Source organism: Prionailurus bengalensis, chromosome D2, assembly GCF_016509475.1.
Source record: "Prionailurus bengalensis isolate Pbe53 chromosome D2, Fcat_Pben_1.1_paternal_pri, whole genome shotgun sequence".
In the NCBI taxonomy this organism is placed as follows: Eukaryota; Metazoa; Chordata; class Mammalia; order Carnivora; family Felidae; genus Prionailurus; species Prionailurus bengalensis.
The window spans coordinates 45581285-45710463 of record NC_057351.1 but is presented as its reverse complement, the minus strand read 5'-3'; the positions used below and the strand labels follow the sequence as shown (position 1 = coordinate 45710463).

Below are 129179 nucleotides of genomic sequence, written 5' to 3'. Positions count from 1 at the left end.
AGGCAAAGGTATGAACAGGTATTTCCCTGAGGATTATATACAGGTGACAAGCAAGCACAGGAAAAGATGTTCAACCTTATTAGCTATTAGGGAAATGCAAAAATCAAACCACAATAAGGTATCTCTATATACATATCAGAATGGTAAATAAATAGTGACACCACCAAATGCTGGTGAAGATGTGGACAACCTGGGCCACTCATGCATTGCCAGTGGGACTGTAAAATGGTGTAGTCACTCTGGAAAATAGTTTGGCAGTTTCTTATAAAAAAGTAAGTATGCAGTTACCATGAGACTCAGAACTTGAGATTAGGCATTTATCTCAGAGAAGTGGAAACATTTTCGTACAAAGATCTGTATATTAATGTTCAGAGAAGCTTTATTTATAATAGCCCCAAACTGGAAATAATCCAGATGCTTTTCAACCAGGCGAATCATTAAACAAACCATGGTATATCCATACCTCAAAGGGTGAATTATGCATGTTTGGATGGTTCTCTGGAGAATTCCGCCAAGAAGCCAGTCACAAAAGTGTGTGCAGTATGATTCCATTTGTATGACACTCTTGAAGTGACGAAGTTCTAGAAATGGAGAACCTACCCATATGATAAAATTGGATAGAACAGAACACACACACACACACACACACACACACACACACACTCAATCTATCTGATTGAGAGATAGATCAATGTCAATATCCTGGTTGTGATACTATACTAGTGGTATAATAATAAAGTTGTTATCCTTAGAGCAAACTGGTAAAGGTCTAGGGGATCATCTGTATTGTTTCTTATAACTGCATGTGAATCTATAATTACCTTAAAATAAAAAAGTTTAATTAAAAACAATGGTTTTCTCAACTCTGCTTTAACCATATTGCGGCTGCTCCACGTACTGGCAGGGCGGGTTCTGCATTAAGTCATAGATCCATTGACCAAGAGTGAGAGCTCTCAGCTTCCGCGGCCAGTCTGTGTCTGACTCTCCCACAGTACATCTACATCATGCTATTGCTGCGACACTTCAAGTATATATATATTTTTCATAAATTGCAATTTCATCCTTCAGCTACACAAATCTCGGCTGCCGACTCAGTGACTCAGCTTCAGAGTCAAGCAATCCTAGAGAGAAATCATCAGGAAGAATATCGGAACAGCTCTACACGTTTCTGCCCCATTTTCCATTTGACACACATTCACCGAGTACCTACCATATAGCAGGCTCTGGGCAGGGCGCAGGGGGTAGAGATGACCATGGATGGCAGTTACTCCCTGGGGGCTTGTGTCTTGTGAAGGAGATAAAACACAGACACGTTACTATCAATGGGAATAGTGCTAGAATGATGGTATAGAAAAAAGTAATGTAGAGAGAAAAGGGATTTTTTTTCCCCAGAAGGAAATATTAATGCTACCTGAGGGGAGGGTCTGCAATGGGGTAGCAAGATGTTCCTCTAAGAGGAGAGGCATAAGCCTTGAAGAGCATGGGAATGATTCAGCATAAAGACAGAGTAAGCAGGGGGCTGAGAGGCAGGAGAGGAGCCGAGGACGGGGTGTGGACAGATTATGAACTAAGCTTGGCTTTTCAGCAGTGTTTGTTATAATAAGAACTCTCATCAGAAAGATTAGTCTGGTTTGTGGGGTGGAGAAAGGATTGGTATAGGGAGAGACAAAAAGTAATCAGATCGCTTTGGAGACCACTGCTGATTACAGAGCAGAAAGAATGGTGGGCCCATCAACTAGGATGGGGATGATCAAGGAATATCATATTTGGTGATCAGTTTGGTTTTATACATTCTGAATTTGAGATGTCTCTGGATCTGAGGTACCCCAGAAGGATGTTTTCATTAAGATGGGATCATCATGAATTCCATTGCAAAGGGCGCCATCACCGAGGGCTCAAGGTAATGCCATGGTGTGGTTTTATCTACGAGAGTTTCTGTAGAACAGACCCTAAGGCTAACAGTGCTATGAGGTGCTAACATATAAAGGGAGCAGCAGCAGAGGGACAGCCCCATGCAGCGGTCTCCCTTCTTCATTCGGTGAACTACTCCAGTCACCTCCCCTGGCAAGCCAGCAGCACTGGTGATCACCCACCCATAGCTTATAAGGGTTTAGAGGGTAAGGAGGCCAGTAATGGACAATTCCCCTGAAAACAGGTGTTGGAATGCTATGGTATTTTCCCTTCCATACCTGTGAGGGAGGGTGGCGCTTTTCCCCGTATGAGAGAACTTTAAGAGAATAATTTATAAGGCTTGATGTGTGTCTCCTGAAGTTGGAGGTGGTGGTGGTGGGGGACACATGGGTGTGTAGCTGCATCCCAACAGACTTGAAGGCAAGTGTGGGTAATGGTCCAGTGAGGCCAAAGAAACGACCCAGACACAGATGTCAAGACATCGGTTTACTCCTGCAACTTACATACAAGGAGTCCGTAAGTGGCTGACTGGACAAAGCAACCATTGCTGGGATCTACATGCAGCAAGCTTTTATAATGTAGCAACTAGCCTAGCAACTATCTGTAGCCTCTCCTTCCTACATGGCCAGCATTCCAAGGAGATGAAGGCCTGCTGTCTGGACATTCTTCATTACAAGGGAGACGCTCCGGGTTGATTACCCCCAGAGCCCCTGACCTTGAATGCTGAACATGTTCTTCTGCATATTCTTCTTGATGGGAATATACAATGAGGATGGGATCTCTGCATTCTGAAGATAGCGATGAACATGGACACTCACAGTGTGCTCGCACAAGCTAGCTATCTAGCACGTACCGGACAAAAGTCTTCGTGTCTAATCCGTGCCTGAGCCGTGTAAAGGTGAGAGGTGATGGCAGAAAAAATAAGCCTGGTGGGGGAGCAAAGAGAAAAAGGACTGCCCAGGAATAAATTGTCATACCCTTGGTAGGGTAAGGACGTGGAAGTTTTTCTTATAGTCAAGTGGCCCTACAGGTGGGGCACAGCCTACAGCTCTTGTAAAATAAGTAGGCATGACCCAACCAGAGAGAGAGAGAGAGAGAGAGAGAGAGAGAGAGAGGAGTGTCAGAGCCTCCGCTCACACAGAGGGTGTATCAGTGAGAATCCTAAAAAGCCCCCTTCTGTGGCTGATACATTATGCAAAGGTGGCCTTTTCTCCCTTTGACAAGCCCCTCGTCAGGGGACAAAAACCAAGTTGGCATTTTGGCCCCCACTTACCCATTTGTCTGGCACCTGTACTCATAGCACAGAGTACATAAACTCATTGGTGCTCTGGAGTGGGGGAGCAGAGGGAGGGCATTGTAAACAGCTGTCCAGAGACAACATCACCCAGGCAATGGAGTTGCGCCTGGAGACACCTTGCAGGGGAGTTGTTGGGGAAACCACAAGATTCTCTCCGAGCACAAGTCTCCCAGCTGAGTCTCTCCCAGCTGACTCAAAATACCTGCAGAGCCCAGAGGGCCCAGGGCTGCGTTCCAGCTGCAGAGATATCAGGCACTGGGTCTACAAAGTAGGATGTGGGTGTGAAGCTGAGCGAGGAGGAGAAACTGATATGTCCATTTCCCATACCCGTTTCCAACCCAAAGCAGTCCCAGCCTCAAGGGCAGAGAGCTTAACAGATCAGAAGACAGAGGGAATCTTACACTGAAATGGGACTGTTCTGGGTGCTCATAGTTATGGGCCTCCCCAAGATTTGATATACAAGGGCCCAGGAAAAAAATGCATCTGGATATCGAACTTGAATGGCACTGGAAGGAAACAAAGACGTTGTCTTCCGTGTGCCCCCTATTCTGTCTAGCTAATAAGATGCAACCAGCTGATGACATCTGTATTCTTGCTGTAGAGCCCAGGGCTTGGCACAGACCAAGCGGTAATACATGAGGGTTGAAAGGCATCCATCCAGCTCCCCTGTTAGAATCTGTCAGTGTTTGCAGTTCACTTTCTGCCACATCATGATTTTACTGTTAATAAGTAGAGCTGGAAGCGGAAGGCGGGGCATTTATGTACAAGAGTTGGTGACAGGCGAGCCTGCCAACTTAGCGACTCTCCTTGTCAAAGCCTCCGGATTCCTTCCCTCTCCGTGTGGTGTGTGCCTGCGGAACGATGGGCTGGTTGACACTCTGCAAACAGATGAGCAGCAGCTAATGGTCAATCAATTAATATTTATTGGGCATCTACCATGTGCCAGGCTCAGGGACGGGGCAGCGGGGAATTCACAACGAGGTAAGTGTGTGTCCTTCTGCCCCTTAAATAAAACAGTTTTCGGCTCCCACTGGGCTTTTTATTGGCGTTGCACTTTCCACAATTTATTTTTATAGAGCCTTTTATGTGAAGTGTCTCAAAGCTAAGCAGAGAGAAGGAAACACACAGAAAGGCCCCATGGCTTCTTCCAAGCTCACGATCCCCATCCACTCACACTTGGTGGCGCTGGGTGTGAAGAACATCATCTAAAAATAAATCAGGCTGCCAAGCAGAGGCCTGGGCCGTGACGGATCCGATGGAAGGGTAGTGTTGCTGAAAAGATTCTTTTCTTTCCTGCCGGTGTTTCTTATTCTTAGTTATGTGCTCTTCCCTGGGTTAAATCAAGTTTAGAAAACTCTGGACTTGAGCGTGGACCTTGCGGACTGTGAAAACATGCCTTCGGGTTCTGAGGTCCTGGGTGCACACTGCTTACTGGAGTCTGGAAGCCCCTTGTGGGTCCTCTCTGATTGTGTCTGGAGACCCATGGCTTGGGATGAGGGGCCATTTTGTCAGTAAATTCTTGTACTTGAAAGAAGCAGAAGGGCCCCACCTCAGCAGAGAGCAGGTCTTTGGCTGGCCTTCAGGTGCATCCAAGAGGGAGTCTGGATGTCCAGACCAGGGGTGGGGGTGCAGACTGTGAGATGACACCATCAGCATTACCTCTTGGTGCTGGTCACTGCTATTCCCCCATCTGAGCTTTCCCAGGGATCTGTAGTGAGCCCCAGGCAAAGCAGGACAGGAGGAGGTGGTGTCTGGGGGGGGGGGAGTGGGGGGAGCAGAGAGGGGATAACCAAGAGACTCCATAGCTAGCCTGGAAAGGGAACCTGGATGGATGGACTACGAGAGGCAGAACTGGGCTGGAGGACCACATTGGGACCAGGCCTGCAGTAAGCACCAAGGGTTGTGTGGTGAAGAGTCCTGTAAGGTTGAGTTCTGGAGCCCAAAAGAAAGGGAATATTAGCAACCTAGTCTCCTAGACCTGCTTTTGGAATGACCGTGACATCAATATGCCTGGTCTAATTTGTGGAGGGTATCCAGCTTTACCCACAACAGGACAGAGACCATGGCTACAGCGGGTCCTTTGCTTAGAGAGAAACAGACAATGAGAGATAGAAACAGCACAGAAACTCTGGAAGATCCACAGCCCTAGAAAACTCTGTGAATCCATCCTTCTGGGAAAGGGAAACAGGATTTAGTACCAGACACAGTGCTTGATGCTTCTGTACTTTGTCTCATTAAGCCCTTACAACCCTATGGACTCTTTTTTTTTTTTTTTTTTAGCGTTTAATTATTTTTGAGACAGAGAGAGACAAAGCATGAACGGGGGAGGGTCAGAGAGAGGGAGACACAGAATCTGAAACAGGCTCCAGGCTCTGAGCTGTCAGCACAGAGCCCGATGCGGGGCTCGAACTCACGGACCGCGAGATCATGACCTGAGCCAAAGTCGGCCGCTCAACCGACTGAGCCAGCCAGGTGCCCCTCTTTTTTTTTTTTAAGTTTATTTATTTTGAGAGAGATAGCATGAGCGGGGGAGGGCTGGAAAGAGAGGGAGAGAGAGAATCCCAAGGAGGCTCTGTGCGGGGACTCAATCTCATGAACCATGAGATCATGACCTGAGCTGAAATCAAGAGTGTGCTTAACTGACTGAGCCATCCAGGTGCCCCTGGACTTTTTTTTTTTTTTTTTTTTTAAAGAAACTGAGGCAGAAATTAGGAAGTAACTTGCTCCAGGTCACCAGCTATTCAGTAGCAGAGCAGGGATTGAAATCTAGGCCTGCAAGACTCTTTGCACTAATGGTGACTGGTTAGACACAAGAGTTTGAAAAGGCCTCCAAAGCATGGCAGAAAGTTTGGTAACATACTACATCGTTCTTTCAATTTTCCACAGAAGCAACCAAGAAAAGCCTTCTGGGTTGGTGGCCTCTGAGATTATTGTGTGGTTTAGCAGAAGGTTGGTGGATAGAGACCTCAGGATCCACTTTGACCAAGTGTTCATTTAGTCTCCATTCGGGGATTTCCTGACGCTGTGGGTGGGAATTCTTTCTTCTGTGTATCCCTAAGATAGCCTTCTATGTAGGGACATATAACAGTATACATAAAATTTCAATTCATTCATGCTGTTCATGTTTGTGAAATGGTGACCACGGCAGAGTTCTGATATTAGAGACTATGAAAAACAAAAGATACATCAGACAAGGGGGTCCGTCTTTAAGAGGAATCTTACCCTGGCACTGGTACGGCTTGCCTGGAGGGTGCCTTGGCTGCTAAGGGAAAACCAGGACTCTGATGGAGAGAAGGCAGCTAGCTATTGTCAGTGACTCCTAGAGCAGGAAGCTGACCCCTCCATGCCTGGACAGAGGGTGGCCGTTTTTGCTGAGTCCGCCTTCAGCTTAAGGATATGGCTGTCTTCTTTGGACCAACACTGACAACCGTGGGCTGAGCCAGGCAGGTCTTGTCATGACTTCAAGGGAAATGGATCTGCTAGAATGGCTCGAGTCAGGACCAAATGGAGAGAGATGTACTCACCAAGATAAAAAGATTCCAGCTTCGTGGATTGAGGCAATGTTTACATTCTGAATTGCCCCTGCACCGACGATCCGAACAGAAACTCTCAACCGACCTGTAGCCAACTGACCTCGCACTCCGGCACGGGTTAGTGACTTCTGCAGTAGTCTATCCTGTCCAACGTTCTTAAATACTCTGTCTGTCCTGCTCTGACACTGCAAATCCACTCCTACTCTGGCCGCTCTGCGACTCAGTAGAGGGGGACAGTCAGAGGTACGTATGAACCAAGAGGCCATCCCCAGGGAACAAAGTCAGTGGTTCAAGATGTGGGCATGGCTCAGAGAGTTGTTGGCGTCAGGGCTTAGTTTAGGAAAGGGGTATGTACAGCGGGGTGGTGGACCAGCGACCCGCAGGGAGGCGTCAGCTGGGTCCGCAGGGAGCGCTGCATGGCCTTGAAAGGCCAGCAGGGGAGGTACTGCAGGCTCCAGCCAGGCCAGCAGAGGGCGGTGGCGCAGGGCGAGGCTCCAGTGCGCAGGCTCGCAGGCGTGGCTGGGATTGGGTCTGCGGGCTCCCGCGAGAACCCAACTGGCAAGGCGGGCTGGGGGCGGGCAGGGGGCGGTTGGTGCCAGGCAGGGCGGGGCAGGCCAGGTGAGGAATGGTGGCTGGGGCCAAGTGGCAGCGGGGAGGGTGGGGGAGGCTGCTGCGCAGCAGCATGAGAGGGCCGACTTGGGCTCACTCCGTGGCCCGGAGAGGAAGATGCCTTTGATGCCCAGGGGCAGAAGGAGTGTGTTGTGGCCCCAGTCCCCAGGAGGCCTGCAAGTGCTGGTTTTGGGCAGGCCCTGGGCAAAGAGAAGCCAAGGAGGCGGGGGTGGGGGGGGGGGGGAGACTCAGCCTGCGTAGTGTGATGTCCAGCTGTACTGTGACATGTGTTGTGGTTCCTGTGTGTGTGACAGGTTTGGGGCAGGAAACACTTTGGTTCTGTGGTAAAGAAAGGCCTTGAACTCTCATTGAGAAGCATGGAGCCGATATGATTGGTAAGAAGCCATAATCAGATACTAAGACATGGTATGGTCCTCGCTGGCCTGGGCTGGGGAGGTTTCGAGGCCAGAACTCCAGTCTCACTCAAGGACCAATGAGGGTTGAGGGGCCTAGCAAGAAACAGAGCATTGATTCATCAGTTAATTCAACAGCTAGTTTTGAACACCTCCTGTGTGCCAGGCACTGCTCTCGAAGTTGGGAATATACATGAACAAGATAGGAAGGGCCCCTGCTTTGATGGAGTTATAGTCCAGGGGGGAAGATAGCTAGTCAAGGCTGCGTCCTGGGTTTTTGCCTCGCCTACTCTTTTGCCTTGCTGTTTAATGAGGTGGGGAAAAATGTAGGTGGGGTGTAGGTTTCATTTTTGGAAGAGGTGGAACCAAGAATTAATGTTTTGAATATGTTAGGTTTGAGATGCCTACTAGGTTTTCCCCCAACGTGCGACATACAAACAACATAGTTGGAAAGAATTTTCCACTGAACTCTGTATACCCGCCACCTAGGTCCCACCACTAACATTTAACCACACTTGTTCTTGTGTGTTTTTTTTTCTTTCTCACATATTGATTTATCTCTCCATCCCTCTCTCCATCTGTCACCTTGTAGATTTATTTTGTTTTATTATGGTGAAATATACATGACAAATCTAGTAGATTTTTAAGTTGAGATGTCAGAGAGGCCATTGGAAATTTGTATCTGAAGTCCTGCGCGATGTCAGGGCTTTGGAATCACTACCACATAGATGGTATTTAAACTAAGGGACTGGCTGAAACCACCTAGGTTGAGAGTGTACCCAGAAAAGAAAAAGGGAGGCCAAAAAAAGAAGGAAGTGGTGGTTAACTGTGGCGAATGCCACTGTGTAAGATGGATTTGGAATTAGGATTTTAATCATTTTAACAAGAATAACTTTTTGGACTAGAGGGGCCTTTGGGTCAAGTGGGTTTTTTTTTTTTTCCAAGATAGAAGAAACTAGAATATATTTATATGCCAGTAGGATTGAACTCCTAGAAAGGGAGAAATGATGCAGATGAGAGAGGAGAACATTGCAGGGGTAGGTCGTTGAATATCTGAGAGGGGAGGAGATCCAGAGCAGGTGGGTGGTTGGCTTTGAATTGATCAGGAGCACATATTCCAGTATCACTAGAGGGGAAGCCGAGACAACAGGTGCAGATGCAGGTAGGTGGTAGTGGCACCATCTGTCTGTAATGCAGTCATTGACTGAAAGGACAGTAGGGGAGAGGAGAAGAGGTGTTAGACTCTTGAGGAGACGCATGTGACGTAGTCCTTCCACAGAGTGGAGAAGTGAAGTGACTAGGGAAATGGGATTGGACTGTCAGGCAGTGTTGAATACTTGTTCGAGGTGTGTAGAAATGAATTTAGAGTGAGATCGACCAGTGGGGTTGTGTGGTTTTCTCTGGGAATGTTAGCCCCTGGAACGGTGTTTGGAGGATTAAATGAAGCAACCTATGGAAAACACTTAATAAGTGGCAAGCACATGATGAATGTTACCTATTTTTGAGCTCTCGTTTTGTTTTTCTTTTGGTTTATGCAAATATAGCCGGGGGAGGGGTGCTGACCTTTACCAACTGACAGGGTCCTCTAGTCCACTGTTTGCAGCTATTTCGAAGCCTGTCTCCTAATGTGTTGTATTTATATAGCCTGATAATAGGGGATGTTGGCTAAAAAAGGCTAAACTATAGCAAACGGGGCTGTCACTGGCAGACTCATTCAGTCTTGGCCTGGATGGACTGGGGCCTGTCACAGTAACAGTTACAAAGTTCTCCTGAAAGTCTGTTTTGCGTTTCCTATCGGGTCTGATATACTGGGACTTTACAGAATCTACAGATCTAAGATCACCAGAGAGGATTTTCAGTTTAGTAGGTTGTCATTTCTCCCCAACCACTTGGGCCGTATTATGGTACAAATAACAATAATGGTTGACATTGACAGCTCTTAAAAATGTCATGTACCGTTCTAAGCACATCACATGCATTGTCTTGTTTAATCCTCACCCCAACTCACTGAGGCAGGTACTGTCATCTCTATTTTTCATGTGCAGAAATGGCACAGAGAGGTTAAGTCACTTACCCACAGTACACATAATCTGATAGCCAGTGTTTGCTGCGGACTAACTTAAATTTTTATTTTTTTATTTTTTTAAAGATTGTTTGGCCATCACTCATCTACTAGTTAAGGTAACAGACTGAAGCAAATTGCCTGGGTTCAAAAACTGCCACTTACTAGCTCTGTGTCTTTGGAACTCATTTAACTTCCGTGTGTATTTTTTTTTTTAACTCATGAAATGGGAATAATAAAAGTACAGTATGTGCTCAATAGGGTTATTTTGAGGATTACATGAATTAATGTATTTAATAAGCTTAAGAATAATGCCTGGTTGTTTAAATGCTATTACCATCTTGTCTGGTAATGCAGCCAGGGTGATATGTGTACTGATTGATTCCCCTAAAATCATTCACTAAGGGTCCTGCTGCTGGGTTTAGTAGAGCTTGAAAATTACAGGGCACTCTGTTAATGCTCCTAATTAAGAGATTACCTTTCCTTAGATTTTATTATGTCTGAGGGAAGCAAATTTAAGTTTGCCTCTAGGTGCAGAAAACAACTTGGATTTCATTCAGACTCATCTGACCAGTGAGGTTAATGTCATTAGTCCTGGTATCACATACCACTTAAAGGGAAATGAGGCCTGGGCATTCCATTTTGCCATTCCCAAATCGGCAGCCTAATGGGATTTGGTTAGAAAGGCCAGCGGACTGCATAGCTGGTGCTGGGCACAGTGTGTGGTAAATGATGCGGGTCAGTAGTCCGCACATGAAAATGTTTTGAAAAGGTCTGTAGACTTTAGACTTGCTGTGATGTATTGTATCAGTTACTGATTAAAAGAAACTGGGAAGGCTTGGCATGGGCGGCCATGAAAGTTCTAAACATGCCAGGAAAGTTCTAAATGACCTTTGCTGGTACACAACAGGGAGAGTAAATTCATAGTATAAGGTAGTGGTTGCCTGCGAGTTTCTGTCAGAATCTCCAGGGGGAAGTTTTATGATGCTTTGCAAAACGACAAGTTCCATGTCCGTGGACTCGGAATCACTAAGTTATGGCAGGGTTCTGGAATCCATCTATTTTTTTGAGAGCTCCACAAATGACTCGGATATGTAGTTAGCATGGGGTGTCATTAGTGCAAATAAGTATTTTTCAGCCCTGACTGTGTTTTAGAATTACAGATCAATTAGCCTTTTATTTATTTATTTTTTAAAGTTTTTTTTCCCCAACGTTTATTTATTTTTGGGACAGAGAGAGACAGAGCATGAACGGGGGAGGGGCAGAGAAAGAGGGAGACACAGAATCGGAAACAGGCTCCAGGCTCTGAGCCATCAGCCCAGAGCCTGACGCGGGGCTCGAACTCACGGACCGCGAGATCGTGACCTGGCTGAAGTCGGACGCTTAACCGACTGCGCCACCCAGGCGCCCCTCAATTAGCCTTTTAAAGAATACTCATGCTCTGGACCTACCCCAAGGATTTTGATCTAATGGGCTTTCGCATGGTCTGGACATTTGGTATGGGTTATTTTTAAAAAAGCTTAAGTCGATTCTAACCTGCATCCAGGTTTGAGAATCACTGGTGTAAATAATAAGTTAGATTTCCCTTCAAAGTTTAGTTACTCATAGATTTAAAATAGACATAGCTTCAGGTGGCATCTTATCATCAGAACACTGAGAAAGTTAGCATTTCTAAACTTCTCCAATGCAAATGTTCACTTCAATAATCAGGTAACAATGGAAGATATGAATTGATGATTGAATTAGCATTTGTCATACCAAGCAATGAAGATTTCATCAAGCTTGCCCTGGAGAGGCACATTAACATTTACTTAGAGCTTTATATAGAATCTCAGTCTTTGGGAGGTATATATTGTTCCCATTTTATAGATGAGATTTTTGGGGCAGAGGGAGGTTATGTCACTTGCCCAAGATTTTCACCCAAGTAGGTACAGCTCCAAAGCCTAGGTTCCATTTCCTCAGTAGTTTTTAATCTTGATTGCACACTAGGATCACCTGGAGAACTTTAATGATCAATACTTGGACCCCATTCTCTGATTTCATTCATTTGATGTGACCTACAATCGGTATTTTGCAGAGCTCCCCAGATAATTCCAATGTGCACAGTCCTGGCGGTCTAAATTTACTTTCTTTTACATCAGGTTGCCCCTCTGTGGTCTGCTATGACTGGGTTCCTTGCTTTTGCAAATTTACTAATCTTTGTGTCACTTCTTTCTGCTTCTTACTGCCTTTTAATACATATGTATTGAGTGCCCACTTTCTACTATTCATCTTGGTGTTGAGGTCACACCGTGGTGACAACACAGACCAGGTCACCAGCCTCATGGTACTTATACGGAGGGATTTAAACAGTACACATATGAGCAGATACACAAGGACTTGCATACGTAAGTAAATCTTAAGGTAATGAAAAGTGCTTTTAAGAAAACTAAAGCAAGGTAGTGAGTAAAGGGGTCCTGACAGCGGTGCATCAGAGTTCCAGTTGTTCCATTTTTGCCAGAACTGCTTTGTATTGTTCGTGTGATTGTATTTCATTTAGCTATCCTGATAAGTGTGTAGTGGCATCTCATTGTTTCCTTTTGCATTTTCCTGTTGACAAATGGTGTTGAGCATTTTTTTCCTATGTTTAATTTACCATCTGTAGTTTTTTCTTTGGTGAAGTGTCTATTCAAATATTTTGCTCATTAAAAAAAAAAACTTGGGTTGTTTGTCTTCTTGAGTTTATAAGGGTCTTTACATGTTTGGAATACAAGTCCTTTTCCATATAGGTGTTTCTTCCAGTGTGTGGCTTATCTTTATATTTTCTTAATGTAATCTTTTGAAGAATGGGATTAAGAAAAATTTTTAAGAGTCTTCCAATTTTTTTCTTTTGTGGTTTGTGCTCTTAGTGTCCTAATATATGCATTCTTTCACAGTTCTGGAAGCCAGAAGTCTGAAGTCAAGTTATTAGCAGGGCCATGCTCTTACCGAAGTTTGTCAAACCATACCTTTGCTCTTGTTTCCAGAGCATGATATATTGGATAGGTTGAGAATATTCCAAATCATCAAATGCTGGTTCCACTTCGCCTAACAATTCCTTTCTCAATTTATCTCTTCCCTCTTGCATTTTCTTATATAGGCAGCAAGGAGAACCCATGGTCACATCTTCTACTTTGCTTAGGAATATCCTCAGCTAAATATCCAAGTTCATTACAGTTGACCCTTGAATAACATGGGTTTGAACTGCATGGGTCCACTTATATGTGGATTTTTTTTTGATAAATGTAGTACTATAAGTGTATTTTCTCTTAAGATATTTTAAATAACATCATCTTTTCTCTAGCTTACTTTAAGAATACAGTATATGAGACATACAGATGTGATATATCCGTAGATATGATACATTCAGATGTGTCAATTGACTCTGTGTTATTGGTAAGGCTTCCAGTCAATAGTAGAGTATAAGTAGTTACGTTTTGGGGGAGTCAAAAGTTATAGGTGTATTTTTTACCATGGCGGGGGCGGGGGTGGTCAGTGCCCCTCACCTCCACTTTGTTTAAGGCAACTATAGTTACAAGTTCTACTTCGACCCAACAGTAGAACACATTTCAGGCAGTTTTTGCCACTTTGTAACAATGATTGCTTTTCTTCCAGTATCCAATAATGTATTCATTATTTCCTTTGGAAAAAAATTTTTAAAAATGTTTATTTATTTTTGAGAGAGAGATAAACAGAGCACAATCAGGGGAGGGGCAGGGAGAGAGGGAGACACAGAATCTGAAACAGGCTCCAGGCTCCACCTTGTCAGGACAGAGCCTGATGTGGGGTTTGATCTCACAAACCATGAGATCATGACCTGAGCCGAAATCAAGAGTTGGATGCTTATCGCCTGAGTCACCCAGGCATCTCTCATTATTTCCTTTTAAGGCCTAGCCTGAAGAACCTTTAAAGTTTATGTTTCTAGCAATATTCTTTTCTTGGACGGTACATGTATTCTCGAAGACTGGAGATGCTTTTTACACCATTCCCCTCTTTTCTTTCTGACCCCTCACCAGGGTCGCCTTTAATGTCCACATTTCTACCCACAGTCTTTTCAAGGCAGACTAGGCTTTTTCTATAATGTGCCTCAACACTCTTATGTCCTCTATCCATTACCTAATTACAAAGCCACTTCCACATTTTTTTTGGGTATCTATTATAGCAACACTGTACTTCATGGTACCGAAATATGTATTGGTTCTTAGGATTGCCATAACAAAGTACCACAGACTGGATGTCTGTAAAGAAGCAGAAGTGTATTCTTCCACAGTTCTGGAGGCAAGATTCTGAGATTTTGTCAGCAAGGCCATGCTCTCTCTGAAGTTTCTACAGAAGGATCTTTCCTTGCTTCTTCCTAACTTTTGGTGGTTGCCAGCAATGCATGCTGTCCTTGGCTTGTAGACATATCACTCCAGTTTTTGCCTCTCTTGTCATATGGATTTTTTTCCTTTGTGTCCAGATTTTCCTTATCTTAAAAGGACATCAGTCATTGCATTAGGACCTCATCTTAATTACGTCTGCAAATAGCCTATTTCCAAAAAAGTTTATGTTCACAGATACTGGGGGTTAGGACTTCAGAATATCTTTTTAGGGAATACAGTTTGCCCACAACAATCACACAGGAGAAAATATGGGTGACCTTGGTTTTGGCAATGAATTTTTAGATACTACACCAAAAGGAATCATCCATGGATCACCATGAAAGAAAAAAAAATGATAATTTAGTCTTTTTTTTTTTAATTTTTTTTTTCAATGTTTATTTTTGGGACAGAGAGAGACAGAGCATGAACGGGGGAGGGGCAGAAAGAGAGGGAGACACAGAATCGGAAACAGGCTCCAGGCTCTGAGCCATCAGCCCAGAGCCTGACGCGGGGCTCGAACTCACGGACCGCGAGATCGTGACCTGGCTGAAGTCGGACGCTTAACCAACTGCGCCACCCAGGCGCCCCGATAATTTAGTCTTTATTAAAATTAAAAACTTCTGTGAAAGGTACTGTTAAGAGAATAAAGACAAGTCTCACACTTGGAGATGATTTTACAAAATACATATATGATAAAAGACTTGTAATATAGTTGAAATCATCCAGTATGTGGCCTTTTCAGCCTGGCTTCTTTTCCTTAGCAACATTCACTTAAGGTGCCTACATATCTATCTATAGCTTGATAGCTCTTTTCTTTTTCTTTATTTTTTAAAAATTTTTAATATTTTTTTATTTTTGAGAGAAAGAGAACCAGAGCATGAGTGGGGGAAGGGCAGGGAGAGAGGGAGACACAGAATCTGAAGCAGGCTCCAGGCTCTGAGCTGTCAGCACAGAGCCCAACGTGGGGCTTGAACTCGGGAACGGTGAGATCATGTACTGAGCTGAAGTTGGACGCTTAACCTACTGAGCCACCCAGGTGCCCCCTCATTTCCTTTTATCACCAAATAATACTACATTGGGTGGATGTACTACAGTTTGTTTATCAATTCAACTAATGAAGGACAGTTTGGGCATTTCCAGCTCCACCTCCCCCACCCCTGTTTTTGATGATTGTGAATAAAGCGGCTATCAACATTTGAACACAGGGTTTTGTGTGGATATACATTTAAAATCAATTGGGTCAATACCTAGGAGTACAGTTGCCAGAGCATATGGAAATACTATGCTTAGCTTTGTAACAATGTGCTAAATTGTCTTCCAGAGTGGCATTCCCAGCAATGTATCTCCATCCATAACAGCATTTGGTTTGCTTAGTTTTTTTCGGATTTTAGCCTAATAGGTATGTAGTAACATCTCATTGTTGTAACTTGCAGATCTCTAATGACATATGATGTTGAACGGCTTTTCATATGCTTATTTTCCATTTGCATATATTCTTTGGTGAGACATCAGTTTAGATCTTTTGCCCATTAAATATTTTTTTTAATTGTTGAGCTATTTAGGAGTTTTGTTTTGTTTTGTTTTACTTTTTAAATGTTTATTTATTTTTGAGAGAGAGAGAGACAGAGTGGAGGAGGAGGAGCAGAGAGAGACAGAGACACAGAATCCAAAGCAGGCTCCAGGCTCCAGACTGTCAGCATAGAGCCCAAAGTGGGGCTCGAACTCACAAACTGCGAGATCGTGACCTGAGCCGAAGTCGGATGCTTCACCGACTGAGCCACCCAGGCACCCCAGTTTTTTTTTTTTTAAAGTCACCCAGTTTGTGGTACTTTGTTATGATAGCCCTTGGGCACCAATACAGTTATCTTTTAGAAGTTTTATAATTTTGTGCTTTACATTTAGGCCTATAATCCATTTTGAATTAATTTTTTAAAAGTGTAAAGTCTAGTTTTTTTTTTTTTTTTTGCATATGGATGTCCAGTTGTTTCAGTGCCATTTGTCAGAAAGAATGTTCTTTCTCTATTGAATTGCATTTGCTCTTTTATCAAGGATCAGTTGACCAAATTTGTGTGGGTCTGTGTGGGTCTCTCTGTTGATCTGTCTTTTTTCCCCACCGTGTCATGCTGTATTGATTACTGTATCTTTATAGTAAATCTTGAAACCCTGAAGTGTCAGTTCCTACTTTGTTCTTCAGTATTGTGTTGATTATTCTGAATCTTTTGCTTTCTCACATATACTTTATTTTTTTAATATGGAATTTATTGTCAAATTGGTTTCCATACAACACCCAGTGCTCATCCCAAAAGGTACCCTCCTCAATACCCATCACCCACCCTCCCCTCCCTCCCACCCCCCATCAACCCTCAGTTTGTTCTCAGTTTTTAAGAGTCTCTTATGCTTTGGCTCTCTTCCATTCTAACCTCTTTTTTTTTTTTTTTTTCCCTTCCCCTACCCCATGGGTTTCTGTTAAGTTTCTCAGGATCCACATAAGAGTGAAAACATGTGGTATCTGTCTTTCTCTGTATGACTTATTTCACTTAGCATAACACTCCCCAGTTCCATCCATGTTGCTACAAAAGGCCATATTTCATTCTTTCTCATTGCCATGTAGTATTTCATTGTGTACATATACTTTAGCATGAGTTTATTGGTAACTACAAAACAACTTGCTGGGATTTTGACTGAGATTGCACTGACTCTATAAAACACATTTGGAAGAATTGAGATCTTAACAATTTTGAGTCTTTCTATCCATGAACATGTAATATTTCTTCATTTATTTAGACGTTTCCTTTCTTTCATTAGTTTTGTAGAGTTCTTCATGTACATCCAGCACATATTTTGTTAAATTTATGCCTATGTATCTCATTTTGGATGAAGCTAATGTAATGATGTATTTTTTATTTCCAATTTCATTTGTTCATTGCTGGTATATAGGAAAGGAATTGACATTTGTGTATTAACTTCAACCTTCAACCTTGCTATAATTCCTTATTAGTTCCAGGAGTTCTTTTGTTGTTGTTGATTCTTTGGTATTTTCTTCTTAGGCAATCATGTCATCTGAGATGAAAGGTAGTTTTATTTTTTCCTTACCAATCTGTGTATCTTTTATTTCCCTTGTGTTATGCATTAGGTAGGACTTCTATAATTTGGTCTTGAATAGGAGTGGTGGGAGAGGATATCCTTGCCTTGTTCCCCATCTTAGAAGAAAGCATCTAGTTTATCATCATTAAGTTACCTATAGATGTTTTTGTAGATGTTCTTTGTCAAGTTGAGGAAGTTCCTCTCCTCTAATCCTGGTTTCCTGAGAGTTTTTTTTTTTTTATCATGAATGTGTTTGGATTTTGTTAAATGTTTTTTCTATGTATATTGGCATGATAATATAATTTTTCTTCTTTAGACTGTTTTGTTGCATTACGTCAGTTGGTTTTCACATGTTGAACCAACCTTGCATACTTGGAATAAGTTTTGCTGGTCATGGTGTATAATTATTTTGATATATTTTTGGATTCAGTTGCTGATAGTTTTGTTGATTTTTGTATCTGTGTTCATGAGTGATTTTGGCCTATAGTTTTTTTTTTTTTCTTTGAATGTCTTCATCTGGTTTTGATGTTAGGGCAATGTTGGCTTTATGGAATGAGTTAGAAAGTATTCTCTATGATTCTGTTTTATGGAAGAGATTGGAGGTAATTGGTATATTTTTATTGATTGAATTTCTTTTATAGACATAGGCTTATTCAGATGATCAACTTTTTCTTTTGTGAATGTTGGTAGTTTATGTTTTATAAGGAATTGATCTCTTTAATCCGAGTTATCAAATATGAGGGCATGATGATATTCCTCTCTTATCCTTTTAATGTCCGTAGAATCAGTAGTGATAATCCTTTTTTATTTCTGATATTAGTACTTGGTATTGGCTCACTTTTTTCCGTGGTTATCCTGGTTATAGGTTTATCTATTTTATTTATCTTTACAAAGAACCAGCTTTTGGTTTTATTGATTTTCTCTATTGATTTGCTGTTATCAACTTCATTTATTTCTGCTTTAATTTTTATTCTTTCTTTGCTTGTTTTAGGTTTATATTGCCCCTTTTTCTTTAATGTCTTGAGGTAGAAGCTTAGTTATTGATTTTATCTTTCTTTTTTAAATATATGTATTTAGTACTTTAAATTTATTGTATCTCACAAATTTTTGCTTTTGCTGTATCTCACAAATTTTGATAAGTTGTATTTCAGTTTTCATTTAGTTAAAAATATTTTAAAATTTCTCTTGAGACTTCTTTGACTTCTGTGTTATCTAATCACATTGTTTAATCCCCAGCTATCGTTCTGTTACTTATTTCTAGTTTAATTTCACAGTGTTCTGAGAGCATATTTTGTATGATTTATACTCTTTCCAATTTGTCTTAAAGTGTGTTTTGTGGCTTGAGATGTGACCTGTCTTTGTGAATGTTCCATGTAAGCTTGATAAGAGTGCTTATTCTGCTATTGTTGAAGGAAGTATTTGATAAATGTCAGTTAGATACAGTTGATTGCTTGTGTTGATCAGCTCAACTGTATCCTTACTGATTTTCTGCTTGCTGAATCTGTCCACTACTGATAGAAAGGTGCTGATTTCTATAACTAAAATAGTGGATTTGTTTATTTCTCTTTGTAGTTTTATTACTTTTTGCCTCACATATTTTGACACTTTGTTAGATGTGTACCTGTTAAGGATTGTTATATCCTCTTGGAGGATGGACGATTTATCATTATGCAGTGCCACCCCTTGTCTCTGGTAATTTTCCTTGTTCTGGAGTCTGCTTTGCCTGAGATTAATATAGATACTCTAGCTTCCTTTTGATTAGTGTTAGCATGCTATATCTATTTCTTTCCCTATCTAAAAAATCTATCTTCGTCTTTATATTTAAAGTGGGGTTCTGAGAGACAAGTTATATTGGAGGCTTTTAAAAAGTCTACTCTGACATGTGAATGTATTTATTAGACTTTTCATATTTAAAGTGATAATAATATAGTGGGGTTAATATCTACTGTGTTTGTAACTGTTTTCTACTTGTACTTGTTCTTTGTTTCTTTATCTTCCTCCATTTTTCTGCCTTCCTTGATTTTAATTGATCATTTTGTGGTCAGTCACTTATGGTAAATCATTTTCTGTCCTCTTAATTAAAAAATTAATTTTTTTAGTGGTTACCTTAGTGTTTGCAGTATACATTTATAATAAATGTAAGTCTACATTCAAATAACATTATGCTGTTTCATGGGTACTCCCATTTTGCCTTACATATTTATCTTATTACACAGTAGTCCCAATTTTTCCCTCCTATCCCTTATGACATTGCTGCCATTCATTTCATTTATCCATATGCTATAATCAGCCAGTACATTGTTGCCATTATTACTTGAAAAATTATTAGATCAATTAGGAAGAGGAAAAACAAGAGATTCTGCTTGACCTTCATTTATTCTTTCTGTGATGTTCTTAGTTTCTGGCCTTTTCCTTTCTTTGAAGAACTTTGTTAAAATTTCTTATGTGGAGGTCTGGGAAAAGTCCTCTAGTTTTTGTTTGTTTGAGCAAGTCTTTATTTCTCCTTCACATTGGAAGGATAATTTCACTGTATGCAGAATTCTAAATTGGGTTTTTTTTTTTTCCTTTCATCATTTAAAGTACTCTATGGTCTTCTTGTTTGTGTGGTTTCTTACAAGAAATCAGATGTAAATCTTGTCTTTGTTCCTCTATAGGTATTGTATTTACCCCCCTTCTCACTTCTTTCAAGATTTTCTCTTTGTCTTTGGTTTTCTTCTGTTTGAATATAATATGCTTTGGATATTTATCCTCCTTGGTGTTTTCTGAGCATCTTGGTTCTGTGGTTTCATGTCTGTCATTAATTTGAGGGAAGTCTTGATTATTTTTACTTCAGGTATTTCTGTTCCTTCCTTCCCCACCTTCTTCCCTCCCTCTCTTCTTCCCTCCCTCTCTTCCTTTATGCTCCTTCTGGCATTCCCATTATACATATGTTACACTTCTTAAAATTGTCCAGTAGTTCTTATATATTTTGTTCTATCCCCCACACCTCTTCTTTTTTCTCTTTCTTTTTAGTTTGGGAAGTTTCTGTTGACGTGTCTTCAAGCTTGCTGATTCTTTCTGTAACCATGCCCAATCTACTGATGAGTTCATCACAAGCATTTTTCATTTATGTTACAGTGTTTTTTACTTTGGACATTTCCTATTTATTTATTTGTTTTTACAGTTTGCCATCTGTTTGTGTCCATGACCCATATATTCTTACACATTATTACTTCTTTTTCCTAGAGCTCTTAGTTTTTGTTAAATCCCTAGTGGATATGTGTGTCATATTGGAATCTAGTTCTGAACTTGCTTTGTCTCTTTAGATGGTAAGGTTTTTATTTTGCTTGTTTAGAATGTTTTGTAATTTTTCTTGAAAGTCAGACATAGTATTTGAGTAATAAGAACTGAGGTCCTTAGGCTTTAAATTTTTTTTTAATGTTTATTATTTTTGAGAGAGCATGCAGGGAAGGGGCAGAGAGAGGGAGACACAGAATTGGTAGCAGGTTTCAGGCTCTGAGCTCTCAGCACAGAGCCCCACGTGGGGCTCGAACTCACAGACTGCAAGATCATGACATGAGCTGTAGTCAGCTGCCCAACCAACTGAGCCATCCAGGCACTCCTTTAGGCTTTTAGAGTGAGATTTTGTGTCAGTCTGGCTGGAAACTGGACTCTTGTCTAATGTTTCCTATAGCTGTAGGTGTCAGAGCTTGCAGTTTCTTCTAGTTTCTTCTTTCTTTTTCTTTCTTTAAAAAAAAAAATCTTTCCATACCTCTGTTGTCTCTAGGTTTTCCTAAGAACTCCTCCTTACATGGAGTTTGTAACTTGCAGCTTGCAACTTTTTCAGTTATAATGCACTGCTAACATATGCTAGCATACTGAAGCCTAGATGATATGGTAGGGCTTTGAGGAAGAAAAGCATTGTGTAATTTTAGGATTAGATCTTGTATTTTTGGTGGGCCTGAGTCCTTAGGTTGTGATTTTCTGAATGGTTGATTAGTCTCTTTTCTTATCTCTTTACCTAAGACAGATGGCTAGAGGAGGCTAGAGTTGGCGGTTGCTCTTCCCCCAGGTCAGATAAAGCTCTAGTCAAGTACTCTTCCTTGGAGTGCAGGCTTTTGTTATGGAGAACGCTTTAGGGACAATGCAAATTGTCCCTATTGTCCAAATTGTCCCAAATTGGTTACGCTGTTCTCCCCTCCCCCATCTAAAACACAAGGGTATGTTTTAAAATATTTTTTCTCATGGAAATCCAGCGGAGTTCTTGGAGCTAAAATTCATATAAGTATTGAGGCTTTTCCAAGTCTGGACCCTCAGTTGTTTGTTTGTTATTTTCACTTCACCCCTTTTTATTTTGGAACAGTATTTCATTCCATTCTATGATTATACATCATCCAATGAGGGGCATTTGGACTGTTTTAAGGTTGGAATTATTATGAAAAGCACTGCTATGAACATTGATGAACAAGTCTTTATGTGCGTGTAAGTTTTCATTTTGCTTAATAAATTTTTCTTAGTAAATATCTAAGAGTGAGCATGTTGCTTCTGTGGTAAGTACATATGTAATGTAAAAAGAAACTGCCACACTTTACTTATAAGCATTTGTGTCATTTTACACTCTCCCACTATACGTGAGAATACATAATTTGTCCAGATCATTGCCAACACTTGTAATTTTTCCAAATCATTGTCAACACTTCCAATTTTTAGCCTTTGTAATTTTGGGATTTCTAGTTGGGGGAGTAGTGGTATCTTACTGCAGTTTTATTTTGCATTTTCCTGTTATTTAATCATGTTGGGTTATTTTCAAGGCATATTGTCAATTTCTTTCCCTCCTTTAGGCGAATTCTGTCTTTTTCCCATTTTTTAAAGAATTGATAGAATTGGCATGGAATGTTATATTAATTTCAGCTGAACCACATAATGATTCGATATTTGTATATATTGGGAGATGAGCACAATAAGACTAAATAACATCCGTCACCACACAATTATAATTCTTTTCTCGTGGTAAGAACTTTCAAGACCTATTCTCTGAGCAACTTTCAAATATACACTACAGTTTTATTGACTCTAGTCACCTGCTGTATGTGACACCTCCAGGGCTTGTTTACTTTATAACTGGAAGTCTGTACATTCTGACCTCCTTCACCTCAGGGGTTTTTCACTTTCAAAGTAGTCCACGCTCAGCCTACAGCACTTTGTAAAAGCAGTGAGCTTAATTCTCCCTACTCCCTACCGGCTCTGATGCCTCTATTGTAGGTAAGCTGATCTCAGCAGCACTTGTCTGTATCGGCCTGTCTCTCCAGATTTGGGGTGGCGATTTTCTCTGCCACCTCAGTCCGCTGGTGGATCTAAGAAAAGTCATTGATTTTTACTTTCTTCATCTTTTTTCTTGTAAAGATGAGAGTGATGACTTCCTAGCTCTTTGCCCATTAAAGCTAAACCCGAAGTCGCAATTATCTTTTAAAGAGATTAAAAAATCCTTTATATTTTTACCATTCTTTGGCATTCTTACCGTTTTTGGTATTTTCCACATGTTTGGTATGTAACTTCAAATTTCCATCTGTGGCCTACTTTTCTTCTTGAAGAACTTCTTTTAACACCTTTTAGTGCAAGTATGCTGACCCTGAATTCTGTCAGTTTTTTCATAGGTCCCTCCCAGATTCCCACAATATCTTTGTTTGTCAGCATGTGGACTATGATGTGTGTAATCCATACACTCCCCCCTCCCCCCAGTTGAGGTTCTGAACACATCTTTGATTTGTGATTTCTTATCATATATTAATTATAGACATTTCTCAGGTATTCTCTCTTTTGGTGACTCCACTTATACAGAAATTAGGCCATTCGATAATGATCCACTACTTTTGAACGATCTTCTGATTTTCACTCATCTGCTTATTTCATTTTGGATCATCTTTATTTACCTGTCTTCAAGCTTACGATTTTTCTCTTCAGCTGTGTTCAGTCTTCTAATAGACCCATCTAAGAAATCCTTTATCTCTGATATTGTTTTCTATTTCTAGCATTTCCATTTGATTTTTTTAAAGTAGTTTCTGTCACTCTACTTAAATTCTCTACCTGTTCATATATGTTGTCCACCTTTTCCCCTCGACCCTTTAACATTGTGCAGTGACATGTTCCTCATTTTAGTTTGAGACCTCATCAGAATCACCTTTACCATCCATATTTCTACCAAAATCCTATTCGTGGTTACTTATGTATTCTCTAAGCAAATGGAAACTTTGTCTGTAGCACTCTTCTTTGCTTCCTGAGCTCTCACAAGAATTGCCTTTAGAAGTCCTTTCATGGCAGTCTAGGCTCTTTCTAGCATGCACCTTGAAACTCTTCCAGCCTCTACCCATTACCCGGTTCTAAAGCACTCCTGCATTACAGCAGCACTCCTGAGAAATTGGCACTTCTCAGAACCAATTTTTGTCCAAGTTCAGGCTGCTTCAACAAAATACCATAAACAGAGTAGCTTAAACAACAAACATTTCTTTCTCACAGTTTTGGACACTAAAAGTCCAAGATCAGAGTGCCAGAATGGTCAGGTTTTGATGAGGACTTTATTCCGGGTTGCAGACTTCCATCTTCTTGTTGTGTCCTCACTGGTAGAAAGAGAGCTCTCTGCTTCCTGTAAGGGCCCTAATCCCATTCATGAGGTCTCACTCTTCACGACCTACCTCCCAAAGACCCCACCTCCAAATACCATTACACTGGGATTAGGGTTTCAACATATGCATTTTGGAGGGATGCAAACATTCAGTCCTTTGCAGGAGGAAACCATGTGCAAGCTTTCCAGAGTCCACTCTTAGTGGGGTCACACAGAATGTATTTAATTCCCCCAGCAACAAATTGTGACAGCTCCTGTGAAGTACGTCTACCTAGGTTAGGCATTGAGGGTCTTTTTTGGGGGTCAGTCATGAAGACACACAGTATTTGTGGTCTGATGGGACTGATGGTCCCATTCATGAGGTCTCACTCTCACGACCTACCTCCCAAAGACCCCACCTCCAAATACCATTACCTTGGGATTAGGGTTTCAACATATGCATTTTGGAGGGATGCAAACATTCAGTCCTTTGCAGGAGGAAACCATGTGCAAGCTTTCCAGAGTCCACTCTTAGTGGGGTCACACAGAATGTATTTAATTCCCCCAGCAACAAATTGTGACAGCTCCTGTGAAGTATGTCCACCTGAGGTTAGGCATTGAGGGTCTTTCTTGGGGGTCAGTCATGAAGACACACAGTATTTGTGTGACTGATGGTGGTCACTGAAATTCCAGATGTCCAGAAGGAAAACAGATGTTCAGCATACACCACATCATTTATACAGTGTAGGCACAGTGAGTCACTCTTCTCATTTAGGGAAATGACTTCTCATTTAGGGCAATTCCTGGAAATGACTTTGCCAGGAAAGTTCCCAGATGACAGCCAAGGGCCACCCTTGCAAGTAGGTTTTTCTAAGTGTGGCAGCCTAAGGCCTGCTATGTCAACTCTTGTCTGCACACATATGTCATGTGTATATGTTTGTGACTGACATAATATTAGTTATGGAAAGGCTCAGCTGTACCCTATAAATAAATAGTTCCTTGGGATATACAAGCCAAGGTCTATTGATTAAAGGTACAGGAGCTACATATTTTGAAACAGGAAGGCACTCTCATGTAGTTACTGGCAAACTTTATTTCCTAAAGAGCGAGAGGAAGGTAAGAGGGAAGATAAAAAAAGAAGAACAACAGACAGATGGATATGATGTTCAGGAGGTTCAAGGGAAGATGCCAAAGCAAGTTATGTCGTGGATGAAACAAGCAGTAGAAGATTGTTTATCTTGGCACCTAAATAGCAGAAGCATCTAGGTAATGAAGTCATTTTCAAATGTTGTTAGTAAGTAGTTATTTTTACTAATGCCATTCTAATAATTGAAAAAGTGTTTGCTCAGAGTGTGGCTCATGGTAACTATGTAAGTCCCTGGGTTGCAAGTGACTGAGCATTGTTGACACAGACTTCCAGTGCTTTATAATACAAACAAGATGGTAAGGACCCGCGAAGGGGTAACAGTTCTCTCATTTCCATGATGGTGGATAACAGCTTTTTAATGTTTAAACTTCCATTAATAACTTGATTTTTAAAATCATTTTAGCACAATCACCTCTGTGTTTTATTTTACTCTTACTGAAGTAGATTATCTTTTTATGGCTTTTTTTAAACGTTTTATTTATTTTTGAGACAGGGAGAGACAGAGCATGAACAGGGGAGGGTCAGAGAGAGGGAGACACAGAATCTGAAACAGGCTCCAGGCTCTGAGCTGTCAGCACAGAGACCGACGCGGGGCTCGAACTCACGGACCGCGAGATCATGACCCGAGCCGAAGCCGGCCCCTTAACCGACTGAGCCACCCAGGCGCCCCTTTTTTTTATGGCTTTTAAAAAATCAGCCTTATTGAGGTATAATTATGTACACAAATCTTAATCATGTGAATAAAGACAGTTTTATTTTGTCCTTCCCAATTCAAATACCTTTATTTCTTTTTCTTGCCTGATTGTGCCAGCCAGAACTGCCAGCGGCTCTTGTGCACTTCAGCACCTCATCCCTCCCTGCTTTGTACCCCGCAACCCTCACACACACATACTTCAGAGTGACTAGTAAGCCACTGATCAAAAGTGAAATTTCCTGATGGGAACTTCACTTTCTACATGAATACTGGTTATCTTTATAATTGGAAAAAGCAGTAACACTATTCCTTTAAAAAACACAACAAAACTAAAAGCAATTCTTAAGTGGCGTAAAACATGCTACATAATACTAGTCCAAGAGGCTTGCCCTGAGAATTTAGTCACCGGAAATACAGAGTTCACAGGAAAGAGCTCTTATACCTGAGGTGGACTTCAGGTAGGGCAGTAGTTACTCAGTACTGGGCATTTGGAGTTCTTTCATTCTCTTCTTTCTAGGCCAACACAGGTCTCAGAGAAGAATTTTCAAAAGAATTGGAAGTACTCAGCCCTAGAGGTTAGAATTGTCAGGACAAGGTGCTGAGCATGTCATTCCAAACTATATTTTGGCATTTTGCTTCCAACATAAAGTCCGATATGCAGGAATGGCCTTTGCTGGCATCTGCTTTAGTTTTGAGAGCATGTGAGACAGACTGACAATCGCACCTTAACTAAGCATTGGAGAATATGTACAGTATTCATTGGTTCTTCTGTGTCACTCTACCTCCTAAAGAAAAATGTCCTGCATTTGTTTCTTGGGAAACCAAACACGTGTTTTCTTCCTCTTGTGGTCACATGGGACCACTTTGTGCCATATTGGAACTTTATTTGTCTGTCCTCAGTGCTGTATCCCAAAGCAAGTAATAAGTTTTTAATGTTTTCCCCCTTTTCAGGGTTAATTCCTTGATTTTCTATAGTGTAGAAAACTTCTTCAGGAGTTGGGAGAGAAACTTTTCATTTAGGGATCTGACCTCTGGGACTTCCCAGAGTTCTTGGCATGCTATGCAGATGCATACACATTTTTCATGGAATTAAATAATTAGTGAACCCATCAAACATTTCTTGAGTGTGTAGAATGTGTTAGTCACTGAAGATACAACAAGTTAAAATTCCTGCCTTCAAGGTGTTTATGGTTCAACTTGGGGAGATGAGTCCAGAAAGTATTATAAAAAACAGAAATTATGGGGGGAAGCCCTGATGGGGGCTTACTTAGTCAAGCATTGGAGGAGGTGGGTAATATGGTAGCAGCTTTCACTATATTCCCTTAGAAGTTTTCTTTTGCATTATAATAAGTGAAGATTCTGTTTTTTATTATGTAATTTACTTTTGTAGACTTTATAGAGCCTCTAGGCTTTAATACACACTTGTTGAATTTTATAATCTTATGCTGTTGCTGATTTACTATAGTAGCTGCAACTCACAAACTGACTTAAATGTTAATCAGCTTAATTAAGATATTCTTTTATCTATTTGTCCTGCGATATACTAGATCAAGTGTAAGAGAAGGGAAATTCATCCAGTTTGATTTTTATATTTCTATAGGCTGTCTCAAACTCATTGCACTAATAAATGCTAGAAATGGGTATGTGTTTCTGATCAGAGTTGTTTGCTCTGGGAGAAGTACTGGCTTATATGAAAGATTTGATACTGGTGACTGTTGGTATGGATTAATATGAATTTCAGTCTACTTACCTGTGTGCTAGAGAGATCTTGTGTGTGTGGGGGGGGTGTGTATTCACATAAAGATGATGAGCTGTTGGAGTGCAGGACCATTTATATGTTTGATTTGGTGGAATGCAGCATATAGCATATTTAAATTATTTGATTTATTTATTTACATTTATTTAGTTTTGAGAGACAGAAAGAGACAGAGCGTGAGCAGGGGAGGGGCAGAGAGAGAGGGAGACACAGAATCAGAAGCAGGCTCCAGGCTCTGAGCTGTCAGCACAGAGCCTGACATGAGGCTTGAACCCACAAACCGTGAGATCATGACCTGAGCTGAAGTCGGGACGCTTAACCGACTGAGCCACCCAGGCGTCCCCAGTGTATAGCATATTTAAACCCTGATATTTAATTAAGAGTATCTCCCGTTACCAAAGAGCATCTTAAAATTGTCTGGCAAAATTTCTAAAAAATATTCATTTTTTTGTCTTTAGTTAAGATTGTATCATTTTAAATATTTTCAGTCATGTATTTGGAAGGCAGAAACTTGGGCATTATTCTCAGTGGTTCTTAGTTACCAGTGAGGTCTTTAACTTCTCAGGTCTGCTTCCAAGGAAGGCTCACCACTGAAGTCCATTACCACAGTACCAGTCATGAGGCCACCACTGTCCTTTTAAAAAGAAGAGATTTTTTTTCCTTTCGTCAAAGTAGCATTTAAAAATAAAATTAAAAGTGTGACACATTAAAATTTGAAGTGAAACCATGATAGAGATTGTATTCAATTTATTGATTAATGAAGAAACCAGGAAGTTGGTGAAAGTAGTTCAGAGAAGGTTTGATGATCCAGATTTTTATAGGCAATTGGAATGAATGTTAGAATAAGAACTCTAGGTTAGATTTAGAAAGGCTGGTTTAAGGTCTGACAGGGCAATAGATGATAATCTCTGATGTTCTCTTTCCTACTAGAAGAAAAATCTATAGGTTAACATGTAATTTTATTAAGTCTAGGATTTAAACAATGAGTCGTAGTTAACAATTCTCTACATAATTGATAATCCTTGGAAGGGCCTGTTAAATATCAACGTCAACATTAAAAGGACATGCCACCTACTTTTTGCCTTATATCCATGTTTTAAATAATCTTTTTTAACATCGTATATCTCAAAATTCTAAAATTTGTATGTTTCAGGGGCACCTGGATGGCTCAGTTGGTTAAGCGTCTGACTTCGGCTCAGGTCATGATCTCATGGTTTGTGGGTTCAAGCCTCATGTCAGGCTCTGTGCTGACAGCTCAGAGCCTGGAGCCTGCTTAGAATTCTGTGTCTCCCTTTCTCTCTGCCCCTCCCTCTGCTCATGCTCTGTCTCTGTTTCTCTCTCTCAGAAGTAAACATTTAAAGAAATTTAAAAAAATAAAATATGTTTCAAAACATTAACTTTTAGATTCAGATTACAGCAATCCCATATCATTTGCAGGTAGTTAATGGAGAAGTTGCCAAACAAAAAGTACTCTAGGTTTTAACCAGAAGGAGTAATGTGCCATGATTTTACAGGCCTATTATTTACAGGCAAAGATTAGAAAAGAAAACATGCTTATTCTATCTGAGGATTTTTTATAGATTGAACATGAACTATTTGAAGACGGGCTCTGTAGTCAGTTCTTATCCATTCAATATTGAATCCCCAACCCCCACTTTAGCATAAGTGTGGCATTCAAAGAATTAAGTCATCGAGTGACAATGACTGGGTAAATATCAGTAATAATCTAATAGAAATTTCTTTGCATTGTGTGTTTGACCAGGTGAACAACAATTGTGTGCTGGCCCCAGGATACTAATCAGAACTTCTGCCTGACTCTCAAGGCACAAGGCTCAGTACCTGCAGAAGCCTTTTACCCATCTAATTCGGGCGTGGGGACAACATGTCTGCACCTAGGAAGGCCACAGCAGAGTCTGGTAGGTTCTCATGCCTCACACACTTTGGGGGATGTGGAGCAGAAGGAACCAGAGCAGTGCTTCTCAGACTATAAATACATGTGGGAACCACCTGTGAATTTGTTGTTAACCTGCAGATTCTGACTCACTGGGTCTGTGCAGGAGTCCAAGATTCTGCATTTCTAACAAGCTGTCACGCTTTGAGTAGCAAGGAATAGATTCTAGTGTTTTATTATACTCTTTCCATAGAACATTTTTCCAATTATGTAAATAATATGTTACCTATATAACATGTAACATATAATTATATATAATAATAAATGTAATATGTATTTATTGCAGAGAATTTGGAAAGTACAAACAAGCACAGAAACACAAGGAAGGCTTTTGGTATGTAATAACTAACACGGTGTTTAGATGAGATGCCACTGTGTCCCAGGTGATCCATATTGTCATTGTCTTGTCTCAAACGTTAGCAGCTTGCCATCATTTTTCAACATTTCTTTTATACCTGTCCTCATTCTTTCCATGTTGGGCTCAGCTGCTCGTCCCTCTCCTAGACTGCCCTCCTTGTCATCAGTGTTACTCCCTGGCCTAGAGGGCTGAACCAGAGCTCTACATAGGGCTGTCCTTGCTGGGCTGCTTCTCTGCTGTTTCACCTCTGACTCCAGAAGTCCTTCTGGTCCTGTCTACATTCTGAAAGACATGGAGACAGCTTTTTTTCTCATTGTGGTATTTCTTATCCAAGCATATATGTTGTTTCCAGTTTCTTTCCTTCTATCATAGACATTCCTATTGACAACATGTTAACATTTACAGGTTTATTCTTTGGTTGAATTCCTCCTTTAGGATAAATTCCCAGGATTGGGCTCCTTGAGCTAACAGGTCTGAAATTTTATATTGCCTTTTTTATTTTTTTAAGTTTATTTATTTATTTTGAGAGAGACAGCACAAGTGGGGGAGGGGCAGAGAGCAAGGGTGAGAGAGAATCTCAAGCTGTGAGATCATGACATGAGCCAAAATCCAGTCAGACGCTCAACTGACTGAGCCACCCAGGCACCCCAAGAATTTTGTACTGCTTTTACTATCTATTGCCAAATTATTTTCCAGAAAAAGTTAATCATATTACCAGGATTATACCAGTTCTACTGTAACCTCACCATATTTGGTGTTATCACAGCAAGAAGAAAGGTAATTTATAAAATGATATCTTGAGTTTCCTTTTCTCTTCCATTTCTATGATTACTGTTCAGGATTATCTATTTCATTTTGTGTAACTTGATTTTTTTTTTTTAATGTGTGTTCTGCGTTTTCCTTTTTGAGATAGCTATGCACTCACCAACAGTTCTATCAATTATCTTCTGACCTTCTACTAAAGAATATGATCAAATTTGGGGCACCTGGGTGGCTCTGTCAATTGAGTGTCCGACTTCATTCAGGTCATGGTCTCCTGATTCTTGGGTTCAAGCCCCGCATTGGGCTCTGTGCTGACAGCTTGGAGCCTGGAGCCTGCTTCTGATTCTGTGTCTCCCTCTCTTTCTGTTCCCCCTCCCCCCAATTACTCTCTGTCTCTCAAAGGTGAATAAATGTTTAAAAAAAATTTAAAAAAACACAAGAATATGATCAACATATACATTTTACTGAGGTCTTTTAAAATACAATTTTGAATCCGTTTCTTTCCTATTTTATGTTCTAAACACTCCATTCCTTTATTTTAGGTTTTTTGAAAAGGACAAAAACAGCACACAAAAAGATAGCTGAGGCACCCATTTACCCAAGACCTTTGTAATTACTATGCACGTGACCAAACTGGGTGGGTTTTCCTGAAAGAAATTACAATGAAAGTAGCAATTGTCATATTTTATTGGCAGAACTTTTTAGATTCTAAATATATATGGTAACTTACAGCTTTGTTCTTTATTGCCACCTAGTGAATGGCAATATTCTTTTCTCGAGGAAAGAGTGTGCTTGCAAAATTGAAAAGTTAAACATATAGATGGATTGAAAGTCCACAGTAAGTGGCGCCTGGGTGACTCAGTCAGTTGAGCATCTGACTATTGGTTTTGGCTCAGATCATGATCTCATGGTTTCTGAATTTGAGCCCTGTGCGGAGCCTGCTTGGGGTTCTCTCTCTGCCTCTCTCTCTCTGCCTCTCCTGCTGTCTCTCTTTTTCTCTCTCTCTCTCAAAGTAAATGAATAAACTTAAAAAAATTAAAAAAATAAAGTCCACAGTAAAAGAGAGCAAGAACCAAGTTACTTTATTTTTTAAAATTTATTTATTTACATTTTAGTTAGTTAATATACAGTGCAATATTGGTTTCAAAGTAGAATTCAGTGATTCGTCACTTACATAGAACACCTAGTGCTCCTCACAACAAGTGCCCGCCTTAATACCCATCACCCATCTAGCCCATCTCCCACTCACCTCCCTCCGTCAACTCTCAGTTTATTTTCTATCATTAAGAGTCTCTTGTGGTGGTTTGTTTTCCTCTCTTCTCTCCCCTCCCTCTTCCCATATGTATATTCATCTAATTTGTTTCTTAAATTCCCCATATGAGTGAAATCATATAATGACTTTCTCTAATTGACTTATTTTGCTTAGCATAATATATTCTAGCTCCATCCATGTCCTTGCAAATGGCAAGATTTCATTCTTTCTGATGGCTGGGTAATAATCCATTGTTTGTATATACCACATCTTCTTTATCCATTCATCAGTCGATGGACACTTGGGCCCTCTCCATAGTTTGGCTGTTGTTGATAATGCTGCTGTAAACGCTGGGATGCACCTACCCCTTTGAATATGTATTTTGTATCCTTTGGGTAAATACCTAATAGTGCAATTGCTGGATTGTAGGCTAGTTCTATTTTTAGTCTTTTTAAGAAACTCCATACTCTTTGCCAGAGTGGCTGCACCAGTTTGCATTCCTACCAGCAGTGCAAGAGGGTTCCCCTTTCTCCGCATCCTTGCCGATACCTGTTGTTTCTTGGGTTGTCAATTTTAGCCATTCTGACGGGTGTGAGGTGGTATCTCATTGCAGTTTTGATTTGTGTTTCCCTAATAACAATGTTGAACATCAACAATGTTGATGTTGAACATCGTTTCATGTGTCTGTTAGCCATCTGGGTGTCTTTTTTGGAAGAGTGTTCATGTCTTCATTTCTTAACTGGGTTGTTTGTTTTTTGGGTTTTAAGTTTGATAAGTTCTTTATAGATTGGATATTAACCCTTTATTAGATATGTTGTTTGCAAATATCTTCTCCCATTCCAGAGGCTGCCTTTTAGTTTTATTGACTGTTTCCTTCACTGTGCAGAAGCTTTTTATCTTGATGAAGTCACAGTATTTCGTTTTTGCTTTTTTCCCTCTTGCCTCTAGAGACATGTCTAGTAGAAAGTTGCTATGGCAAAGTCAAAGAGGTTGCTGCCTGTGTTCTCCTCTCAGATTTTGATGGTTTCCTGTCTCATGGTTAGGTCTTCCATCCAATTTGAATTTATTTTTGTAGATGCTGTAAATAAGTGGTCTGTTTTCATTTTTCTGCATATTGCTGTCCAGTTTCCCCAACACCATTTGTTGAAGAGACAGTCTTCCATTGGATATTCTTTCTTGCTTTGTTGAAGATTAGTTGACCATATAGTTGTGGGTCCATTTTTGGGTTTCCTATTCTGTTCCATTGATCTATGTGTCTGTTTTTGATGACTACAGCTTGTAATACAGCTTGAAGTGTGAAATCATGAGGCCTCCAGCTTTGCTTTTCTTTTTCAGGACTGCTTGGCTATTAGGGGTCTTTTGTGGTTCCATACTAATTTTAGAATTATTTTATCTAGCTCTATGAAGAATGCTGGTGGTATTTTGATAGGGATTTCATTAAATATGTAGATTGCTTTGGGTAGTAGAGACATTTTAACAATGTTTGTTCTTCTAATCCGTGAGCATGGAATGCTTTTCCATTTCTGTGTGTCCTCTTCAATTCTTTCATGAATGTTCTATAGTTTTCAGAGTACGGATCTTTTACCTTGTTAGTTAGGTTTATTCGTAAGTATCTTATTGTTTTTGGTGCAGTTGTAAATGGGACTGATTCCTTGATTTCTTTTTCTGCTGCTTTGTTATTGGTGTATAGAAATGCAACAGATTTCTGCATGTTGATTTTGTATCCTACGACTTTGCTGAATTCATGTATCAGTTCTAGCATTTTTTCTGTGGATTCTTTTGAGTTTTCTACATAGAGTATCATGTTATCTGCAAATACTGAAAGTTTGACTTCTTCCTTGCCAATTTGTATGCCCTTTATTTCTTTTTGTTGTCTGACTACTGAGGCCAAGACTTCCAGTATTGGTATTAGTTGTGGGTCTTTTATATACGGCCTTTATGATGTTGAGGCATGTTCCATCTATCCCTACTTTGTTGAGGGTTTTTATCAATAATGGATGCTGTATTTTGTCAAATGCTTTTTCTGCGTCAATTGACAGGATCATATGGTTCTCATCCTTTCTTTTGTTAATGTAGTGTATCACATTGATTGATTTACGAATATTGAACCAACCCTGCAGCCCAGGAATAAACCCCACTTGATCACGGCAAATAATTCTTTTAATGTACTATTGAAATCAATTTGCTAGTATCATGTTGAGAATTTTTGCATCCAGGTTCATCAGGGATACTAGCCTTTAATTCTCCTTTTTAGTGGGGTCTTTGTCTGGTTTTGGAATCAAAGTAATGCTGGCTTCGTAGGAGGAGTTTGGAAGCTTTTGTTCCATTTCTATTCTTTTGGGACAGTTTGAGAAGAATAGGTATTAACTCTTCTTTAAATGTCTGGTAGAGTTCTTCTGGGAAACCATCTGGTCCAGGACTCTTGTTTGCTGGGAGATTTTTTTTTAAGTTTATTTATTTTGAGAAAGAGAGTGTGAGTAGGGCAGAGAGAGAGGGAGAGAGAGAATCCTGAAAAAATCCTAAGTAGGCTCCGCGCTGTCAGCACAGAGCCCAGCATGGGGCCTGAACCCATGAACCGTAAGATCATGAACTGAGCCGAAACCAAGAGTCAGACATTTAACCAACTCAACCACCCAGGTGCCCCTTGTTGGGAGATTTTTAATTACTGATTCAAGTTCTTTGCTGGTTATTGATCTGTTCAAATTTTCTATTTTTTCCTTTTTTAGTTTTGGTAGTGTGTGAGTTTCTAGGAATTTGTCCATTTCGTCCAGATTGTCCAGTTTGTTGGAATATAATTTTAGTAGTATTCCCTTATTATTGTTTGTATTTCTGTGGTGTCAGCTGTGATAAAAAATGTGATTTTTATCTATTTGGGTCCTTTCTGTTTTCTTTTTGATGAGTCTGGTTAGGGGTTTATCAATTTTGTTTATTCTTTCAGAGACCCAGCTCTTAGTTTTGTTGATCTGTTCTACTGCTTTTTTTGTTTCTATATTATCTATTTCTGCTTTCAGTTTTATTTGCTGTTTTTTCCGAGCTTCTTTAGGTGTAAGGTAGGTAGTGTGTTTGGATCTTTCTTGCTTCTTGAGAGAAGTCCAAATTGCAGTATCCTTTCTTTTTAAGACTGCCTTTGCTACATCCCAAAGGGTTTGGACTGCTGTGTTTTCATTTTCATTTCATTCCATGAATTTTTTTTCTTTAATTTCCTGGTTAACCCATTCATTCTTTAGTAGGATGTTCTTTAACTCTCATGTATTTGAGGGCTTTCCAAATTTTTTCTTGTGGTTGGCTTCAACTTTCATAGTGTTGTGATCTGAAAATATGCATGGTATGATTGATGTTGACGACTGTTGACGACTGATTTGTGACCATGTATGTGATCTGTTCTGGAGAATGTTCCATGTACATGAGAAGAATATGTATTCTGCTACTTTAGGATGAAATGTTCTGAATATATCTATTAAGTCTATCTGGTCCAGTGTGTCATTCAAAGCCATTACTTCCTTGTTGATTTTCTGCTTACATGGTCTGCCCATTGTTGTAAATGGGGTGTTAAAGTCCCCTACTATTATTGTATTATTATAAATGAGTTTCTTTATGTTTGTTATTAATTGATTTATATATTTGGGTACCTCCAAGTCAGAGGCATAAATATTTACAATTGTTAGCTCTTCTTGATGAATGGATTCCTTAACTATGATATAATGCCCTTCTTCATTTCTTGTTACAGTCTTTGTTTTAAAATCTAGTTTGTTTGATACAAGTGTGGCTCCTCTGGCTTTCTTTTGACATCCATTAACATGATAAATGGTTGTCCATCTCCTCACTTTCCATCTGCAGGTGTCTTTAGGTCTACAGTGAGTCTCCTGTAGGCAGCATATAGATGAATCTTGGTGTTTTTTTTTTTTTATCCATTCTGATACCCTATGTCTTTTGATTGAAGCATTTAGTCTGTTTACATTCAGAATGATTATTGAAAGATAAATTTAGTGCCATTTGTTACCTGTAGAGATGATGTTTCTAGTGATGTTCTCTGGTTCTTTCTAGTCTTTGTTGCTTTAGTCTTTTTTTTCTCCACCCAAAGGGTCTGCCTTAAAATTTCTTGCATGGCTGGATTAGTGTTCATGAACTCCTTTAGTTTTTGTTTGTTGGGAAACTCAATCTCTTCTTCTATTCTGAATGACAGCCTTTCTGGATAAAGAATTCTTGGCTGCATAATTTTCCCATTCAACACGTTGAATATATCCTGCCACTCCTTTCTGGCCTGCCAAATTTCACTGGACAGGTCTGCTGCTTACTTTGTGTGCCTACTCTTGTAGGTTAAGGACCTTTTGCCCCTAGATGCTTTCAGAATTCTCTTTATCTTTGTATTTTGCAAGTTTCACTATGATATGTCATGGTGTTGACCTGTTTCTGTTGATTTTGAAAGGAGCTCTCTGTGCCTCTTAGACTTGAATACTTGTTTCCTTCCCCAGATTTCCTTTCAGCTAAAATTTGTTCCAATAAACCTTATGCTCCTTTTCCCCACTCTTCTTCTGGGAATCCTATGATACAGATGTTGTTCCATTTTATGGAATCACTAAATTCCCTAAGTCTCCTCTTGTGATCTAATAGTTTTTTTTTCCCTCTTCTTTTCAGCCTCATTGTTTTCCATAATTTTATCTTCTATATCACCTATTCTCTCCTCTGCTTCTTTAATCCTCATTTTGATTGTATCCAGTCAATTTTGCATCTGTTATTGCATTTTTTATTTGAGCCTGACTAGTTTTTATGTCTTTGATCTCTGAAGCAAGGGTTTCTCTGTTGTCTTCTATGCTTTTTTCAAGCCCAGCTGGTAGTCATATGACTGTTCTGAATTCATCTTCAGATATTTTGCTTCTATATTTTTTAAATTTTCTTAATGTTTATTTATTTTTGAGACAGAGAGAGTGAGTGAGAGAGAGAGTGGGGGAGGGGCAGAGAGAGAGGGAGATACAGAATCTGAATCAGGCTCCAGGCTCCAAGCTGTCAGCACAGAGCCTGACATGGGGCTCGAACTCATGAACCGTGAGATCATGATCTGAGCAGAAATTGGAAGCTTAACTGACTGAGCCACCCAGGTACCCCATATCTGTTTTTTTTGAAAAAAACCTTTTTTTAATGTTTACTTATTTTTCAGAGAGAGAGAGAGAGAGAGAGAGAGAGAGAGAGAGAGAGAGAGAATGAGCATGAGAATGAGCAGGGGACGGGCAGAGAGAGAGAGGGAGACACAGAATCCAGAGCAGGCTCCAGGCTCTGAGCTGTCTGCACAGAGCCTGATTCAGGGCTTGAACCCACAAACCGTGAGATCATGACCTGAGCCGAAGTCAGATGCTTAGCCAACTGAGCCACCCAGGGGCCCCTTACTTGTTATATCTGTTTTGAGCAAGTCTCTGGATGTGATTTCTTCTTGACCTTTCTTTTGGGGGGGAATTCTTCCATCTTGCCATTTTGGCTATGTTTCTGTCTTGTGTGTGTTTTGAAAGCTTGTTATATTTCTTGCACCTGAGAGTACTGCTATATTTAAAAGGCGTCTCACACTGTCCAGAGCCTGACGCTTCAGGAAGTGTTTCTGGTATGTGCTGTGTGTATTCTGCTGTTGCATTTTGGCTGCGCTTTCCCACTGGTCAATCAGAGCTCCTTCTTGCTTGTCATGTGGTGTTTGGACCTTTAACTAGGTGTGCTTTGATTTGTTTGTTAAAATAAGCCTTGCACCTGCCATGCTGTCTCCCTCCAACTGTGGAGATCTTTCTGCCAGGCCACAGATCGATTTCCTAAGTGTTCCACATGATCTGACCTCAACACAGCTGTGTTTGATGGATGTGGAAAGCCCAGGGTCTCCCTACTTCTCTGTCAACTTAACTCGTCCACCCTAAGAACTAAATTACTTTAAATGAATTAAAATCTGTAGTCACATACACAGTCCCCAAATCACCTTTAAAAGCATTTATAGTGTTCGTGGAATTCCAGCTGAATTTATATTCTCTTTTCTGGGCTCCCTTAAGCCTTTATTTATATTCTTATTTGAGTGCTTGTTTTATTGTCTCATGATATAGTTACTTTTATACTTCCTTATTGAAGTACAGACTTCTTGAGGATAAAGGTTGGGTCTTTTTCCTCTTTGCTTAAGCACGCTCAGTGCTTTGTATATTGTAAATATATAATGTTTAATAAATGTTGAGTTGAACATGATTTCAGAGCTGCTCTTAGTGGTGGGAGAAATCAAAGAACAAAAGAGATACCCCTGATCTGTGGTTTCTGCAATATATTGTCCTTAAAGAAATGACAGATTAGCAGTTTTGATTTATGCCAAATTTCGATGAACCAAACAGATAGCTTATGACACATTAAGTGAATGAAATGATCTTTAAGAACTGAGTTTCACTAAGAACAAGAGGGATTAAACCTATCTCCATCTAGAGTAATCTAGAGCAGCCCTGGATCAAGATGAAGCTTTCCTCATCCTGATAGTGTAATTGTTCTCCTTCCTGGCTACCCTAAGATTAGGATGACCCAAACCTCCATACCCCAGGAAATTATTTGTTTGGAGAATTTCATGGCCCTGAAGCTTCCCTAGAATCCCTTTGCAAAGTGAAATGGGTGCTTGAATTTAGCAATGTTTGCTGAAGTCAGGAGTCATCCTTTTAGGATTCCCAAAGTGGTAGAATACACAGGAGATTCATTTACTAGTTTAACTAGTTTACTAGCCATTTATATGTCCCATTGGCAAAGTCTATGTGAAGATCATCAGCCTTCTTCGTGTTTTAGGCTCCTTAAAACTTAACCACAATGACCTGAAATTTCTGGTGATTTTGATGCATCAGGTCCAGTATTCTGAATTATTCAGAACCATGTAGGCCCTGAGCTAGCTACCTAGCCCAGAGTTTATGCTACTCTCTGTTAGTTCCTGAGGATCCTGGAAGAGAGCATCATTTTCATTATGGTAAATGTCCAGGCCACACTAGACCAGTAGGTTCTTTGCGCTAGTTCACTTTTAGTTTTTATAGTCAACCCCACTTTTTCTTGAGATACTTCTTTATCACCTTCCCACCCATGTGTCTGAGAAAGGGCAACATTTGTACCTTGTACTTTTTAAGGTTCTCTAAGTTCATGTCCCCTTATCAATAAGCCAGATGGGGTATTTAGAGGAGTCACTGGGAAGTACGTTTGGTACTGTGCCTCATATGAGTATAATGACAGGCTGCATAGCTCCTAAATAAATGCTGAATTAATGTACAGCAGGTCATGAGATCAGTCCACACATCTTTCATAATAATTATGTCCTTCCCTCTTACTTCTCCTCTCTCTAGAATCATCCTGACTCTGGCCATTGGTCAAGGGGTCTCCATCCACAAGAAAGATTTATAGGATACCACACCAGGGGCTGCTACTAGCCTAGCTACTAGGCTACTAGGCCTCGGCTGCTAGCAGCCTCAGCTGCTACTAGGCCTCGGCGAGCCTTGCTCGCCATTGGAAAAATCCCACAGGCTTACCCAACTCCTGTGAAATCTCTACCACCTGACCCTTCAAGAAACCACATTCTGGATTTTTCCTAAATCACTGAAGTAATAAAGGTTGCCATCTTTCTACTACCATTAATTAATTCATTCACATTCTCCCTGGTTTTTAACTTTCTGACCATTCCGATATGCCAGTGTATAATGCCATGCACCCGGACTTTCAGGACATGCTCTACAAATAGCCTTCTTCAAGGCCTGCTCCAGTGCCTGAGCCGAGGAAAAAGGTTGGACACCAGAGTAATTCATAGGAGCTTGAGGCTCAGACTTTTTTAGGGACAGGATCTCAGACTGAGCAAAAAAGGGACACCTTGCCTTATTCCAAGGCTAGGGAATCTAGGAATGAGTAGGGTGGGACAAGAGGATGTTCTCTCCAGCCTGGTGCTTTTAAACTTTCATGTCTGCCCATAAACAACACATGAGCACACATAAAAATGGGTCTCTTATGTGTGTTCATTTTTCATGGACCTCTTTAATTTATGGCCTTGTGCCTTGTATGACTTTCCATTTCATATTTCATTCCTTGCACAGATGCCTAGCACCTCTTCTCCAGTTTTGACCTGTTCCTTTCCTTCTCTGATTTTTATTTGCTCTCTTCTTCTGGCCAAGGGATTTTCCTGGTTTTGGGAAAATACCATTTTAATCTACTAATCTAGAACCCGTGATAGAAGTCCACACCCTAACAGAAAAGCTTTCCATGTTGCCCAACACCTTGCATTTGTCCAGACCTGGTAAAAGTACTCTTATTGCTAGAGAAACATGTGATAAGATGGACCACACAATGACAGTTGGTAACAAAATTCATCGTTCCACAAACATTTTTCTAGTGCATGTTTTGGCCTGGCCAGACTTGGAAGGGAAGGGAAGTAGAGAAAGCATGGTCTCTCCCAAGAAGATTACAATATATTGTGGACATTTGTATGCAGGTAGATTGTAATATAAATGTTTATCTTGTAATAGTCATATGGGGAAAGTGCTATAGTAATCTCAGCGGATTTGGAAAAGGAACTAAACAAGGTAAAATATAGTAAGAATAAAATTAAAGTTTTTTGTTTGTTATGTTAAAAATTCAGCTCTGAACATGACCAAGGTAAACTGTTTAAAATGTATTTAGGAGACAAGAACCTGAGCAATCCTTGCACTAAAACACGGCAGACTAAGTACAGGCTTTAGTGTATGCTCCCTCTAGAAATCCTACTAAAGAGGTAGTGAGGGAATGGAAAGATGTAAACCCATACAGACATCTTGATAGGAGAGGAGACACTGGAAGGTGAAAGAGTCTAACCATTTTGGAAGATGGAAAGCAGATGGGTGATGACTTTAGCAGAGAAGAGGAGAAGAAACCCACTGCCAGAAAGGGATGAGGTAGGAGCTAGATTTTTGCATTAGAACTAAGAAGTATTCAGGAATTGAAGGTACTGAGTGAAACAGGAAAATTATTGAAAGCCTGTAATACTAGAATTTTCTAGACACAAGACAGTTGTTCTTTTCTTACCTTGGCTAAGGACAGGAGGCTTGCTCTGTAGAGGTGGAGGTGGAGGAGTTGTTTGGTTTGGAGGTTGGCTGGACTGGGAGGGGAGAGGGCTGTTAGGCTGAAAATGGAGTGGTAGTAGAAAGTTTGTGCTTAGCACAAGGTTAAGCCTCTCCCTCCCTTCTTCCCATCAACCGTCCATTTTCCTCCACTCAGCTCTTAACAATGCTGGTAGCCAGGTTTATACACCATAGGCAGGAAATCAGAGGATTTATCTCTGGGGAAATTGGCTTTTCTGAGGAAACATCTACAGACTTTGGGAAGTTCTCAATTAAAGGACAATGTATGTGTGTCTCCCTCTGTCTTTGAATTTTCATATAACAAGGACTACTTACTACTAGTCAAAGACACACACACACACACACACACCCCTTCTTAATATCTTAGTGTTATGCATGAATGAATGGCCAGAGGTCACCAGATAGGTATCTAAGGAAAGCTTTTGAGTAAAATAAACAAATGGGAAAAGAATGAGTTCAGACAGGAGCGCCTGGGTGGCTCAGTCGGTTAAGTGTCTGACTTCGGCTCAGGTTATGATTTCACAGTTCATGGGTTTGAGCCCTGTGTTGGGCTCTGTGCTGACAGTTCAGAGCCTAGAGCCTGCTTTGGATTCTGTGTCTCCCTCTCTCTCTGCCCCTCCCCTGTTCATGCTTTGTCTGTCTGTCTCTCTCAAAAATAAATGTTAAAAAAAATTTAAAAAAAGAATGAATTCAGAGACAATGCAGGTAGAAAACAAATAAGTAAATACTGTAATTAATATGCTTAGAGAACTGAGACAATACTGCACCAAGAAACGTGAACAGGATTGTCAAAACAAGGACCAATCAATCAATAAAAAGAGCTGTTAGAAATTTAGCAACTGCTAACAGAAATACCAGAATTGAATATAAAGTTAGATATATCTTTCAGAAAATAGGATAAAGAGGTAAAAAGTAGAGAAAAGATAAGATTAGAGGATGAATTCAAGATAGTCTGCATGTAACTAATAGGAATTCAGGAAAAAAAAAAAGCAACTGAGGAGCTACTTACTAAAAAGTTCACAGACTGAAGGACATAAGTTTCTAGGTTTGAGAGTGAGTTCAAGTACTAGTGAAACAAAAGGAAAAAAAAGACACCACATCAAGGAACATTACTGTAAAATTTCCACTCACAGGGGAAAATCCCAAAAGCTTTCAGTGAGGGTGAATAAAACAGGTCCCAGGTTGTGCATTAGAGTCAGAATAGCATCATACTGGGGCACCTGGGTGGTTCAGGCAGTTAAGCGTCCAACTTTTGATTTCAGCTCAGGTCATAATCTCATGGTTTGGTTCATGGGATCCAACCCTGAGTTGGGCTCCATGCTGCCAGCACGGAGCTTAGGATTCTCTCTTTCCCTCTCTTGCTGCCTTTCTCTCTCTCTCTCTCTCTCTCTCTCTCTCTCTCTCTCTCTCTCTCAATAAATAAATAAATAAACTTAAAAAAAAAGAAAAGCATCATATTATTAGCTTATCAAATTATCTCACTGGAAGCTACAGTAAAGGACTTCTCAGACATGAAATAAGTTTTATCACATTTATTTTCAATGTAGAATAAGAGAGGAATTGAAGGGAGTGGAATAAGGAAGTAGGGATGTGAATCCTGGAGAAGAGAACCTAACAGTAGATGTTACACCGGTGTACAAATGTGCCAAGAGCTATTGTGAAAGGGCATGTTCTGTGGTGCTCCAGAGGGCAGGGCATGGAATCCAAGATTACAAAGGGAGACTCTGGCTGAACTTGTGAATGACCTGTGGTATTCAGTGATGAAATCGTGATTGTCTGATACGAGCCTATATAAGTTTGAATAGAATCATATAAGGGAATCTCTTGAGAGACTGCTAGACTATTAAATATAAAATCTAACTAGACGATGAGATGCTATTGTAACAATAAATGCCATTATGTATATAAATTAGCAGAGAGGAAGCTGTCTGTTATAGGCACAAAAAGTGGGTCAGTAAATTTAGCGGGTTTTTTAGTTTTAAAAAATTCTTAACAGAGCCCTGCATTCCTTTAAAGAAGGTAGGTTATTTAAAAAGTGCAAGGTCTAGTAACCTTGAAGGTTTTTCACTTATTCAAATCAAATTTTGAAAGCCTCAGACTTGACAAAATTCTCAAAAGCATTGTAGACAAGGAGCCAATCCCTTTTTTCTAAAGGTTAAAATCATATATGCTTGAAAAATCACTCAGCATTCAAGTGTCACTTCATTTAGCTACCTTGTATTAGAGGAAAACCCTTCCAAATATGGAAAAAAGCTGTCTCAAGTAATTTATTCAACTCATTAAATAATCAGGGAGTAGTGCTGGTTGAAAGAGCATTTTGAGGAACAGGGTATGTGTTGTCTATTAGGGAAGGCATTTCGAAATAACTTTGTTGAATTAGAAATAAAACTGATTAGTGTTCTACAGGGCATCAAAACCACAGCCTTTCTATCAGGGGGCTCTTAACAAAATATTATTAAATTAATAACTTTACTTCTGATATGAACATATAAACCTGCAATTTTAGTTATTTAATTATTATTTATAACTTACTGTGCTGTATGTCACAAACTGTTTTGACTCAGTAGAACTTTATGAAGTTTGAAAGCCTTTGAAAGGGCAGTGGGATAGAAATCAGGGAAATTTAGGATGGTCTATTAGATTTCCATTTTATGGATGTCTTAATTTATTAATTGTCCCATAATTGAAGGACATTTTGGGTTTTTTTTCCCCAAATTTTTATTGTCCCAAACAGTACTACAGTAAACATCCTTGTTCTTCGATCAATATTTACATGTCAGTATTTCTTTATGAGAGATACATAGAGGAGGGATTTCTGGTTAAAATTTATGTACATTTAAAGGGATTGATACGGGGCGCCTGGGTGGCGCAGTCGGTTAAGCGTCCGACTTCAGCCAGGTCACGATCTCACAGTCCGTGAGTTCGAGCCCCGCGTCGGGCTCTGGGCTGATGGCTCAGAGCCTGGAGCCTGTTTCCGATTCTGTGTCTCCCTCTCTCTCTGCCCCTCCCCCGTTCATGCTCTGTCTCTCTCTGTCCCCAAAAAAATAAATAAACGTTGAAAAAAAATTAAAAAAAAAAAATAAAGGGATTGATACTATTTCAATTTACTTTCCCTTTAGCCTATTTCCCTAAACCCACATCAATAGTGAATGTTATCCATTTTAATGATTTTTCCCAACTGATCAGTTAAAGTGGTATCACACTATTTTAATAAGCATTTTCCTGAATGCTGGCAAGGTTGTCATCTTTTTTATTTATTAGGCTATTTCCATTTCATTTGTATTTTCTGGGTTTTTTTTGTTTTTGTTTTTAAAAAAATTCATATATTCTGTATTTTATAGCTAATAACCTTATCTTTAATACATAAATCAAAAATCTCCCAGCTTCTAGCTTGTCTTTTTTTCCTTGAATTTTTATTGAAATACAATAAAATACTATCTCAATATAGTTTATTTTATATACATGTGATAAAGTACTCATAAATGTACAAGGTCAGTGAATTTTCACAAAGGGAGTGCACCTTTGTAACCAGAACTCAGATCAAGAAGCAGGATGTTACCAGAATCCTAGTACATCTTTTGAGTCCCTTTCTCAAAGGATAACTACTGCCCTTACTTCTAATACCATAGTTTAATTTTGCTTGCTTTGGATCTTTATGTAAATGTATTCACATTTTATGTACTTTTTTGAGTCTGACTTCTTTTACTTAATGTTTTATTTGTGAGATGCAAACATGTTACTGTACGTAGTTGTGACTTGTTCATTCTTACTGCTGGGTAATATTCTACTCAATGGATATACTACAGTTTGTTTATTCATTGTTTTAAGTAAACAGAGTGTTAGTAGTCTTTATTACAAATGGTACTGCTATGAATATCCATGTAAATGTCTTTTGGTGAATATACACATAGGATATGTACATAGGGGATATATACATAGGAATACATGTACATTGGGGATATATACATAGGAATGAGATGCTGGTTCATAAAGTTTGCATCTGTTGAGGTGTAGTAGCCGTGCCTACCAATTTTCCAAAGTGGTTAATCCACCAGCAGCGTTTGAAAGTTTCAGTGGTTCCACATCCTCGTCAAAACTTATTTGTATTATTTGTGTTTTTCATTTTGTCAACCTAGTGGCTGTGTAGTAACATTACATTTTGATTTTAATTTTTATTTCCTTGTTGATTAGTGAAGTTAAGTACTTTTTCATATCCTTCCTTATCTATTCTTTTTATCTGTGTTAGCTGTTCAAACACTTTTCCCGTTCTTCTATTAAGTACTCTCATTTTCTTATTCATTTGTAGAAGTCCTTTTTTAAAAAAAAATATTTATTTTGAGAGAGTGAGAGCACACATATGTGTGCATGCTGGGGAGGGACAGAGAGATGCGGAGGAAGAGAGAATCCCAAGCAACACAGAGCCTGTTGCAGGACTTGAACTCACAAACCATGAGATCATGACCTGGGCCAAAATCAAGCGTTGGATGCTTAACCGACTGAGCCACTCATGTGCCCCCATTTGCAGAAGTTCTTTATGTGTCATTTAAGTGAGTTTATTGTAGGATATATGTATTGCAAATATCTTTTCCCATTCTGTGGTTTGTCTTTTTACTTTTTTTTAAGGTTTTTTTTTTTAAGTTGTCTCTACACTTCATGTGGGGCTCCAACTCATGACCCCAAGATTGAGTTGTATACTCTTCTGACTGAGCCACCCTGGCACTCTTGCCTTTTTACTTTCTTAATAATATCATTTGATGAAGAGAAATTTTTAATTTTAAGGAAGTCCAATTTTTCAATGTTTTTCTTTATGACTGGTGTTTGTTTTAGAAATATTCACTTTCTGAAGGTCATGAAGGTATTTTCTTATATTTTCTTCTAAAGGCTTATTGTTTAACTTCTCAAATTTAGATCTGTGATCCTTCTGGAATGTTTGAATATGGATATTTAATTGAACCAGCACCAGGTAATTAAAGACTTATTTTTTTTTTAAATATGTGCATGAGAGGTAGTGGTGTTCTCTTTTAACATTCTTGTCTGTTTTTGATAGCAGGGGATGTCTGGTGTCATAAAGCGTTTTGGGGAAGTATTCTATCTTCTTTTATTTTCTGAAATTCTTTGTGTAGAATTGGTATTATTTATTCCTGAAATATTTGGTATAAGTGAAGTCATAGAGCCCTAGAGTTTGTTTGCATGTCTTTTCCAAGATTTTTGGCCCAAATTCAACTTCTTTATTTGGACTTTCTGTTTCTTACTGTGTCTGTATTTAAAATTTGTGTCGTTACATTGATGAAAGAAAAGGAAGAAGACACAAATGAATGGAAAGTTATACCCTGTTCATGGACTGGAAGAATTAAAACTGTTAAAAATGTGCATACTACCCAAAGTCGTTTATGGATTCAGTGCAATCCCTATTGATACTCCAATGGAATTCTGTACAGAAGTAGAAAAACAATCCTAAAATTTATATGGCACCACAAAAGACCATAACACTTTGTATTTCAAGCTATATTATAAAGCTATAATGATCAAAACAGTATGGTACTGACATAAAAACAGATACATAGACCAATGGAACAGAACTGAGAACCAGAAATACACTCATGCATATATGGTCAACTTCTGTTTTACATGGGAGCTAAGAATATTCAATGGAGAAAAGACAGTCTCTTCAATAAATCATACTGGGAAAATGAAATATTCACATGTAAAAAATGGAACTATACACACACAGGAATATTATTCAGCCATAAAAAAGAAGGAAAACCCTCTATTTGCAATTACATGGATGGAACCTTAGGGCATTATGCTAAGTGAAAAAAATCAGAGAGAGAAAGACAAATACTGTGTGGTCTCACTTATGTGTGGAATCTGAACAAATGAAAAAGTGCACAAAACCTTAGAAAAAGAGATCAGATTTGTGGTTACCAGAAGTGGAGGGGGTGGGTTGAGGGGGAGATTTGGATGAAGATAGTCAAAAGGTACAAACTTACAGGTATAAGATAAAAAAGTGCTAGGGATGTCATATACAACCTGATGTCTCTCTGGTTAACAGCATTGTGTGTTGTACATGAAAGTTGTTAAGAGGATCTGTATGAGATGCTGAATGCTAACTAAACTGGTTTGGTAGTCATTTCTGGGTGTACATAAGTCAGATCATTGTGCTGTACACCTTAAACATATACAATGCTGCCTGTCAGCTATAGCTGATAAGACTGGGAATTAATGGGTGAATGGATAAACAATATGTGGTATATTCATACAATAGAATATCATTCAACCTTAAAAAGGAAGAACATCCTGTCACATGCTACAACATGGATGAATCTTGAGGATATTATGCTAAGTAAAATAAGCCAGTCACAAAAGGACAAGTACTGTATGATTCTACTTGTATGAGGTATCGTAGATGGTCAAATCAATAGAAACAGAAAGTACAATAGTGGTTACTAGGGCCTGGGGGAGTGGGAAAAGTGGAGTTGTTGTGCAATGGGTACTAAGTTTCAGATTTGCAAGATAAAAATGTTCTGGAGGTCTGCTTCACAACGATATGCATGTAGTCAACACTTCTGAGCTGTATACTTAAGAATGGTTATGATGGTAAATTTTATGTTTTATGTTTTGTACCACAACAAAAGCAAGTGGGGGGCAGTGCTAGGGTTGGAAAATTATCATTTTGTACCCATTATAAAAGACTGAATCAGGCAAAAAGCGACAATGGATGTTAAACAAGGTGAAAATTTTGATGAAGAGCAGGATGTATGTGTGGTTGCAGGGTAGGGATAGGGATCCAATGCCTAAATGGAGGGCGCGTGGCTCCTGTGTTACCTACCACCCTAGGAAGAGGTCAGATGTGCAGAGGTGGAGGATTGGTCTGTTATGCATCAAGGATGCCAGAGAATTCCAACTGATGGATTTATTTTGTCTGAAGTGCAGGTTGGTCCACTGCTGGGAGTGAGGGGAAGATATGGATATGTTACAGGCTTAGGAGAATAGCAAGATTTGAAACAACTTTTGGGAGGACTAGGAAATTAAGTGAATCTCCCAAATCTACTAGAACCATTGAATGCCAGGATTAGGTACCATTGTGAATGGTAGAAAAACTGAAACACTGATGGCTTTTAAGAGCTGTAAGTTTATTTATTTCCCATATAAAGGTCTGAGATAGACAGCCCAGGACTAGAATTTGGCGCTGCTCCAAGAAGTTTTCTAAGAAACGTATTTGACATAAAATATTATAGGTTTGGGAGAGGAACACCACAGAAGTGAAGTTCCCTTCTTGTCACATGATGTCAGGAGGCACATGACATCCACATGACACTACTGATAATGGTTAAGGTGGTATTTACTAGAGGTGTTTTCTCTACTACAAATTTACTGTGTTTCCTTTTTCTCACTCTTTGGAAGTGAGCCACTAAGTGTAGTCTGCTCTCATGAGTGGGGAAGGGAGCAAGAATTAAACTCTACCTGTTGGAAGAGGAGGTATACATACGGTTTTTGGGATTATTCTATAAAAATATTTTCTCTCTTCTCCCCTACTTATTTATTTGATCATTTGTTTATGAGTTTGGAATCATTTGTATTTATTTTATACTTTATTATAATCCAATTGTCATTTAGCTTATTGTTCAAATTGTTCTAGCCTTGGCCCTTGGAATGTCTTTCAGGTTGACTCCTGTGTCTTGTCTTTATCCCATATTTGTGGTTTGGGTTTTTTTTTTTTTTTAGCATTTCATTAATTTATTGCTTTGCAAGATACTTCAGGCTTATCTTGTATTTACCCACACCCTAGCCCTAAATTCAGCCATTTCTCCACAGAGATTTGTTTCCTTTTATTGGAGAATAGTATTTAGGAACCAAAATCTGGGCACTGGGCTTTTTGTTGCTACTGTAGTACCATTGTTTCTAGCTTCTGGATAGTTCTTTTCAACAGATTGAAAAATAATCACATGGTTTAATGGAATAAATCTTAAAAAATGTAAATGAAGAAAGTGAATTCTTGAAACATTAACAGTAATAACCAACATGTTAAATGCTGACCCTGTCAGCACTTTGTTGAGTGCTTCAAGTATAATACCTCATCTAATCATTAAAACATCTTTTTTTAAAAAAATATCCTTTAGTTAACATACAGTGTAGTCTTGGCTTCCGGAGTAGAACCCAGTGATTCATCTCTTACATATGACACCCAGTGCTCATCCTGAAAAGTGCCCTCCTTAATGCCCATCACCCATTTAACACATTGCCCCTGCCCACCCCCCACCCCCCACCCCTCCCATCCAGCAACCCTCAGTTTGTTCTCTGTGTGTAAGAGTCTTTTATGGTTTGCCTCCTTCTCTGTTTTATTTTTCCTTCCTTTCCCCTGTGTTTATCTGTTGAGTTTCTCAAATTCCACACGAGTGAAATTGTATGATACCTGTTTTGCTCTGACTTATTTCAGTTAACATAATACCCTCCAGTTCTATCCACATTGTTGCAAATGGCAAGATTTTATTCCTTATTTATCACTGAGTAGTATTCCATTGTGTGTGTGTGTGTGTGTGTGTGTGTGTGTGTGTATACCACACCTTAATCCATTCATCAATTGATGGACATTTGGGCTATTTCCATAATTTGGCTATTGTTGATAGTGCTGCTATAAACATTGGGTGCATGTGCCCCTTTGAATCAGCATTTTTGTATCCTCTGGATAAATTCCTAGTACTACAGTTGCTGGATCATAGAGTAGTTCTCTTTTTAATTTTTTGAGGAACCTCCATAATGTTTTCTAGAGTGGCTGTACCAGTTTGCATTCCCACCAACAGAACAAAGGGTTCCCCTTTCTCCCCATCTTCTCCAACATCTGTTGTTTCCTGAGTTGTTAATTTTAGCCATTCTGACAGGTGTGAAGTGGTATCTCATTGTGATTGTGTTTTTTTATATATAATTTATGTCAAATTGGTTTCCAAAGCAATCTATGCATTCAATGCATTCAATACATTCAATGCAATCCCAATCAAAATTGCACCAGCATTCTTCTAGAAGCTAGAACAAGCAATCCTAAAATTTGTATAGAATCTCATTGTGGTTTTGATTTGTATTTCCCTGATGATGAGTGATGGTGAGCATCTTTTCATGTGTCTGTTAGCCATCTGCATGTCTTCTGGAAAAGCGTCTCACCACTGTTGCTCAACATAATGTTGGAAGTCCTAGCCTCAGCAATCAGACAACAAAAAGAAAAAGTGTCTCTTCATGTCTTCTGCCCATTTCTTCACTAGATTATTTGGTTTTTGGGTCTTGAGTTTGGTAAGTTTTTTATAGATTTTGGATACTAACCCTTTATCTGATATGTCATTTGGAAATGTCTTCTCCCATTCCGTCGGTTGCTTTTAGTTATGTTGATTGTTTCTTTCTCCGTGCAGAAGCTTTTAATTTGGATGAGGTCCCAGTAGTTCATTTTTGCTTTTGTTTCCCTTGCCTCCAGAGACATGTTAAGTAAGAAGTTTCTGTGCCTTGGTCAAAGAGGTGGCTGAAGGATTATCCTGTAGGATTTTGAAGGCTTCCTGTCTTACATTAGGTCTTTGATCCATTTTGAGTTTATTTTTGTGTACGGTGTAAGAAAGTGGTCCAGGTTCATTCTTCTGCATGTTGCTGTCCAGTTCTCCCATTTGCTAAAGAGACTGTCTTTTTTCCACTGGATACTCTTTCCTGCTTTGTCAAAGATTAGTTGGCCATATATATATAGGTCCATTTCTGGGTTCTCTATTCTGTTCCGTTGATTTATGTGTCTGTTTTTGTGCCAATACCATACTGTCTTGATAATTACAGCTTTGTAATACAGTTTGAAGTCTTGAATTGTGATGCCTCCAGCTTTGGTTTCCTTTTTCAACATTACTTTGGCTATTCGGTATATTTTCTGGTTCTGTACAAATTTTGGGATTGTTTGTTGTAGCTCTGTGAAGAATGCTGGTGTAATTTTGATAGGGATTGCATTGAATGTGTAGATTGCTTTAGTTAGTATCAACATTTTAACAATATCTATTCTTCCAATCCATGAGCATGGAACGTTTTTCCATTTCTTTGTGCCTTCTTCAGTTTCTTTCATGAGCTTTCTATAGTTTTCAGCATACATACCTTTTACCTCTTTGATTAGGATTATTTCTAGGTATTTTATGGTTTTTGGTGCAGTTGTACATGGGATTCCTTGATATCTTTTTCTGTTGTTTCATTATTGGTTTATAGAAATGCAACCAATTTCTGTATATTGCTATTATATCCTGCGACTTTGCTGAATTCATGTATCAGCTCCAGCAGTTTTTTTGGTGGAGTCTTTCGGATTTTCCACGTAGAGTATCATGTCATCTGTGAAGAGTGAAAGGTTGACTTCTTTGCAATTTGGATGCCATTTATTTCTTTTTGTTGTCTGATTGCTGAGGTTAGGACTTCCAACATTGTGTTGAGCAACAGTGGTGAGAATGGACATCCCTGTCGTGTTCCTGATCTTAGAGGGAAAGCTCTCAGTTTTTCCCTATTGAGGATGATATTAGCTGTGGGCCTTTCATATATGGCTTTTCTGATGTTCCTTGCATCCCAACTTTCTTGAGGGTTTTTACCAAGAAAGGATGCTGTTTTATGTCAAATGCTTTTTCTGCATCTATTGAAAGCATCATATGGTTCTTATCCTTTCTTCTATTAATGTGACCTTAGCACTTAATTGATTTGCAAATATTAAAACCAGCCCTGCAGCCCAGGAATAAATCCCACTTGATCATGGTGAATAATTCTTTTAATGTACTGTTGAATTCGATTTGCTAGTATCTTGTTGAGAATTTTTGTATCCAGGTTCATCAGGAATATTGGCCTGTAATTCTCCTTTTTAGTGGAGTCTATGTCTGGTTTTGGAATCAAGGTAATGCTGACTTCATAGAATGAATGTGGAAGCTTTTCTTCCATTTCTGTTTTTTGGAACAGTTTGAGAAGAATAGGTGTTAAATCTGCTTTAAATGTCTGGCACAATTCCCCTGGGAAGCCATCTGGCCCAGGATTCTTACTTCTTGGGAGATTTTTGATAACTGATTCAATTTCTTTGCTGGCTACGCATCTGTTCAGATTTTCTATTTCTTCCCATTTGAGTTTTGGTAGTGTGTGACTGTCTAGGAATTTTTCCATTTTTTTCCAGATCGTCCAGTTTGTTGGCATATAATTTTTCATAGTATTCTCTAATAATTGTTAGTATTTCTGTGGTGTTGGTTGTGATCTCTCCTCTTTCATTCGTGATTTTATCTATTTGGGTCCTCTGTCTTTTCTTTTTGAGAAGTCTGTATGGGCATTTATCAATTTTGTTTATTCTTTCAAAACATCAGCTTTTAGTTTCATTGATCTCTTGTACTATTTTTTTTTTTGATTCTATATTGTTTATTTCTGCTCTGATCTTTGTTATTTCCCTTCTTCTGTGGGCTTTGGGCTTGATTTGCTGCTTCTTTTCTAGCACCTTTAGGTGTAAGGTTAATTGTATATTTAGAACCTTTCTTTCTTCTTGAGATAGTCCTGAATTGCAATGTATTTTCCTCTTAGGACTGCCTTTGCTGCATTTCAAAGGGTTTGGACTGTTATGTTTTAATTTTCATTTGTTTTCATGTATTTTTAAATGTCTTCTTTAATTTCCTGATTAACCCATTCGTTCTTTAATAGGATGTTTTTTAACCTCCATGTATTTGGGGGCTTTCCAAATATTTTCTTGTGGTTGATTTCAAGTTTCATAGTGTTGTGATCTGAAAATATGCATGGTATGATCTTAGTCTTTTTGTATCTGTTGAAGGCTGTTTTGTGATCCAATATGTGATCTATTTTGTTGAATGTCCCATGTGCACTTGAGAAGAATGTGTATTCTGCTGCTTTAGGATAAAATATTCTGAATATATCTGTTAAGTCCATGTGGGCCAATGTGTCATTCAGAGCTGTTGTTTCCTTACCGATTTTCTGCCTAGATTATCTGTCCATTGTTGTAAGTGGAGTATTACGGTCTCCTACAATTATGGTATTATTATCAATAAGTTTGCTTATGTTTGTGATTAATTGATTTATATATTTGGGTGCCTCCACGTTAGGACATAAATATCTTTGATTCTCTGGGATTCAAAACCCGAAGTCTTAAAGGACCCGGCTTGGTGTGTCTTCTCTCCCCTGTTCCAGAATAGAGCCTTTCCACCCTGCTGATAAAAGGCCTTTGGCTGGCGCCTGCAGAGTCTTTTGTCCTTGGGTACACAATAAACCCTCTTCCCAGAGTCCGAGAAAGGGACTGTTCTCTCTCAGTGCACCTCTGAGATTGCTGTACCACATTATGCACTCCAGGGCCTCTTTGCTCCTCCCCAGGAGCGTATGCCAGGGCTCCTGGATTCACTCCAGAGAAGGTTGTGCATTCGAGCCTCTAAGTTTTAGCGCCTAAGCCTGTTTGCAAAAAAGAAAAACTGGCGCTCTCTGTATTTATCATTCCTCAGTCTGTGGTCCAGAGAGGTTTTCCTCTTGTGCTAACTCCATACCACCCTTTCACAACCCCTCTTTCTCTCCCTTTTGTCTCTCCACAGAAGGGGTTCCCTCCCCTTCGTGCCTATGCTGTTTTATCTCCCACAAGTCACATACACACACCTCGATCCTGCCAAGCTGTCTCCCTCCAGCTGTAGAGATTCTTCTGCCACTCTGCAGATTGATTTCTTGGATGTTCCAAGTGATCTGACCTCGATACAGTTGTGTTTGAGGGACGAGGAAAATCCCAGTTCCCCTACTTTTCTGCCATCTTAACTCCCTCCATCATTATAACATCCTTATGATACAGGCACTGTTAGTATTTCTGTTCTATAGATGATGAGCCTGAAGCATAGAGAAATTAGGGAACTTGAGCAAAATCATGAGCCACATGAATGAACTGGGATCAAAGAGGTGAAATTAAGGTATGATATATGACACTTGGAAATTTACTGATTGTATAAAATCAAGAGAAACCTGAGAAATTATTAAACAGTGAATTTTGATGAAATTTAATTTATCAGTTTTTATTTTACCTTTCATGTTTTTTGTGTACTAAGACATTTGCATAATTGTAAATCACATTCTCTCCTGTTTATTTCTAAAATTTACAGTTTAGTTTTTAGATTTAGATCTCTGATTTATTTCATTTCTTTTTTTTAAAATGATGTGACATAAGGATTTTCTTTTTCTTTCTATGCTATTTCAGAATTACTTTTTGAAATAAATTACCATTAAATTACCCCCCAAAAATAATAGCAACAATTTTGGGGGCACCTGGGTGGCTCAGTCGGTTAGGCATCCAACTCTTGGTTTCGGCTCAGGTCATGATCTCACGGTTTGTGGGTTCGAGCCCTGCATCGGACTCTCTGCTGGTAGCACAGAGCCTGCTTGGGATTCTCTCTGTCCCTCTCTTTCTGCCCCTCCACCATTCTCGCTGTCTCTGTGTCTCTCAAAATAAAAATAAATAAACTTTAAAAAATGCTTTAAAAATAGCAACAGTTTTGAAAAAGAACAACATTGAAAGACTTAAACCACTTGATTTCTAGACATCTTACAGAGCTGTAATAATTAAGATACTATGACACTAGCATAAGGACAGAAGTAGGAATCAATGGAACCAAGTAAAAAGTCCAGATATAATTCTACACATATATATTCAGTGATTTTTAGTATGGTGCAGTTTTAGCCTTCAGTATCAGGAGTGTTAAATGTGCACCCTCAGCATTCAGGTGGTTAGAGGAGTTGTCCAGAGGACATGCAATGAATTTTATTTATTCTCAAATCAGCAGAGGTTGGTTGTTGTTACTTCCAACTAAGAGTATCCGCTAGTTTAATATACTTTACTCATTATTTTCTATTGGCTTGTCTTCCTATTGAATTTCAAGAATTCTGTATGTATCCTAGATATATATCCTTTATATCCCTTCTTCCTGGTGAATGCATTTTTAAAGCTTTGTTGACAGTATATTTTATTTTTGTTTTTTTAAGAATTTATTTTTAAGTAATCTCTACACCCAAGATGGGGCTTGAATACACAACCCTGAGATCAAGAGTCAGATGCTCTTTTGACTGAGCCAGCCAGGTGAACCCCTGTTGACAGTATTTTTTATTGAATATTCAGATTTATCAATATTTTCTTCTATAAGTTGTGTTTTTGTAATTCAAAAATCTATTCCTATGCTGAGATAATAAAAATAGCTTCTTTTATTTTATCTTGTATATTTTGATCTTTGATCTTATCATGTTCTGAGATAGGGATATAATCTTTCTTTCTTTTTTTTTTTTCTGGTGGGAAAGCCAGTTCCCCAACCCCATTTGTTTCAGTGTTTTCCCTACTGATCGCCAGTGCCACCACTATCAAATGGCAAAGGCTCTCATGTTCCTGTGTCTGTTTTTGAATCCCTGTTCTCTTTTCTTCATCTGTTTTTCTATTCTTACATTAATTCACATTGTTGATTACTTTAGCTTATAATGAGTATTGGTATCTGATAGGGCAAATGCCCCCAATCTGTTCTCCTTGTCCAAGTTGTCTTTGCTGTTCTTAGACTTGTATTCTCTAGTTTGTCTACATACAGAGTGTGGACGCGCGTGCGCGCGCGCGCGCGCGCGCGCACACACACACACACACACACACCCCCTGCTTGAATTTTGATTGGATTTACATTGAATCTGTGAATTAGTTTAAAGGATTCTTATCATTATTATGATACTGGGTTTTCTTCTATATGAATATGGGTTCATTAGTAATTGTATTTTTTTTTACACTTGAATAAAATGTTTGCAATTTTTACTATATATTTTTGGTTTATTTCTAGTTACCTTATATTTTTATTTCTATTGTGAATGATACATTTTCTTTTGTTGCAATGTCTAGTTGGTTATTGTTGGTTTATGGAATGTTTCTAATTTATTATCAGCTATCCTGTCAAACTTTCTTATTATTTCTAGTGTTTGACTATAGAGTCTCTTTAATTTTCTGTGTAAGACAATTACAGTATTTATATATATGATTTACTTGCTTTTGTTTCTAATCCCTAAGGTTTTTTTCCCCCTTTCTTCTTTTGTTTTAGTGCTTGGACCCCATATATTATTCAGTGTTAAATAAGGGTAGTAGTAGCAGGCATTTTTATGTTTTCCTTAAACAATGAGAATATGTCTAAAGTTTTACCATGAAGTATAATGTTGGCTCAATATTTTGAATAGATAACCTTTTCTATTAGTTAAAGAAGTTCCCTTCTATTTCTCCCTTGAAAGACTACTGAATTTTTCAAATTCAGATTTTGAAAATTCAGATTTTTTATTATATGTTCAGATGATACTGTGATTTCTGTCCTTTAGTTAACATTTGTTATGTACCCATTTATATTGATAGATTTGTATGATATTGAGCATACGTTGAATTTTTTTGATAAATGTTACTTAAATCAACACATTTATTTCATTGCACTTTTTACTAATATTTTACTTAGGATTTTTGCATCTATGTCCATTTTTGAATTTGGCTTATGATTTTTCTTACTTGTATTTTATATATTTTGTTTTTATGTGAGAATTTTCTTAACCTTTTAGTATAAATTTGGTAACTTTACATTAAAAAAATCTCTAAAATAATTAGTATAAGGAAGATATTTTGTTCATTGAAAGTTTGATAAAATTTCATCTGGAAGCCTCTCTGGCTCCAGATGCCTTTTACCTCCTGGGATGAGATTTTTAATTATTGAACTTTTAAACTGGCTATTATATTATTCATGCTTTCTACACATTCTTGAGTAGATTTTGATGGTTTATAATTCTCTATAAAAGTTTCCATTTCGGGGTGCCTGGGTGGCGCAGTCGGTTAAGCGTCCGACTTCAGCCAGGTCACGATCTCGCGGTCCGTGAGTTCGAGCCCCGCGTCGGGCTCTGGGCTGATGGCTCAGAGCCTGGAGCCTGTTTCCGATTCTGTGTCTCCCTCTCTCTCTGCCCCTCCCCCGTTCATGCTCTGTCTCTCTCTGTCCCAAAAATAAATAAACGTTAAAAAAAAAAAAAAAAATTAAAAGTTTCCATTTCATCAAATTTGTCTAAAGATACTTCTTTTAAGTTTTTTTTTTTAAAGTTTATTTATTCATCCTGAGAGATAGAGAATGTGTGTGAGTGGGGGTGGGGGCAGAGAGCAAAGGAGAGAGAGGATCCCAAGCAGGCTCCTTGCTGTCAAATGCTCCTTGAGCCAGATGCTAAGCTCAGTCCCATGAACTGTGAGATTATGACCTGAGCAGAAATCAAAGAGTTGACACTTAACCACTTAACCGACTGAGCCACCCAGGCACCCCAAAAGGATTTAGTTCTAAAAGTGATAGCTGGGGGGTGCCTGGGTGGCTCCGTCAGTTAAACATCTGACTTCAGGTCAGGTCATGATCTCCCAGTTTGTGGGTTTGAGCCCCGAGTCCGGCTCTGTGCTGACAGCTCAGAGCCTGGAGCCTGCTTTGGATTCTGTCTCTCTCTGTCTCTCCCACTGCCCCTACCCCGATCACGCTCTGTCTGTGTCAAAAATAAACAAAGAAACAAATAAATGAATAAAAGTGATAGTTGGGTTTGTGGCTGTGCCCTTTTTCCTTCTTAATGTTAATTAAATTGAGTAGTGAAAGAAGTTTGAATATTTTTAAGTCTTTTTTTCAAGTCTTTGATTTTGTTGATTGTTCTATTTTAAATTATTTTCTATTTGCTGTATTTCTTGATGATGTCTTACTTTCTACTTTTTTTGGAGATTTCCTCAGTTTTTCTTAGCCTTTATGATTACATATAAACCTAATATTTGTCAGTTTTTCTGTTTTTGTTATAAATGTATTTAAAACTGTACATTTCCCCTTTAAACACTGCTTTAGCTAACTTTCACATTAGTTTTGATATGTTGTTTTTTCATTGATGTTTCTTAAGATAGATACATATAGATACATATGTATATATATATAAAATCAACTCGTGTGTTTTAATAGTTCACAATTTCTATTTGGTTTTCTTTTTAACACATTCACAAGTGCACTTTTTGTTACAAAGTACTTGTTTACTATATTTTTTACTATATTTTATACTATTAATTTTATAATAGCCATGTCACAAAATTTCTAAATCATAATATTTATGGCTGCTATGATATGGGGACAGTACTCTGAAATCTTAGTTCTAAGATCAGAGAAAAATATTTCCTTTTGTTCCTCTCTGAAATACTCTGTTCAGTGAAAGAGAGTAATTAACAATGCTCCTATAATAAAACCAGCACAGAGTTTCCTAGGGAGGATTCATATTATATTCTTCAATAAAGCCTGAAATGATTTTCTATATACATTAACATTTTGCTTATTTATTTATGATTAATAATTCAAGAAGTCAAAGTGAGGCATATGTAACACGCTGCTCTTTATCCCAGAAGTAGACCCTGAAGAAAGAATTATATTCTGTAATACCTAGTACCTATGTTCTGTAAGTTGTGTATATTTAGGATTTATCTGAAGAGTACTTTCTTAAATAATTTGGAAGTAGGAACAAAGGGACCGCTCAAAAATTAACTTAAATGAACTGAGAATGATCCTAGAAGAAGGATCATGTTTGCTCTGTTATTTTTTTAACGCAGGGAGAAAAGTGATTAATACAGGAGATAAAGATGAGATGACTCTACAACAAGAAAGTGGATTCCCCTTATGTAGCTTGGCTTTTCTCATTAAGGCACACCCTTTCTCTGTGTAGCCCTTTGCATTTGATCAATTCTTCCCTTCTCTTTGTTCAGGAAAAGATATGGAGGGAGAGGACTCTAATTTGAAAGACGTGATTTCCTGGGAGAGTTTGCCTTCATCAAGTCAGACACCTAGATCAGTGACTCGTGAGGTAAAACTAGACGAGGGAATCTCTGCTAATTGATTGTGACTAATGCCTAAATCACTGAGTAAGCCCTCTAAGGAATAGGTGTCTATTCTGTTCTCCTCAGCATAATCATTCTCAGTTCCATTTCATTCTGGTGTTGAAGATGACCCAAATATCTATTTGAAAGAGTGCAACTCTTTGTGACTCTAAAGAAAAAAAAAAAAACCTTTGATACTATTCTGGAAAGTTTACTTATTTTGGCATCTATTTCATTTTGTGCTACTGATAGAGATACAGAATAAATTCCACATAAAATTTGAAGCACTTTTAGGTATATTGATGATGGAATTTTTAATTGATAGAGACATGGCGCAGTATCTCCAAACCATGGAAAGGTAGAGAGTTGGGAAAAATCTGGGGCAAAAACTCTCACCTTGACATGTGTCTCCTCCCTTGTGGAGGTTAACTGCCAGGATTAAAGCACAAAAAGCGAAATGCATTGTCATCGTGTGGGTGGCTTGCAGTTTTTTTTATCTACTGGAACTTTGGGACTTCTACCATGTTGCTGTCCTCATACTCACATTCTGTAAGTTGCAGCATTATTAGAGATAAAAATAAGTACCGAGAACAGACATTGCTGTCCTAACTTCCCAGTTTGGTTGCCATCCCCACCCAAGGGCTGACAGTCATGCTGCTCTTTGAAAAACAGTGCTATGGTTTGATTGTTCTCTCATGTAAGAATCTGTGCGTTCCTCTGTGACATGTAAGGTGGCTGCATCAGGGCCACCCACGATCACGTATCTGACCGGCAGTCTCCAATTTTTAGTGTACTGCTGGGCTCTCAGCTCCATTGTTGATACTTTTCTCTGATCAGAAGGATTTTCTACTTGAAGGACCGATAATTTCAAAATGAGCACCTTCATAGAATGTCCCAAGTAGATCGTTTTTATAACCATGCTTGACTCCCTTCTAGAACTAAATACATTTTATTGTTTTTTTTATCCCCATATTTTATGGCTTGACCTATCTAGGATAAGTTTTGATATCCTTTAAAGTTTCATTTTAGAAAAGAGTATCTTAGCGATCATTTCTGGATGGTTTTTAGAGTATGTTGGGAAAACCGGCTGATTTTACCAGAATTTGCTTTTAACATTTCATGAATTAATTTGATGTTACAGCCACTTGATGCCCTTTGAGTTATGATGCTGTCTGTAGGAATTATCTAGACTCATAGACTTGTAGATGATTGTATTTGGAAGCTAGGTCAAATCATTTTTATTCCAACAATCATTTTAGACATGAAGAACCTAAGTCCTGGAGAGCTAAAATGATTTGTCTGTGCTCATACAGCTCTTCAACCACAGAGAAAAGACTAGAAACCAGGCTCCTGTCTCTTAGTATTACTGCTTTCACTTTGTCCTCATATGTCCTTGGCATATGCAGTACAAAAAACCCAACTTAGGCTCCTCGTAAAAATTTATCTAGCCCTTTCTTTAATTTGACACAAATTTGATTCAGTGAGCAATCTCTGAAAAGACCTGACATCTTGGTAATTTAGTATATTTCTCCTTGTACCTTCTTGGCGTTGCTGGCCAAATCACATTTCATTCAATCAAAGATGTATTAGAGTCCTAAGTGAGCCTTTAATTTGAATTGCAGCCATCTAAAACAGTTCGCTTCTTGGATAAATGTAATCAAGTTGATTTTGAAGTGTGACTTGAAATATGTCTCAGGTTTAAATTATGGTAGGAATTCTTACTCAGGTGATGTCATTTTTTCTCAGTGAGCAAGTGCTAAGAAAATGGCTTTTTAAACATGTCTTGTTGGAAGAAGAGAGGGACTGTGTTGGTGCAATAGTATTGTTCTCCTTTTTCTCCATCCTCACATTCCTGTTTTAATTATCCTGAAATTAATGCTTAGGGATTTGTTTTACCAATTAGCATTGATAAACTAGCTTTCAGGACTAAGCCAACTCTGTAGCACTCATTTAATTCGTTGGTCATCTGTATAGGTTAATGAGAAGGAATCTTTGGGGAACATTTTCCCCCTGATACACAGAGCAATACTAACAAAAGAGAGGTAATGTAGCTATAGTAATGTCAGACAAACGAACTTAAAAGCAAAAAACATTAGGCTTTAGAGGTCACTATATAATACGGGAAGGTTTAGTTCACAAGGAGGATATAAAATTCTAAATTTATAAGCACCAGAATATGTAAATCAGAATTAGGAGTGAGAATTGATAATTTCACTATGAGAGCAGACCATTTAAAAATATATCTTTATTAATAGAATAGATAATAGTTAAGAGTAGAGAAATAACAAAAAAATTTAGCAAGATATATATAATGAACATATATATAGAACTTGCATCCAGAAGTTAGAGAACCCATATTCTTTTCAAGCATACATGGACCATTTATAAAAATTTACCATGTACCAAATCAAAATATATCTTAACAAATTTCAAATAATACTATATATTTAAGTTTATAGCGCTGACTGTGATCTCTGACATAAAGAAATTCACTTAGAAATCAACCACAAATAGAAAAAATATGCATTTGGAATTTAAAGACATACTCAAAACTCGTGGGTCAAAGAAGAAATCATAATGGAAATTTAAAATATTTATAATAGAATAAGTATAAAATTACAGTATATAAAAACGTGATTTTCTCATTATGCAGTAGTTAGCAAATGTATACCAAATATTAAATACAAATTATCTACCATAATGGATTATACTATTATATTTACAGCTATAAAGTATGTGAGAGTCAATTTAATAAATGGTATGAATTGCCTTTCCTGAGAATATTTAAAAATATTTTGATGTATAGCTGTATCATATTAATGGATAAGAGGAGTTAATATAATAAAGAAAACAGTTATCTCTAATTTAAATATGAAATGAATTTAACTTAATTTCAGTAAAAATTCCAAAGTTTTGTTTTGTTAGTGTATATTTGAGGTTTGATCAACTGATCAAAAAGCTTTTGGGAAAACAGAAGGTCAAGAATAGGCAAGACAGTATTAAGAAAGAAAGCAAGAGTATATATGTGGTGGAGAGGGCCATTGGCACTGCAGAGTGTCAAGGCCTATTAGAACGCTGTAGGAATTAAGGAAATGTGAAAACAGTATAGGAAGTGGCAAATAAGACCCATGAAACTGCATAGAAATTCTAGAAAAGACCTATACACATATGGGAGCTTTTCATGTGACATTGTAGATTTCTAGAATGGTGTGTTCAATTAATGGTGCTGGTATAATTGGTTATTCCAACAGGAAAAATAAAATGACATTATTGCCTGTGAGTAAAGATGAATGAACCTTTTCTTTTTCACAACGAGAAAATGATCTTGTGTTAGCCTTCTAGCACCCTGTTTCTCTGGAAACCTGGTAAAAGTGGACTATCAGCTGTATTACCAGGTGGCATTGGCTATGATAAAAATGATCCCCAGACTGCGAGGATTATGACTAGGACAATAAATGTCTTAATGAGAGTACTAATGGCATGAATGTGGGAATCCCCTTGCAGTGAGCCCTAGGTTAGGTTCATGCATTCTTACAAGAGATATGGGTTCCTGTGCTGCTTGAGGTTTCTAAGGAGGGGGACTTAGGTACCCACCCACCCATTGCTTCATACCTGAGTTTACACTAGAATGCTGCTAGGACTCTTAATGAGGGCAAGCCTAAGACTGTCCTGCTCACATGTTGTGGTTTTCCACCGTATCCTCTGCAAAGCTCATCTGGTACCAGGTGTGGCCTACTGGATCTCGTGAATGTCCAGTTGAACGCAAGATCATTTTTGGTGGTTGCGCAGAGTGGGTGAGGAACACTTCACATCAAAATTGTTTCTAGGTGAATTAAGTCCCCAAATATTAAAAGCAAATGTTAAAAAATTTTGGAAAAGTGTTTCAGAGTAGATGGTTTTCTTGCATAGGGAAAGACTTTTTTATCTTTTTATTTCAATTTTTATTTATTTATCTACCTATTTTTATTTAAGTACAGTTGACACACAGTATTACATTAGTTTCTGGTGTCCAACATAATGACTCAACAACTCTGTATGTTGTGCTATACTTGTGTCACCACAAGGAAAGACTTTTTATGTTTTATGTATTATTCAAAATGACAATTAGCTAATCCAATAGAATTTACTGTATTTAGAAATATACTGCTAAAATATGAGTTAACTTTAATTTCAAGCAATCCTTATTCATATTAGATTAAAAACCTAATAACTTATATGTGTTGATTTGTTCAACCAAATGAATATGCTTGGTAAGAACAGCGTTGGGTAATTGTTTACATCTTTCCATTAACGTGCTTGTTTCTAAAATTGATTGTGTTTGAGTCCATGTTCTGGAATGATGGCTGTATATATGCCCACAATAGGTATTTCAGGTCTAAAAAGTTTCATGGAATAAGCAAAACACACACACGCACATGCACACGCACACACACACATACTTGCCAGCGGGGAAAGATTAATAAGTTTTACACAATCAGAGTCGTCAAAGATACTTGAGAAAAGATGAAAAGACATGGTATATAGGCTGTGACTTGATGCTGCATGAGAAATAAGCATGAGGTGAGGGTGGTCAGTTAGGCAGAGGCCAGAGGCTCTGCCTGGACCTGGGATCTGCTGTTTCTTTCGCTCAGGATGCTTCCCTGTCTCTTTGCTTAGCCCTTCCTTTTGCCTTTTAGGTACATGGCAGTTACGTATCACCATATTCTGTTACTGCAGTAACACCACCAGCTGTAATTTGTATATGTTTGCTTGTGTGTTTTCTTTCTCCCCATGAGAGTATATATGCTCTGCAAGGGCAGAACACATACCTCTCTTGTTCACTGTTTTATCCATAGCACTTGGACCACTATCTGTGCATACTGGGTCCTCAGAAAACAATTGTCAAATGAATGGATTAATTGAAACAGAATTGAGGGCTAAAATATTGATTCAATTTTTAATTTAATGTGATTTTTCCCCCTCTCATTTTTTTTGTTATTATTATTTTTTTACTATACAGGACTCTGTGAATGCAACAAAGTGGAAAAAAGTCTAGGGGGCAGAAGAAAATCTCATGGCAGAAACATACTTAGAATTAATTACTGGATTAGATTACATAAGTATTAAAATAAAGATAAATATAGTGCTAAGAATTTTGTATGTAAACTAAATGTGATAAGAATTCATTATAAGAATCTTCACTGGGCTACAGTGATAGTCTTTTTTTTTTCTTATCACAAATTAATCTTATTTTTATCAACTTTTGTAAAATAACTTGGGTGACTCAGTAAAAATCATTTGTGTGTGCATAGTACTTTATACTCTATTTTTACAGTTTGGAAAATATTTACTAGGGAGAAATACATTTCAAGTGATTTTATAGGAATAGAAATCAAACTGTGATTGTGGTTTTAATTCTGTTATTAAATACCTTAGCACTCTTCTTAATAAGCTATAGAAATGGGGGTGCCTGGGTGGCTCAGTTGGTTATGTGTCCGACATTGGCTCAAGACATGATCTCGTGGTTTGTGAGTTCGAGCCCCATGTTGGGCTTTGCACTGATAGTGTGGAGCCTGCTTCACATTCTCTGTCTCCCCCTCTCTGTGCCCCTCCCCTGTGCTTTCTCTCTCTCTCTCAAAAATAAATAAACATTAAAAAATAAAAAATCTATAGAAATCATATTTCTTTTAAACTATACATTCCTAAAATCATAGCCATAATTTTCTTTCCTTTCTTATTCCTGTAGGTTTTGGCAAAGGAAGATAGCTCAGAGGAGGTAAAATTCTCTCCTCAGAGTTCCCAAAATGATTATGAGGATATTTTAAAAGATGCTACAGAAAGGTATAATGTGCTTATTTAGTGAGTTTTCTATTCATATTCATAGCTAGCTCTCTCAGTGGAGACAGTGAATAATGGCCTTCAAATGTTTGGTTAGTTTTTCAAGATATAGCTCTTTGTAGTAAGTACAGCCTGATTTGGCTAGAAATAAGATGTATTTATGATCTCATAAATATAGTATTAACAGATGAAAAAGATATCCCTAAACAATGTAATTTCTCTGTCATCTCAACAATTGTACGTTTCCAGAGTCATGGTGTTTGGAACTTTGGAGAGGACAGTGTACTTGAAGTTCAGTACACAACTAAATTTTACTAGAAATGATATTTGGTTCCAGAAAGAAAATAATGTGCTGGAAACAATAGAATTGTTAGCGTGGTGAATTTTTGGTACTATATATGAAAGCATTTAAGGAACCAAAAGAAAAGTAAATTTCCATTAGAAAAACAAAACAAAAATAATATTCATCCTTATAAACTGTTCACATTTAGGTGTTACATGCAAAATCATGTCAAATAAGAGAACATTTTAGTGAGCCATATTTCCTTAGAGATTTGTAACTAATATTAGTGGCATAGCACTGCATAATAATGTGTATAATAGGTAACTTGCATATATAACTTTCAAAAGTGCGTTAGGTGAACAAATAATAATTCAAAAGGCATTTTGAGATACTATTATAATCTAATAGTTTATATTAATTTACTAGATACTGATTATATACTAAACACTGTACACAACTGCAAAATATTACATAGCTCTTGCCCTTTATAGGTTTTTAAAAATTGTTTTTAATGTTTATTTATTTTTGAAAGAGATACAGAGTGAAAACAGGGGAGGGGCAGAGAGAGAGGGAGACATAGAATCTGAAGCAGGCTCCAGGCTCTGAGCTGTCAGCACAGAGCCCGATGTGGGGCTCAAACCTGTGAACCATAAGATCATGACCTGAGGCAAAGTCAAATCCTTAACTGACTGAGCCACCCAGGCACCCCTAGTTTATAGTTTAATTAAGGAAACAGATATGTAAAAGACAAATTTAAGTACAATGTAGTAAATACTACTATAGAGTCAAAGCCCAAGGATTGTGAATATAGAAGACAGATAAATATGTATAGGGGGCTTCACCAGCTTCTTTGAAGAAAAGATACATAGGTTGGATTTAGGACCTTAAATAAATAGAAATCTAGCAGGTGAAAAGGAAGGGAAGATGGGGTGCCTGGGTGGCTCAGTCGGTTAAGCGTCCAACTTCGACTTAGGTCATGATCTCACAGTTTGTGGGTTTGAGTCCCACATCGGGTTCTGTGCTGACAGCTCAGAGCCTGGAGCCTGCGTTGGATTCTGTGTCTCCCTTTCTCTCTGCCCCTTCCCCACTTGCGCTCTGTCTCTGTCTCTCAAAAATAAATAAAAGTTAAAAAAAAAAAAAGAAAAGGAAAGGAAGAAAATGTCAAGCTGGAGGAAGAGGTTTGAGCAAAGGTAAGAAGTTGTGAAAATATCTTATTAATGGTGATAAATGTTATGTGTCAAGAGTTGTAGGGTACATGTGAATTGGGATGCCAGGAAGCTTGAGAAGGTAAGAGGTACAGCCAAACGTAAGGTGGGCCAGAATGTGAAGGAAGTTGATATATGTGAGATCAAGGAGTACATATTTTAGTCCATTTGTTGGAATGAAAAGAAAGTACAGGGACTTTTTTTTTTTTTGCTGTATCCATGCATATGTCTGTCTGTCTGTTTATCTAGAAAAAGAGGATTGCTGGTCGCCAGGTGGATGATAGGTGGCAAGAAGTGGGGAGCAATTAGATATTTACAGTAATCTTAAAAAAGATGAGAAGGAGAAAGAGTAAGAAACTTTAAATCACTTCCAGAAGCAAAAGAAAAAGGCATTTATTTTTGTTAAGATTAAAACATAAGATACATAAAGGAGATTAGTAGGGATGACGAACAGATTGGCTGGGGCCAGATTGCCAGTGTCTTAAATTTATGTAAGAAGCCTGGGTTTGTCTTGAAGGTGATGGGCAGGCATAATTAAATTTGAATTTAGGAACAGTTGTCTTTAGACATCAGAGATTAGAACCAGAAGTCAAATTAGGAGGCTTTTGTTAAATGGGGCTATGAATGAAAGCACAAGTAAACGGAGTAGTAAGAAGCTGGAAAGGAACAGAAAATGGGTATGGCTAGTATTTGAAAAATCTGTTTGAGATAGGAGGTTGAAAAGGGTTTCTATTTTTTTCCAATTTTTATTGGAATTCTAGTTAGTTAAAATATACTGTAATATTGTTTTTAGTGGTAGAATTTAGTGATTCATCACTTACATATAACACACAATGTTCAATATATGACATAAACATATGACATACATATAATGACAAGTGTCCTCCTTAATACCCGTCATCCATTTAGCCCATCCCCCACCCACTTCCCTCCATCAACCCTCAGTTTGTTTTCTTTTGTAATGAGACCCTTATGATTTGTTTCCCTCTTTTTTCCCCCATCCAATATGTTCATCTGTTTTGCTTCTTAAATTCCACAATATGAGTGGTATCCTATTGTATTTATCTTTCCCTGACTGATTTATTTTGCTTAGCATAACGAACATACTGCATCTCCATCCAGGTCATTACAGGTGACAAGATTCATTACTTTTGATGGCTGAGTAATATTCCATTGTATGTATATATGTATACACAGCTTTTTTCTCTTTTTTAAAAAAATTTTATGTAAATCAAAGTTAGTTAACATATAGTGTAATAATGGTTTCAGTAGTAGAATTTAGTGATTCATCACTTACATATTATTTCACTTAGCATAATACATTCTAGTTCTATCCACATTGTGGCAAATGGCGAGATTTCATTCTTTTTGATTGCTGAGTAATATTCCATTGTGTGTGTGTGTGTGTGTGTGTGTGTGTGTGTGTATAATATTTTCTTTATCCATTTGTCAGTCAATGGACATTTGGGCTCTTTCCATAATTTGGCTGTTGTTGATAGGGTTGCTTTAAACATAGGGGTGCAGGTGCACCTTTGAGTCAGCATTTTGGTATCCTATGGATAAATACCTAGTAGTGCAATTGCTGAGTCACAGGGTTGCTTTATTTTTAATTTTTTGAGGAATATCTATATTGTTTTCCAGAGTGGCTGAACCAGTTTGCATTCCCACCAGTAGTGCAAAAGTGTTCCCCTTTCTCCACATCCTCTCCAATATCTGTTATTTCCTGAGTTGTTAATTTTAGGAATTCTGACTGGTGTGAAGTCGTATCTCATCATTGTTTTGATTTGTGTTTCCCTGATGATGAATGGTGTTGAGCATCTTTTCATGTGTCTCTTAGCCATCTGGATGTCTTCTTTGGGAAAGTGTCTGTTCCTATCTTCTGCCCATTTCTTCACTGGATTATTTTTTGGGGAGTGTTGAGTTTTTTTTTAATTTTTTAACATTTATTTATTTTTGAGAGACAGAGATAGAGCACGAGTGGGGAAGGGGAAGAGAGAGAAGGACACACAGCATCTGAAGTAGTCTCCAAGCTCTGAGTTGTCATCACAGAGCCTAACGCAGGGCTTGAACTCATGAACCGTGAGATCATGACCCGAGCTGAATTTGGATGTTTAACCGATTGAGCCACCCAGGTGCCCCTTGGGTGTTGAGTTTGATAAGTTCCTTATAGATTTTGGATACTAACCCTTTATCCGATATGTCATTTTCAAGTATCTTCTCCCATTCCATCAGTTGCCTTTTAGTTTTGTTGATTGTTTCCTTTCCTGTGCAGAAGCTTTTTCTCTTGATGAGGTCCTGATAGTTCATTTTTGCCTTTGTTTCCCTTGCTCCTGGAGATATGTCTAGTAGGAAGTTGCTGTGGCCAAGGTCAAAAGGGTTGTTGCCTGTTTTCTCTTCTAGGATTTTGATGGTTTCCTGTCTTACATTTAGGTCTTTCATCCATTTTGAGTTTATTGTTTGTATATGGTGTAAGAAAGTGGTCCAGGTTCATTCTTCTACAGGTCACTGTCCAGTTTTCCCAACACTATTTGCTGAAGAGACTCTTCTTTCCATTAGATATTCTTTCCTGCTTTGTCAAAGATTAGTTGGCTATATGTTTGTGGGTACATTTCTGGGTTTTCTATTCTGTTCCATTGATCTATGTGTCTGTTTCTGTGCCAGTACCATACTATCTTGATGATTACAGCTTTGTAATACAGTATGAGGTCTGGAATTATGATGCCTCCAGCTTTGGTTTTCTTTTTCAACATTACTTTTGCTATTTGGGGTCTTTTCTGGTTCCATACAGATTTTAGAATTGTTGTAGCTCTGTGAAGAATGCTGGTGTAATTTTGATAGGGATTGCATTGAATGTGTAGATTGTTTTGGGTAGTATCGACATTTTAACAATATTTGTTCTTCCTACCCAGGAGCATGGAATCTTTTCCCTTTTTGTGTGTGTGTGTGTATGTGTGTGTGTGTGTGTGTGTGTGTGTTCTTCAATTTGTTTCATAAGCTTTCTATAGTTTTCAGTGTATAGATTTTCACCTCTTTGGTTAGGTTTATTCTTAGGTATTTAATGGTTTTTGGTGCAATTGTAAATAGGATCAATTCCTTGATTTCTCTTTCTGCTGCTCCATTATTGGTGTATAGAAATGCAGCCGATTTCTGAATGTTGATTTTATATCCTGTGACTTTGCTAAGTTCATATATCAGCTCTAGCAGTTTTTTGGTGGAGTCTTTCGAGTTTTCCACATAGAGTATCATGTCATCTGTGAAGAATGAAAGTTTGACTTCTTCCTTGCTGATTTGGTTGCCTTTTATTTCTTTTTGTTATCTGATTGCTGAGGCTAAGACTTCCAACACTCTGTCGAACAACAGTGGTGAGAATGGACATCCCTGTCATGTTCCTGACCTTATGGGTAAAGCTGTCAGTTTTTCCCCATTGAGGATGATATTAGCTATGGGTGAAAAGAGTTTCTATTTTTAAGATTAGGGAGAATTGAGTATTCTTATGTTATGGCAGAATTTGTACATAGGGAGAGATTAATTATATATATATGAAAATGTCATTTCAAAGAAAAGACTTAGGAGATAGAAGGTGTGGAGTTGAATGTGGAAGGATTAATTTTGATCAGGGAGAAAGTAAAGAATAATGAAACATGTTGATGTATCTAAGTACCCATTTTATTTTTTAAAATGTTTATTTTTTGAGAGGGAGGGAGGGAGAGAGAGAGAGAGAGAGAGAGAGAGAGAGAGAGAGAGTTCAGGGGAGGGGCAGGGGAAAAGGAGAGAGAGGATCAGAAGCAGGCTCTGCGCTGGTAGTGCAGAGTCTGATGTGGGGCTCGAACTCACAAACCACAAGATCATGACCTGAGCTGAAGTCGGACACTTAACTGACTGAGCTACCCAGGTGCCCCATAAGTACACATTTTAAAAGAGAATTAGTTGAACGAATTCTTGCTTCCTGGCTTGCATTTTCCAGAAGGGGGTCTGTTTATACTAAGGCAGAGAATTAAGATAGGGTCTAAATGAGGGCGGTGGTTCAGAATTAGCTGTCGTGGAAGAAAAGTAGAGGAGACTCAACAGGGACATACATCACAGTATTTTCCACATGGCTCTGTGCTGATATCAGAAATCCCAGTGACCTCAGTACTTTTCTCTCACAGCCTGGGTAAAGGAGGAAAGAAGGGGCGTAGGTAGATTGATCCAAGATGGCTAGTTTGCAAGCCAGATAAATGTGGGAAGGGATGGAGTTTGTGATCAGACATTGGGACTTCAGAGTGATCCCTTTTGAAGTGGGCCAATTCTGGGTGCTGACAACGGAAGTACATGGCTAAACTGAAATAAAGATGAATGTCAACTGAATAACTAATATGGATTATCAGAGATTCTTTAAAAAATGTATACATTGTTTGAAACCATGAACAGCGAAATATATTTCTTTTCTAGTGACAGTGACCCAAGCATATGGGCCACCAGTGGCTTCCTAAGAGACAAATGGAGCAGTGAGGATGAAGAACTTGCAGGGCCATCCCAGACTGTCCCTCCTCAGCTCCACGGTATGACTTCATCCTCTTTTTATTATCACATTCTTGAAGAAGCTTTATTTCAGAGGTATGAACCAAGAAATTTCTAATATAAATGTGGGAAAGAGCTAGGAAAAACTTTTTTAGATGGAGCAAACATGATTTCCTAGGATTTTTTTAAGAATGAAGAAAATGTTCCACACCTCACCTTCATAAGGGCAAATCTCTCCCTTTCTTTAAATATTTTAATTTACAGTAAAACCTTGGATTGTGAGTAACTTGTTTTGAGAGTCCTCAGCAAGACAAGCAAACGTTTCTAATAAATTTTAACTTGAAAAATGAGCGATGTCTTACAATACAAGTAATATGTGATGCCGAATGTCACATGATCACAACTGAGCTAATTGTTCTTGAAATTTGCTTTGTTATACAAGTGCTTTGGATTACAAGCATGTTTCCATTCTAACAGACTTAGAATGAATTATGTTTGCAATCCAAACATGTCAATTTAATAAAATGAGCTATTTATATTTTCTTATACTAGGAATTATAGATTTGTGTAGACTTGCACATGACCTGCTTCCTCATTTTTTAAATTTTTATTTGTTGCACAGTATATATACTTTGTAAGTAAAATAATAACTTTTTTTTTGGATTACACATAGGGTATATTATGAGGAAAAAATAAAATACAAATTGTATAAAAAATAAATCATAATACTGAAGATAGTCGAAATTTTTGTGTATATGTATTTACATTTGTATATAATGTAAACATAAATATAACCATGAACATACATAGATTTACATATAAAGTTATAAAAATTATAAAAACATATACATTTATATATATGTAAAATTTTTGTGTGAGATTGGGGAATCCCATACCTCAAAAACCTTGGAGCTAGAGAGGACTATAGAGATCACCCATTTCAACCTTAGATCAAGTGCCAGAATCATCTTGTCTAATGACTTCTTTAAAGTTGGAAAATGTCAAATCTACTGAAGGCAATCTCACACTTATGTAATTATTAAAATACAGATCTGACACAAAAATAGTTAATGAGAAAATTAGCATACAGTTCTGTAAGGTTAGACAAAAGGTCTACCACCACCGTCAGCATATAGTGCATTTCCTTCACCCTTTAAATTTCTCTTGTACTGTTTTGAGTCTTCCCCTAACCCAACACAAGCACCTGACAACCAGTAATCTCTTTTCATTCTTGTTAGTTTTCTTTTCCAAAGTGTTGTATAAACAGAATCATAAATCTGTTGCCTTTTGAGTACAGTTTTTTTATAATGCTGTTGATATTCATGTACACCATTGCTTTTATTGGTATTTAATTTTTTTTTCTGAATAGTATTCCATTGTATGGCTACACCAGTTTGTTTATCCACTCACCAGTTGAGGCACAGTTGGGTGTTTCCACATTTTAACAATTATGGATAAAAAACACTACAAACTTTCACATACTGGTCTTGTGTAAAGCTACATTTTCATTTCTTTAAGGTAAATGTATCTATGATTGGGATTTTGAAATTGTAAGTGTATATGATTGACAAATTGTTTTCCAAAGGGGCTGTACAAATATGCTTTTTACCTTTTTTCCTCCTATTTTTTCTCTTAGAGTTTCAGTTAAGGTAATTTTTATCAACTCATCTTCAAGTTTATTGCCTCTTTCCTCAGCTGTGTTAGTCTACTCCTGATGAACCCATTTGAAAGCATTCTTCAGCTCTCACAAAGGTTTTGACTTTATCTTATAGTTTCCTTCTCTGTTCAAATTCCTTATCTGCTCATGTACTTTGTTCACCTTTTCCATACAGCTTTCACATATTAATTATAGTTATTTAGAATTCCCTCTCTTATGATTCTAACACATGGGTCATTTCTAAGATTTTTTTTTTTCTGTAGATTGCCTTGTTCTTTTGACAGTGATTTTGTCATTGTTGCTGCTTCTTGTATATCTTGTAAATTCTGATAGAGTGTTGATGTTGGGTGTAGAAGAGTAGAGATTGAGATAAATGGGATTTATGCCTATTCCCCGTTAGGCCATTAGTATAGGTACTTGAGTTAGTGTGTTTAGGACATGAGCTGGACTTTGCTTTTGTGTTGCTGTCATGACCTACAGTGAACTATTAACTTAAAATTTAAATCTTTCTCAAGATTTGAACTGTACTTAGGGTGGCAACTGCAATGCTGGAGTTTCCCTTCTCATTCCTGTTCCATTCTTAGCTTTAGGCCTTCCCCATGTACCTGTGCTTCAGAAGTGCTCTTCCCTACACTCATGGCCCTGCTCTAGTGGTAGGTAGCCTGGTGCTGGCTGGCCTGGAGAGGAAGGCAGGTAGTGTTTTGTGGTCGTAGTCCAGTCTCGGCCTTAGGCAAGTTCTCTGTTCCTGGTTGTCAGTGGAGGGGCTTTGTCAGTGATGCTGCCTCTCCTCATTATGGCATTCAAACTCTGCTTTATATTTTTGGTAGGTTTATTGTGGGAGGAGGTTTCCTGTCGGAGGAGGTTTCCTTAGTGGTGAGAGACTTACTATAGTATTGGTTTAGGATCTTGAGCTTAAGACTGTTTCCTGCCCTTCCTCCAGGAGTGGAGTGTTTTTCTTTTGCTTGTCCCAGAGGCGGTGATTCTTCACCTGTGCACAGTGGGGTTTGCTGCTGTTCTGCCTGCAAATGAAGACGTTTCTTCAATGCGGAGGTGTAGGTCCAAGTAACGGCTTTATACGTTTTCTGCAGTGGTAGTAACTCTTCTCCTCCAAGCCTGTACCACCGAGGGAAAGATTCCTTCCATTTCCTACTCTGTTTCCTTTATTTTTTGCTTTTTAATGAGCACCTATTGGAGGCCTGTTGAGTCTGCAAGAGTGTTGCAAAACTCTTTTATCTGTGGCTTCCCGGAATTTTAAATTATCACATTAGGCCACATTCAGCCTTCAGGAATACATCAAGTTTTTTTTTTTTTTTATCTGAATACTTTTTTTACACTTGTATGGTGTCTGGCATCTCTTTCTCCCATTAGCTGCTACAAGGAACTCGTGTTGGTGACCTGTCTCTCCTTGGAGGCGTCTGTCTTTCCTTAGACTTCAGACTACTTGGTTGTCCTGCAGCCACAGCTCTCCAGTAGATTTTTTTTATTGGTTTTTATTTTGCAGTTTTCAACTTTTACATGTTGTTAGTGTATGGGTGATGCTTATACCAGCTTTCTACGTTTTAGGCAGAAGTGGAAGTTTTAGTACAAATTTATTTTTAAAATAAAAATGAACACATTCCTTTGTAAACATGGCTTTTTATTTTTATTTGTATTTATTTATTTTTTTTCAACGTTTATTTATTTTTGGGACAGAGAGAGACAGAGCATGAACGAGGGTGGGGCAGAGAGAGAGGGAGACACAGAATCGGAAACAGGCTCCAGGCTCTGAGCCATCAGCCCAGAGCCTGACGCGGGGCTCGAACTCACGGACCGCGAGATCGTGACCTGGCTGAAGTCGGACGCTTAACCGACTGTGCCACCCAGGCGCCCCAACATGGCTTTTTAATAAACACATATTTACCCAACACTTTTTAAAACCTAAATGATACTTCATTGTATGAGTGCACAATTATCCGCATAGTCAATCTCTTCTTGTTGGTCAGTTAGGGTAGTTCTTTTAAAAATATTATTATAATATAAAGTAATATGATAAACATCCATGGAACTGAACCTTTGGGGAAATTCTTGGATTGGGTTGGAAAAAAGAAGGAAAGCTTTATTCATGGTACTGCTGCTGCAGCAGTAGCAGGAAGCTTATGATCTAAGATCAGTGTCTAACCAAGCAGGTGGTTTTGAGAGCTGAGATTCGGAGCGATGAGGAACAAGAAACTTGCAGTTGGTATATTACTGGTTATTCTTTTGAGTTCTGTCTGTTAAGATATGATGATTAGGTGGTTTTGTTTTGCTTTATTACAGTCTTGCAATGGCAACTAATATCAGTGCTATGTGACATTGGTTTCTGTATGATAAGAGAGTGGCATGGCCCGGCCCTCAGAAGCAAGGCCAGCTCCCCAGGGAGAGCAGACAGGAGCTGCTTTTTCTTTCCCAGTCCCCTTCTTTTCCCCTCTTTTTAATTTTCACTTTAGGGTTAGGTCTGTCCTGGGGTCTGTTACTGAGACTGAGATCTGTACTAATAAAGGATTAATGCCAGAAAACATAAAGAACTACAAATTAATAGGTAAAAGACAATAGGAAAAATGGGCAGAAGACATTGCTATGGACTACTTTTTCGCCCTCCCCCCAGCTCCCCGAATTCATGTTGGATCTCCAATGTGATGACAGATGGAGATGGGGCCTTAGGGAGGTAATTGAGTTCAAATGAGGTTATGAAGGTGGAGCCCCATGATGGCATTGGTACCTTTATAAAGTGATCAAGGAACTAGAGCTCTCTTTCTATAACGTGGGGATGCAGGAAGAAAGCAGCCATCTCTAAACTGGAAAGAGGGCATTCACAGAGAATTCAACCATGCTGGCACCCTGAGCTCAGACTTCTAGCTTCCAGAACTGTGAGAAAGAAATATTTGTTGTTTAAGCCCCCGAGTCTATTACTTGTTGTAGCAGCCCAAGTACTGTTTAAGCCCCCGAGTCTGTTACTTGTTGACCAGACAGATGTCAGTAGGCACTTCACAGAAGAGGAAATCTGAAAAAGGTACTCAACCTAATTTTTAATCAGGGAAGTGAAAATCGAACCACAGTGAAGCAACAATTTACAATGACTAAATTGTTAAAAATTTTAAAATGTGACAGTAGTTCTAAGTGCTACCTAGAAAGGCAAATCTTTCCCTTCATTTTTAAAAAAATAAATGTAAAGCAGATTAAGAGGTACAAACTTCCAGTAATAAAATAAACAAGTCATGGGGATGTAACATAAAGCATAGGGTGTATAGTCAATAATGGTGTAATAACTTTGGTGACAGGTGGTAACTAGACTTATTGTGGGCATTATCTTATAATGTACAAAGATACATTATAATGTACAATGTACAATGTATAATGTACAAAAATGACTATACAGCTTAAGCTAATAGATATTGTATGCCAATAGTGCTTTAATAAAAAATTTTGTAGGCTAGTTGGGCTCTTGCTACATGTGGTATTTTAAATTATTTTGTTCATTCCCACAACCCCCCTTTTTTTTGTTTCTACAAATTTTTATTTAAATTCCAGTTAGTAAACATACAGTGTAATATTAGTTTCAGTTGTAGAATTTAATGATTCATCACTTACAGTGCTTATCACAAGTGTCCTGTTTAATGCCCACCACCTATTTAACCCATCCCCCGCCCACCTCCCTCCATCAATTCTCAGTTTGCTGTCCATAGTTGGGTCTGTTTCTTCATTTGCGTCTCTTCCCACTCCATGTTCATCTGCTTTATGTTTTAAATTCCACATATGGATGAAGCCATAAGGTATTTGTCTTTCTCTGACTGACTTACTTTGCTTAGAATTATAGTTTCTAGCTCCATCCACATTATTGCAAATGGTGAGATTTCATTCTTTTCCATGGCTGAATAATATTCCATTGTGTGTGTGTGTGTGTGTGTGTGTATATATATATCTCACATCTTCTTTATCCATCATCAGTTGATGAACATTTGGGTGCTTTCCATAGTTTGGCTGTTGTTGATAACGCTACTGTAAATATTGGGATGCATATACCCCCATGTAAATTTTGAAATTCAGATTGGAGTGGCAACATATTCATTTGGGAAGTATTGCCATTTTTATGATACCAAGTTTTTCCCTCTGTGTAAAAAATGAGGTGTGTCAGGAGATAAGCTATAGTGTGTGTGAACTACAAAATGGCTATTGTTTCAGGTTCACTGTCCAAAGTCTCACATAAGAACCTCTCTTGTCAATCATCTTAACTGGAAACATTTAGGAAATGGAATTCTGGGAGAAGTTCAGCCTAGCCATATTGACATATTGGAAAATAACCACAGTCCATCTTTTGTCAACTTGGCACCCACATGTATCTCTTTAAACCATACCTAATCTCCAAATAAAAACATATGTTTCCATCTACGATGATACAGTTATCCTGTGTGCAGCTGAAAACACCTTCTCACCCCATCCTCAAAAGAGAATATAAAAATCTCCCTTTTGTCTTTTTTTTCTCTTTTTAATGTTTGTTTATATTTGAGAGTAGGAGGGAGGGAGAGAGAGAGAGAGTGAGAGAGAGACTGAGTGTGAGTGGGAAGGGGCAGGGAGAGAGGGAGACACAGAATCCAAAGCAGGCTTCAGGCTCTGAGCTGTCAGCACAGAGCCTGGTGCAGGGCTCAAACTCACAGACCTCGAGATCATGATCTGAGCTGAAGTTGGACCCTTAACTGACTGAGCCACCTAGGCTCCCCTCCCCTTTTGTCTTTGAGTGATGTCTTCCTTGTTCAGCTGATTAACACTTTGCCTTTACTATCCTATAAAAGAAAACAAAAATATGTGGTTAATTTACATATTTGAATGTATGTGAATACTTGATATATTGTGTCAGACATTTATATTGAAAAAGGAAGACTTACTTGTAACTATTATGTCCTCATTTGTGCAGCTGGTCACAAGGTTGTATCTGGTAGAACTGCCTTCTTCTACTAATTTGGTATTCTCTTTGACCCCAACAAGCACCTCAGTTGGTTGTGGTTCCTTGTCTGGTAGGGTGATGCAAACCTTCATCCCTTGATCCCTTCATCACTAAGCTAGTAGCAGTCATGTCTAAATTTAACTGTTATCATTTTCCACTGACTTTAATCACTGTAAAGGCACTCTAGAAGATCACCTGCATTCTCAACATACTCCTTCTTACCCTGCTGTTTAGTAGGAACCCAATTTCCCCTTGATAATTAGAATTAGTCATATCAAGCATTATAGTAGCCCCTCTTTTTCTGTCAGTTTGGTAGCATGGGGAGCCCAAAATGGGCTGGTGGCATTCTCAACTTCTAACGTTATCAATAGGATCATTGTAGTGTTCTCTGATGGAACCATTTCTCCGTTTAGGTCTGCTTTGATTTCTTTTATCAGTAGTTAGTGTGTTATAGTTTTAAACATACAGATCTTGTACATATTTTGTTAGACTTTTATCTAAGTATCTTATGCATTTTGGTGCTATTATAAAATACTTTAACTTCCATAGTTCACTGCTGGTATATAGAAATATGATTGATATTTTTGATATTGCCTTTGTATCCCTTTACCTTATTAAATTCACTCTTAATTCTAGGAGTGTTTTTGTATATTCTTTTTGGAATTTGCCTATGTAGACACTCATGTTATCTATGAATGGACACGGTTTTATTTTTCAACCTTTCTAATGTATATGCTTTTCATTTCTTTTTCTTAACTTGTTGAACTAGCTGGGACCTTTGGTGCAACATTGAAAAGAGTAGAGAGAGTGGGCTCCGTTTTAGGGGGAAAACATTCTGTTTTTCATCATTAAGAATAATGTTAGTTGGAGGATTTTTGTGGATGTCTTTTATCATATTAAGGAAGTTCTTTCTAGTTTTAGTTTCCTGGAGTTTTCATCATATGTGCATGTTGAATTTTTTCCCAGTGTTTTTTTCTGTATCTACTGAGATGATCTTACAGGTTTTATTCTTTGATTTGTTGATATGGTGACTTATGGACTGTTGGTATTTGATTTTCAAATGTTGAATTTGCTTTGTATTCCTGGGATAAACCCAGCTTTGTGTTTTTTCCTTTTTATATGTTGCTTGATTTGATTTGCTGGTATTTTGTTGAGGTTTTTGCATTTACGTTTGTGATAGATATTGATTTGCGATTTTCTTTTTTGGAGTGCCTTTTTCTGGTTTGAGTATCAGGGCAAAGCTGCCCTCATAAAGTTGGTTTGGAAGTACCCCTCCTATTTTATATTCTGGAAGAGTTTGTACAAAATTATTATTATTGCTCTCTTAAATGTTTGCTAGAATTCAGTGAAACCATCTGGTCTTGGAATGTGTTTTTAAGGTTTTAAAATACATATTTGTGTTCATTTTCTAGGGTTTTCATAACAAAGTACTAGTGGCTGAGTGGCTTACATAACAGACATGTATTTTCTCACAATTCTGGAGGCTAGATGTTTAAGATCAAGGTGTTGGCAGTTTTGATTTTTTCTGAGGCCTCTTCTTGACTTGCAGATGGCTGTCTTCTCCCTGTGTAGTATCTGGGAGCTGTGTTTTTTGTTTTTGTTTGTTTGGGTTTTTTTTTTGTAAGGATACTAGTCATATTTGATGAGGGTGCACCCTAAAAATCTTACTATCTTAATTACCTCTTTAAAGATCCTATCACCAAATACAATCATATTCTGAATTATTAGAGGTTAGGACTTCAACATATAAAATTCTGGGGGGGGGGGGCGGGTGTGGGACACAATTCAGCCCATAACAATATTCAATGTTTTTAACTGATAAAGGACTATTGAATCATCTTTCTCTTCTTTAATGAGCTTTGGCAGTTTGTCTCATCAATATAAGTTGTCTAATTTATGGAATTAGAACTGTTTATAATATTCCCTTATTAACTTTGTAATGTCTGTAATATCTGACTTGATACCCTCTGTTTTATTCTTGATGTGGTAAAGTGTGTTTTTTCTCTTTGTTTTGTGATCAGTTTAGAGATTTTCATTTTTTTTAATTCAGTGTAATTTTATTTATTTTGATAATTTTTAATTGAAGGATAATTAGCAGTGTTATATTAGTGTCGGGCGTACAATAAATATAGTGATTCAATACTTCTGTACATTACTCAGTGCTCATCACAATAAGTATAATCATTATCTGTCACCAAGCAATGTTTGGACTATATTCCTCATGCTGTACTTTTCATCTTCATAATTTATTTACTTTGTAACTGGAAGTTTGTACCCTTTAAGCCCCTTTACCTATTTCACCCATCCTTCCACCCACCTCCACTCTGGCAACCACCAGCTTATGCTTTCTATTTAAGAGTGTGTTATTTTGTCTCTTTTTTTCCTGTTTTGTGTCTTAAATTCCACATAAAAGGGAAACCATATTGTATTTGTCTTTTTATTGATCTTTTCCATGAACTAGCTTTTTTAGTTTCAATTATTTTTCCTATTGTTTTCAATTTTATTGATTTCTGGTAAGTTATTTCTTCTGATCTAATATAAGCACTTAATACAACAGATCTTCCTGTGAATACTGCTTTAGTAATACCCCCAAATTCTTGATGTGTTTTTATTTACATTCCATTCAGAATGCTTTTTCATTCCCATTGGCTACAGCTGGAACAGTTTGAGCACCAATACAATGTAGCATTGGATTATAACTCAAAGGATGAAATAAATGTCTGAGTCCATACTAATATAAAAAAATAATTGAATATATAAATAAATGGGGAGAAGAAAGAGATGCAGAAGAATTCCAAATAAATTATGTTGATATTCCACTCTAAAGTAGATGTATTCCACTCTAATGTAGATGGAGCATAACATCCCATCCCTTAAGTGTGTGTTGTATATAGTGATTTTCTTCTAAAGAGTACAGTATGGAAAGAGGGATAAAAAGAGGACCTTTGTAGTAAAGAAACATGATACACAGCTGCAACAGGTGAACAAGGTCAACATCAGTCATGTTAATAGTAGGTCCCCTTGATATGTTGTGATGAATATGGCACTTTACCTCTGTGATCTTCCCCAAAACTGATAACCCTAAGCTAATTATGAGAAAAACATCAGACAAATTCCAATAGAGGGGCATCCTAGAATATATCTGATCATTACTCCTCAAACTGCCAAAATCATCAAACACATGGAAAGTCTGAGAAAGCATCCCAGCCAAGAGGAGCCTAAGGAGACATGAGAACTAAAGATCATATGGATTCCTAGATGGGATCCTGGAACAGTAAAAGGATATGAAGGAAAACTAAGGAACTCTGAATGAACTATGGACTTCAGTTAACATATTAATAATAATGTATTAATATTGGTTAATTAAATTCTTTTTTTAATGTTTATATATTTTGAGAGAGAGAGAGACAATGTGCATGCACACAGAGTGGGGAGGGGCAGAGAAAGAGGGAGGGACACAATTCGAAGCAGATTCTGTGCTTTCAGCACAGAGCTTGATGTGGGACTCAAACTTGTGAAGCATGAGATCAGGATCTGAGATGAAATCAAGAGTCAGACACTTAACTGACTGAGCCACCCAGGAACCCCCAAATCTAACAAATGTACTAACCTAGTTTAATTGTTAATAATAGGAGAAACTATAGCAGAGGATATATGGGAACTCTCTGTACTACCTACTAATTTTTTTGGTAAACATAGATCTATTCTAAAGTCTGCTTTTTTAAAACTTGTTCTCTAATTTCTCTTGTGACTTCTTCTTTGATCCATGGGTTATTTAGAAGTATGCTTTTAACTTTCTTAATATTTGAAGATTTTCTAGGTATGTTATTGATTTTTATTTAATCTCATTATGGTCCAAGGGCATAATTTATATTAATTCTTTTTAATTTGTTAAGGTTTGATTTTTGACCTAGAATATGGTCTATCTGGTGAAGGTACCACGTGCACTTGAGAAGAATTTTTACAATGTTGTTGGACAGAGTGTTTTATAAAGGCCAGTTAGATGACGTTGTTGTTTAGTTCTTTTCTGTCCTTGCTGAATTTCTGTGTACATGTTCCATTGATTCCTGAGTGAAGAGTTTTGAAGTCTTCAGTGATAATTGTAAATTTTCTTTCTTTCTTTTTTTTTAACACTATCAGTTTTTCATGTATTTTGAAGTTCTGTTAGGTGCATACTCATTTAGCACTGTTACGTCTTCTCTGTGATTTGACCTCTTTATCATTAGCAATTATCTCTTTAATTTTTAGAGCAGTTTTAAGTTCACAGCAAATTTGAACAGAAGGTACAGAGATTTCCCATATTCTCACTGCCTTCACATATGCATAAGCTCCTCCACTATCAGCGCTCCTCACCAGAGTGGTGTATTTGTGACCGATGAATCTGCACTGACGTAGCAATACCACTCTGAGTCCATAATTTACGTTAGAGTTCACTGGTGGTGTTGTATATTCTATGAGTTAGGACAAATGTGTAAAGACATGTTTTCGCCATTTTAGTGTCAAACAGAATAGTTACGCTGCTCTAAAATTCTCTTTGTTCCCCTTATTCATCCTTCTTCCCCCAAGTAACGACTTTTTTAACCCTGGTAATGTTCTTGGTCTGAAGTCTACTTTGTTTTTGATATTCTCTGATGTTAATAGAGCCACTCCACCTTCCTTTGATTAGTGTTCCCATGGTACATATTTTTCTATCCTTTTACTTTTAACTTGCCTACATTTTTGTATATAAAGTGGTTTCTTATGGGCATTGTATGATTGGGTCTTGCTTTTTCACCCAGTTTCCTGATTTCTGTTTTTTTAATTGGTGTATTTAGACTGTTTGCATTTATATTACCGTCTTTTAACTCTACCATCTTGCTAATTGCTTTCTATTTATTCTTTCTATTCTTTATCTTTTTTCCTTTTTTTTTTTTTTGCAGATTTCTCTAGGATTATTTTGTAATAGCATTTTATTTTCCCAATGGGTTTTTAGTTATACCTCTTTAAAAGTGTTCTCTTGGTTGCCCTAGGATTTATAATATATATACATCTTTAATTTTTCATAGTCTGTTTTTTTCTATCTTCAAATAACATTATAACACTTGGCAAAAGGACCTTCCAATAGTGTCTTCCTAATTATTCCCATGAATCTTTTGTACAATTGTTGTCAAATGTTTCTTTTACATAACAATAATTAGGAAAAATATGTATTCAGTGCTTTTGTTTTAGATAGCCAGTTACCCTCCAGGAAAGTGAAAATTAAGGAAAAAAAGAATTTTATATTTATCTACTTTCATGGAATTTTTACCACTTTTCATTTGTGTAAGTCAGTTTCCTGTTCTGTAGTATATTCCTTCTGCCTGAAGATCTTCCTTGAGCATTTCTTACAGTGCAAGTGTGCTGCTAATGAACTCTCAGTATTTGTCTGTCAAAGTGTTTATTTCTCCTTCATTTGTTCTGAAAGACATTTTTGTTGGTTGTAGGATTCTGGGTTGTCTTATAACTTGTATTGTTGATGATGAGCTTTTGTATCTGAGGCTTGGTGTCTTTCATTCATTTTGGAGGATCCCCAACCATTGTCACTTCAAATATTTCTTCTGCCCAATTCCACTCCCACTCTCTGTTCTATTTTGGGTTTCTAATTATAGGAATATTAATCTGTGTGATATTGGGCTGTAGTGCTTGGATGCTGTCTACTGTGGCTTCCCTGACTCTTTTTTCTCTTTCAGTTTGAGTAATGCCTATTGACCTATTTTCAAGTTTGCGGATTCTTTTCTAGTCTGTATCAAGCCCATAGATAAGCCCACTGATAGCATTCTTTATTTCTATTATAGAAATTTTCATTTTTAGGATTTCTGCTTGATTTTTTATGGTTTCCCTAGCTCTGATGAAATTCTGCATTTGTTTATGCATGTTGTCCACTTTTCCACTGAAGCCTTTAACTTCGATCTTACTTATTTAAAATTCATTGTCTGATAGTTTTAACATTTATGTTGTATCTCTGTCTGGTCCCTTTGATTGCTTTATCTCTTGGCAGTTTTATTTTTTTACTTTACTTGCTTCTTTGTGTACATATAATTTCTTTGTTGAAATCTGGATATCTTGTGTTCTAGAGACTGGGGTTAATAGGAATAGGCATACCTCTTCCTTTTGTAGGCCTTCAGTCTGGTGAGTTAAGTCAGTTTAGTCAGGAATTGAGCAGGGTTTGAGTTTTTATGTTGCTAGGGTTACTCCTAGTGCATCACCAGCTTCAAATTCCTGTATTGCTACCTTGTGCTTAGAATGGAAAATGCCAGAGGATTTATTTCAATGTCTACCCTCTGCTTTAGGTCTCCACATTGCACTTGAACCTCAGAGAAGGTTTCTGTCAATGACCTTGTTCATTTCCCAGCAACAGAATGCTCTTGTTTGTAATTATGTTACTTGCTAACCTAATTGGGGGTGGGAGTGCATTCTCTGTTGTCTTTATTGAGCATTAGTTGTAGACAGGTGCAGTGTCCCTGCCTTCTCAGTTACCTGTCTTTTCTTTAGGGGTAGAGGATATGTTATGGTCTGAGCCTAGGATGCTTTCCTCCCCTCCCAATTCCCAAAGTTATTGTGTCTTAACTTGTGTTTGTGGACAATAGAGTTTGCTGCCCTTTTCCCAACTTCTTCTGTTTCTGATCCTTAGGGAAGATAGGGGAAAGGAACTGGATGGGACATCATACCTTGCCTGTAGAAGCTGCTGCTTCCCTCTCTGCGCTTGTACCAGGAAGGATGATTTCTGGAGTTCCTCACTGTATCTTAAGTTTTCATTCTGAACTTCTGATGATGTCCATACATGCACTATCTTTTATTTTTTGTCTCTTCTTCCACAAACCATGAGATCATGACCTGAGCTGAGATCAAGAGTGGAACGCTCAAGTGACTGAGCCACTTGCGTGCCCCTGTAATCACGTAGTTTTGATCTTTATTTTCTTAGGTCTGTAAACTTATTTTTTACCTCATTCTTTTTTTTAATTTAATTTTTATTTAAGGTTATGATTTAGCATTCATTGGGTTGAATCCAGAAATCCCTATTTTCTTTCTTTCTTTCTTTCTTTCTTTCTTTCTTTCTTTCTTTCTTTCCTTCTTTTTTTAATATGAAATTTATTGTCAAATTGGTTTCCATACAACACCCAGTGCTCATCCCAACAGGTGCCCTCCTCAATGCCCGTCACCCACTTTCCCCTCCCTCCCAACCCCATAAATCCTCAGTTTATTCTCAGTTTTTAAGAGTCTCTTATGGTTTGGTTCCCTCCCTTTCTAACTTTTTTTTTCCTTCCCCTCCTCCATGGTCTTCTGTTAAGTTCCTCAGGATCCACATAAGAGTGAAAACATATGGTATTTGTCTTTCTCTGTAGGACTTATTTCACTTAGCATAACACTCTCCAGTTCCATCCATGTTGCTACAAAAGGCCATATTTCATTCTTTCTCATTGCCACGTAGTATTCCATTATGTGTATAAACCACAATTTCTTTATCCATTCATCAGTTGATGGACAGTTAGGCTCTTTTCATAGTTTGGCTGTTGTAAGTGCTGCTATAAACATTGGGGTACAAGTGCCCTATGCATCAGCACTCCTGTATCCCTTGGGTAAATTCCTGGCAGTGCTGGGTCATAGGGTAGATCTATTTTTAATTTTTTGAGGAACCTCCACACTGTTTTCCATTATTTTCAAGGCACTTCCCAGGTGATATTGATACAAATGTAGATGTGGCAGGGCACCTGGCTGGCTCCACTGGTTAAGCATCTGACTTGGGCTCAGGTCATGATCTCACAATTTGTTAGTTTGAGCGCTGCATTGGACCTGTATTGACAGCTCAGAGCCTGGAGCCTACTTCGGATTCTGTGTCTCCCTCACTCTCTGCCCTTCTCCCAGTTGTGCTCTGTCTCTCTCTCTCAAAAATAAACAAACATTAAAAAATTTTTTAAAAATGTAAATCTGGCCTCTTTTCTGATGCTTTCTCCATCTAAACCTCTGTCCCCCATAGGTGTGACCTGCCCTCTGGCTCTAGGGTAAGACCTGGGGAGGCATCAGAACTGAGATGTAGGGGAGTTTTGCTGGCACTGGTAGGGGACAGCTAGGGAGGAGCTGGAAGGATGGCTTGAATTTTGCACAAAGGTTTTTTTGCACCCTAGTCTGTGCACTTGGGTTGAGGTTGCTGCAAATGTTGTATAGTGGCACCAGTGATCACTCTAGCTGATTCTTCAGCACTAATTTCATCTCTTTTCCATCGAGCTGCAGCAAGGCAGGTTGAGAAATTGCTTTTAACTCAGGGTGTGAACCTGAATGATCTGAGGATATGCCAGTTAGGTTTTGCCAGTTTTGTTTTGCCAGCTATGTTTCAGACATTGGCCTGCCTGAAATTCAGGTAAAGGTTTGTTGGATGCTTTGGGGAAACTTTGTCCTTGCATTTAAGAAATAGTTTTCATGTGGGGCGCCTGGGTAGCTCAGTCAGTTAAGTGTCCAACTTCTGCTCAGGTCACGATCTGGCAGTTCATGAGTTCGAACCTCTCATCGGGTTCTGGGATGACAGCTTGCAGCCTGAAGCCTGCTTTGGATTATGTGTCTCCCTCTCTCTCTTCCCCCCTCCTACTTGTGCTCTGTCTCTCTCTCAAAAATAAACATTAAAAATTTTTTTAAAAAAGAAAATAAATAGGTTGTAAGCAAGAAAATACATGGCTCTGATTGCTGTTGACCATCTTTTTGTGACCATGAGGGGAATCTAGCTTTATAATAGCAGCTGGTCTCTGGATAACAGACTATAAGTGATGCAAAGAATCTGGGTTGTTAGTAGTATTTTAAAAATTGTGGTAAAATACACAGAACATAAAATTTATCATCTTCACCATTTTTCTGTGTACCGTTCAGTGATATTAAGCACATTCTTACTTCTGTGCAAGCAATACCACCATCCATCTCTAGAACTTTTTCCTCTTCCTCAACTGTAACTCCGTACCCATTAAGTACCTAACTCTCCATTCTCCCTCCCCCAGCCTCTGACAACCACCATTCTACTTTCTGTACTGTGAATTTGACTACTTTAGGAACCCAATATAAGAGGCCATTCTGTTTTTTGGGGGGCATCTGGGTGGCTCAGTCGGTTAAGTATCGATTGGACTCATGGTTTTGGCTCAGGTCATGATTTCGCAGTTTGTGAGATTGAGCCCCACATCTGGCTCTGTGCTGAGAATAGCTGAGCCTGCTTGGGATTCTCTCTGTCCTTCTCTCTCTGTCCCTCCCCGCTCGTGTCTCTGTCTCTCAAAATAAATAAATAAACATTAAAAAAAGAGGCCATTCTGTTTTTTAAAATCTCACTTTTAAACTCATTTAAAATAATTTATATTCCATTACTTCTTCCTACAGATAATAGATCTACAATATAAGTTATGTTCCATTCAGAATGGATTAAATTTTTTTTGCCTACCATATTGCATTGCTCATTTTTTTTCTTCATCTTGCATTTTATTTCTATCTTGCTCAGTAACATGTATAGTTCTGCATCTCCTTGATTTTTCAGTTTGAGCATGAATGAATTCTTGTTGATTCTCATTCCATTTGATTTGATGAATTATCTTCCATTATAAACTACACTTTGAGGGCTGGATTTTGCCTGAGCAGATAATGACAAATGGGCAGAAGGGTTAGGGGAAAAGGAACAGAAAACTCACAGGGTGTGGATGAATTGTTGTATAGAAGATATTATAGATTAGCTTACTCAGCTTTGATCACATCCTTCTCCTAACTTGTCTTTCTGTATGGCCCAGGCAGGAAAACTAAAAATTACATTTCCCGGAAATCCTGAAGTTATGTGGGTTTGACCAGTTGTATGCACTTAGCCAAGACTTAAATCTGTGGAGAAGCTCTCAAGTTGCTGGTACGCACCATAACACGCATGGTATTCCTTGTGTCTCATTAAAACTGAAATGGTACATCACTAGCACCAACAGTTGTGGTGCTGACTTTCTAATTCCTCCATGGTTGCTATAGTAGTGTCACCCAGGAGCTAGTGGTTCGAGCAGCGGTGTCCAGCTTCCTCAGATTCCTCCTTACAGCAAAGCTAGCAGTTTTTGTGGTAGACCATTCTGCAGTGTTATTTTTGGACCATGTTAGGGGGGAAGCACCTGTTCTTCAAACCTGTCCAATGATGTCGCACCAAATAGCTAGAAAAGAACTGCCCCTCTGCAAAAATCCCATTGCCATTATTGTAGCTGAAGCCTGACCTGTCCACCTTGATTGGAATTCTTGGACCAGGCCGCAATAAAAAGAAACCAAATTCAAAATGATGTTAACCACAGCAATATATTTTCTCCCATAATGGAAGTGCAGAGGTAGGAAGTGTTCCAAGTTCAATTTGATCAGTTTCTCAGTGATGTCATTAAGATCATAGGTTCTTTATGTATATTTTTTTCATACTTGCTGTATTCAGCTCATTCCTTTTATGTCACAGTAGGGCTGCTTGTAATAATCAGGGTCTTATACGTCTGTATCTATGTCTGGGCAAGGGATGGAGATGAGAGAGAGGCTTGCTTCTCTTCCTTGCCTGAAAGCCCTGAATATACTTCTTGCTTCCCATTGGATCAAGTCATCTACATATTGCTGAATTATTCACTGGCAAGGGAGTCATTGTGGAATGATCACTTATGGCTTTAACTAACCATCAGGGTAGAATCAGTGTTGGAGAGTCAACAACAGTGTCCATTACAATCATTCTACCTTTTCTTTCGTTTCCTCTCTCCCTTCTCTCAGCTTTTGTTCTAGCAAGGCTGGAATACATGGGACGCTCTAAAGATTTTTCTGTTGGGCATCAACGATGATCAAAATGGCTTCTACTCTTGCAGAACTTTAGCTCCCCCTCTAGGCTTCCTAGATCTCCTCTCATATTCAGGTTAGAGATATTTGTGAGAAATTTTAGGATTTCTGTGACTATCTCTCCCAACCAACAGTCCCTCACTTCCACCCCTACAAAGAGCTTTTGGTTAAAATAGGGTTCCAAGACAAGAAGAGTTTCACAGGGCTGTGCGCATTCTTAGAATTTTTTACTTTTTATCCCCATTCTTTTGTGGAATTGCTTCTTGTATATATATATATATACATATATATATATATGTATATATATATATTTGCTGGTGTTTATTTTTGTTCATATTATTTGGCTTTGAAAAGAGATTTTGAGAACTGGTTTCACATGAGCATTTTACTTCAAAATTCTGAAATTTTAAAAATATTCTTTTAATACTGACTTCTGGATTTATTGCATTTTGGTCAGTGGACATGATCTGTAAAATTTCGGCTGTTTGGAATCTAGATTGTCAACATGACATAAAAACATCATCATTAAAAAAAACCCTCCATGTGTACTATTGAATAGCATGTATTCTCTTCTATTATTATTGGTTATAAGTGTGTAACTATATAATGTATATATATGCATATAATACATAGTTACAAGTTATATATTATATATTTTTTTTAGTCTTATTAATGATATCACATAGAGCCTCTCTATCCTTGTGGGGGGTGTATTTGTGGTGTATGTCTGTGTGTGCATGAGTGTCCTTGATCTATTTTAGAGTGAGAATTGTGTTAGACTCTCCACATCCTCTCCTCTCAAACTCTAGGGGTGTTAAATACTTGGTCTGAGGGAAGACAAAAGTTCTCACTTTTTCCCATCCGAGTCTTGTTTGCACATGCTTGCTGTGCATAATTGTCAATACATATACTCAATTCACATTGTTAAATAGAACACTTCTCAGTCTATAGCATCTTTTATTTATATAGCACTTAACAGTTTTTCCAAGAATAGTGGGTTTTGTGTAATTTCAAAGTACATAATCATGGTTTTTCAAACCAAGAATACTTTCTTTCAAAGTAACAGATTTCTTCACTTCTGGAAACACAAATTTCCAGTAATCCATAGGTGGCTGTGCCTTTATTTAAGAAAAAACAACAACAGAAAGAAAATCTCCCTTCACATACATACAAGTAACTTACAAATGTGAATTTTTCTTTTTCTTAGGTATACAAATTGTTTCTGAAAGGGAGCTAGCTCAGCTGGCTCATGTTCGACCATTAATATTCAGTTTTCATGAGCAATTAACCATCAAGGATTGTTTTAATGTGCTTGAGAAAAAAGTAACAGAATTTGAAATCCTCCAGGAATTTATGGTAAATATTTTGGTTTTAACAAAAGTCTCTGATTTTCCACCTTACTACTAGAGGGTTTTTTTCTTTTTTTTTTTTCTGTGTTTTTTAAATTGAGCACTTTGTCTTTGTTTTTAAATATTAAGTTTGTTTTTAAAGAAATAGGTGTACATAGTTAAAAAAAAGTGGTTAAATAGCATAAAAGGTTATAAAATGGATAAAGTATCTTTCTTTTTCTCTCTTGACTTCCTAGGCTCCCTTTCCACTATTAACTTTGTCATCCAAATGTCCAGAAAAGCATTAGCATGTACTTTATTCACCATTACCCTTTCCTTCCTTAAAAAAAAATGTGTCACCTGAGAAATAATTTCCAAATGTATTATCAGTACATATAGCTCTATCTCCTAAAATCTCATTCTTGTTAAGGGTTGCATAGTATAGTTAATTGTATAGCTCTAAAGGCCTTCTTTTCTTTACGTAGTCCCCTATCATGCTCATTTAGATTGTTCTAGGCTACTATGAACAACAGTTACCCCTCTTCATATGCCTGTACATATGTATGAGTATCCTTTTTTTTTAATGAAAGACTCCATCACGAGTATATCTTTCTTTGTTTTTTGTTTGTTTTTTCTTTTAATTTTTTAAATGTTTATTTATTTTTGAGGTAGAGTAAGAGAGAGAGACAGCACGGGGGAGAGGGGCAAACAGAGAGGGAGACACAGAATCTGAAGCAGGCTCCAGGCTCTGAGCTGTGAGAAAAGAGCTCGATGTGGGGCTTGAACCCACAGATCATGATATCATGACCTGAGCTGAAGTGGGACACCTAACCGACTGAGCCACCCCTGTGTTAGTATTCTTTAGAACAAATTACTAGGAAGACCACCAGTATTTTGTGCTATTTAATTTTTGGATCTTTGCTTATCTCTTACATGACAAATGATTTCTTGTTGATGATCTAATTGACACTTATTTGAGAACAGAGGAATTACCTTCCATATTTTTTTAAGCCTTTTATATTTATTTTAGTGAACTGTTAGTTCCAATTCTTTGCTCAATTTCTGTTTATTCTTTTTCTTATCAATTGATAGCTTTATATAATGAAGATATTGTCTCTTTTGTATGTGCTTTATATGGTAACTTTCCTCCCTTGTTGTTTGTGCCACACATACATGTGCATGCATGCACATGCACATTTAGTAAGAAGAGAGGTAATTTTTAGTGGTCAAATATGGCAATCTTTTGGGACTTCAGGGTTTTCTGTATCCTTTAGATGCCCTTTCACTCTAAGATCATAATTATTTCATGTTTCTTACTAATATCTTTTAAAATGTATAAATTTTTTAAAATGTATAAATCTTTGATCCAACTAGAATTTAATTTTTTATAAGGTATTTGTTAGGGACCCCACGTTATATATCTATCCTCTTGTCCCAAGATCCTCTTGAAACTTCTATTCAGTGATGTAAAAGGCCACTTTTATTATATACTGAAGTGATATATACATTTTAATGTATTCTTGGACTTCTTCCATTGATTTGTTTATTCATATGCTGTTGCCAAACTCTTTTTTTTTTTTTAATTTTTTTTTTAATTTTTTTTTTTTTTTTTTTTTGGGACAGAGAGAGACAGAGCATGAACAGGGGAGGGGCAGAGAGAGAGGGAGACACAGAATCGGAAACAGGCTCCAGGCTCTGAGCCATCAGCCCAGAGCCCGACGCGGGCTCGAACTCACGGACCGCGAGATCGTGACCTGGCTGAAGTCGGACACTTAACCGACTGCGCCACCCAGGCGCCCCAAACTCTCTTAATTAGTGTAGCTTCATGGGATCTTTTACTGTTTGTTCAGACTAGTCTTCCCTCATTTACTCTTCTTTTACAGAATTCTTCTAGTACTTCCTACAGATATTTTTTCCCAAGTTAATTTTAGGATTAATTTGCATAAAAATTAAAAGGGTAAAAATCTTACTATCCTACTGCTTAACACCTTCTCTAGCTTCTCATCGGCCATGTCAGTAGTTGCCAGCGCTTATTTAAAGACTGGTGGTGCCAGGTTGGCTACCGAAGGGTTACTGAAGAGCTTTTGAAAAGTATAGACTCACAGGCTTTATCCACAAATATTCTCATAGACTAGGACTGGATACATCTCTGCTTCTTTTGTATATGAAATAAGGCCTTCCTGGGTAGTTTTCGTTTTCCTCTGGGCTAGATCATGTTCTCTGTTCTCTTGTTATCATCCTATTCACTATTTCCCCAAGAGGAGATGTATGCCCCCGGGCCTTTATTCCTGTCCGTTTACCTGGAGTGTACCTGCTCACCTCCGCTCTCCTTGTCTTCCGCACACACACATACTGTCATATGACTAACTTTTAATGGCAGTCATCAGTGCTACCATTATACTAGCATCTCTGTACATTGATCTCATAGGTCCCCCTCTGACTGCTCTGATAACTCCTTAAGGATGGGAACATTTTCAGGTTCATCTTTGTATTCCAGTATCTAGAAAAGTGCTGAGTACGTATTAAATGTTCAATCAGTGTTTACTGAATTCACACTTGGTAATGAAATTTTTTTGGAAGGGAGAATTCCTTAATTGATATCTGATAATTCCTTCATGGGCCAAGGAGTAAATTGTGAGTCTGCTTATATTTTTTTTGGTTTATATGTTTATATATATATATTTTGCTGTTATTTTTATTTGTTTGCTTATAAAATGATAGATTTATGGGTAAGTCCAAGAAGGGAATGTTCTGTATTGGCTTTGTTATGAAAACGGAAAAATATTGAAGTTTAAGGGAAAAAAGCATCTTTAGAGAGATTAGCATTTTCTTATCAAACAACTTGTTGATTGACATCTCAAATTTGAGGTATTTTCTATAGTATTTTTTTTTAATGTTTATTTGTTTTTGAGAGAGGGAGACAGAGCATGAGTAGAGGAGGGGCAGAGAGAGAGGGAGAGACACAGAATCCAAAACAGGCTCCAGGCTCTGAGCTGTCAGCACAGAGCCCGATGCGGGGCTCAAACCCACGAACCACAAGATCATGACCTGAGCCAAAGTCAGACACTTAACCAACTGAGCCACCCAAGTGCCCCTTTATGTAGTATTTTTTAATGCGGTTTTGACTTCACTTATCATACAACACATTTAACATTGGGTCATGCCATATAGAGAGAGGTTTAAGGATCATGAACACTAAGCAAAGGCAGATTTTTTTTCTTGTTTCTTTTTGTCGTAGTAAATATGTGACTTATATTTTTTACCTTTTAAAGACTTTAGATTTTCAGAACCTACCTGGTGAGTTCAACTCTGGGAATGACCTACGCAACAGAGACAAAAACAGATATCGAGATGTTCTTCCATGTAAGCTAAAAATGGTTTTATTTTCCTGTTTACATTGCGGGAAAGATAAAAAGTGGGTTGTATGGCTTTCAGTATTAGGCATTTTGACCTGTGGTCATGACAAAGAGCTCTGGTAGCTAGCTAGTGGGTGGCCTGGGCATATTCTTAAATATGCTAGAACATGGTCAAGTTCAAGTCTTCTATTCCAGGTACTTCTTCCAGCAACTAACATAGGGTTATTTACAGAAGTCTTTAAACCTTCTTCTTAGGCATATGCTACTTGTCAGGCCATGAACTATATCCAAAATATAAAGTCTAGTAGTCTGAGACACCTCTCACTTTTGGTACCCCAAGCCCTAACCACCTTCCTTGGCCATTTTGTTTAGACACACGGATACAATGCAGCTATTTATATCCTCTGCCCTGGACAATAAAACTGCCAGTCTACCCTGCAATAGGAGGTTGCTCTTTGATTTTCTCTAAGGGCCCTCCACATTGCTTCCCTGTACTGGGTGAAGCTAGTGCCCCTCTCCTTCCCACCCAGTTGCTCACAGGATTTATCTGTCTCAGGCCATCCAAAGAGTAGAAACAAAATACAAGACATTTTCAATTTTAGGCAGGAAATCTCATTCTATGCCTCGCATTCCTTTCAAAGTAGAATATTTTTCGTGTTACTTTACCATTTTTCTTCCTCCATCTTGACCTTTCTCCTTCCTCCTATATCTTATTTACTGTAACCACCCAGTTGTCCACACCAGAAAACTTTGAGTCACGTGCAATATTCAAAAGTGGTCACAAAGCCCTTTTAATTCTACTTCCTTAATACCCCCAGAATCTTCCCCCATGTCTCAGTTCTAACCACTGCTTAGATTGAGCCGATTTCATCTCTCGGCTGGTCTGTCTTCTTCACTGCTTCCATGCCCATCTACTCACAGCAGCTACTGAAATGACTTTCCTAAAACACAAATCCCTTCCAAGCTCTTCTTTGGCTCCCTGTTACTGTCATGGTAAAGCTCTTTAGCATCATGGCATCCATTCCACCTCTGTTGCCACAGCTCTCTGACAGAACCTCTTTTGGTTTCTGGAATTCATTCTCTTTGTCTCCAGGCCTTTGAACCTGTGGTTCTTGCAAGAACCACCCATCCTCCTTTCTTTTCTGAGGTAATTCCTACTGTTTTTCAGAGCTATCTCAACCCGACCTTCCTTGTGTTCCTCAAAGCTAGGTTTGGTGTTTCTCTAATAGTCTCATACCACCTTGTGACTGACCTCCCCAATTTACCAAATTATATTTTATTTATCTATTTATGCTCCTGTTTCTCCCACTAGACTTGAGGTGGTTATCATAGAAATGAGGGTAGAATAGTGACTGCCATAATTAGATAAATACCTTTATGTTTAGTTGGTTCATTCAGATCTAAAATAGCTTTATTATTATAGACTAATGAGTACCTTCTGCTATCTTCTGTGGGGAGAGTGTGCAGAAGTACATTGATGAATATTCCTGAAATCAGGGTAATGTTTAAGAGATAATACCAACAATTTGGTGCTAGTCTGAGAAGTCAGAGGTTCCAGTTATGTAATTCCTACACCTACATGTGCAGTTAGCCCTCAAGGAACCAAATGCAAGCAAGATTTTAAAAATGAGGATTACAAGAAGCTTGTTTTAGGATATGGGGTACATTTGACATTTGATCTGGCTTGAACTCTTTACTCTGGGTACAAGAAGAGTGACAACTAAAGAGAAAAGAGATGTGAAGATACAAAAAGTAAAGTTCAGTGATTAGGAAAACAGTATGGCATTTCTTTAAAAAGTTAAAAATAGCACCAGCAATTACACAACTAGGTATCTATTCAAAGGATACAAAACTACTGATTCGAAGGGGCACATGCACCCCAATGTTTATAGCAGCACTATCAACAATAGCCAAAGTATGGGAAGAGTCCAAATTTCATCAACTGATGATTGGATAAGGGGATGTGGTACACATATGTAATGGAATATTACTCAGCCATCAAAAAGAATGAAATCTTGCCATTTGCAGTGGCATAGATGGAACTAGAATGTACTATGCTAAGCAAAATAAGTCAGTTAAAGACAAATACCATACGATTTCACTCATGTGGAATTTAAGAAACGAAATAAGTGAATATAGGGGAAGGGAAGGAAAAATAAAATAAAAGCAAAAAGGGAGGCAAACCACAAGAGACTCTTAACTCTAGAGAACAAACCAAGGGTTGCTGGAGGGGAGCTGGGTTGGGGGGATGGGTTAAATGGGTGATGGGCATTAAGGCAGGCACTTGTTGTGATGTGTACTAGGTGGTGTTGTATGTAAGTGATGAATCACTAAATTTTACTCCTGAAATAAAACAAAACAAAACAAAACAAAAGTTCAATGGGTGAAACTAAGGAAAATCATGTAAAACCCTTTGCTTTTCTCTTAAAAGAAAATCAGTTGTTATTCAGTCAACTTTTGTTTTAAAGCCCACTGATTTACCTGCCTTATACTACAGTGTAATTTAATCTCAGATAAGCCTCCTTAAGTAACAATCATAGAAAGTTTTTTTTTCCTTTTAGAGAGAGAACATGCACGTGCATGTGAACGGGGGGCAGAGAGGCAGAGGGGCAGAGAGAGAGAATCTCAAGCAGGCTCCATGTTCAGTGTGGAGCCCAATGTAGGGGTCAACCCCAGGACCCTGGGATCATGATCTGAGCCAAAATCAAGAGTTGGGCACTCAGTCGACTGAGCCACCCAGGTTCCTCAAAGGTTTCTTTGATTTCTTCACCACACATTTTTTGAAGTAATAGAGAAGGTTCAAAAAGAATCACATCAAGAAAGCCAGGAAAATAATTCATTTATTCCTCTCTTCAAATGCTGGGAAGACTAATTGGGAGATTCACATATCTTGGCACACTGCAAGTATATGCAAGCCTCACTTTGCATGGCTCCAGTATGCACAAATTTCAGTTCGTGTGTTTAGTGAAGAACACCATTCCCCCAACAACACAATTCAAATTTCAGTGATCACAATATATTAACTATGAGTAATTGCATAAAGTACAAACTTCACTTCTAGCTCTTCAGTCTGCAGATTAATATGTAAATAACAGATGTGCATCATGATCAGTGACTAACCATGTCATTTTTCTTTTACTTCTTTTAAAATACTACTGCAGTTGGTCACTGTGTACCTGTTACTCAGCTCATGCACAGATAGCAAAGCGCATAGTTTTGTTGCCTCCTGATTTTTTAGCGATAAGCCCACATCACCTTTTATAAAAATGGGTTATCAAAAGCTGCTTGGTCAACAAAGATGAACTGAAGCAAAGAAAAGAAAAGTAGTAACACTGGGATGAAATCCTAATAGAACAAGAATAGAGTTAAGAAGAAATAGTGCCTTGGAAAAGGTTATAGAACAATCATAATTTGTTCTGTTGATTATTAAGATCTTTTGCAAAGTTTCAGCTTGTGCAGTCATATTTATGGCCCTATACTACTATGCAAAGCAGGAATGGGCCTTATTATGTAGCCCAGGGATTTTTAGGTATAAAGTAAATATCTTGCATTTGTATAGCATTTTATAATTTGCAAAGCATTTTAAAATGCATAATCTTATATAATCTCTATGAAATCCTCCTGAAGTAGACCATTGGATATCATAATTTCTACTTCACAGAAGAGGGAATAGCTCTGAGGTTAAAAGGTGTTTTGAAGGCTAATAAAGGAGTGGGGCCATACCACATGTCATGGCCTAATACTTTTTCTGTTTCTTGTCTTCGGGTCAGGATCTACTCAGAACTAACTAATAATGATAGTGACTTAGATTTCTATTAGTTTTCCACTTTACAGAGCATGTTTTCATATATGTCATGGAGTGCTGTCTACAGTTATGCAAGGAAGGCAGAGCAGACAATATCTGAATTTTAGGATGCAAGCAATGAGGAAAGGATAATTTCAACAAATGGTTCTGGACAGTTGCATTTTCATATATTTAAAAATGAACTATACCCTTATCTCACACCTTACATAAAAATTAACTCAAAATAGATCATAGGCCTGATATGAATTAAAACCATAAAACTTCTGAAGAATACTTGGGAAAAATTCAGTGTTCTTGGGTTTGGCAGAGTTTTTCTTAATAGGACACAAAAACCCCAAATTGCAAAAGAAAAAAACAAATTAGACTTTTTTTTTATAAAATTTTTTTTTTCAACGTTTATTTATTTTTGGGACAGAGAGAGACAGAGCATGAACGGGGGAGGGGCAGAGAGAGAGAGAGACACAGAATCGGAAACAGGCTCCAGGCTCTGAGCCATCAGCCCAGAGCCTGACGCGGGGCTCGAACTCACGGACCGCGAGATCGTGACCTGGCTGAAGTCGGACGCTTAACCGACTGCGCCACCCAGGCGCCCCTAGACTTCTTTGATTTAAAAAAAAATATTGCTTTTCAATGTACTGTTATGAAAATGAAAAGGCAAACAAAGGACTGGGAGAAAACACATTCAAAACATTTGTCTGACAAAGGACTTTTGTTTAGAATATGTAAAGAAATTGGGGCTCCTGGGTGGCTCTGTTTGGTTAAGTGTCTGACTTTGGTTCAGGTCATGATCTCTTTTGTCTGTGAGTTCGAGCCCTGCATTGGGCTCTGTGTTGACAGTTCAGAGCCTGGAGCCTGCTTGGGATCTGTGTCTCCCTCTCTTTCTGACCTTCCCCTGCTTGCTCTCGCTCTCGCTCTCGCTCTCACGTGCTCTTTTGCTCTCAAAAATAAATAAACATTAAAAAATGTTTTTAATTAAAAAAAGAAGAATATGTAAAGAATTTCTATGACTTTATAGGAGGACAAATAACCCAACAATAAGTGAGCAAAATATTTAAGTGGCCGCTTGAAAGAAGATGTATGGATGACAAATATGTGAAAAGATGTTTATATCATTAATCAGTAAGAAAATGCAAATTAAAACTATAATAAGATACATTTTACATGAGATACATTTTACATCCGCTACAATGGAAGTGAGTTTAACAGTTTCTTATAAAGTTAAGCATGCTATTGCTGGGTCATAAGGTAGATCTACTTTTAATTTTTTGAGGAACCTCCTCACTGTTTTCCAGAGTGTTACTTCATTGTCCTCCAGCTTCCAGTGTTTCAGGTAATAAATACGATGTATCATGACCTTATTCTAAATTTTTTAATGTTTATTTATTTTTGAGAGAGAGAGAGAGAGAGAGAGAGAGAGAGGGAGAGAGAGAGAGGACAAGTGGGGGAGGGGCAGAGAAAGATGAAGACACAGAATCTGAAGCAGGCTCCAGGTTCTGAGCCATCAGCATAGAGCCCATTATGGGGCTTGAACCCACGAACCGTGAGATCATGACCTGAGACAAAGTCAGACGCTTAACTGTCTGAGTCACCCAGGCGACCTGGCCTTATTCTGTAAGAAACATATTCTTTCATTCATAAACCTTATGGCATTTTAATTTTTTCCTGGAATTCAGAAATGTTACCATGTATGTTTCATTTCATTGGTCTTACGTAGAATTCATAGAACCTTTTAATCTGAAGACTCAGTCTTCCTTTAGCTCTAGGAGAGTTTCTTCAGTTATTTAGTAATTCGTCGTCCTCTCTCTACTCTGTTTTTCTTTTTCTGGAGCTCCTGTGATTTGTAGGGTTGGTCTCTTGGATCTTTTTTCTAAGGCTTTCATCTTTTTCCTAATTACCTCTTTACTTTTGCCTCTTGGTAGTTTTGCATATACTTCCCCCCCCCCCCCCCCCAACCCACCACCTAGTTTTAGTTCTTGCTTTGTTTCATTTGGTCTTCTAGGGAACTTATTTAAGTTTCAAGAAAACCTTCCTCCTTCCAATCATCTATTAAAATTTTTAGCTTGTGTGCTGCTTAATCTTATATGTCAACTTGGTTAGGCCACACTACCCAGATATTTGTCCAAACATGAGTCTAGATGTTGTTGTAAAAGTATTTTTAGATGTAATTAAGACTTAGATCACTGGGCTTTAAGAAATTCAGATCATCCTCTCTAATATGGATGAGCTTCATCCAATCAGTTGAAGGCCTTAAGAAAAAATGATTGAAGTTCCCCAAGGAAGAAGCCATTTTGCCTCCAGATTGCCTCTGGACTCAAGACTGTAACATCAGCTGTTCTTCGGATCTCCAGCCTGACAGCCTGCCCTGCAAATTTCAGACTGGCTGCACAGTTGTGTGAGCCAGTTCCTTAAAATGAATCTGTCTACTGTATATATATATATATATATAGCCTATCAATTCTGTTTTTCTGGAGAACACTGACTAATATAAATTTTGGTACCAAGAATGATTCTAGAGGAACAGAATCTTAAGGATGAGTTTTATGAATTGGTTTCCTACTCTGATAAAATTTAAAGGCACTAATGACTCTATTCTAGTAGTAAAGAGAGCAGTGATAATCCATGGTGTAATAATGGTAACAGAGATAAATAAAATCTCACCATTGGCTTTTCCTTTACAAATACTTATAAGAAGCAAGGTCTGGATGACTGTGTATTTTATACCTTAGAACATTTTTGTCAACTAACAAATATAATGAGATTGGCTGGTTGTTTCTAATTGTGCTATGCCAAGTAGGGGAAAAAAAGGATGATCTCAGGAATTTGAATTTCCAGCTCAAGCATCACATAAATGACCTAAAAGTGTTCATGTTTTCCCTGAAAGAAACCATTATCTCCTGTAGCCATGGAGCTCAGAATGTTGAAAATCAAACCCAGAGTCTCATCCTATGAATGGCTGACTTACTTTGCAATTTGAATTCCATACTTTGCAGGGTGTTTGCTATTAAAGTGAGGGCATAGAATTTGACAAAGAATGGGATTCTGAAAAACTGAGAACATATGGCAAAGTCCTGGTAAAGATAGGCACATCAAACCCCTAAATGCTGAAGAGTCTTGTTTGCCAGTACTACTGAAGCTGGCACTAATCTGACACTAATTCCAGGAGACCAAAAGTGTCACCCTGGCCCACCAGGAAGAGGGGTACTTATGGAGGTCAGATAAGCAACGGAGTTTTAGCTTGGGTCCATTTCCTAGTGGGTTCAGTGTGTTCTGAACCACTGTGGTTATTTCTGAAGTTCTGGAATGCATACTTGGAACAGGCATACTCAGCAACTGGCAGAATCCCTACCTGTGGAGTGAGGCCAGTTATGGTGGAAAAGGCCAAATGGAAGCCTGTAGATCTGCTTCTGTCTAGGAAGATAGTAAACTAAAAGCGATGCTGCGTTCTTGAGAGAGCACAGAGAGATTAATGCCACCATTAAGAATTTAAAAGGTGCAGGGGTGGTGATTCCCACCACATCCCCATTCATCTTACTTATTTGACCTGTGCAGAAAACAAGTGGATCTTGGGGAATGACACTGGATTATTATAAGCTTAAGCAGGTGGTGACTGTAACTGCAACCATTGTACCAGGTGTGATTTGATTGCTTTAGAAAATTATTACATCCCCTGGTACCTAGTGTATACCTGTTGATCTGGCAAGTGCTTTTTATCCATATCTGTTAGTACCCCCACCAGGAGCAGTTTGCTTTCAGCTGACATGGCCAGCAATACACATCCAATGCCCTATCTCAGGAATAGATCAGTTCTCCAGCCCTATGTCATAGTTCCCAAGGATTTTGATTACCTTTCCCTTACTTAAGACATTATACTGGTCCATTATATTGATGACATTATGCTGATTGAATCTAGGGAATAAGGAGTAGCAATTAACTACTCCAGACTTACCAGTAAGACATTTGTGTGTCACAGGGTGGAAAATGAATCTAACAGAAATTCGACCTCTTTGAAATTTCTAGAGGTCCAGTGGTTGGGGAATATAAAAATATTCCCTTCTAAGGAGAAGGGTAATATGTTGCATCTGGCCTCTCCTATAGCCCAAAGAGGTAGAATGCCTCATGAACCTCTTTGGACTTTGGAGACAGTAGATTCCTCATTTCAGTGTGCTACCCTGGCTCCTTTACTAATATGGGTTTTGAGTGGGGCCCAGGACAAGTGCAAGTTCTACAAGTCCAGGCTGCTGTACAAGTTGCTCAGTTGATCCAGTAGATGCAGTGTCAGTGGAAACTAGGGGTAGTTTTGAGCCTTTGGCATGCCCCTATGGCTGAATCAGAGCCCAGGCCATGGGCTTTTAGAAAAGCCCTGCCAATCTCTGTGTATAACCACTCACCTTTTAAGGAACAGTTTTGCCTGCTATGAGGTATTAGTAGAGACTGGACACTTAACTATAGGCCATCAAACCAGAAAGTAGAGCGTGCAAAGCAGCACTCCATCATCAAATGGAAGTTGTAGATACAAGGTTGGGTTTGAGCCAGCCTTGAAGGCACAAGTAAGTTAGATGAAGGGACCAAACTGTCCATGGTCTTCTTTCCTTTACGTCCTCTCTTCCAGCCTGCATCTGTGACCTCATGAGGAGTTCCCTATGATTAGTTGACTGAGGAAGAGAAAATTGGGATGTTCTTTACAGATGGTTCTGCACCATATGCAGGTACCACCTAGAAGTAGACAGCAGCAACACTACAGACTTTTTGGAGGGCACATCCCTGAAGGACAGTGGTGAAGGGAAATCCTCTTCGTTGGTAGAACTTTGAGCAGTATATGTGGTTGTCCGTTTTGCTTGGAAGGAGCAATGGCCAGAGGTACAAATCTGTACCAGTTCAGGCGCTGTGGCCCATGGCTTAGCTGGATGGTCAGGGACTTGGAAGGAACATGATTGGATAGTTGGTTACAAGGAGTTCTTGAGGAAGAGGCATGTGGCTAGACCTCTTGGGATGGACAAAAATAATGAAGATATTTGTGTTGTATGTGAATGTTCACTGAAGGGTGACTTAAGGAGAGGATTTAATAATCAGGTGGATAGAATGACTCATTCTGTGCATACCAGTCACTTTCCCGGTCACCCGTGCATTACCCAGTGGATTCATGAACAAAGTGGATGTTCTGGCAAGAATAGAAGTTATGAATAGGCTCAGCAACATTAACTTCTAGTCATCCTTGCTGTGGCCTGTGCTGAGTGCCCAATCTGTCAGCTGTAGAGATCAACAGTGAGGCCCCAATATGGCACTGTTTCCCAGGGTGTTCAGCCAGATACCTGACAGCACGTTGATTACATTGAACTACTTCTATCACAGAAGGAACAGTGCTTTTTTCAGTGCCGTTTTTTTGTTTGTTTTTTACAGAATAGATATTGTGTATGGATTTGCCTTCTTTGCATGCAGTACTTCTACCAAATCTACCCTCCAGAGACCCACAGAATGCTTTAGCTAACGTCATGAGAGTCCACACAGCATTGCCTCTGACCAAGGAGCTCACCTTGAGGCAAATGATTTGTGGCAGTGGACTCGTGCTCATGGAATTCACTGGTCTTAACATATTCCTCATCCTCCTACAGCGGCTGGGTTGATAGAACAGTGACATGGCTTTTTGAAGACTCAGTTACAGTGCCAGCTAGGTGGCGGTACCTTAAAGGGCTGGGGCAGTGTTCTCTTGGAGGTCCTATGTGCTCCAAATTAGCATCCAGTATATGTTTCTGCCACAGCCAGGATTCAGGAACTGAGAACTGGAAATGGGAGTGGCACAGCTCACTAAGACCTCTAGTGATCCAGTAGCGAAGTTTTGCTTCCTATCTCTGTGACGTTATGCTCTGCTAGTCTTGAGGTCTTAGTGGCCGTCTTCAGTAACGTTGTCTGGCATTTGAAGTGGTCTTTCCTTGAGTCTTCCTTGAGGGCCAGCAGATCATAGAGTTACTTGTGGAGACTGTGGAATCTAGAAGAACTGCTGCATAATAGGGAACAAATTACTTAGCCACTTTGAGTAAAAGTGTCTCATCTGAAAAGCATGCATAATATACCTCATTCAAAGGATCGTTTTGAAGTTCAGATGAGGTGATGCATGCAGAATACATACATGCTGCTTGGGCCTGGGTGCATGTTAGCACTAAATTCTACAACTGTCTCTTCCCTTAGGGGAACATTTCTCCTGTGATCACTTGAGCTATTTCCTTACTACTGTGTATTCCATAGTTTTGCTTCTGAAATTCCTTTTATGTATTTTCTTTATATGCTCTGTACTCCATAACATTTTACTCATTATTATCATTGTTTTCATATTTTTTTCTGAGTTCATGGGGAAATCTCTAAGCCAATTTTCTAAATCACTAATTTGTTTTTCTATTCACTTCTCACTTTAGAGGTTTTAATTGAGTAATTGTGGTTTTTATCTGAAGGCAAGCTTTTATTAGTTTAGATTGTTTGATTTTCACACAGTTAATCTCCCTTTTAAAAATAAATACTTTTCTGCTATAAAGTAGTACAAGTTCACTATAAACAATTAGGTAATAAAATAGCCACTACTAGTATTTTGGTGAATACTTGCCAGGTTTATTATTATTATTATTATTATTATTATTATTATTATATGTTTATATAAAGTAATATAATGTATTTGTATATATGTTCATATATGAGGAAGGACTTTTGCTTTTGTTACCTCCTTTATAATTTAATAACATGTCAATAAACATGTTATTCTTTTTAAATAATAAAATAATGTTCTCATATTTCATTTTGTTTTTTAATTATTTTTTTAATATGAAATTTATTGTCAGATTGGTTTCCTTACAACACCCAGTGCTCATGCCAAAAGGTGCCCTCCTCAATACTCATCACCCACCCTCCCATCCCTCCCAACCCCCATCAACCCTCAGTTTGTTCTCAGGTTTTAAGAGTCTCTTATGGTTTGGCTCACTCCCTCTCTAACTTTTTTGTATTTCATTTTAAATGAAAATAGCTTTTAAAGTATTCTTCCCTCTTATAGGAAGGAAAACCTTTGCTATGATTTTTAAAAATTGTATCCTTTTGTGAAGTACTAGCCTTCTTCACATATCTAGTGATTGTTTTTCCTATTTATTCATATTTACAAGGGAAAGTTTATGTTTGCTATGTTGGAATTTGAAAAGGGTTCTATTAGAACTTGTGTAAGGCCCTGTTTAGTTATCTCAGTCATACCCTATTTGCCAGATAAGTGGCCCACAGGACTCTGAGTAATAGGGAGGGGCTCTTGGTGAGACCACTGCCTGGCAGGGAAGGTCTGTCCTTTGCTGAGGGCATTTATTGTCTGTGTGGGAGCAGTGGTTGAGCCAGAGGTTCAGATGTCTATGTAAAATGAAGAAAGAGCTCTGGGGCCAATGGAGTTTGTGAGTAGGCCAAGTAATTGGCTTCCTCTTTCATATTTGTTGCAATAGTTCATGTTTCATGAGTCCCATGTTACTTGGAGCAAATCCCCTTCATAACATCATTTTGCCATAATACCTTTGCTTTGATTACATACTGTTTCACCCAGTGAATGCTGAGGATGGATATAAAAGTTGACTATCATGTAGTTGGGGCATTGGTAGAATTCCATTAATCCTAGGGTTTGGATCTGATCAACTATCACAGTCATTTTTTTTTTTTTTTAAATCCTGGTCCCTACTGCTCTGGGCTTGCAGCTTGTCTGGATTTATAGAGAATGGCATTCCCTTGCCACCTCAGAGGGCTCCTCCTTGGCTGCATTCAGTTCAAAGGAGTTAGGTAACTCCCTTGGCCTAATCATACCTGTGCCATATCTAACAGAAATCTCTCAAAGTGTCTGGATTCCGATGGCAGCCTTCTCTATTTAGTAGAAACAGATGAAAACAAAAAACACTCATTGTGTATTTTGTAGGTCATGCCACTATGTTTGGGGGAGGGAAGAACTTAAATGCATGGACCCCTATAACTCTTGAAGTGACACTCTTATGCCATCTTCTCTACGTGTCAAAGAGATGAATGAATTTACCAGTGTGAAATACTTTCATGAATCCAGGGTGTATTGTATCTCCTACTTTTCTTTTATCTACCAGATATTTCTGTTTTTATGATAGATGATTCAACACGTGTTCCTCTTGGAGAAAACAAAGACTACATCAATGCTAGTTATATTAGAATAATGAATTCTGGAGAAGAGTATTTTTATATTGCTGCTCAAGGACCACTGCCAAGTACCACAGATGACTTCTGGCAAATGGTTTTAGAAAATAACTCTAATGTTATTGTCATGATAACCAAAGAGATAGAAGGTGGAGTTGTCAAATGCCACCATTACTGGCCCATTTCTATGAAGAAGCCTTTGGAATTGAAAAACTGTCGTATCTTCATGGAGAACTACCAGATACTTCAATGTTTCATCATCCGAATATTTCAAGTTGTGAGGAAGTCTGTAAGTTTAAAAAAAAATCAGTATTAGATGTATATTTCATTGGATAAGCCACATATCAGGAGGAGAAGTTAGGATTAGGTTGTGTTACAGACTGGGGGTACTTTTTTGAGTAACTTGTTTTTACTGCTCCCTGGTGCTAGAAACCAAGACACCAAACTCTGACTGGAGAGATGAAAAACCTAAACAGGGAAGATGGGACAAGAAGCATCAGTATTGGAAGTTGCCTAATCCTGGGATGCACTTTGGCTGCTCCTGCCTAGTATGACATATGTATTGAGTCTTTCAGGTATATTGCTAACCACTGTGCCAGGCACTATCACTACCTTACCAAGTAGTGGAGATTCGGGTATCCTTACTGATACTCCTAGTTACTGTGGTCTGTGGTAATACTGAGATCTATATGGAATGCTTTGGGGCCTGGAAGGGAAGTACTTAGCTTTACTTAGGGTTCGGGGGAAGGTTTACTGGAGGAGGGAACATCTGGATTGAGAACTACCCAAACAAGAAAGATGTAAATAAGAAGTCGGTAATCAAGATATGAAATGCGGTGTGTATGGAGAAATGTAAGTAGTTAAGTGTTTAGGGAATGTAAAAGTTTAACAGTTTAACTCAGGGAAAAGTGAGAGGTGAGATGAGGCTCTAGAAGGTAAGCAGGGACCAGTCATAACATGAAGTATCTTGGAGTTTGGCTAAGGAGCACAAACTTTATTATGAAGATAATTGGGAGACATTGAAGAATTTTAGTCAGAAGGTATCATGATCAAGCAGGGCAGTTGGTATGGAGATGAAAAGCAGAGACTTTGGTGTTTTTCATATAAAATTGGCAGACTTATATGTGATTTATGACTTATAAGTGACAGAAGGAGTGGTCAGAAGTTAAGTTATCCAATACAGAAGCCATATGTGGCTATTTAAGCTTAAATTCAAATCATTAAAATTTATATGAAACAACAAATTCAATATTTCACTTGCAACAGCTGCATTTCTAATGTTTAGTCCACATGTTACTAATGGCTGCCATATTGGGTCACACAGATTTAGAAAATTTGCATCATTGTAGAAAGTTCTAGTGGGAAGTGTTGATCTAGAATAACTCATAGATTTCTTGCTTTAATAGAATCAAAAGATACAAAAGGAATGGTTTATAGGAGCATTGGTATAAGTAGATTTGATTAGCAGGAAAGTGATACATCTGTTCAACAGGAATGAAAGAGATGGGAGTTAAACAGGAAGCGTGACAAGAGGATCAACGAAGTTGATTGGAGTCCAAACAATGACTAGGAAAAGGGCTGCTGGAGATGATGAAGTTGGAACCAGTAAATTTTCAGTAGCAATAAAATGTGCATCTATTAAATTATTTCCTTCCCAGCAGCCTAACTATGAGATTCCTGAACACAGGTTAAGGGGCTGACCCAGGGTGAGGTGTTGTCCACTATGTGTGGTAAAATTCAAAGGATGAAAGGAGTTAACAGTTTGGTAAGAGAATGATTCAGATAATCAGCCATGAAGTCTAAACTTAGGGAGACAAATGGAATCAGGAGCAGGTCAACTAGGAGTAGATGGAGGGCATAAAGGACAGGAGAGCTCCATTTGGTCACATTGTTATTGGAGGGAAGATTTTTGATACTGGACATGATTATAGGTGATAATAAGTTCAAGGAGTGACCATCACTGTGAGGACCAGAAGAAACAAGTGGTCTCCTCTACAAGAGAGAAATACAAACGCTGTGAGGTTAGAGTGTCTATTGGGCAGTAGAGACCCTGGATTTGCCCTAGATGATGTCAGAGTCTGTGGCAAAGAGAAGGTCAGGATTTTTGGTGAACGTAGCAAATTGGCCAGAGGCTAAAGCCACTGGGTAATAGCAATGAGAAGATAAAGCTAAGAGGTATGAAACTCAAAAGGAAGAGGGGTATTTACACAAGAAGGAATGATGAATTGGAAATAGGAGTGGGCAGCAAGGAGTATGCAACTTGATCTCTATGCTCTGTGGGACCTGGAGAATGGGAGAATAGGTGGCCTCGGTGAGGGGGCTGCAGAGAGTGAAGGGCTGTGGGAAGCAAGGAAAGAAATGGAGGAAGCATTAAGGGAAATGATGAAGGTTTCAAAAAGTTTACGGTGGGATGGGGCACCTGAGTACAAAGGGAGAAGTTGATGAGATACAGGAGTAGGGTGAGAGGGAAAAGTGAGGAGGATTGGAGCATAGTTGTGACCAGGGAGGCCAAGAATGATGGCTGACACTGATGGATAACTTGCTGGCTGTGTGCTAGGCACTGTGCTTGGTCTGTGCACTAAGGTTGAGGGGATTCGCTTCAACCCTCACTCCCCTAATACCTGTGGATTCCCTCCTGTTGTAACCAGGTGTTGTGCCAGGCGCTGGAGACAGAAAACACACACACACATTATCAGCTCTTAGAACACTTATGGTCTAGTGGGGAAGGAAGTTCCAAAATGATGTGTGAGGTACATTTTATGGCAGGGGAAAGCCAGTAGGCTTAGAGAGTATAGGCAGGTGAAAGGCACAGAGGAATTATCTGTCTGCAAGAACTCAAATGCTTGGGTCCAAGCAGTGGTGGCCTTTGAGCTGAGGCCCACAGGCTCCAGAACCATGGCGTTTGTGTTTGAAGAATCTGCATCACGGTTTCTGTCTAAGTGATTAGGTCAGGAAAGTGGTGAAGTCCACCTTTGTGCAGATTCTTAGCGGTCCACAGTGGCAGGAGAGATTTAACTCCTGACATATGTGGTAAAGCTATCCTCACTTCGGTGCCTTCACAAGATTTTCAGTATTGTTTTCATCATTCAATTTCACGTACCAATGATTTAAACCTGAGTTTTCTATTTGGGACTTAGGAAAACTTATTTCTATTTGGAACTCAGGAAAAAGGGCTGCATTAGGGAAAAGCAAGGGAGGAGTAAGAAACCCATCCTGAGTTTCCCTGCAGGGGTGCCCAGAGAAGCAAAATGAAGGGCTTGACACTGGGAAAGCGCCATGCTTTTGGAAAGGATAATGGGCCAACTCGAAGTGTTTAATAGTCGACCCTAAGGAGAGTTTCGTGCCTGTGCTGCCAGAGGGCTCAGCATAAGGGTGGGGGCACGGCCCACTTGCCTGGTCACCACCTACCCTGTCCTCATCACCAGAAGAGATTGGTGCACCCCTGGTCAAGCAACTTTACAGCGCCCAGCTGTTTTCATTAAATTTTGTATCATAAACATTCAAGCTAACATAGAATGCTTTTCCTAATGTGTTAGCCCATTCTTGGTTTTTGGATTCTGGGTTTTTCTGCACAACCATGGTCCAGAAGAAAGATGGTTGATTTGAATTCAGGAAGCCTACATTATAGTCCAAGCTCTAGACGTGGGAGATTTCTGACCTAGCGTGCATCTCTCCATTACCCTGATCCTTACGGTTTCATCTGTAAAATGGGGATAAAATAGTACCTACCTCCCAGAGTTGATGTGAGGATTAAATGAAAGAGTGCATGTGAAGTCTCTAGCATAGTACCTGGCGCGTCATCAGTGCTTAATTCTTTTTTAAAAATTATTTACTTACTTATTTATTTAGAGAGAAAGAGGGTGCGTGCACTCACGCAAAGTGGGGGAGGGGCAGAGAAAATTTCAAGCAGGCTCCACACTGCCAGCAGGGAGCCTGATGTGGGGCTCGAACTCACTAATCATGAGATCATGACCTGATCCAAAATCAAGAGTCAGGTGCTTAACCAACTGAGCCACCCAGGTACCCCCAAAAGTGCTTATTAATTCATGCTACCTATTGGTATTCTTATTTGCATTACTGTATGACTATAGAGCCATTATTATTATTATTATTATTATTATTATTATTATTATATTGGAAATGGAATTGAGATCCTTAACACAAGAAGTTGATAAATCTCTCTCTTCCCCTTCTTTCTCCTCCCTGTCTCCTCTCTCAACAGACAGGAACTAGTCACTTTATAAAACACTTGCAGTTCACCAACTGGCCAGACCATGGCACTCCTGCCCCAGTAGATGGCTTCATAAAGTATGTACGTTATGTGAGGAAGAGCCACCTTACAGGACCTGTCCTTGTTCACTGCAGCGCTGGCGTGGGCCGGACGGGGGTGTTCCTCTGTGTGGATGTTGTGTTCTGTGCCATCGAAAAGAACTTTCCAGTAAGTGACATTAAACAGATAACTTGATGCTATTAGTAAACACTCTACTACTTTTAACAGCCTTCTAGTACCTGAAGACTATGATTTGGCCCTCAAGAGAACTCAGTCAAGAGAAGGCATGTGAACTTTGGGTACCTGCTTCTCAATCAAGTGGTGCAGATTCTGGGAGGGGGTTGTGATGATTAAAGTACATAATGCAAATGAGTGGCATGGAGCATTGTTGGGAACACAGCAGGTGCACGATTGCAAGTTCGTGTCTCTTTGCTTTTCCTCTACCCACACATACAGCTTTTAAAATCCTGTTAAATAATGTCAGTGAAGTATGCCTGTTTTTAATGAACAGAAAATACATTCACATGAGCACGTTGGAAAAAATGTAGACTTCAGAGTTTTAGTGAGCGGTCCCTAGCTTTGACTGCCAGTTTTGCCTCACACTTGAGATTTTGGTGACTTTGTGCAAATTGCTCATCTTCTCTGAAACCCAGTTTTTTCATATGTGAAATAAGGATAATAATATTGCTGGGTTTGGGTCAATCATTGACAATTCATTGCTTCCCTCTAAATTTGGAACCAGCTGAGAGATAGACACAAGAATTAGACACATACTGATTATACTATTACCTTTACTCTTGATTAAACTGATTAGGGAATGTGACCTTAGATTTGTGGCCAGAAAGACTGATTCACTGAATTGTTTTTCTGCACTGCAGGAGTGCGAAGGGAAAGACACCTGTTTATTAGCAGGCACAGGGGCAGGAGTGACTCTTACCAAGGGGCACAAGGAATGTGAAAAGCCACACCTCAATCCTGAGAAAACAGGCTGCCGGGCATTTGCCATGCGAGGCAAATTCTGCGTTAGGTTGTTGTCACAACAGTCCAGTCTCTGCTCTCTTGGGCCTTCTGCACTTAAACCCTAACAGTGCCAGACTCTCTCCGGGGGCAGCGGAATGGCTACTTTAGTTCCAGAACTCATTATCCTCAAGCTATATTGTGTGGGAGGGTTGGAAAATGGTCTCTCCCAGTAGCTCCTTGGAGGACAGAGGAAATTACTTTCTGTCAGAAACCTGAGCCAGTATCTCCCGGCCTTTCACTGTGTCTGAGCTATAGCCCCTTCCCTGAACTAATCACCGTGGGAGATACTGGGCTATGTAGGCCGGTCAGGACTACTCCAGGCCATAAGACTGAGAGTGAGAAGAGGGATGGTTTTCCAGAGCAAACTCAGTGAATGAATATAAACTGGTGAGTCCCCCCGGTGTGCTAAAAAATACTGAAAATTTTAGTAGTGTAAGTCCGATATTACCCATTCCCATAACTAATGTTGTTTGAGCCTTTTAGCAGAAAATGTTAGTATAATTTTCTTTTATATATTCCCCATCATAGTTTCTTAAAAAATTTGTTTATATTTGTCCTTATTTTATATTCCTTGTAGAAACTATAAAAACTGTAAATATTATATTTCATGTTTCTAAGGAGCACTGTTTTCTCCCACCTTATACCTTCTTTAAACTCAGAATGTGTCTTATAATAAGCCATCTGTCAGTTTAATTGACAGTGTTTTTCTTAGTGGTACATAAAATAATGATGCATTTTACAATTAAGGATGCTTAGATTTGATGGAGTAATTCAAAAATAGAAAATACATCCATTGTTTCTTTATTGGTTTCCCACAGAACCTTGAACTGTCAAATGTTCTTACCGATACCCTTTCTACTCTTTTCAGAAATTTTGTCCACCAGACCTACTCAGAGTGTGGTCTTGGACCAGCACCAATCTGTGGATGTTTATTATCTACCATAAGATACATTCCTAGAAATTGAGAGTGAACGTTTAGAAACTTTCAGAGCAGTTTGATGTATTGCTGTGACATCCAAGAACATGACCAGTGGATGGGTCTTCTTGAACAGAGTATAGACCAGTTTGTGTGTTGTGGAACTCACATGGGGAGTCTTACATGCAGCAAGCTACATACCAGCTCTGTGAAGCGGACGTTTGTGACCTGAGACATTTTAAGATTATCTGATCAATTATAACTCAGATATGAAAATCGGAGAATATGTAACCATTTCTTTCTTTTTTGTTTGTTATTTCTATAGCCATTTTCATTTTTAACCACGCCTGCTTAAAAATTCTTAAAATATTGGGAACACACTGCCTCTTTTCTTTCAGAAACCCTGAGACTACTCTGTAGTTTGAACGGTCTCAATAGACCTTTCTCTTCTAACAGTCTTTAGGGTACAATAACAGTTGTTCATTACTGGTTACCGTATTATCACATAATGATGTGAATAATCCAAAATTTAGCACATTAGCCTTTACATAATTAAAAATTATTTACACAACTATGCACACTGTCAAGTTTATCTGGCAGAGTTGGGCTTGTTTGTTTTGTGTAATAAGACTCTAGATGAAGCAGTGTGATATTTATTTATTTATTTATTTATTTATTTATTTATTTATTTATTTTGATGGGGGGCGGGAAGGGGCCCTCAAGAGAGAGGGAGAGAGAGAGAGTCCCAAGCAGGCTTTGCACTTTCAGTGTGGAGCCCTACCCTGGGCTGAAACTCATGAATTGTGAGATCATGATCTGAGCCTAAACCAAGAGCCAGATGCTCAGCCAACTGAGCCACCCAGGCACCCCAAAGTCCATAATCCATTTTGAGTTAAGTTTTGTATAAATGTGAGATTTAAGTAAAGGTTTACATATGTTTTCTTTCTTCCTTTTTTTTCTTTCTTTCTTTCTTTCTTTCTTTCTTTCTTTCTTTCTTTCTCCTATAAATGTCCAATTTTCTAGGACCATTTGTTGAAAAAGCTATTCTTCTTCCACCAAATTGCTTCTGCACCTTTGTCAAAACCATTGGGCACATTTGTATGGGCCTATTTCTGTCTCTGTATTCGGTTCCATTGATCCGTCTGTCTATCCTTTTACCAATATCACACTATAGATTCCTGTAGTAAGGTAGAGTGATTCCTTTATTCTTTTTCAAAATTGTTTTAACTTTTATAGGGTCTGTGCTTTCCTATATAAATTTTCTAACTAGCTTGTCTATATCTACAGAAAAAAAGCTTACAGGGATTTTGATAGGAATTGCTTTAAATCTATAGATCACTTTGGAGAGAACTGACATCTTTGCTATGTTGAATACTCCAAGCCATGAACATGGTATGTCTCTCCATTTATTTAGGTCTTCTTTGATTTCTCTCATCAGCATTTTGTCATTTTGGGCATATAGATCCTATATGTGATTTATTAGATTTATCCTATTTCATTTTATTTGGAGCAATTGTAAATGGTGTTGTGTTTTTATGATCAGCTTCTACATGTTCATAGTTTATATGTAGAAATGTGATTGATTTTTGTGTGTTGATCTTGTATGCTCTGATTTTATTGAACTCACTATTTCTAAGAGGTTTTTTTTGTTCTATTTTGTTCTGTTTTTAGATTCCTTGGGATTTTCTACATAGGCAATCATTCTAGTTGCCATTTGGGACACATTTATCTCTTCTTTTCCTATCTGTATGCCTCTTGTTTCTTTCTTTGGCCTAATTCAGCTATCTAGAGCTTTAAGTATTGGGTTGAATACAGGTGGTGAGAACAAACATTTTTAGGGGCAAAGTAAATTAAAATGATTCATTTTGTGAAAGACCCTGTGAAGAGAATGATAAGCTACAGACTTAGAGAAACTGTTTGCAAATCACATATCTAACAAACATACCTAAATATTCATTTAGAATATATAAAGCATACTCAAAACTTTAATAGTAAAGAACAAAAAACAAAAAAAAAAGCAACCCAGTTAGAAAATGGGTAAAAGACATGAACAAACATTTCACCAAAGAGGATAAAAAGATGACAAATTACCATGTAAATAGATTTTGGGCTTCATTAGCTTTTAGGGAAATGAAATTAAAACCATGATGAAATATCACTAGGCATGTATCAGAAAGACTAATATAAAAAAATAGTGATACCTCCAAATGCTGGTGAAGAGTTGAAGACACTGGATTAATTATTTGTTGCTTGTGGGAATGTAAAATGGTATACCCACTCTAGAAAATAGTTTTATAATTTCTTTAAAACAAAAGCAAAACTAAACTAAACTTACTATACAGTATCAGCAGTAGCACTCTTAGGTGTTTATCCCAGAGAAATGAAAACTTACAATTACTCAAAAGCCTGTATGTAAATGTTCATAGCAGATTTATTCATAATAAACAAAAACTGGAATCAACCTAGATGTCCTTCAGTAAGCTGATGATTAAACAAACTGGTATATATCCATTTCATTTATTTTTCTAATGGAATACTATTAAGAGATAAAAAGGAGTGAACTGTTGATATACAGTAAAACCTTGGATTACAAATAACTTGTCCTGCAAGTGTTCCACAAGATGAGCAAACATTTATAACTAATTTTAACTTGATAAATGAGTGATATCTTGCAATAAGAATAATATGTGACACTGAATGTTACATGATCATAACTGAGCCAATGATTCCTCTCTTTCTCTCTCTCACTGTGAGATTTTGGGTGATTGTCTCCCATGCTCGGATGCTTGGTCTCAGGCCACAGTGTTTGACAGAAATTGGTGATTTTTCAGAATGTTGGAAGGTACCCACAACTGGCAACCCACAACGGTGTATTTTTTGCCACTTAAAACACCTATGGACAGTCCTTTGCTTTTCCATACAAGAGTAAGCTTAGGAATGCTTTGCTTCATTCTAGGTCAGGCTGCCTGCAGATATAGACCCTTTTTCTCTGCTGCCTTACTGCCAGTTACATTAAATACAGTATATGACAAGAGTTTATTAATACTATACTGTAGTCACCACCTGTTAGTGACAATGAAAATCATCCTACACAATAACCCTCCTCTCTCTTGTCTCCCTCACACCAGCCACAAAGGTTTTCAAAGGTAAGTGCAGGCTAATTTGTTTATTTTTCTTTATATTTTGTATTTCCTTTATTATTTTATGTGATGACACAGTACTGTAATCATTTTTATATGAATATTTTTGGGTCGTGGAACAAATCATCTGAGTTTCCATTATTTCTTATGGGGCAATTCACCTTGATATACAAGTGCTTTGGATTACAAGTATGTTTCCAGAATGACTATTGCTCGCAAACCAAGGTTTTACTGTACACAATTTATAAGGATCTCAAGGCAACTATACTGAATGAAAAAAAAACCCTAAAAAAGTTAGGTATTACATGATTCAATTCATACAATCCTCTTGAAATAACAAAACAGTAGAGATGGGTAACAGATGACTGGTTGCCAAGAGTTAGGGACTGGGTTGGGTGAGTAGTTCTAATGGATAACATGAGAAAGTCTTATGGTGGAACAGTTATGTATCTGGATTGTGGTTGCAGTTATCTGAGTCTTCACATGTGATAACATTGCACAAAATCACACACACACATATGTACACAAATTCACAAATGATTGCAGATAAAACTTGCAAAATCTGAATAATGATCAAAATATGATTCATGGATCATACCAATGTCAATTTCCTGGCTTTCATATTATACTATAATTATGTAGGATGGCATAATTGGGGGAAATTGGGTTTAGGGTACATAGGATTTCCATGTATATTTTTGCAACCTATTGTACATCTATAATTATTTCAATATACAAATTTTTAAAGGTTCAATTAAGATTTTAAATTATTATAAAAATGAAAAGTTATAAAAATCAAGGAATGGTTACATTTTCTCTGATTTTTATATAATTTGGGGTTATAGTTAACAAACCTTAAAATTTCATGTGTCTATGTGGTCTTGCTGGACGTGACTGGTCCTCAGCACCACTTGTGACTCTCCAGGCAAGTTCAGCAACACTTGAGCTGGTCTAGTCCTGTTCTACTGGTGATCCTCCTTAATGCTGCGCCACTGTCAGATTGCCATAAGAGTTTCTAAACACTTACTACCAGTTTATGGACTCATCTCACTGTGGATTAGTAACAGCCCCTTGCAGACCTGCACCAGCTCAGTGACCACAGTGGGTAGGCTGGTCTCCATGCACAGGTGCAGAATCTGGTATTGGGCCAACTGTTGTTCAGGGTCTCCATTTGAGTTGAGAGGGCTCTTTAGATGAGAAACAGCTGTGTTACTAATGTGGCCAGAAAAAGTATTCTATGCTCAGACTTTTCCAGAATTACAGTCCTGCTTTAAGATTTCCCTTTGGAGAACAGAAAAGTAGACACAGGGGCAAATTTGTTGTTATTTCTTTTGGAGAGCATTTCTTATTATAAATGATTGTTTCCTGCTTTTTCCTGGAAACCTTTTAAACTAAAGTCTTCCTTATCCATTAGACTAACTTAAAAATAGTGCCTTTTCTTATAGTTGAAAATGAGACCTTTCTGGTTATATCTTGACATCTTTTTTACTGGAAAGAATTTATGGAGTACTTATTTGGCAATCCGTGGGTTTGTATTTTCCCCCATGTGAATAATACAAAATCACTGTCATCCTGTTGCAGTTCAACATCAAGAATATAGTGGCCCAAATGAGAGAACAGCGTTATGGCATGATTCAAACAAAGGTAAGCCCTCACTACATAAATTCTAATAAAAAGAGTAAAGAATATAAAGATTAACATGTTTAGCATGTTACAATTTGTAAATCTCTTCTACTTACATGATGTCATTGAATTCTCACTGTTTGAGGTAGACCTTAATTTTTCTCTGATATTACTGATGAAGTACTTCACGTTCAGAGTAATGAAGTCTGTTCTGTGAGGTCATTCATATAGCACATGGGGGAGCCAGGAGGGAAACTGAAGTCTCCTGATGCCCAAACACATGACTTGTCCATAATGCCATGTTATTTAAGTAGCATATCTGAAGTTATTTATAAGTTTCTGGATAGCAGCTGGGGGATATTTACTCGTCACTAAATTATCAAAGTCATTGGTCTGTCATAAAAAGATAGCGTTTATGTTACAGACCAGTTATTAATCATTGGGAAGGAGAATCGAGAGAAAGCCTGGATGATGAAAACAAGCAGGTACACCTAAATCTTTAGGTTGACCTGTTTTTAAGCCAATGCTGAATGATAGATGAAGCATTTTATGTGAACTAAGGTTGCCTGAGAGACCTGAGGCTACTCCTAAAAAAATTTTAAGCATAGGTTTATCCAGGGCAATATAAGGAGATTGAGATTGGGGGTCAGTTTCCCCTGTGTTCAGTTAAGCCTTGAGTTAACTAACTCTAGACCAAGCACTATAGTATGATCATTTTTCTTACTGATATTTAAAGAATATATACATAGGGGCGCCTGGGTGGCGCAGTCGGTTAAGCATCCGACTTCAGCCAGGTCACGATCTCGCGGTCCGTGAGTTCGAGCCCCATGTCGGGCTCTGGGCTGATGGCTCAGAGCCTGGAGCCTGTTTCCGATTCTGTGTCTCCCTCTCTCTCTGCCCCTCCCCCGTTCATGCTCTGTCTCTCTCTGTCCCAAAAATAAATAAACGTTGAAAAAAAATTAAAAAAATAAAGAATATATACATAAAGAAGTTCTTGGTTAGATGTTTGCTCTTTTTGGGAACTTACCTTTATGGTTGAAAATTACAACTATGTTCTCTGAAAGTGGATATTGGTATTCAATTACTTAACATTCTGTTGTTTTTCATATATATGTATATAGGAGCAGTATTGCTTTTGTTATAAAGTTGTGCTTGAAGTTCTTCAGAAGATTCTGACTTTCGATTAAGAAAGACTTCCGTTGCCTCACACTTGAAATTACCAATGGCTTGGAGTCTCCTCGTAAAGAACATGTTCCAGCTGTCCTGAAGGGCTTTGCTTAGGCGTACAATGTACTTTCTTGGTGTATCATTTGACTGTCTTTCTGACAACTCCCGGAAGGCAGCATCATTTGGTTTGCGGTGAACAGTGTTTACCCATTAATCTTACTTAGGTAATATAAAAATATCTTTCCACATTTTCCAATGAAACAAAAGTTGCATAAAACAATTGCAGCCTAATTGGTTGAAGGGATTACAGAGCCAATAAAGGACTTAAACTATATTCATTAAGATTTTATTTGGACAGGCAGCTAAAGGGAGCTGAGGATTTCCAGGACCTTATAAAGCCCCTATTCTGGGAGAACATAGGGCCAGTAAAGGCAAGATCACATCATGACCTCTTGGAGGCATTTTCAAGACAGATACTTAACCCATGTTTTTTAGCTAGAGCATGTACTTTTAGCTGGTATTTGAATAACTCAGTTCGCTAATTAGGATGGATTAACTTTTTACACAAATTGGATTTCATTTTCCTATAGTTTCTATAGGACCCCAGGGACCTCAGAGGACAAGCTGCCTTTCTAGAGCAGCTGCACAAGGACCTGTCGGTCTGGGAAGTATTTCATGGGTGGGCAGAGCTCCTCTGCTCCATCACATGAACACACTGGTGAACAGGCCAAAACTAAAATAGATGTTTATATAGAAAGTCCAAGAGGAAATTTTTGCCCAGCTTGAGTTCTTTCCTATCCCACCCTAACACTTAACATATTACTCAGTCTGCTTTGTCAAAAGCACGTATTACATTTTACTTGCCTCTTACTCTTTGCCCTTTAGCTAATCAATAAACTTTGATATAAGCATTATTACATAATTCTGTGTATCTCTCTCTTACGCCAGATATATTTCTTAAACTAAGATCTATGATAGTTTTTTTTTTTTAAGAGTTCCATTAAATCATTTCTTTCCATTACTGCCCCACCTCTGCTGTAACATTTAAAAGTTGGCTTTGGGAACCAGGTTTTGGAAAACCAAATTCATAGCTGTGAGAATGAAAATTTTCATGTTCTCTTTTTGAAAAGATGTGGCCATTATTACATCCATCTTATTATAGGACTTTGCCTCATATAATTACAGTGATATTTTGGTCAAGGAATTTTAGTGACCATTTTTACCTGATTATAAGCTATGAAGCAAATGATACATGTTTTTGTACAGTGTGACTCAATGGAGATCAGAATATTTCATGTATTATACTGAGAAAATTTCTAATATTAATCTGTAAATCTTTAATTTTTAAGAGGCTTACTTTGTTCCCTTGGCTGAATGCATATTTGGATTTGTTGAATTATCTTGATAATTTTCATTTTAACAATAATTATATGCCAGAAATATATTTTATATTAAATCAAATTGATGATTCTACCTATTTACATTGTTCATATAAATAATCTATGCTAAACATTAATTTCATTTTGATGATTGGCCTTTAATATTTGTATCCCTCATTTTATTTTCTCTCTGTTCTTGTAAAATAATAGATATGACGTACAGCAGTATTCCTGAGAAGGATTCTATGCTGTTACTTAAATGAAAAGACTTACTATGAATTGCCTGACGTATTTTTATTATCTAGGCCTTGAAATGTTCTTGTAAAGAAAAATGCCACAATTCTTGATGGTAAGCATATTTCTTCTTTAATGTGTGCCTCATATTTTTATAGCTGGACTAATTTTTAGTTTTTCAGGGAAATTAAATAAGTAAACATGGAAATACTGATTGCATTTGTTTTATTTCATTTTTGGAAAGTGAATTCCAAGTTGAAAATGTTTGACTAATTGAAATACTAAGTTTCATACCAACAATAAATCAGTCTTTGCCTAGACTATGAATACGAAACTCCCACTGACACCTTTGTGAGTGTATGAATGCTTATTGAGAGGAACTTTTAAAACATTTAAATAAAAGCATATATGCATTTATTAACTTTCAACTTTAAATACATATTTTTAAAGATGCATGTCCTCGATGGACTGACATGTTGGACCAAATCTTTTCAGAAATAAACACTGTAGGTTTTATTCTCCTATAAGTCTTGGTAATTTATTTTTCCTTGGGCTTTTCACCCCTAAGCTATCTAGAACATTATTGAATTTTCAATTAACTTTACATTTACTACTCAGAGGTCATTTCAGTGATTTATTCTTACTGAAAAATCTTAAATGAAAACACCTTAACTCTAAAACAAAAAAGTTTCCTTTCCTACTTATTTTTTCTTAATACCTGGGAAGAATTAATTTTCTTATATGTTGTCTTGAGATTTAAGTAATTGAACTAGAAGATTTGGAAAGTATCCATTAAGTAAAAACAGGTTAGTGGTATTCAGTGGGGATGATGGATTGCTCAATGGAGTACTCAATTTGTCTACAGCTATAATCAAAAGGAAGTAAGTAATGACCTCATCATGTAACAATTTGAATTAGAAGGGATCTTAAAACATGCCTAATGTAACTATCATATCTGAAACTTGAATGTGATAAAGAACATTTTTTAGAAACTAATAGCGACATCATATTGGGAGGTGAAAAAATAGAGCCTTCCCATTAGGAAAACAGTAACTCCTGTTAGCACTATAGTATTGCTCTAGAGTTATCTAGCCAATACAGAAAGACTACAAAAAGGAATAAATGGTATATAAATACTGGAAAGTTAGAACAAAGCGATCTATTGTTTGTGTATTTGCTCACATAGAAATAATAGACTGAACTAAAATACAGTATTAGAAAAATCATTATGAAGTCTGGATACAAGATAACTGTGTTAAAATTTCTTTTTCTACATCAGGGGTCATCGGATGATGGCTTGCAGGCCAAATCTGACATGTTGCCTGTTTTTGTAAATAAAGTTTTATGCCCATTTGTTTACATATTGTCTATGGCTGCTTTTGTGCTGTAGTGACAATGGCCAAGTTAGTAGTGGCAGAGATCATATGGCCCATAAATCCTAAAAATATTTACCATCTGGCCCTTTAAAGGAAAAGTCTGCCACCCTCTGTATCTTCAATAGGAAAAATACCTCTGAGCAACAAGGATATGTAAAATGTATAAAATACTTAAGATTTAACTTACCAAGAACTTGACCAGTTGTTGCTCTCGCTCTCAACGAGCAGTAAATACATGAAAAGAATCAAGATAGTTTTGAAAAAGAAAAGTTAATTGTGGGGAAGAGAGAGCATTTGCCTTAGTAATAATCAAAGTATCATCTAAAGTCACAGTTAAAACAATGTGATTCTGGCTCAGGGATACACACATGGATCAGTGGAACAACATAGTCAAGAAAGAGACTCAACAGACTCATATATTTGTGAATTTATTATATACTAATGGTAGCATTTCAAATCCAGAGCATCAAAATTTATGAAGCAAAAAATGATAGAAGTGATAAAATTGGAAAGATAGATGAGTCCACAATTGTATTTGGAGATTCCACCATTCCCCTCTTAGTAATTGATAGAATAAATGGAAAAATCAGTAAGGATATAAAAGATCTGAATAACACTACCAACCAGTTTGACCTAACTGACATTCGTATAACACTGCACCAAAATACAGTAGAATACACATTTTTTTCAAGTGTATGTGGGACATTCACCAAAAGCGATTATATTTTGGCTTATAAAATAAGCCTCAATATAATTCCTAGGAAAGGAGCTTTATAGGTATGTTTATGGAATTAGCTACAAATCAATAACATAAAGATATTTCAAAAGCTTCAAAATAGTTGAAAATTAAATGGTGTACTTCTTTTTTTATATATTTATTTTGAGAGAGAGAGAGAGAGAGAGAGAGAGAGCGTGAGCAGGGAGAGGCAGAGAGGGAGACAGAGAATCCCAAGCAGGCTCCATGTTGTCAGCACAGAGCAGGGCTTGATCCCACGAATTGTGATCTCAATCTCAGATCATGACCTGAGCTGAAATCAAGAGACAAATGCTTAACTGACTAGCTATGCAGGCGCCCCAACAATTTACTTCTAAATAACCTATGGGTCAAATAAAAAAAGAACCTCAAGAGAAGTTAGAAAATATTTTGAAGTGAAAATAAAAACATAACATGGGATGCAGTGACAAAAGTTTTGGAGAAAGCCATGTGCTTAGTTTGTACAGTGTTGAATTTATTATGCTTATGGGACCGCCAAGTGGCTCTACAAGTCTGGGATGAAGACCTAGATCTGGAGGAATCTTTGCCTTAAAGATGATGTTTGAAGTCATGGGAATGGCTCCCCCAAAGAAAGTGAGACAGAGGCCAACGGCAGAGTCTTAGAGAATTGTCGCAGACTACGAGTACAGAGTTCTCCCTTGTCCAGCAAGAGAGTGGACATAGAATTGAATATGAGAGAGGCTAATGTCCGGGAGGAGACAAGAGTCCTGAACAGGGATTTCATCTCCATATTTATTGAGCTCACAAGATATTACCCATGTGGTGAATGTGAAGAAAACAAGATATTACCCATGGGGTGAATGTGAAGAAAACAAGATCTTGCACACGTGAACGTGGAGAAAACAATTGGTCAGTAATCATTAACTTGTGTATGTAGGAAGCAAAGGGTCTGGGGGACAAGTGGTGTTTGTGATCCAAAGTATAATAGTATATTGGCATCAGATGGAAAGTAATTTCTTGCAGGTGATATAACAAGTTACTCGTGATCCCATTTCAATATCTTGCTAGCTAACCTTGGGCGCTATCGCCCCGTGGTGGTGGCTTTCCATCCTAAGCTTTTTCTAACCCACTTATGTAAGTAGAACCTGTTTCCCCACAAGGGAATGTCAACATTCATTCCTATCTAGATTGCCCTCATGGCCCAGCCTAAAAGCCACCTCTTTTATGAAGTCTCCTAATACTCCTCTCTCCTTCATCAGTACTTCTCAAACTCTGTGGTGAAGAACCCATTTTATTTACAAAAGATGGACCCCAAAATACCCATCAGATATTTATTGGAAATTGTGGTGAGCTAATTTGAGGACAGTAGCTGAAATTGGATGATTGCCTCAAAAGTGAATAAGTGCAAGGAGCACTTGGTAAAACCTAAAGGAGTTGGAGCAATCCAGCTTTTATCTACTGTAAAAGCTGATAAGCTAAGACTCCTTTTCAGAACCAACTTCCATACTGAGGAGAAACTGTAGAATCAACATTTAGCAAAACAGGGATAATAGGAATGAAGAAAAGGGAAGGTCTATATAAAAGTGAATGAAGGGGGAGCGCCTGGGTGGCTCAGTCGGTTAAGCGTCTGACTTCGGCTCAGGTCACGATCTCGCGGTCCGCGAGTTCAAGCCCTGCGTCCGGCTCTGGGCTGACGGCTCAGAGCCTGGAGCCTACTTCTGATTCTGTGTCTCCCTTTCTCTCTGCCCCTCCCCCGTTCATGCTCTGTCTCTGTCTCAAAAGTGAATAAACGTTAAAAAAAATTTTTTTTTAAATAAAAAAAAAAGTAAATGAAAGGAACAGAGGCAGAAAACTTCAGAAGGTGAGCTCAATGAAGTTAACAGATCTATATGAACAAACCACTTATAAGTTCAGGAAACTTAAATTCACATGAAAATGAACAATAGGAAAGTATCATGATTAAATCCCACACAAGTTAATTTAAGGGGAAAAACAATGCTAGAGGACTTAATAGCATCCCTAAAGACAATGAAGAAACACCAGAAAGACCTGGTAAAAAAACAGATCAAAACTATAACCTAATATTTAACTTAATGAGCTTAAAGACATTAGGAAAATTACATAGGACACACAAATAACAAAAATCAGAATGAGAAAAATTCAAAGTGGTATGACAAATCAAGAATTAGAAACAAACGTTGAAAAAATTAGAACTAAAACACAATAAATGTACTAAATGTGTACTCAGAACACAAACACAATAACTGATGCCTTGAGAGAAATAGGTTTCCAAGGAGGAACATTTTCAAAACAAAGTGAAGAAAGGAAACAACTTGAGAGCATGACTTATCAATGATGGGCAAAGAAGACTACCATGTAGATAATGAAACTTTTATTTATTTTTTAAATGTTTATTTTTGAGAAAGAGAGGGAGAGAGAGAGAGAGAGAGAGAGAGAGAGAGAGAGAAAACAAATGGAGTAAGGTCACCCTGAGATAATGACCTGAGCTGAAGTCGGATGCTTAACCGACTGAGCCACCGAGGCACCCTTAGAAGTTTTAAAGAAGAAAGCCAAAGAAAGGGTACAGAGCAGACACAATAAACTATAATTTAAGAAAATATTCCTGAAGTAAAAAATATTTAAAATTACATACTGGAATACCACAGTGTATACCTGAAAATACCAAATGAGCTTGACCAATACCAAGAAATGTCTTAGTAAAATTAGTCTGAAGAAAAGTTGGAAGAAAAGTTTGAAGTTTGAAGAAAAGGAAAAAATCTTTTGGGCATCTATGCAGGAAGAATAAAAGGAAAATAAAATTAGATTATTATCAATCTTTTTGACAATAACATTTTATGACAGGAAAAATAGAATAATATATTTAAGATTTTCAAGGAAAAAATATATGCCTTAATTTATAAAAGGTGCATATTGATGTCAACATGGGAGAAAAATTGTTTCCGAGTGTCCTTTCTGGGGAAGCTACTAAAGAACACACTTTAAATAACAAAAATACTTAGTCATTGACATAATGATATTATATACATATTCTAATTATATATATAATATTTTTTATAAATTTAATGCTTATAAATGTATGGATATATGTTTTTTTAATATAAAAGAGTTAAAAGGGAGAAATTATAGTATGCAATGGCTATACTACCTAATGAGTAGATATAATCTTTTAAAAATGGGAGAGAATACAATAGTGTTAAGTATAGTATAGGCAAAAAATGTTTAACTGTTTTTGGTAACAATTGGTAGAGTTGTATTGAATTGCTATTTTGAGACTATTGTAATATTGGGTAAAGTAAATGAGTAATTATAGAATATTTGATTTCATCCATCCTTTGTGTCCTTGTGAATGAGAACTCTCAATGTGAAAGAAAAAAGGTACAAGTGTAATACAGAAGTTAAGGAAAAACCCTATAGTTCACACTTAGAAATGACAATATGAACTAGATAGTATTCAGATGATTGGCAAATAGATAGATAATAGATGATAGAGATGATAGATAGAAACTCTGTCACTTAAATGGCCTACAAACAGTGACCAACCAGTAAAAATGAGCACCACTAGTGCCCAGATTTTGGTTTCTAAACCTTATAGGAATGAGAGTGACATAAAGACATTACCAGACACAACAAAACTGAGAGTTGTCCTCAAGCACTATTTCCTAAAGGAAATTCTAAAAGTGAAAATGGCAGAAAATGATCTCAGATTAGGAGGACCTGGGTGGCTCAGTCGGTTGAGCATTTGACTCTTGATTTTGGCTCAGATTATGATCCCAGGGTCAGAGGATCAAATCCTACATCAGGCTCTGCATTGACCATACAATCTGATTAAGGTTCTCTCTCTCCCTCTGCCCCTCTCCCCAACTCACGTGCTCGCTTGCTCTCTCTCAAAAATTAAAAAAAAAAAAATCTCAGATTAATGATGGAATTAAGACCAGAGAATGGGTTAAATTTTTTGTTGGATTTAGAGTACGCATAAAATGAATTAAAATACATTATAACACTAGCATATTGTTCAGAAATGACATAAATTTAAAATGTTCTAAGGCCCTTGCATTATTCAGGAGAAGGGTAAATTTACAAGTTAATGTTAGGTTTTGATAACTTTAAAAAGGCTTTTTTATAATTTCTATTATAGCTACTAAAAGAATAGGAAAAGAGTATATAATCTCCAAACTAAGAGAAAGTAACAATGGGCAAAACAGAAAAAAAGAAAGGAAGGAAGGAGGGAAGGAGAGAGAGAGGAAGGAAGGAAAGAAAGAAGGAAGGAAGGAAGGAAGGAAGGGAGGGAGGAGGGGAGGGAGGGATAAAAGGAAAGAAACCTAGAGGGTGGTGCAAATAAAAAGCATACAAAAGAATAGCTTGAAGCACAAAGATATCAGTTATTACAATAAATTATAAGTGGGTCAAATGCTTAAGGTAAATGAAAAATATCAAGAGACAAATCTAAAACACAAGAATGCAAAGTGATTGAATATAAAAGGGTGTAAAAAAAAGGATGCCAACACTAGCCAAAAGAAAGTTGGTGTAGTGTATTGCTTTTAGACAACATGGAATCTAGGCAAAAGGTATGACTAGAGGTTCACTGGAAGTGTATTGACCATTCTAAATTTGCATGCATCTAATAACAGAATCTTAAAATATATAAAGCATATATATAAAACAAAGCATATACATATAAATTGAAAATGATAAAGAATACAAATAATAGTTGAGGATTTTAACCAATCTCTCTTAGTAATTAATAGAACAAGTGGACAAAAATTATTTAAGCTACAGAGAGAAGGTAGCCCTCCGGATGCCTAAGAGAGAGGCCTCAGAAGAAATCAACCCTACCAGCACCTTGTTCTTGGACTTTTAGCCTCTAGAATTGTAAGAAAACAGATGTCTGATGTTTAATCCAAAAAAAAAAAAAATCAGTGAGATTATAGAAGAACGTGAAGTAACCTGCTGACCGAAGAACATATATAGAACATTGCACCCAACTACTGCAGAATATAGATTTTTTTCAAGCACTTGTGACACATATAATACGCCCCCACCAAAAATGACCATACCCTGGAACATAAAGTAAGGTCCAATTTATTCCAAAATCCATATTGAAATCGTATGCATTTTCTTTTTCTTTTTTATTTTTTTCAACGTTTATTTATTTTTGGGACAGAGAGAGACAGAGCATGAACGGGGGAGGGGCAGAGAGAGAGGGAGACACAGAATCTGAAACAGGCTCCAGGCTCTGAGCCATCAGCCCGGAGCCTGACGCGGGGCTCGAGCTCACGGACCGCGAGATCGTGACCTGGCTGAAGTTGGACGCTTAACCAACTGCGCCACCCAGGCGCCCCATTCGTATGCATTTTCTAAGCCAAATGGAATTATGCTAGAAATTAACAGAATGATAACTGGAAAGCCCCATATACTTGAAACTTAAGAAATGTATTTCTAAATAATAGGACAAAAGAATATTCATAATCAAAATTAAAATAACTTAAACAAATTTTTTAATGTTTATTTTTGAGAGAGAGAGACAGAGAGAGAGAGAGAGACAGAGTGTGAGCAGGGGAGAGGCAGAGAGAGAGAGGGAGACAGAATCTGAAGCAGGCTCCAGGCTCTGCGCTGTCAGCATAGAGCCTGATGTGGGCCTCGAACTCAGACTATGAGATCATGACCTGAGCCGAAGTCGGACGCTTAACCAACTGTGCCACCCAGGTGCCCTGAAATAACTTTTAAACTGATAATGAAAATATTACATTTAGAAACTTCTGTGAGACAGCTAAAGCAGTATTTAAAGGGGAATTTGTAGCCTTAATACATATATAGAAAAGAAATCAGGGGCGCCTGGGTGGTTCAGTCGGTTAAGCGTCCTACTTCAGCTCAGGTCATGATCTCACAGTCTGAGTTCAAGCCCCGCGTCAGGCTCTGTGCTGACAGCTCAGAGCCTGGAGCCTGCTTCAGATTCTGTGTCTCCCTCTCTCTGCCCCTCCCTGCTCATGCTCTGTCTCTCTCTGTCTCAAAAATTAAAAAAAAAAATAAAAAAAAGAAAAGAAATCATTATTTGTAATAGGGAAGATATGAAAGCAACCTACATGTTATGTTCATCAATGGATGAATGAATAGAGATGTGATAGACACAGGCATGCGTGTGCGCGCGCACACACACACACACACACCAATACTATACAGCCACAAAAAGCGAAATTTTGCCATTTGTGACAACATGGATGGACCTTCAGGGCATTATGCTAAGTGGAATGAGTCAGACAGGGAAAGATAAATACCATATGATCTCATTTATATGTGGAATTTAAACAAGCAAATAAAACCAAGATCATAGGCATAGAAAACAGATTAGTGGCTGTTAGAGGGAGGTTTAGGGGGTGGACAAAATATGTAAGGAGGTCAAGAAGTACAAACTTTGAGTTATAAGTCTTAGGGGTGTAGCATGCAGCATAGTGCTGAATTAATAATATTGTGCTACATATTTGAAAATTTCTAAAATAGCAGAAGTTCTTAAAAAGTCCTAATCACACCAAAAAAATTTTTTTTGGAACTATGTGTGGTGATGGACATTAGCTGACCTTACTGTGGTGATCGCTCTGCATTATATATAAATATTGAATCATTATGTTATATATCTGAAACGCATATACTGTTTTATGTCAGTTATATAGCTCAATTTTAAGAAAACTGAAAAAAAAGAGAGAATATTATGAGTAAGTTTATGCCAATAAATTTGAAATAGACAGTCCTAGAACGGTATTAAAACCAACACCATCTAAATGGAAAACTGTAATAGGTCTAAAATTGCAAGGAGTCAAATTCATGATTAAAAACATTCCACAATAAAAAGTTTAAGCCTAGGTGGCTTCACTGGCAAGTTCTACAAAATAGCAAATTAGAAATTATTCCAATCTTATACAATTATATGGGAGAAAAAAATTAAGTTAGCATAACATCCATACAAAAACCCCAAAAAGGAAACTGTCAGGATATGACAGGTCAATTTCACTTATGAGCATATATGCAGCGTATCTTAAAGCAATAGCAAATTGAATCTAGAAATAAACTGTTAGAAGATAATTTTTAAAGAAAATGTATTTATTCCTTTCATTTAATATTAAATATACACAAATCAAAAGATTTTAACTCATCAGTTAATGAGGGAGCCCTTAAGCTGTTTCATAGAAAAACTCAAAAACCACACATAAATGCTGAAATTTACAAATAGATGATAAACTGACTTTTACCATAGCAGGTAGGAATAAAGGATCAATTATTCCTCCCCTAAGCAGAATTAACTTGCATGTCTATGGGTAAGAATCATTTGTATTGTTGTTAGTTATGTACAATTTACAGAGTTGTAAAATAGCTCAAGGATTATAAAAAGTATGGTTCCCATAAAATCAGAAAACCTACAATTAGAAAATTTCTAGTTTTCCTTTGAGAACATCAAGTAACCCTTTTGATTCATTTCAGGGCCTTTCACAAATTTTCCTGGCAATATAAAAAGGATAATATATCATGATTACGTTGGGCTTATTCTAGGGATACTATGTTGGTTTAACATTGTAAAACCAATGAATATAAATCATCACACTAATGGATTAAAGAAAATCCTCTGGACACTTCAATAGATGCAGAAGAAAAATTCTGATGGAATTTGATATCCATTCTTGATTTTGAAAGTGAAAAGAAAATACTCAGCGAACTGGGAATACAAGGGAATTGCCTTAATCTGAGCAGACAGCTACAGCAAACTTAGAGTGGATATTCATTTAATAGTAAAGGCTGTTCCTCTCTTATAAATCAAGTCTTGCCTTGGACTTGTCTTCTGAAAAGTGTGGGGAAGGGGGAGTGGAACTGGGGAAACTGAGTCTACCACATAACGCGGCTGGAATAATAACCCCAAGAAAACGGCAAAGTCCTTTTAGGCAAAAGATCATGGCTCCCTCACTGGTGATGATTCTTAAAGTTCCCTCTCAGATATGCAGAGAGTGGATTCGGATTAATTATACCCCATAGAGCACTTTAAAAATTCTCTGCCAGTATCCTTTCTGCTCAGGATCACCACGAAGACGTGAGCAATCCAGTACCAAGCCTTTTAAAAGCCCAATGTAGAAAAAGTACTTCACAGGCCCAACAGAAATGCCTATGTTAGCAGTATTTTATTCTCCAGGAAAATGCATCTGAAGAGCACAGCATTCTAGTGCTAAAGCGCCTATTTCTGCCTGTATGAAGCAGAAAACAAAGTGGAACATTAAAGCCATTTGCAACAAGGGGCCAAATCAAAGAGGCACAGCATTCCAGAGTCTGAGCATTACTGGACCTACAAAATGAAATAGTGTGTAGGTCTCTTAGTGACCGTCCAAGCTGGATTGCCAGTTAGAACAGGGGCATGTGGGGGCCGGCCTCGGGTGCCTGGGCTGACATACTTATGGGAGTAGCTTATTTTTATGAGACTTCTAATGACCTCTTGGGGGAGATAATGCTGGTGCCTGCTGGCAATGATTGCTGCCTCCAGAGCTAAGTGACATTCTTCCTGCCAGGGCATTCGGGCACAGTGGCCACCCCTTAACTTCTCAGGTCAGATTCTGTGGGAGAGAGTCGTCCAGGAGGTAAAGAGACTGTCAAGGCTCTGGACAGAGGCAAGGACCACGAATAAGGGATTTCTAAGGGGGGCCTGGCGTTTAGCAGG

General features: G+C 38.1%; 1 protein-coding gene across 1 annotated transcript; it reads left to right on the top strand.

Moving 5' to 3' along the window:
* The first annotated feature begins 29226 nt into the window (after window positions 1–29226).
* Window positions 29227–119737, top strand: PTPN20 (protein tyrosine phosphatase non-receptor type 20). The gene is made up of 11 exons (XM_043596806.1): window positions 29227–29378; window positions 29700–29747; window positions 58630–58727; window positions 64466–64560; window positions 70477–70586; window positions 89182–89330; window positions 92575–92665; window positions 104584–104918; window positions 108852–109067; window positions 115557–115619; window positions 116720–119737. Exons 1-11 carry the CDS (start codon window positions 29345–29347, stop codon window positions 116783–116785), a joined length of 1305 nt encoding a protein of 434 aa, XP_043452741.1. The 5' UTR covers window positions 29227–29344; the 3' UTR covers window positions 116786–119737.
* The last annotated feature ends 9442 nt before the right edge of the window (window positions 119738–129179 follow it).

Bases quoted from the DNA above. Each gene is read 5' to 3' on its own strand.
- PTPN20 (XM_043596806.1), top strand. From the start codon at position 29,345: ATGTCTGCACCTAGGAAGGCCACAGCAGAGTCTG. The intron at 29,748-58,629 runs GTATGTAATAAC...CTCTTTGTTCAG, and splicing joins AAACACAAGGAAGGCTTTTG to GAAAAGATATGGAGGGAGAG. The intron at 115,620-116,719 runs GTAAGCCCTCAC...ATATGTATATAG, and splicing joins ATGGCATGATTCAAACAAAG to GAGCAGTATTGCTTTTGTTA.